We start from the raw sequence: 144179 nt of genomic DNA on the forward strand, positions 1-144179 counted from the left end.
GGAAGGGCCTCGTAGCTCTCGGGCTCTTGGTGTTGACTGCCAAGGAGAAGTGCAGGCAAGGAGAAACGGTCCAGAGGAGTATATGTGATGATCACTTCCTGTAAAATATTTTAACTTCCAATCCTTCTCAATAGCCTCTCTCTGGAATTTGGAGGAAGGGACCAAACCTTAGATGTGGAATCCGAAAGCCCAGGCTCCCATGTGGCTGTGAGGTGGGCGGTACATTTTTCTTACTGAAATAGCCATGATATCTGGCTCTTGGGGCCTGATGGAGGTTCAACCATGTTAAGCCTTGAGCTCCCTTGGGGGCAGCCATCAGGATCTTGTTGGAAGACATCACCTCAGTGGTGCTGGGAAGCAGTCGCAGGAGGGCAGGCTTGGTACCACCATCCAGACTCCGTGCATGGGCATATCAGGAGTCGAGATGGGGTTCCACAGGTGTTGCTGAGCTCCTACAATATGCCGGGCATGCACAGGGGTTGGGATACGGCCAACGTCCTGGCTGCATGGACCTTAAAGTCTAGAGGGAGAGAGAGATGTGCATAAACAAACGAATGTGCACCCTTCTGTCAGCTACTGACCAAATGGCACAAGGAAATATGCAGTAGAGTTTGGGGTTAGAGGATGGCAATGAGGGGACCTGGGGAGGTCTCCCTGCTCTCTGATCCAGAGCGCAGAACCCTGAATGAAGGGAGGGACAGACCACACCAAGATCGACGAGAAGTGTGCTATTGGCACAGAGGGAAAAGCAAGGGTAAGAGCCTTGAGGTGGGAAGGAGCTGCGTGGCTTGTAGTCGGGGCAGGAGGGAGGTACCGCTAGTGAGTCTTGGGAGGCTGGATGCTGAAGAGGGAAGCAGGGGCTGCACCAGGATAAGGCACGTGGGCGTCTTTTCTGTGGTGGGGGATCTGTTGGACAGTTTGGGGAAGGGAAGTGGTGTTGTGATAGGATTCCCATTTTTAGGACATGGTTTGGGCTTTGCTATGGAAACAAGGGATACCAGTTAGGAGGAGAGAGAGGATGGTAGCTTGAAGAAGGTGACGATGGTGAGAATGGCCAGCCATGGTCACATGTGGGTGTGTTGTGAAAGTAGAACCCATAGCATTTGCTGAGGGACTGGATATGAGGCTCAGGAAGGAGAGGAAGCAAAGGATGATTCTTAGATTTGGGGGTGAGTTGGGGTACAACCCTGGAATAGGAGTGGAGCAGGGTGTGTGTGTGTGTGTGTGTGTTGAGCCCAGTTTAAGTCTGAGATCCTTTCAGACAGCCTGGTGGAGAAGAAGAGGGTTTGGTCACAGGACTCTGGATTCAGGGAAGTGATCCCACCTGGAGAAAATGCATTGGCTTCCTCAGTAATAAGGGTAGTTGTGTTTGTGGAATTCTGGGGCCTTCTTGAGTGACCTCTCCCAGTGTTGTGATGATCACGGTATTGATGGAAGGAGTGAGAGCTAAACTTCACCGTGTGTTTCGAAGTGCCGGGTACTAGGCTGAATGCTTGTGTTCATCCTCTCATTTAAGCCTCACGCTTCCTTAATATCCCACTTTTACAGATGGAGGAGACTGAGGCACAGGGAGGTGGCGAGTCACGATTCATTTTCAGAGAAGGACATCACTGCGGGGTGTTGCACGTTCCCTGTTCTCCAGCACCAGCTTAGGTTGCCTCTACACCCCCGTCTGTGACTGAGGGACCCCGCCTTCCTCAGCCTTTGCATTGTACACATTCAACAGCCGAGTGCTGTGAAAAGATAACGGTGCACGTGAACTCTGGGGACATGTGTTCAAGTCCTGCCTCTGTGATTTACTGGAAGCTTTGTTTGGGGAGAACTAACGTATAGAGTTCAGAGAATGTCTTCCAGGCAAAGTTTCTTCAGGCCTGCTCTCTTTGCTTTGCTCTCCGTTCTTTCTCCAGTCACCAGCCAGCTTCTGCCATCCTAACCCCCTCCAGACAACTTTCATTTCCTGGTCATGCCAGCTGATTACTTCTAATTGTCTTTGACTGCTTCCAGCTGGGTCTCCTAGCTGGCATTCTGTGGGAGCACATAGACAGTCTCCCAGCCATATGGAAGGAGGAGATGGTGAAAGAGATGGGAAGGAGACAGCTGGTACAAGTCAACTGAGAAAGCTTTTCACGGCTTTCCAGCCCACTGTAATTGGTAATGTTTTTTAAAGGGTTAATGCATCCGAATTAGAGAATGGCCCAAGACAAACAATTATATTTGTTGACTACCCATAGGCAACGAACAATATAACTGCAAACGCTTTTAGAAAGTTATTAGAAGTGTCTTCCACCAGGACAGAGGGGATCTTGCTGTCTGGAGCAATGAAGCTCCACTCATTTGAGAATCCGTGAACGATGGCTTTCTTTTTTTTTCTAAATTTATTTTTTGGCTGCATTGGGTCTTCATTGCCGTGCGTGGGCTGTCTCTGGTTGTGGCGAGCGGGGGCTACCTTTCATTGTGGTGCATGGACTTCTTATTGCAGCGGCTTCTCTTGTTGAGGAGCATGGGCTCTAGGTGCATGGGCTTCAGTAGTTGCGGCGCGTGGGCTTCAGTAGTTGCAGTGCGTGGGCTCGGTAATTGCAGCGTGTGGACTTTAGGGCGAGCAGGCTTCAGTAGTTGTGGCTCACGGGCTCTAGAGCACAGGCTCAGTAGTTGTGGCACATGGGCTTAGTTGCTCCGTGGCATGTGGGATCTTCCTGGACCAGGGAACGAACCTGTGACCTCTGCATTGGCAGGCAGATTCTTAACCACTGCACCACCAGGGAAGTCCCATGATTGCTTTCATTTATGCAAATATGTATTGAATGATGACCATGTCTCAGGGCACTGTGCTAGGTTCTCTAGGGCAAATAGAATCTCTTGTTCTCAAAAAGTCTAAAAGAGAAGAAAGATATTCACAGGAAGTAATACAGAACTTAAGAAGAATGAGTGATATAGAGTAAGAGAGAAGGACGAGTGATCAGCCTATTGCAGCTCACTGTTGTTAAACTATAGTGCCCACATGCTCTGGAACCCACACGCCACAACTACAGAGCCCACACGCCCTGGAGCCTGTGCACCACAACTAGAGAATGGAAAACACGCACACCACAACTAGAGAGAAGCCCACGCATCACAACGAAGAGCCAGCGCTGCAATGAAAGATCCTGCACGCCTCGACAAAGATCCCGCGTGCCGCAACTAAAAGACCCTACGCAGCCAAAAGAAAAAAGGTGCAGAGGTGAGGAAGCCCCATCCCGGATAAAGACAGCTGAAATGTAGTGCTCAGGGACATCCCACAGGAAGAGAAGACATATAGTTTGGAATAATTAGTAGAGAATCTTCAATGCTGGACTAGGACTTTCAACAAGTTGTTTCCTACGTATCTAACATGAGGGCAGTCCATTGTTTCGTGTACTGATTTGTCCTACATAAAGGAATTTCTGGGCTTATTCCTTATTAAACAAGGCCATTTCAGAGGACAGGACCTATGGTTCAAAAACCAGTTACTAAGCCCAGGAAGGGTAAGATCTGGACTTCTCTTTGGCATCCATCCCAGCTGATGGAATTAGCAGTGAACTTGAATCAAACCCAGGCATTGAAAAAGAATTAATGGGCCTGGATTTTCTCTCTTCTTCACCCCTTTCCTGACCTCCACCCATAGAGGGTAATTAAAAGGAAAGAAAAGGAAAGAAAATCTCTATTTCATTGTAAATATCTTCCACCATTTTTGTGCCTGAATTGGCTAGCTTTTTTTTTTTTAGGCCATAAAGGTAATTTGATGAACTGTCTCTGACATTTGCCTTACTCTATAATAAAGTAATTTCTAAATTTTCATACAGAGCGAATTATCCTAAAATTTAAAGTAATTCATACTCTATTAACACATAGGCTACTAACTGGGGAAACTCTAAAACCTTTTCAGAAAGAAGATGCAGAATGGTTTTGATCCCAAAGTGAGCTCCATATTCCTCGTCCATCAGATCTTTGTTGAACATTCACTCAGCGCTGGTCATATAGCCCCCTTCTCCCACCAGGTTACGGTCCTAAAATTTGATCATTGAATCGGAGACATTATAGCGATTGGATTGGCCTTGTGGAAATTATGGGGGTGGGTGGGAGTAATGAAGTCCCTTAAGCACAGCAAGAAAAACATTTGAAAGTGTATTTTTAATATTGAGAAGAGGGAACAATGAGGAGACTGATGGAAAACAACCCTAGTCATAACACGTGAGTAGTCGATCATAGCATATTTAAAATTAGATCTACTTAAAACAGGCGTTCCTCTGGGTCACTTTTCACATGGGTCAGAAAGCCCCCAAGACACTGGATTAACGACTGCTGTGCACCACCTCCTCTTCCCGCCCCGCCCGTATCTCAGAGCACTGACGTGGATCATGCCATAATTGTTTACAGCGGAGTCAGTAGTGAAAGGAACTTGAGGACCGAATCCTGCCTTTGAACTCTGATGCTGTAATGTCAGGGGTTAAGTATGCTTGAAACGCTGGTGTCTTTTATCTGGCTGCTCAACAGGTAGCACTTTGTAAATGCCTCCCCCTTCCTCCCCCCCCCCTTCCTCCCCCCCTCCCTGCCACGAGATTCCTCATTTTTGGTTTGAGAAGACGCTGGGGATCCTGGAGAAGATCAGAGTGGTCAGGGCAGCTGCACTTGTTTACGAGGGATGAGCAGAGTCAGGGCGCGCACAGAACAAAAGCCTCCAGGAGCAGGGAGCGCTGGTCCATCGCATCCTGCAATCACCGGCATCATTTCAATGGAAAGCAGAGAAGGTGTAAACGTACGAGCAGAGGCAGCAAATGCCCTGGTTCCTACGTTGCTGCTGCTACTAGTATTGTTGCGGCTGCTCCTCCTCCAACACAGCGTTCCCCTCTGGTGTGAGCCCGGGCAGACGCCCCGCCACCTCTCCATCCTTCCTTCCACCCATCCATCTATCCACCCATCCAGGGTCCAGAGGGTCCTACTATGTTCCACGCCCGGGGCTGCACACCGGGCACCTAACCCACAGTCCACCGGGTTCGAGAGAGCCTCCCTCCCTTCCTCCTGCCCAGGGTGGGTGCGGCTGGACCTTTCGCCGAAAGGTCCAGAAAGCCCGAGCCCCGAATCTAGGCGAGAGGAGCAGCCGGAGGCGGCCCGACTTGGGCGGCCCGGGAGCGCGCGTCTTCGAGGCAGCGCGAGGTCCCCCTGCCCGGCGCTCAGGTGGCTCCGCCGCCCACTCCGCTGCTCCCCTCCCAGGGCCCTCCCCTCTCCGGCGAGGGTCGAGTTTGGCTGTTGCGCGCGGGGAAGGAGGGGCTACGAGGGATTTGAAAGTGTACAGGCTGCAGAGTGGAGCTCGCATCTGTTCCCGCCGCCCGCGACCGGATTAAATTTCTGCAAATTCAAACTGAATGGGGCTTTCTTCTGCTACCTTCCAGAGGGCGCCTGCAGCCCGCCGCGCGCTGCTCTCGGGCGGGAGCGGCCGCCCGGCGCGCAGCTAGGAGCCAGCGAGCCGGACACGAGCCCGTGCGGGCCAGCCCGCGGCGGCTAGGGCGGAGGCTGCCGAGACGCCCGGGCTCCGGGACCAGGCACCCCGGCTCCGGGACCGGGCACCGGACCGCGCCCCCCCCCTCGCCCGCCCCTCCGCAGCCGGCTCGTTCCCCGCGCACCCGAGCTGGGCGACTGTCACTAGCCGCCCGGACGGGACCCCGGGCAGGGTCTCGGGGTCCCGAAAGGGGCCCGGGCGACCCTCCGAAGAAGAACTTCTTGTGGGCGGGTCCCCGGTACCCTGTGGCCTGGGCGACCGCTATTGTCTGCGCGCGGCGCTCGGCGGCGGCCCGGGGCGCGGGAGCCGCGGGCCGGGCGGGGCCGGGCCCGGGGTGGCGGCGGGAGGAGCCGGGGGAGTCGCGTGGGCCGGACTAGGAGGAGGAGCCGCGCCCGTGGGAGCAGAGCCGGAGCGGCGCGGGCAGCGGGCAAGCGTGATGCCGGCGGCGGCGGGGGACGGGCTCCTGGGCGAGCCGGCGGCGCCCGGGGGCGGCGGCGGCGCCGAGGACGCGGCCAGGCCGGCGGCGGCCTGCGAGGGAAGTTTCCTGCCGGCCTGGGTGAGCGGCGTGCCCCGCGAGCGGCTCCGCGACTTCCAGCACCACAAGCGCGTGGGCAACTACCTCATAGGCAGCAGGAAGCTGGGCGAGGGCTCCTTCGCCAAGGTGCGCGAGGGGCTGCACGTGCTGACCGGAGAGAAGGTGAGCCGCCCGGGGCGCCGGCCCCTGGCCTTCGGGTTGGGGGATCGGGGAGGCAGGGGCGGCGGGGACCCTGCGGAGAGCCCTGCGCTGCGAGTCTGGCTGCGGAGCCCCGGACGGGCGCCTCCCGCTCCGTCGGCTTTTCCTCTCGGGTTGAAAGTGGGGTCGAGCCAGACGCGCGCGCAGACCCTCGCAGCCAGGATACCGGCCTTTCCCGAGGGGCGATATGGGGTCACTTTCCCCGGGGGGCGACTGGTTTCCCCGCGAAGCCGCCCGCAGCCTTTTTTGCTCCTCGAAGGGCGCCGCCTGGCGGACACCAGCGCGGGGGTGGGGTGGGCTGGGGTCTGGGGGACTCTGATCTCCGGGCCGGTAGGGGCGGCAGATCAGTGGAGAGGCTGGAGCCAGGAATGGAGTGCGTGGGCCCTTACGCTGAGGGTGGGAGAGCCGATTAGCCAGCCCTTGGGGGAACTTAGAGTCTGATCCGCACCCTGGGCTCTGGGTAGGAGGTGGGGGAAGGACGAGAGCCCAGGGACGTACCCGCTTGTGGGCTGCGGCAGCTAGGGGAAGTTTTGAGTGCTCACAGGAGGATTTTCACGCGCCGCCCCTCCCTCCACCCACCCTTCCCACCCCTGCATCCCCGTATCACCCCCTCCTTCACTCCTCACTACAGCCGCTGGGGTGGGAGCTGCAGTAAGGATCCTGCTCTGGCAGATACCGAACTACACACCGCTCTCCCCATGTTTCAGAGGTTGGGAGACGCCTTCTTATCTTCCTAGAAGAGGGGAAAGCAAAGGAGGGACCCCAGACACCTGCAAGGGTACCCCCTCCAGCCTTGTGAGACGTTAGCAGTGTGTGAACCCTTGCCAGGCAAGCCTCAGCTAGACCTAAGTTGTAACTTAGATCTGTGAGAAGAAACCCATAATGTGATGACTTACTTCTGAGGTGAGGCTCCAGCCGGGAGGCTGCCCCAGCCTGGGAGTTACCCTAAGCTTGGAGCTACTTCAGGCTGGGGTTGCCCCAAGTTCATGATCATCTGAGACTCAAGGCTCCCCCCAGGCTGGGGCTTGCTTAGCACAGGTGGGGTAGTAGCCCCTTTTTGTGGCCCATTCACCAGGGAGGCGTCAGCAGTGTGGGTGGGAGTGGGAAGCTCCAGGCTTCCTACCTGCCCTTCCACCCTCTGCCCTGGGATCCTCTGTCTGGCCTGGAAGTTCCTTGGGAATGCACTGCTGTGTGACCTCTGATTACTGGGCGAGCCGCCCTGCCCTCCAGTCCCAAGCCTCACTTGTCTGTAATCTCCCTCCTCGGTTCCCCAGTGTGTCCTGGAGCCCCTTGCATTTGAGTGCAGGTCTCCATCACCCTTGTCACGTGTCCTTTTCCTACAGCCGCTCTGGGTGGAGTGCCCTTTGTTTTGGGTAAGTGGGGTTAGAGTGAGCAGTTCTAAAAGTGCCTCTTGCTTGAATTTCCGTACAAAACGGGAGGGTTCAGGATGAACTCACTGAATTGAGTAACTCTTCAAAGAAGAAGAAAAACAAAAACAAACCCAAAAAACTCCAAACCTCATTCTAGTCCAAAGGGAGCGCGGCACCGTTTACTCCTGGGTTCGCAGTGGGCTGGGAACTTACACATCCCGTCATGGCACGGGGATGCCCGAGGCCCCAGCTTGCTAACCACAGTGCGCTCAATTCTCCGTGCCCGGCACACGGGGGTAGAACTTTATTTTGATTCGAAATGTATAGGATTCAGTCTAGTTGTGTGTGTTTCCTCTTGAAACTTAGCAAAAAGAGACGGGGCGTTACGCTGACAGCAGAATGGGCAACGTTAGAGGCACGCTCGCTTCCCCTGCCCTGCGGCTCAGCTGCTTCGGGCTGCCTTCCCCTTTCCGGTCCGTGCTGTGGGTCCGGCTCCTCTCCGCTGCATTTTTGCTTCTTAATATCAGGCTGTTCGTTTTGGCTGCACTGCCCGAGGATGCACTCAGAGCTCAGTCCCTAGCCGGATGCTTGGGTTCTGGAGCTCTGTGCTGGGCCCGAAGGCTCACTGAAATGTGGGGAATTCCTGCCCGGATGGGGTCCAGTGAGGATTTCCCCTCACCCTTTGGTGCTAACGCCCGTTTATCTCATCTTGTCTTTCTTGAATGATGCATCTCACTTCCTCTCCACAAGGGGAGGAACAATTAATTGGATGTAAAATTATTGAGCTGGACTAATCGATTGGATCTAGTTAAGGAGTGTGGTTCTTAGAGTGGAGAAGGAGGTTGAGAGATTTTGCCGATGTGCCCTACTTCAGCCCTGAGAATCAGTGCTCAGGGAATGCAGGCGTCGTGAGAAATCTGGGTTTTAGTTCACTTAATGGCCAGCTTGAAAGAAACAATGGGTGTCGTTCATAGCTTTTTATCTCCCAGATCCAACACCTTAATGCTTAACTAAAAGATTTGGTTTTTGGCAGATCGTAGAGATTAAAATGTTTGTGTGTGTGTGTGTGTGGTGTGTGTGTATACATGATTCTGCCTGGGAAGTATTGCTGAGTTCATGAGTCCCCAGCCCCACTCATGTGCTGGATAATGTCTTACTAAGGCCAAAACAAAGGTGAAGTCAACCTCACACTATTTGCAGCCTCCAGGTCTCTTTACAAGGTGACCTATTAAGAGGGTTTTCGCCCAGAGAGGGGTTACTCCTGTGAGCCAAGCAAGGGGAGACCTCGAGGTGACAGGACCCAGAGGAAGGGAGGAGACGAAGTGTCCCCAGAGTGGGTGATGTGAGTGTTCCAGAAGGGCCTCTCCCTTCAATAATTCCCCCTTTCTGGAGAAAGCACTTCACTTTTCTCTATTCCTTTTTTTTGGAAAGGACACAGACCACCGCGGGAGGGGAATTAAGTCATGAAGGCTGTCCTAAGAAATAGATGTATCCCCCCCCCACGCCATCCCCTGAGTGGAAGGATCCAGGGCAGCCTGTCCTGAGGAATCAGTTCATGAAAAATCTGCAAAGGGGGATGGAGAAAGGGTAGAAGGGGAGGTGCCCCCACGCCTGCAGTTGCAGTCTCAAACTGTGCACATTGTGTTGGGTGATTTATGCCAGCAGCCAGGGTATTGCTGGCTTAGGGTGTGTAGTGTGTGTGTGTGTGTGTGTGTGTTGTGTTTTGACTTGGCGCACGTTTCCAAAAAGCTTTGGGTGCCATCCTACATGGCTCGCTGAGAATTACCGTCTGAGTCCATCTGACAAACGGAGCCGCTTTTTCCTGACTTTCATTCAGGCTTCAATCCTATCTTATCAAGAGGCTCCTTTTCCCACCACTGCCTGCAGGACAGTATTTTTTTTTTTTTTTTTTTGGCCAGCCTCTCTCCGAAGTTGTTTGAAAGTCATTTGAATCTAGTGCCCTTTTACCACTGGAAAAGAAAGGATGGCTTTGGGCAAGACCTAATTTTGTCCTCCTGTAGCTTTGAGTTGCTGCCATCCTCCGTTCACGCGGCTTTGAAAATAAATCATTCACTCGATCATGTGAAACTCTTAACCCGCATGTTCTCAGTCTGTCTTTGACTAGGTTGATGATTAGACAAGGAAAAATGATCACAAAATCAGACTTTGAAAAAAAGGATTCTCAGTGGCTTTGAGACGAAGAGCAAAGTTGCTGTGCAGGAGTGTTAAGTGGTAACTTTGAAACGTGCAGGAAGAGGTGTGCTTGCGGGCTCTGTATTGGTCCCCGATACCTATGAAAGGCACAGTCTCTGGTACTTGATAGGTTATTCATTTTAAAGATGAAAGAATATCGTTGCAGAGGCTTAGAGCGAAGAGCATAGGGGTATCTCAAGTATAGAGCAGGTTCCACAGGTAGGCAAAGCTGCAAAAAGGGAAAAATAGTTGAGGCCACAATTACATTTTTGTGTGATTAAGTCTCTCTGAGAGACAAAGTTAGGTACAGAAAATGATTGGTTGAGATGTTTACCTTGTTCTAACCCTTGGTTAAAAAAAAAAAGCCTGTTTATCACTTTCATTGGAGCTATTTGGGGGCTAAAAATAAGGGTTGCCTGCTTAATAAGTTGCCAATAATTATGCTTCAAGCATGACAGCACCAGATACCTGGAGTGAAGGAGTTACTAAAAATACAATTTACTATGTTTTTTGGATCAGGAAATATGACTAATTTTAGAGGTGGCCTTTTGGCAGATCTGTTTTTAGCAAGTATTTCGGAAACAGACAGGTGCTAAATCCCGTATTTTTTTTTTTTTAAAGTGCTAGAAATTTAGGGGTAATAGCTCTGAGGCTCAAGAAATGCCTAGGGAACTGGAAATTCCTATTAGTCCCCAGCAGGGATTTCTTGGCAAGCGAAAGGCATTGGGGAAAAGCACCTGCTCAGTGTGTTGCTTGTAATAAGGCAGCGCCTATAATTTCCGAGATTGCATGCTGCAGTTCACAGGCACAATCTTTTTGAACTTCCTGCCCTGCCTCATCTTTTTGAAGTCCTTGTGAATGATGGAAATTGGCACTTTGGGCTCACTTCTCAGTGTTCATTGATACGCAGGTCCCATGGACTTCAAAGGGCGCTTTCAGTCAGCACAACAGTGCTGAATAGTGCCCACGAAGAGGACACAGCCTGACCTTTTCTCTGCGGGTGTGGAGTCACCGGCACAGGCTGGGCTCAACGACAGCGGTCCGCACGCTGGTGGCTGTTCCAGTGCCGCGTGGCAATCATCCATCCCAGGGGTTAACTTTTCCAGGAGGTGTGGGGAGTGGCAGCCGTGTCTGTCCAGAGAGAGGAGCAGACTGGGTGTCCTGTGGGAAGGTGGTTTGGACACCAAGTATCGTTTACCTCGGGATGTACGCCCCATCTTGATTATTCATGGTAACCCAGCGACCTGCTCTCTTGGTTAATTGAAACCCGTAGATAATCCCCAAGCCTTACTTTTAGCAAAGTGGTGAAACCTCTTCCTCTGCTCAGTCTGGGCCCTGGCCACTTTCAAGTGCTGACCTGAATTGAATTTCATGCTCTCTGATGAAATGGTGCTGGCTGGTAGGACGACCAGCAGGAAAGGGGTGAACCACGGGACCTGAATGGTACCCGAGGAGGTAGATACTTCTACAAAGGTAGACGGAGCTGTTGCCTCTCCTGTCTCCTGAACGCCAGCTCAGCGGTATAGCGCCTTGTGGCATGTTCAGGGTCTTCCATGCATTTTCTCATTAGTTGCTAGAAGCAGCCCTGGGCAGGTGAGAACCAACTCGCTGGTGTCCTTACCTTTGTTGACTACGTGGAGGTATGCCCTGAGTAGATTTTTCCTCTGACCTTCTCTTCTCTATTGCTAGGGCTGCCCTAACAAACGACCACGAACTGGGTGGCTTAAAACAACAGAAATGTATTCTCTTAGACTTCTGGAAGCCACAGGTCCAAAATCAAGGTGTTGGCAGAACCTCTGAAAGCTCTAGGGGAGGATCTTTCCACGCCTTTTGCAGCTTCTGGTGTTTGCTGACCATCCCCGGCATCCCTTTGGCTTGTGGATGCGACACCCCAATCTCTGCCTCTGCCTTCATATGCCCTTCTTTCCCCTGTGTGTCTTCTCTGTCTGCAAATCTCCGTCTCCTTATAAGGAAGGAGGGGAATGTGGTCTTACGGTGTATACTCGGGACCAGCACCTGTGAGGGGAGGAGAGGCGAGGAGAGGGGCAAGGCAGCATTGGGCAGAGGCAGAAGTTGGGCCCCGATGCAGTCCCAGCTGAAGCCCCTCGCCCATGCCATGCTGCACTCTGGAGCTGAGAGGTCCAAGCTGGGGCTCTGCATCTTTGTACCTACTGAGGTGTCCAGGTTGGGGCGAGGGGACTGAGCCTTTGTAACTTTGGACCCTGGACCCGTCATTGGGTGAGGGCTGCCCTGGGAAGGGGCGTGGCTTTGGACACTTGCCGAGGGTAGTTCCCGGGGTGAGCTCGCAGCAGAGGTCAGCAGCTGGGGAGGAAGTTCTCAGTCCAGAAAGGGAAGTGGTGCAGTGCGGCCAGGTGTCCACTGCTTACTGGGAGAGACAGGCCAGAGTCCAGGGTCTTGATCTGAGTCCAGGCCGGATCCGTAAACAAAGTGGGCAGCTTCCCGCCCTACCTTGCCCACCTAGTTTTGATGCTTCTGCACCTGAAATGAGGGAACAGCCACAGTCTACTTCCTAACAGGGAGCATCCTGGGAATACTCTGGCCTCACGTTTCTTTTCACGTAGGATGCTCAGGGCTCACTGTTGGGTTTGTGGGTACCTTTGGGGTACTTTCATGTGTTCTGTGTGTTTTCTCTCGAGGACTTTATGTCCACAGAGTCGGGCTAACTTGTCGACCAGCGTGTCTAATCAGAGACAGTGGGAGAGATCATCCCTCCCGCATCACTCCTGAGCTGTGGGAAATTGCATTGTTGCCAAGCAGAGTCATGATTCAGGACATTCGGGTGACAGGAAGGATTGCTCGGGTGGGAGCCATCTCTTAACACCCTCTTACCACGTCTACCTCCAGCGAACCGGCTCTTCCCTACAGCTATGCGGTTTCTAATTACTGGACTCTTTCTGGCTTTTAATCACGTGTGTGTGTGTTTTAAGATTCATTTGGCTAAAGTCTGCAATAGGAAATACAGACACGTGGTCTTAAATGGAAAGGTTTCAAGAGGGGATGCGGTGAAAGGTAATTCTGCCTTTACCTGTGTGCCTCAGTGATGGGTTCCTCTCCCCAGAGGCAACCCCACTTCTAGCTTCCTGTGTATCCTTCCAAACATACTCTATCTGCATACAAGTGTACATACATTTGAAACTCCATATGCATGCATTTGTAAAGGTGTAGACATAGGGAAATATATTTTTACACTATACATGCTGTTCAGTATCTTGCTTTTTTCACTTAACAATATATCTTGAACATCCTTCCCCCAGATCACTACAGAATTGCCTTATTCTTTTTAATTACTGCATAGTATTCATTGTATGGTGGTACCATGTTTACTTAGTCATTCCTTGATAAGTATGCCAATGGACATCACTTAAGGAATTAAGCACAATTAAAGAATGGACATTTAGGTTGTATACAATTTTTTCTTATTCCCCAATAGTGCAGCAGTAAATATCTGTGCCTTTGTGTCATCTTGTAAATGTTTCAGGTATATCTGAGGGATAAATTCCTAGCCTTAGGCGAAAGGGTATGACTCTTTTTTTTTTGTTTTGTTTTTTTGGTCACACTGTGTAGCTTGTGGGATCTTAGTTCCCCAACCAGGGATCGAACCTGGGCTCCTGCAGTGAAAGCTCTGAGCCCTAACCACTGGACTACGGGGGGATTCCCAAGGGTATGACTTTTAACTGTTGACGAATATTGCCAAATTGCCTGCCAAAGAGGTTGTCCTAGTTTATACTTCCATAAACCTGGTATGTGAGTTTCTTTCCACATCTTTATCAATATAAGGTACTCTCAAACTTTCTGATCTTTGCCTATCTAGTAGATTAAACATGGTATCTTTTTTATGTGTAGTTTATCATATTTGTAAGTGAATTGAACATATTTCATATGTCCAAAAACAATTTGGATTTCATTTCTGTTAATTGTTCATGTCCATTCTCCATCTTCCCTTGGGTTTTTGGTCTTCTTCTTATTGATTTATAGGCACTTTTTATATTTTAAGGCAATCAGTCCTCTTCCAGTGATATATTTTGAAGCCTCCTCCACCTTGCTTGCTCCCTGCTTATTCTTTGTCTTTGTTTCTTGGTCATCCTCACCATTGCAGAGGTTATTTCCCTGGATTCTACTAACTAGTGAGGGGCCATAAGGAGCTTTGCGGTTCCATGGACCCCTACAAATTGTATGTGTATAATTATATTTCTGGGGCAAGGATCCATGACTTCATCAGATTCTACAAGGAATTATTTACCCCCAAAATGTTAAGAGCCACTGCTTCGTTGCCCATCTGTGACAGCAATGCCGTCTGAATGGAGGTTTGTATGTTGGGATCAGGATTTGGATCACCTTGGCGTGTTAGCACCTGTGCTAACTGGGCTGAAGTTGCAGGTTACGCTCGGGCTAGGCAGGTGATTCTATGACTGTGACCTTGGCTTGGCATGCCTAATTTCTGCCTTCCTGTCCCCCACCATGCCTGGGTCACAGGGAAAGGGCATGATAGAGTGTGGACAGATTTTTGGAAGACGTTGACTCTTGCTAGGACGTGTTTGAATCATGTCCCATTATTTCTTCATGGGAAAGGTGATAGATACAGTTGATGGTGGGTGGTTGAGAAGAAAGAGAAAGAGGGAGCATCAAGGGAAATGAAAACCTTTTAAGGAGCAATGGCTGCCTCTTAACTTGGACACAAAATGCACCGAGTCCAGTGTAAGCACGTGTGTAAAAATATTCCTGGGACCCTTTGGGGCTATTTTGTCCACGCTCGAAGCATTCCGACGGGTGGTACTGGTGGAGTGAACTGGGCCTGTTTGGAGTCCTGGAGGGCAGCATGGCTTCGCTCTGATGACCCTCTCTATTGCTCCTGTCCCCTGTCACTCTCTGCCCCCTCACCCTGCTTTGTCTTTCCTCAAAGTGCTTCTCACCACCTGTATTAGTTTGCTAGAGCTGCTGTAACAAAGTACCGTACACTGGGTGGCTTAAACAGCAGAGACTTATTGCCACACAGTTTTGGAGGCCAGAGCTCAAAATCAAGGTGTTGGCAGGTTTGGTTCCTCCTGAGGGCTGCGAGGGCAGGATCTGCTCTAGGCCCCTCTCCTTGGTTTGGGGATAGCTTTCTTCTCTCTGTGTATTTTCACATTGTTTTCCTCTGTGTGTGTCTGTCTCTGTGTCCACATTTCCCCTTTTTATGAGCACATCAGTCGTACTAGGGTCCATCCTAATGACCTCACTTGATGACCTCTGTCAAGATCATTATTGCCGAATAAGGTGAAATTCTGAGGTACTGGGGGTTAGTCTGAATGTTTGTGTCCCCTCAAAGTTCATAGATTAAAACCTAATCCCCAATGTGACGGTATTAGGAGGTAGGGCCTTTTGGAGGTGATTAGGCCATGTGGACAGAGCCCTTATGAATGGGATTCCTGGTCTTAAAAAAGAGACCCTGGAAAGCTCTTTGGCCTGTTCTTCCATGTGAGGCTATAGCAAGAAGATGCTGTCTAGGAACCGGGAAGAGAGATCTCACCAGATGCCACGTCTGCCTTGGTCTTGGACTTCCCAGCCTCGAGAACTGTGAGAAATAAATGTCTGTTATTTGTAAGCTATTTGGCCTATGGTATTTGTTATAGCAACCTGAACAGACTAAGAAAGGACTTAAACAGATGAATTGGGGTGGGGGGCTCCATTCAATTCATACCATCACCTGACCCCATTAGACCATAAGCCCCATGAGGAAAGGATCACTGTTTTATGCTTCGTGGCTAGAATAGTATCTGGTACAGAGACGGTGCTCAGTCAATATTTTTTGAATGGATCAAAGAATGCTTTGATCTCCCCAGGCCATGAGGACGGTTGGCCGGAATGGTTTTGTTTTGTTTTTTTGGTTGCGCCACGGAGCTTACGGGATCTTAGTTCCCCGACCAGGAATCGAATCCGGGCTCCATCAGTGAAAGCATGGAGTCCTAACCACTGGACCACCAGGGAATTCCTTGGCCGGGAACGGTTTGACAGCCCTGTGTCTCTCACTTCCTTGCAGCTCCTGGGTGCGCCTGTGTGAACAGTGAGGGGATTGGACAGCTTGTTCAGCTGGTGCTCTTTGGGAAAAATCCCAGACCCAGGACAGCTGTGCCTTCTGCAGGGACTTGTTAAGGAAGTCACCTAGGTATCAGAGGGACCAGCCAGAGACAGAAAGATATTCTGCAGTGTCATGGGACTGTTAATGGACCCTCAGCTCTTTCCTGAGAAAACGTACCAACACAGCAGCAGATGGGCGACGTTGCTATTTGCAAACATACATTTCTTTGGATGTTTCCCATGGAGATATATGGAGCTTTGGATTCTGTCTCTTTAACTAAAAATTTCTTTATAAGTTTATCATTGTCTTAGCCAAATTGCTGCCAAAACATGTAGCAACCCTGCTTGCTTCTCTTGCCTGTTCTCTGAGCCATCTGATTCATTCACACCCCTCTCCTTGCGTTATCTCTGTCATGGTTTTTTTTTTTGAAGTATAGTTGACTTACAATGTTGTGTTAGTTTCTGCTGTATAGCAAAGTGATTCAGTTTTATACATGTGTGTGTGTGTGTCTGTATATATATCTGTATATATATATATTCTTTTCCGTTATGGTTTATCCTAGGATACTGAATATAGTTCTCTGTGCTGTACAGTAGAACCTTGCTGTTTATCCATCCTATATATAAAAGCTTACATCTGCTCACCCCAAACTCCCCCAACCTCCTCTCCCTTGGCAACCATCAGTCTGTTCTCTATGTCTGTGATTCTGTTTCTGTTTCATAGATAGGTTCATTTGTGTCATACTTTAGATTCTACATATAAGCGATATCATATGGTGTTTGTCTTTCTCTTTCTGACTTACTTCACTTAGTATGATCATCTCTAGTTGTATCCATGTTGCTGCAAAGGGCATTATTTCATTCTTTTTTATGGCTGAGTAGTATTCCATTATATGTATGTACCACATCTTCTTTTTTTTTTTTGGCTGTGCTTCACGGCCTGCAGGATCTTAGTTCCCTGACCAGGGATTGAACCCGGGGCCACAGCAGTGAAAAAGCCAAGTCCTAACCACTGGACTGCCAGGGAGTTCCGTGTACCACATCTTCTTTATCCATTCATCTGTCAATGGACATTTAGATTGTTTCCCTGTCTTGGCTATTGTGAATAGTGCTGCTATGAACATAGGGGTGCATGTCTCTTTTTGAATTATAGTTTTGTCTGGATATATGCCCGGGAGTGGGATTGCTGGATCATATGGTAGCTCTATTTTCAGTTTTCTGAGAAACCTCCATACTGTTCTCCATAGTGGCTGTATCAATTTACATTCCCACCAGCAGTGTGGGAGGGTTCCCTTTTCTCCACACCCTCTCCAGCCAAGTGTTATTTGTGGACTTTTTCATTATGGCCATTCTGACCGGTGTGAGGTGGTGCCTCTGTAGTGTTGATTTGCATTTCTCTAATAACTAGAGATGTTGTATCTCTGTCATTTTAATCTCCTATTGAGTTTCTGTTGTCTTGCATCCTGCCCCATGGCTTTTTGGTAAGGGGTCTGGCCATCCTTCTGACTCTGTTCAGATACTATTTTTTTCGGTATGCGGGCCTCTCACTGCTGTGGCCTCTCCCATTGCGGAGCACAGGCTTCGAACGCGCAGGCCCAGCGGCCATGGCTCATGGGCCCGACCGCTCCACGACATGCGGGATCCTCCCGGACCGGGGCACGAACCCGCGTCCCCTGCTTCGGCAGGTGGACCCCCAACCACTGCGCCACCAGGGAAGCCCTGTTCAGATACTCTTGTTCCACGAATCTCCTCTCTTGGTCACGACTTGCTCTTCACTAGAGCTCTGTGCACAGGGCACAGGAAGGGTGAACAGCAATGAGGGATGCTCTTTGGGCGTGGTGCTGACGGACAAAGCAAGCGGAAAATTCAGCAGCCACCCACGAGGAGGCTTGCTCTCTCTGTTTCGGATGATAGGATGAAGTTCCGAAACCCAATGATTCTCTTGTCTACCTGGAGCAGAGCAGGGTTTTCGTGACCTTCTGAATCACCAAAAACCTACAGGAGAGGATTGCGTGCTTTCTCTTTGCTTTGACCACGAGGATGTAATACTGATAACAGTAGTAATAATTAACGTTTATGGATCGCATACCATCTGCTACGCCATGTCCTAGATGCTTTGCTGCAGAATAGAATTTATTCCTTACAGTGGCTTTTGTAGTAGGCAGTGTTGTCCCAGTTTTGTAGCTTAGGTTGACCAGCCATCCGGGGTGCCCAAGAGTCTCTAAAGTCCTGCGTTTGGGGAGACTCCTAAGATAAGGGCAAAACCAGATGAACCCAAGAAGACATCTCATCAGTATTTGGAATCCTACTGAGGGTTTTCAAATGAAAGTATTAAAGAGCAGTTAATCAGGTCATGAATAAGTGATGAACATACCAAACCCCAAAGCCCAAAGCCCTGGGCATAACTGAGATGCTTGTTGTGGACGATGACCTCCACTCGTGGTCCTGGGTGGTGAGGGGGGCTTTTCCCACCCCTGGGCTCCAATATGCTAGGTTCACCGTGCACTCCAAGTCTCCAGTGTGGGCAGAGGTCCTGGTCTTCCATCTTTTACAAGTTCACAATGAGATGAAGAGATTGAGCCTGCTCTGTGTGTGTGTGTGTGTGTGTGTGTGTATTATTAAATAAAAATCATAATACCGAGCTAAATATAAACACACATAACTTTTTTTTCAAAGTTTTTTTGATGTGAACCATTTTGAAAGTCTTTATTGAATTTGTTACAATATTGCGTCTGTTTTATATTTTGTTTTTTTGGCCATGAGGCATGTGGGATCTTAGCTCCCCAACCAAGGATCGAGCCCACACCCCCTGCATTGGAAGGTGAAGTCTTAACCACTGGACCACCAAGGAAGTCCCCACACATAATTTTTTGGTAGCAGATTTTCTTTTTTTTTAATGACAAGGTACTTCACTCTTTAATTAATTAATTAATTAATTTTTGCTGTGTTGGGTCTTCGTTGCTGTGCGAGGGCTTTCTCTAGTTGCGGCGACCGGGGGCCACTCTTCATCGCGGTGCGCGGGCCTCTCACTGTCGCGGCCTCTCGTTGCGGAGCACAGGCTCCAGACGCGCAGGCTCAGTAGTTGTGGCTCATGTGCCTAGTTGCTCCGCGGCACATGGGATCTTCCCAGACCAGGGCTCGAACCTGTGTCCCCTGCATTTGTAGGCAGATTCCCAACCGCTGTGCCACCAGGGAAGACCCGCTAGCAGATTTTCTTAATGAAGGAAGCAATGGGTACTAGGAGTTACCTTGAGCAGCTCTGATTAGCGTTCAGTCTTAGTTTTAATACCTTTCTTTTGCGCTGGAGGGAGAAAAATCTGTATGAGGGGAGAGAGGATTTTGAATAAAGGTAAGCTGCAAATGCACATCTTATGTAGCTCAATGAACAGTCCCTGAGAGTCTCCTTGTTAGACCACCCTCCTTCAAGAATGAAAATAATTATTTATTAAAAACAGTGCAGAACACCCAGTACCTTTGCCTAGTTTATTTATGCAGACGGTTGGAGCTAGACTAGCTTTTCTAAGCCTTTGCTCTGTCCCCATTTGGGCTAAGAAGGGACGCTGGAGCCAAACAGAAGGAAGTGCCCAAGTGAAAATGAAGCTGCAAGGCAAGTGACTGTAAAGTCTGGGATCAGAATATTCTAGCATGTTACCTGAGCCCTACTTTAGTGAAACCAAATGGATAGAGATAAGTGTTATCACTTACGTAATCTGGCCTTTCGGTGGAATTACTGCTTTGATGTAGAAGTCGAGGTTTTTAAGTGTATTCTTTATTCCAGGGTAAAATTTTAATTAGAGAAACTAGTTGATGACTCAGTTCTCAGTTGAACATTTACATTTCTAATACTAATTAAAAAAACTTGTTTTGAAAACACTTCTTCAGGTTTGTAAAGTGTCAGTTCCACGGGATGACTTTTTTTTTTTTTTTGCGGTACGCGGGCCTCTCTCACTGTTGTGGCCTCTCCCGTTGCGGAGCACAGGCTCCGGACGCACAGGCTCAGCGGCCATGGCTCACGGGCCCAGCCGCTCCGCGGCATGTGGGATCTTCCCGGACCGGGGCACGAACCCGTGTCCCCTGCATCGGCAGGTGGACTCTCAACCACTGCGCCACCAGGGAAGCCCCGGGATGACATTTTATTCTATTAAAAACACATTTGTGAGCAGTGGCTGTAATTTCAAGCCCAATTTGACATTATGAAAGTTGAATTTCCCTCTGGAGGGAAACTTTATGGCTATGGTACTCCCACCCAATTCAGTACCCTGAGATGTTTCTTCCTAGATCAAAAATGAGCTTTTTGTCGTAGAAGCCATTAAATTAAAGCATCTGAGAGCACATAGAGTAACACATGGTTTCTTTCCAGTAATCAGACTTGGAATAATGTGCTACAGATTTCAGCAGGGCATATTTTTAAAAAATATGTATGTAAATCATCTAGTATAAATCCGTGCTTTTCCTATGATCAGCTATAAATACTTTTAAAATAAATTTTTAAAGTATTTTGGACCAAGTACTTCGTGTTTTAGAATTTTTTCAGCTAGTCTAGTCACTGGCACATTCTAGAATATTTGTGGTTTTTAATTTATCAAAATAAATCCTGGGCTAATATTTGTTAATTGCCATGTATTTTGTTCTTGCAGTCACTTACATATACTTTTTTCATCATTTTCTTTAACATCTTTATTGGAGTATAATTGCTTTACAATGGTGTGTTAGTTTCTGCTGTATAACAAAGTGAATCAGTAATACATATACATATGTTCCCATATCTCTTCCCTCTTGCGCCTCCCTCCCTCCCACCCTCCCTATAACACCCCTCTAGGTGGTCACAAAGCACCGAGCTGATCTCCCTGTGCTATGTGGCTGCATCCCACTAGCTATCTATTTTACGTTTGGTAGTGTATATATGTCCTTGCCTCTCTCTCACTTCGTCCCAACTTACCCTTCCCCCTCCCGGTGTCCTCAAGTCCATTCTCTACGTCTGCATCTTTATTCCTAGCCTGACCCTAGGTTCTTCATAACCTTTTTCTTTTCTTTTTAGATCCCATATATATGTGTTAGCATACGGTATTTATTTTTCTCTTTCTGACTTACTTCACTCTGTATGACAGACTCTAGGTCCATCCACCTCACTACAAATAACTCAATTTCATTTCTTTTTATGGCTGAGAAATATTCCATTGTATATATGTGCCACGTCTTCTTTATCCATTCATCGTCGATGGACATTTAGGTTGCTTCCATGTCCTGGCTATTGTAAATAGAGCTGCAGTGAACATTGTGGTACATGACTCTTTTTCAATTATGGTTTTCTCAGGCTATATGCCCTCTTTTTCAATTATGGTTTTCTCAGGCTATATGCCCAGTAGTGGGATTGCTAGGTCGTATGATAGTTCTATTTGTAGTATTTTAAGGAACCTCCATACTGTTCTCCATAGTGGCTGTACCAATTCACATTCCCACCAGCAGTGCAAGAGTGTTCCCTTTTCTCCACACCTTCTCCAGCGTTTATTGTTTCTAGATTTTTTGGTGATGGCCATTATGACCGGTGTGGGATGATATCTCATTGTAGGTTTGATTTACATTTCTCTAATGATTAATGATGTTGAGCATTCTTTCATGTGTTTGTTGCCAATCTGTATATCTTCTTTGGAGAAATGTCTATTTAGGTCTTCTGCCCATTTTTGGATGGGGTTGTTTGTTTTTTGGGTATTGAGCTGCATGAGCTGCTTGTAAATTTTGGAGATTAATCCTTTGTCAGTTGCTTCATTTGCAAATATTTTCTCCCATTCTGAGGGTTGTCTTTTGGTCTTATTTATGGTTTCCTTTGCTGTGCAAAAGGTTTGAAGTTTCATTAGGTCCCATTTGTTTATTTTTGTTTTTATTTCCATTTCTCTAGGAGGTGGGTCAAAAAGGATCTTGCTGTGATTTATGTCATAGAGTGTTCTGCCTATGTTTTCCTCTAAGAGTTTGATAGTGTCTGGCCTTACATTTAGGTCTTTAAAACATTTTGAGTTTATTTTTGTGTATGGTGTTAGGGAGTGTTCTAATTTCATACTTTTACATGTACCTGTCCAGTTTTCCCAGCACCACTTATTGAAGAGGCTGACCTTTCTCCACTATACATTCCTGCCTTCTTTATCAAAGATAAGGTGGCCATATGTGCGTGGGTTTATTTCTGGGCTTTCTATCCTGTTCCATTGATCTATATTTCTGTTTTTGTGCCAGTACCATAGTGTCTTGATTACTGTAGCTTTGTAGCATAGTCTGAAGTCAGGGAGCCTGATTCCTCCAGCTCCATTTTTCGTTCGCAAGATTGCTTTGGCTATTTGGTGTCTTGTGTTTCCATACAAACTGTGAAATTTTTTATTCTAGTTCTGTGAAAAATGCCAGTGGTAGTTTGATAGTGATTGCATTGAATCTGTAGATTGCTTTGGGTAGTAGAGTCATTTTCACAATGTTGATTCTTCCAATCCAAAGGCATGGTATATCTCTCCATCTATTTGTATCATCTTTAATTTCTTTCATCAGTGTCTTATAATTTTCTGCATACAGGTCTTTTGTCTCCTTAGGTTGGTTTATTCCTAGATATTTTATTCTTTTTGTTGCAATGGTAAATAGGAGTGTTTTCTTAATTTCACTTTCAGATTTTTCATCACTAGTGTATAAGAATGCCAGAGATTTCTGTGCATTAATTTTGTATCCTGCTACTTTACCAAACTCATTGATTAGCTCTAGTTGTTTTCTGGTAGTATCTTTAGGATTCTCTATGTATAGTATCATGTCATCTGCAAACAGGGACAGCTTTACTTCTTCTTTTCGGATTTGGATTCCTTTTATTACTTTTCCTTCTCTGATTGCTGTGGCTAAAACTTCCAAAACTATGTTGAATAATAGTGGTGAGAGTGGGCAACCTTGTCTTGTTCCTGATCTTAGTGGGAATGGTTTCAGTTTTTCACCATTGAGGACGATGTTGGCTGTGGGTTTGTCATATATGGCCTTTATTATGTTGAGGAAACTTCCCTCTATGCCTACTTTCTGCAGGGTTTTTATCATAAATGGGTGTTGAATTTTGTCGAAAGCTTTCTCTGCATCTATTGAGATTATCATATGGTTTTTATCCTTCAGTTTGTTAATATGGTGTATCACGTTGATTGATTTGCGTATATTGAAGAATCCTTGCATTCCTGGAATAAACCCCACTTGATCATGGTGTATGATCCTTTTAATGTGCTGTTGGATTCTGTTCTCTAGTATTTTGTTGAGGATTTTTGCATCTATGTTCGTCAGTGGTATTGGCCTGTAGTTATCTTTCTTTGTGACATCTTTGTCTGGTTTTGGTATCAGGGTGATGGTGGCCTCGTAGAATGAGTTTGGGAGTGTTCCTCCCTCTGCTATATTTTGGAAGAGTTTGAGAAGGATAGGTGTTAGCTCTTCTCTGAATGTCTGATAGAATTTGCCTGTGAAGCCATCTGGTCCTGGGCTTTTGTTTGTTGGAAGATTTTTTTTGTAAATTAATTAATTAATTAATTTATGGCTGTGTTGGATCTTCGTTTCTGTGTGAGGGCTTTCTCTAGTTGTGGCACGCAAGGGTCACTGTTCATTGTGGTGCGTGGGCCTCTCACTATCGCTGCCTCTCTCGTGGCGGAGCACAGGCTCCGACGCGCAGGCTCAATAATTGTGGCTGACGGGCCCAGTTGCTCCGCGGCATGTGGGATCTTCCCGCACCGGGGCACGAACCCGTGTCCCCTGCATTGGCAGGCGGACTCTCAACCACTGCGCCACCAGGGAAGCCCTATTTTCATTATTAACGCTACCACACTTGACATGTTTCATTATATACTCCCCATCTGTTTTAGATACCTTAAAAAAAATTATCCTTTTTTAATCTGATTAATGAAACATAATTTTCCCCACTCGTTCCTTGTGGAAAATAAACATAAACACGAAGAAGAAATTAAAAATCACCTGTAATTATACAACTCAGCAATAATCAGTGGGTTTAGGTGTTTGGGCTAGTTACATGTGATCCAGATATATATATATATATATATATATATATATATATATATATATATATATATATATATACACACATACATATGTGAGTATGTATATACTTTTAAAAAGCATATTTTGATAATTAATAGAGTTTATCGTAATTTGTGTACTTGATTGAAAATGTGTTTCCTCTTTTTGACAACTGGTAATGATTTTCCCCATTTTTCTTCTGTTTGTCTTGTTGATTTCCACAAACTCTTTACATATTAAGGATATTAGCTTTTTCATATGTTATGTTGCAGATATTTTCTCCCAGTTGATGTTTGGATTTGATTCATTTTATGGCTCCTTTTTTGGGGAGGGGGTACATAAGATTTTATATTTTGTATAGTTAAACCAATTAGTCTTTTTCCTTTAGTTTTCTCTTATTTTTTATGCTTACGTAAACTAGAGAATTTGTTGTTGATTTTGCTTTATAAATTATCAGTGAGTCTTGCCAGTGTTTCATTGTCATCTGCAGAAAAATCTTTGTGTTGAGTAGGGATTTTTGACTGAATTTTCTAGCCTGTTGCATGATTTAACTTAATGGGGTCACGTACTAAAGCACAGGCTTAGGAGCTGAAAGCCTTGGGTTCCTATGTCCTTTCTGCTGCTACCTAGTATCTGTGTGATCTTGTGCAAGGTATTTAAATCCTCTAAACTTCAGTTTTTGTATTTGTAAAATAATGATAATATCTCACGGGAATTCAATAGAAAATTGTATATGTGTGTGTATAAAATACACATGTATGTAATATATATATATATATATATATATGTACTGTGTATTTGATGTGTATGTATGTGTATATATGTGTAAAGCACATAGTTAGCCTGAAAATGTGTTCAATATTGTGTTAGTGAACAAATGGCAGTTGGTTATCTTCTTCTGTTTTATTTTCACATTTATATTTAACCCTTAAAGTTTTGTAATTAGGCTCTTTCAGATAGTGAGCTAACAGACACCCACTCAGTTCATCATGGAAGATGAAGTTTATTTTAATGATAAAGGGAAGGTGAGGAAGAAAGACTAAGGCTACATCTCTCACCTCTGCAGTCAGCACCTCCCTGAGGCCTGCAAGGTCTGCAGGACTCCCCAGGGCCCTGGATGTCTGCATTCCAAACATTCCGCTTCCCTTCCCTGCCTCTGCCTGGAGCTTCCCAGGCTCCTAGGGAATATTCCTCCGTCGGGCTCATCCTCTCTGCCTTTTGTCTTCTCTGTCTCCTGGTTTTCCCTTTCTTCTCTTTCTAAGTATTATTTGGTTCCCTGACATTTTTTGAATTGGTGGCATAGTGCTTGGAAGGTCTGATCCTTGAATCCACACTGCCCTGACCTTCTTGTCACCTTTTTGGCACTGAGCATCCTTTAACAGTAAAAAATCATTTTAACAGTAGAAGAAAGAGTCAATTTATAGGTGATTCCCCACGAGTTACCAGATTGGTATGGTTTAGAAAAATGTATTAGACAACTTAGTTCTCCAGGTTTTTGATTTGGTAGCCAGCTCTTTCCTCAACACTCAGTAAAACATTTTACTGTCTTTAGGGGTTCTGATTTCTTCTACATTTGTGTTTTTGGGGATATGGCACTACATTTGTTAACTGGCCCTTTGCTAGAAGTTCCCATTATTTCCAGTGTGATCTAAGATCTCCTTAGAGTCCAGGATTGGATTGAGAATTTTTTATTGGATTATTATTGCCAAAATATCTGTGTTTCCATTTCCTATAGTGCCTCCCAAACTTAGCCCCCCTTCAAAGGCAACTTTATTCTTGTACTTTTTCAGCTACACTTGACTGCCAGCCGTCCTGTGATGTGAGAATAGAATATTGATTGTTTCCTGTTGCCTGTGGGACAGGAATGTTTCTTGAATTAGAGCTAATTTTGGAGTTTAAAGTACTCAATGTCAACTTTTGAAGATAGCCTGTTTAAGATCGCTTTGTTACACAAGGGAAGGTCATCCAAGGCTGAGGGGAAGGGAAAGGAAGAAAGAGAAGGGAAAAGAGAAAACAGCTGATGACTTCTTCTCCCTCTTCTGAATCATTCCCTCTACACTTACGGAGAACTCTTTCCATTTTCATATTGTCCTTTTTAAAGATTTATTTCTTAATCTAAAGCCATTTGCTAGGTGTACTGTGAGGTCAGAACGTTCATGGCTGGAGAAGTTTCCCGGTTGTGGATGGTTTTTAAAGAAAGCATTACCTTTACTTGGCCGTTGGAGATGATCATGTGTTTTTTCATTCAAACATATATTGATTTCTTTCATTATGCACAGTTGCTGGCAACGTGTATGGGCTTTTGTACAAATTAGAAAAGGCATGTATGTCTAGACAGACTGGTTAGAAAAAGGTGTTGCCCCAGGCAGACTGTTTAGAAAAAGGAGTCTCCTTTGCTAGACCAGTTGGAAAAAGATGCCCCCCACGAGTGGCTGCAGCACCATGGTACCTGGCACCTCCAGGGCACATGGGTTGGCAAGTCAAGTGGAGTCCGGGTTTCTGTCCCAAACGGCCCCTGCAATGGGTGTTTGTGTGTGTGTGTGTGTGTGTGTGTGTGTAAGGCACCAAATGCACTGTGAATAGGCAGAAGAATCAGATCTGCCCTCAGGAAACCTGGGTTCTAGAATCAGAACCAAGCCATGAACCACAAACACAGAGCTCACGGTATTACAGTGGAAATGTTTCCTCAAACTCTACTGTATAGCACAGGGAACTATATTCAATATCTTGTGATAAACCATAATGGAAAACAATATGAAAAAGAATATATGTATAACTGAATCACTTTTCTGTACAGCAGAAATTAACACAACCTTGTAAATCAACTATACTTCAATAAGATAAAAAAAAAATTTTTTTCCTCAGAGAGTGACAGATGAAGAGTCCTAGGGTTTTAGGAAAGCTCCAGTAAAATTCTGCAGAATCAGTCCTGGTTCCTCTCTGGAAACATCCACTGTGTTGCTTTGCTCTATAAGAGAAAGCCAAGCAAGGTGAAGCATCGGGGTGAGAAATAAATTCAGTTGTGTTTGTGTTACTCACTGTCCGGAAGACATAAGACCTACTCCGGCATATGTAATGTTAAGATCTTGGGGAAATGCCCTTCACTGGAGCCTCAAGGCCTGTGACCCACCCCATCTCCTGAGTCATCATTCAAGCCGATGGAGAGGCCCAGGTCTCAGACTTCCTGTGTGTTAAGAGCTGCAGCAGCTGTTCAGCTGGGGTCCCATAGACCCTGCTCTATGAGTCTGAACAGAAAAATTCCCCCAAAGCACTGATTGCACCTCAGGCCCCTCGGCACAATACCTCCCTTGGATGGGTAAATAGTGTGACCGCTTAATAAAGGGTCAGCGACAATTACATGCAAGTGGAGAGAATGAGAAGCAAGAGTCTTTGAACAGAGTTGGTTTTTGTTGTTGTTTTTTCTGGGAAAGGAATGTGATAGTTTTGGGTTTCTCCGTGTATAATCTGAGAGGCTCATCCATCTCAGTGTGACAGAGGAAAATTTCAACATTAGGAAAGTAACTTTTGATTGATCACAAACAGCTGGGTGGGCCATGCCTCACTGGTGCCCGGGCATCAGCGACCTTTTCAATATAGTTGCTCAGCATGGCTTCTGCCCCTGAAAGGGTGTGTAAGCTGGTGCTTGGTGTTTGCAATGGTTGTGAGCCACTGTCATCCTGAGCATCCCCATGTAGAGACCCAAGTCTTGCACATCTTGGGGTTTTTGTTATGGGCTGAACTGTGTCCCCCAACTCCCACCCCCTGCCCCAAATCCCATGTTGGAGTCCTAACCGCTAGGACCTCAGAATGTGGTTGTCTTTGGAGATAGGGACTTTCAAGAGGTAATTACAGTAAAATGAGGTTGTACGGGTGGGCTCTGATCCAGTAGGACTGCTGTCTTCCTAAGAAGAGGGGATCTGAGAAACTCTGCCCTGTGTTGCTCAGCTCTCTGCCTTCCGTGGAAGCCTGCCCATCTGTGGGGCTCCCAGCTCATGTCTGGGTCCAGTATTTCTTAGCCTTGACGTTCACCCACGTGCCCCTTGGTGAATCCCCACCTGGCAGAACCATCTTATGGTTCGTGATTACTATCAAGACCAGCTTTATATTTTGGGGTTTTATTAGGGCAAAAGTCAGTGTATTGAATATGCGTTTTGCCAGCTCTCTTTCCTTCCAGACTCTGGAGGCCTCTCCTCTGTCTCTGGGTCGCCCCTTGGAGAAGCCCAGCGATGAACTTTGCTGTGGATTGGGGTGGGACAGGGCAGGGGTGGGACGGAGGCTGATTAACGTTGGCCCAGCCCTGAGGGAAGTAAGGAGTTCGGCAAGTTTAGGGGAAAGGCTGCTGGTAAAGAGATGGATTTGAAAGTAAAGACTTTGATATCCGCAAAGCATCCAATCAGTATGCTTAAACAGTTCGCTGGGAGCCTCTTGAGGACCACCGTTTGTGAACTTACTCTCCTTTATGGGTTAATGTCACTAACATTATGATGGATGTTACAGGGGAAACAGTTTCAGTGTTTATAAGTTATCACCGTCTTCCACTGCTCTGATAGGTATATGAGTATGATGGGGGGAAAGCTGAATCCCGTACTTAGTGCTACAGACGACATGGCTTTAGGGCTGGCTGTGATTTGCCGATGAGCTAACCCTGCTCAGATCTTCTGTTTCCACATTCTGTATCCGTTTCCCGGGCCCGCCGAAACAAAGTACCACGAACAAGGTGGCCTAAAACAACAGAAATTCATTGTCTGAGAGTTCTGGAGACGAGAAGGTCCGAAATCAAGGTGTCAGCAGGGCGAGGCTCCCTGTGAAACCCGTAGGGGAGTTTTTCCTTGCCCCTCTTCCAACTTCTGGTTTGCCAGCAAGCTTTGTGTTTCTTTTTCTTTTTCTTTTTTTTCTTTTTGCGGTACGCGGGCCTCTCACTGTTGTGGCCTCTCCCGTTGCGGAGCACAGGCTCCAGACGCGCAGGCTCAGCGGCCATGGCTCACGGGCCCAGCCGCTCCACGGCACGTGGGATCTTCCCGGACCGGGGCACGAACCCGCGTCCCCCGCATCGGCAGGTGGACTCCCAACCACTCCCCCACCAGGGAAGCCCGCTTTGTGCTTCTTGGCTTGTAGCCGCGTTACTCCATCTATCCCTCTGTTTTTGCAAGGCATTCTCCCTGTGTCCCTTCTCTTCCCATGGGGACACGAGCCACCTTGGATAAGTGACCCTTCCTACCCCTGTAGGACCTCCTCTTGCCTTAACTAATTACATCTGCAATGACCCTGTTTCCGAAGAAGGCCCCACTCTGAGGTCCTCAGAGTCAGGATTTCAGTGTATCATTTTGAGGGGACACAGTTACACCCCAAACACATCTGTCTCCATCTGTGCCCCCCAATCGCCTATTTGCCTTCCCTGCTTCTTCTGCTCAGAGGCTTGGTGTCCTCTCCTCCAGCTGCCTCAGCCCCTCCCGGGTTATTTGCAGCTCCTGTGAGTTCCACTTCCGAGTTGCATTTTGATTTTATTACCCACTGACCAGTCTCTTGGCTGCATTCAGGTTTAGTCCTTGTTCATCCGCCCCACCCTCAGATCCTCAGGGCCAGAATCCATCCTAACCATCTAGAAACCAACCCTATGCCAGGACCCTGCTTAAAACAAAAACAAAAACACCCTCAATTGGTTGGTTTTCTTATTCTCTACAGAGCAGATTCCAAATTCCCTCCCCTGCGTCCAGGCTTCTCAGTGTTCAGTCCCCGAGCTGTGTTCTGGTTTCTCTCCCATCAGCGTTTGTGTTCACCCAGGGCAGATGGGTTCTCTGTCCTTGGAGTATCCTTCTCGGGGGCCTGTGGCATGCCTCTGCTCCCTGCTGGTGCCACCCGAAGGCCCACCCTTCCAGCCCCGTTGAGATGCCCCTTCTTCCACGGAGCCTGCCCTGATCTGCCCGACCCGCAGCAGTTTCTCCTGCTTCTGTGTCTTCCTGCCCCCATCACCTCTCACACTCCATGTGACATCTTGGTCATGAGGGAGCATGTGTTAGCTTCCTCATCAATTCGTAGGACTGTTTAGGTAGAACCAGGTTTTAGTCACTCAAAATAAATCCTCTTCTGTGCTTCTCCTGATGTTTCGCACATGGTGGGACTTGGCATCTCGGGAGAACCAAGGTCTTCCTGTGGAGGCTCTGGCTGTACTTCTGAGGCTTTGTCACCGTCCAAGGATTTCCTTCGGACAATATGACTGCCGAGCCCTGTGTGAGACCTCAGTTAATCAGTACTGTGGAAGAAAGATTTTATCCAAAGTTGGCCGCTGGTTTATTGTGGTTTATTTTTAACTTCCTGATGGACCGGATGTGGAGTGGTTGGAAAGGATTTTTCCAGAGGTTTCAGGATGAACTGGGTGCCAGTAACCCTAGCGTCCTGGATTCATTTCCTGGGACTGTCTAACAAAGAACCACAACCTGGGTGGCTTAGAACAACAGAAACGATTTTTTTACAGTCCTGGAGGCCAGAAGTCCAAAATGAAGCTGTCAACAGGGCCAGGCTCCTTCTGAAGGCTCTAGAAAGCATCTGTCCAGGCCTCCCCTCTAGCTCTGGTAGTTCCTTGGCTTGTGGCAGCATAACTCTGACCTTCACGTGGCCTTCTCCCCATGTGCGACTGTGTCCAAACTTCCCCCTATTTTTTTTTTTTTGGTACGCGAGCCTCTCACTGTTGTGGCCTCTCCCGTTGTGGAGCACAGGCTCTGGACGTGCAGGCTCAGCGGCCATGACTCATGGGCCCAGCCGCTTGGCGGCATGTGGGATCTTCCTGGACTGGGGCACGAACCCGTGCCCCCTGCATCGGCAGGCGGACTCTCAACCACTGCGCCACCAGGGAAGCCCCAAACTTCCCCTTTTTATAAGGATGCCAGTCATTGGATTAGGGCCTACCCTAGTGACCTCATCTTAACTAATTACATCTGCAGTGACCTTATGTCAAAGAAGGTCACATTCTGAGGTACTGGGGGCTAAGACTTCAACTTGAATGTTTTGGGGCACAGTTCAGCCCATGACACCCCGTAGAGCCTGGGGTGTGTCTGCTAGGTTGACTTGGGTGAGGCAGTGAAGTCTGCCAGGGCAGAGGGATGCTCCCTCAGGGGTGAAGGAGGTGAAGAGAAGGATCTGACCATTCCCATCCACCCTGTTCCCCTCTAGTCCCTGGGAAATAACTCTGGTCCACACACCTGGCTGTGGATACACTGTGAGCACTTCTCCCACGGGAAGGAATTGGTAGCCCTCTTGGAGAGAGCTTTCGAGGTGTCCGAGTTAAGGTCCCAGCCTCAGTCACATCTGTGTTTAGCTAATGTTGAAACTTGTCACTTGCCCTTTTCGGTTCACACTGTCCCACCTGGACGATTTCTTTCTCTGTTCACCAAGTGCTGTGATCCTGTGGGTGATTGAGCTACTGCCCGTTTGCTAAGACAGTTAGCGTAGGATGTCTTATGAAGCAGTGGGAAGATGTAGAGATTTGGGAATTAGGCTTTTTAAGTGACTAATGTGGATAGGAAAATAAGTTGTTTTTGTTTTTCTTGGTTACATAGAATTACCTGATTTAGCTGTTTACAATAATCAAATAATCCACTGGGTAGTCCAGCTCGGGCTCCAACTCAGATCCAGTGGCCCCTCTACATGGCAAGAAGAGCTTAGCTGTGGGTTGAGAGTCAACTTCAGGCTGTACCAGATCCCAGCTGGGTGACCTGTGAGCAAGTTTCTTAATCTGTGTAAAACGAGAGTTTCCCCTCTTGTAAAAAGGGGAAAAAGGGACTTCCCTGGTGGTCCATTGGTTAAGAGTCTGCACTTCCATTGCACGGGGCATGGGTTCCATCCCCGGTTTGGGGAACTAAGATCCCGCATGCCATGTGGTGTGGCCAAAAAAAAAAAAAGGAAAATAATAGGATCTATGGGAGTTACATGAGACAATGCATGTAAAATGTCTTGCAGAGTCTTGCTTGGCAAGTACTTAATAAATACGACTAGTCCCGGTCTGAGCTTTCTATGGCTTGGTGACTGTGGTCTACGCGTGTACTTTTTAATTTGTTTTCACACTATGCGGTTGACAAAGAAGTGGCAATTGCCCAAATACCTCGTTGGTTTTATGCTTACAGATAGCTCAGCTAGACAAGTTAGATCGCTACACGGACCCCTAGCCGCTCTGAATATCTGCATAGCTTCAGTTATCCAGACAGTTGCCTACGTTGATTGATTGATCGAGTTATCTGGACCACAGAGACCCAATCCTAATTACAACATGAAGTTTTTGTGTTTTCTTTTGCGGTACGCAGGCCTCTCACTGTTGTGGCCTCTCCCGTAGCGGAGCACAGGCTCCGGACGCGCAGGCTCAGCGGCCATGGCTCACGGGCCCAGCCGCTCCGCGGCATGTGGCATCCTCCCGGACCGGGGCAACAACCCGTGTCCCCTGCATCGGCAGGTGGACTCTCGACCACTGCGCCACCAGGGAAGCCCTACAAAATGAATTTTTAATACTATTCGCACTATGAATCTTTTCTTTATGTAACGATAAAAATGTGTTGAATATGAGATTATCACTACTGATCCACTTTAAAAACTATGATAATGATCAAAGTATTTATTTTTTCTTTTTGAAGGGGGAGAGGTGGGGTTTGCAACCAGTAAATTTTGTCTCCTATGAAAGACACTATTAAAATCTTTCCATCCTGATTTTGACATAACAAAGCTCCATTCATTTTGATGGAAGAAATAGATAACTGGTACTTGGCCCAAATTCACAGTATGGGACCCAGTAGTGTAGGAAATCATAAACTGGGTAATAACTCCCATCACAGGTATACCTCCACCAAAACTTAAAAAAAAAAAAATCTCAGAATTTAAAATGTATTTTCATAGTTAGTGATACCTTTCTTGTAAGTGGGAAACATCCTTTTGAAGTCTGTGATAGTCTGTTCTCTTGAAATGAGTCTTTTATTGGACTTGACTATATAAATATTTATGTTGCTGTGTGTGTATATTTCATGTTGTTTCATCAGTTACTTTTTTGCAATCAGAAAAACAAAAAGTGTTTCCCAGGTACTGACGATACAGTTGAGTTGACAAATAATTTTAATTCTTGGCCAAACAGATTAGTTTATTTAATTTTTTTTTGTGTGTGTGTGGTACACGGGCCTCTCACTGTTGTGGCCTCTCCCGTTGCGGAGCACAGGCTCCGGATGCGCAGGCTCAGCGGCCATGGCTCACGGACCCAGCCGCTTCGCGGCATGTGGGATCCTCCCGGACCGGGGCACAAACCCGTGTCCCCTGCATCGGCAGGCGGACCCCCAAACACTGCACCACCAGGGAAGCCCTGACTGGTGTCTTTAAAAGAAGAGGAGGTTAGGACACAGGCATGTACAGAGGGAGGACCACGTGAAGACTCAGGTAGAAGACAGCCATCCACAAGCCAAGGAGAGAGGCCTCACAAGAAACCAACCCTGTTGACACCTTAATCTCAGATTTCTAGCCTCTAGGACTGTGAGAAAATAAATTTCTGTTGTTGAAGCCACCCGATCTGATGGCATTTGTTACGGCAGCCCTTGCAAACGAATACACTGGGAGACGTTAATTAAAATGATTGAAAGGACAACCTGTATTAAAACGAAAAAAGAATCAAGTACTGGAGCATTCTGGTTTCGCCCAGGCCCTCTCCACGCAGCCTGCTGCACCCTGTACACAGGTGCCTGCGAACACTCGTACACTGCCTGCCGAGCCCCTTTGTTATCAGCTTGTGAATTCCTGGCCCTTCCTAAAAGCCATTATCTGCTGTCAGTGGAAGCGGAGCTTTCAGGATTCCCAGCAAATGGAAGAGAGACCGGGAGGATTTATGGTGTCATTGCAGGAACACAAATTCTCCTTTCACACATGCTGACACCATAAATGGATGCGTATAAATCAGAGCAAGAGTGGAAAAAGGACCTAGTTTTCGCGTTCTGAAGAGCACAGGCACTGGGGCGAGGCCTGATGTTTAACGCGTGATTTACGCGGAGAGGAAGGAAGCTTTGTGTGCATGTGGTGCGAGGAAGCCATTGCAGACACTGATTGAGGACCTCGTGTGAAAGGGCAGCAGCCGTCCCGGGCGCTGGAGACGGGAGGGCTGATAAGGATTCCTGTGCTCGGTGGGTGCGCAACTATTATTTTGACTTTCTTTTTCTGGAACCACCGCATTTCTCCCTCCCCCGGGCCTTTGCCCTCCCTTATTTTCTGGGGGCTGGTGAACTCTTTTCCACCTAGAGCAGTACGTCCCTCTTCTTAAAGGCTTCCGTGAGACACCCCCCTCTGCCCCTGCAGTCTACCCTTCTTTCCTTCCTTCCTCCTTTCCTCCCTCCCTCTTTTCTTTCCTTCCTTCCATCCTTCCTTCCTCCCTCCCATCCTTCCTTCCTCCCTCCCTCCCTTCCTCCCATCCTTCCTTCCTTCCATCCTTCTTCCTTCCATCTTTCCTTCCTTCCTTCCTTCCTTCCTCCCTTCCTCCCTTCCTCCCTTCCTTCCCCTCCCCATTAGCACGGTGTGATTAGAGCAGTAATATCCTTATCCCACTGTGTTGTCACCATTGTTTGCTCAGTTTTAACTCAACTAATGAACAGTCACTACGTGTCGAGCACTTTACGTGGCGTATCCCGGCCACCACCATCACCCCCAGTTTACCGATCAACAATCCGAGGTTTACTGAGGTTAAGTTTCTTGCCTGCGACTTCTCAGTTCTGGAGGTTGACCTTGGTTTGGCTCCAAAAGGTGTGATTTTATTCTCGCTACAAATCTGTGTGATTGGTGTTCTCCTACATGATGTGCAGATGAAGACCAAGGAGGATCTCTTCATTCCTTTCTTCATTCACCAGGCTTTGTTGTTGAGTTCTCTGTCTCAGGCAGACAGCGTGCTGGGTCCTGTGCTCAGAGGGTGAGTGACTTGGTCCAAGTCATGGAACCAGGACTGCCTGTCTAACCCTGGCCACTCTCCACGTCTGCCTGTGGAACACTGGAAGTGTGCCTGGTCTGAACTGAGATGTGTCGTGAGTGTAAAATCCACACCAGACGTCAGAGACTTAGTATGAAAAAGAAAGCGTAAAACAGATTGTTAAGCATTATTCACAATATGGAAACAAATTAAATATCTGTTGGATGGGCAGACAAAGAAAGTGTGGCCTATATATAATAGAATATTATGTAGTCATGAGAAAGAAGAAACTCCTGCCATTTGTGACAATATGGATAAACCTGGAGCACGTTATGCTAGGTAAAATAAACCAAACACAGAAAAACAAATATCGCGTGATCTCACTTATAGGGAATCTTGAAAAATCAAACCCATGGAAGCAAAGAGTAGAAAGGTGATTACCGAAGGAGGGGGTCACAGATAGCTGTTGCTTAAAGAATAAGGAGCTTCGCTTTTGCAAGATGAAAAGAGTTCTGGAGATGAGTGGTGGTGCACAACAATAGGAACGTACTTGATGCCACTGAATGGTGTACTTAATACCGCTTGATTTAAACCACAATGAGGAATCAGCTCACACCGTCAGAACGGCCATCATCAAAACATCTACAAACAACAAATGCTGGAGAGCGTGTGGAGAAAAGGGAAGCCTCCTGCACTGTTGGTGGGAATGTAGATTGATACAGCCACTATGGAGAACAGTATGGAGGTTCCTTAAAAAACTAAAAAGAGAATTACCATACGACCCAGCAATCCCACTACTGGGCATATACCCTGAGAAAACCATAATTGAAAAAGAGTCATGTACCACAATGTTCACTGCAGCTCTATTTACAGTAGCCAGGACATGGAAGCAACCTAAGTGTCCATCGACAGATGAATGGATAAAGAAGATGTGGCACATATATACAATGGAATATTACTCAGCCATAAAAAGAAACGAAATTGAGTTATTTGTAGTGAGGTGGATGGACCTAGAGTCTGTCATACAGAGTGAAGTAAGTCAGAAAGAGAAAAACAAATACTGTATGCTCACACATATATATATGGGATCTAAAAAAAAAAGAAAAAAAAGAAAAGAGGTTCTGAAGAACCTAAGGGCAGGAGAGGAATAAAGACGCAGATGTAGAGAATGGACTTGAGGACATGGGGAGGGGGAAGGGTAAACTGGGACAAAGTGAGAGAGTGGCATGGATATATATACACTACCAAATGTAAAATAGCTAGCTAGTGGGAAGCAGCCGCATAGCACAGGGAGATCAGCTCGGTGCTTTGTGACCACCTGGAGGGGTGGGATAGGGAGGGTGGGAGGGAGACTTAAGAGGGAGGAGATATGGGGATATATGTATACATATAGCTGATTCACTTCGTTGTACAGAAGAAACTAACACAACATTGTAAAGCAACTATACTCCAATAAAGATGTTAAAAAAATAATGCTTGATTTTATATTAGGTGTCTTTTATCAAAATAAAAATAAATAATAAAGAACAAACAAAAACTTCATGACTATATGTCTCACTATGACTATTATGTGAAACCCTTTAAAGAATGAAAATGTCATTTGGCTGACAGCAGTCGGGCTAAATGAAAGTTGATAGAATGTAAGCTAGTCAAAATTTTGCTCAAAAAAAAATATGCAGAGGGGGAGGTAAGGGGGCGTGGTGGCTTGTGCCAGTTCATGAAGGAGTTTTAATTTCTCCTCAAGGGATCGAGTTTCTTTTAAAAGTTTCTGAGCACAGAAGATGATCATAGCCATCCTTAGAAAGAAACCTCTGATGCCTCAGTGTGTAGAGAAGGAAGAAGGTGGAGACCTGAGGGAGCGCCAGGAAGCCCTTAGGAGGCTGGGTCAGCTGCAGTGGGGGTGGCGAGGAAGGAAACTTCCAGAAGAGACTTGGTGACTGTTTGCCACGGGAATTGGGGGCTGGGGGGGAGAAGGAGAGGGAGTCAAGTGCTCAGCCAATCGGTGGGGATGGTGATGGCCTCAGTGAGGGGAGCACAGAGAGCGGTTCACTCAGAGGAGGAGCATGGCGGGTATGATCTTGGAGAGGCTGTGATGGGAGGGTTGGATGCCGGCTCTCCGTGTGGGTGTCCCGCGGGCAGCCGGGAGTTGCTGTTTCCAGCCAGTTGACATTGATGGCTGGCGAGGGGTAGTCAAGCCTAACCATCCCATTATCTTTTGGATTCCACGGATCGATTTGCTTCTAGATGATGTAATTTGTGGCTTCCTCCATATTGGCCCCGAGTTACATTCTGGGTCATTAAAAAGTGGGGCGGAGTTAGGATTGGAGCAGGAAGAGGCTCCTGGGGGGATCGGAGTTGAAGAGTATTTGAGACAAATGGACATTCAGTTTTTTAACCAATATATTTATCGATTTAATATATTTGGTGCTTTCGGAGCCAGGCACTGTGGGGAATACCAAGATGAATTACCCATGGTCTTAAAAAGCTTGTAATCTGTTACTGAGCTGGGGCTTTTTGACCCTTTTCCAAAACCAGGGAGAAATGATTCTAGCACTACCTGTTTTAATTCATCATTTAATTCTCATCTCCCCATAGGATTCATGAGCTTTGGTGAATTCCAACTGGGCAGGGAATTGGGGGTTACTTTTATCCTTGTGGATAATAAATACATTCTGACGACAGATGAGGCATGCATATTCTAACTAAGTAGGCGGGCTTTTGATAGGAATTCCAACAACTGCACAACTACTGCCCTTTGTGGGCAGCCTGGCTGGTCTACATAGCTCTCTCAAAATTCTGTGCTTTGCATTTTTCCTCCTTGCAGGAACCAGTTTCTGGTTTCCCACCCACGGGATGTTTCTAGGGTGTCAGGACGTGATTTGCTTTCTCAGTCGGAGCTGGAGTCAGGGCGCAGGGAACCCCGGTGATGGTGGCTTCAGAACTTCCCAGGGTGGGTGTGGGAGGGTCTCCCAGCCCCGTACTGCGAGCTGGATTCTGCTCACATCTGCCCAGCACTGACTTCTGCTCTCATCACCGAGATCAGCCCTAATGAGCTCTGTTGTTTAAACTGGGGAAAGAAACTTTCCCCCCTCATTTCCACAAAGACAGCCGGCGGGGAGCCAGGGGTCAGAGCTGTTGTGCTCTGTGACATAAATAGCAGTAATTAATGGGCCCTCATAAAAGAGCGATTTGTGTGTGCTGTCCAACATCATTTTTCTGTGAATTGGAGCTACCCTGAAATTAATTATAAAGCCAGCGGGGGATATTTTCTGCTTTCTGTTAAGTAAGTATCCTCCACACAGGCACACTCTCTACTCCAATGCATTTACACATACACTGTTTCTACGGGAAAAAGGCGTGAAACCAATTTATTTTCAAATCTTCCCACTGGGTCACGCTAATCACCACAGTTTTCAGCCCTTTTACACCGAATTCAGGCTTGGGCTAGAGCCTCAGAGTCCTCAGTCCCTTGCTGTTTTCTTCGTGGCTTTTGGGATGTCCCCTCCAGCTCACCCCTGCTTAACTCACTTCAGCCAGCATGGTCACCTAGATATTATTGTTGTAATGAGATCTATAGAGCAAGCCATCCTATCATCACTGATAACTTTCATGAAGATTCTGTATTAGTCTGCTCAGGCTGCCCTAACAAAATACCACAGCTAGGTAGCTTAAACAACAAATTTATCGTCTCACAGTTCTGGAGGCTGGAAGTCCAGGATCAAGGTGTCAGCAGGTTAGATTTCTCTTGAGGCCTCTCTCCTCGGCTTCCAGATGGCCATCTTCTTGCTGTGTCCTTGCATGGCTTTTTCTCTCTGTGAGTGGATCCCTGGTGTCTCTTCCTCTTCTTACAAGGACACCAGTTTTATTGGATCAGGGCCCCACCCTTATGTCCTCATTTAACCTTAATTACCTCTGTAAAGAGCCATCTCCAAGTAGTCACATTGCGGGTTAGGTCTTTTAACATATGAATTTGAGGGGAGACACAATTTGGTCCATAACAGGTTCTGATATAGTTAATAGAATCTTTTTCTTCCAACTGCACTTGCATTCATTCATTCATTCAAGAAATATTTATTGAATGTTGTCTATGAGCCAGAGACGATTCTGGATGCTGAAAACATGACAGCAAAGGAGACAAAGAACTGTTTCTTCCCTTCTAGAGCTGTCATGGGTCAGGCAGATTCCACACTCAGTCAGTGAGTTCTGTAGGATTTAAGAGGTGATGAACACTATGGGGACAAATAGACTGGATCGAGGGGAGGGTGAGTGCCAGGTGGGTGTGGCTGTAAATAGGTGGGTCACGGGAGCCTCTCTGAGTGGTGACGTCTTGGCAAGTCTTGGAGGTGAGGGAGAGAGTGTGTGGCCAGGGCGGGAATACACCTGTCACATTCGTGGAACTACAGGAAGGCCCGCAAGTGAGCAGAGGGAATGAGAGGAGATGGGAGGGAGATGGGTGTCCAGGCGCTGTCAGGACTTTGGCTCTTTCTCAGGGAGAAATGGGGATTCTGGGTGCTTTTGGGTGGTCCTTGCCTTGGGGGAACTTTCCTGCCCCTCTAGATTAGCTGTTCTAGAGAAGGTGACAGATGGTTCAGACAAGTTTAGGAGGGAGAAGGTACATGGCAGGGGCACAAGCCAGAATAAGTTGTTGGGGCAGGAGGGACTTAGTGGGCACGAGGGGGAAGGATGAGGCTGCTTCTGTGGTGGACACCAGGTCCCCAGACGGCACACTTCACCGCTGGTCATGGGTGTCCTCCAGCACACCTTCTCCTTGGTGACTTCTCCCAGCTCTCAGCCAGACTCGCAGGAAGTAAGAAACTGCTTTCTGCAGCAGGATGGCTGGGCAGCTCCAGTCCACACGTGGTGAGCAGGGGACCACAATCCACCGCCTTTAGCTTAGCAGGGTTTCTGAATTTCTCTGTCTGCTCTGGTTCACCCAGAGAGGGTCACCAAGGATACTGTTTGTTCCATGTCATCTAATCTGTTTTCTAGCGTGGGCATTTAGGGTACATCGTCTGGCTTCTATCCGGGAATCCACAGAGCTCACGTGTAAGTGTGAAGGACCGGAGCCATCCATCCATCTTCCCTCTCCCCCACCCTCCCTTTCTCCCTTCCTCTCTCCTTAACCTGCACAATTGTTGGCTGTGTCATTGGTCCAGTACACGTTACTTGAGCTTCTTCTCTGTTCCTGACACTGCTCGGCACAGGTCGTGGAAGGGTGAGCACTGTTTGAAGTGACAACGGGGATTGAGGTTCTGGAAGAGTATTCTACGAAAAGGATGAGGCTTGAAGAAGGGTGATCGGCAGGGCTGATCCCCAAATCTGGGAGAATTTGATGCTGTGAAGGAGGAATGTCCTATTGGAGCCCAGTGGAAAAGCAGAACAGAGTAAGGGGATTATGAGTGTTGCCATGGGGGCGGGGCTGGAGGGCGTGGGTGCAGTGCTAATTAGGCTGGTTAGGGAAGCCTCTGACGAGGTGACATCTCTCAAAAGGGGAAGGGAGTGTTTCCGCATCACAATCACGCACGAGCTGAAACCACGTCCACAGGTGGCATCACGTTTTATAACCTTAATGGTTGAAGGGAAGGCTTCTGGTCTGCCTGTGTTGTAGCTTAGGAAGGCGAGGGCTCTAGCTGCCAGCTTACCCAAGGCAGGCATAGAGATGACCCCCAGCTCACCATCCTGACCCACTGTAGCAGACTGCTGGGACCTTTTGTTCTTTTTTTTTTTTTCTTTCTCTCACGTACTTGTCCTAAATGAGCCAAGCACAGTGTGGAAGCCAGGAACACAAAAGTGGGGAGGCTGGGCAAGTCCTGCCTTCCTGGAAATGACAATGGAGGTTGTCCCACACCGTTAAGGGTGTGTGTGATGGGTGTGACAGCTGGGGAACTGCAGGGTGGCCCGAGCCAGTCTGGGATGGAGAAGCAAACTGTAATCTGAGGTTGGAGAGAGGAGTGGGAGTTGGGAGTTGGCCTGACCCAGACAGCCCTGTGTGGGAGGGAATTTCAGGCAGTGGTGGGCGGGGTTGGGAGACATCTGGGCGGGAGAGGTTGGTGGTGCAGCAAGCAGCAGATGGAATGGGGGAAGAGAGGGGGTGGGGAGGTCTTAGGAGGTGGAGGTGACAGGCCCTGGTGATTAACTAGATGGGGGACTAGGGGTGCGCTAGATGGAGGAGGATGCACAGTTGGGGTGCAAGGACACCTATGGAGGGAGGTGCTTCAGGCTGAGCTGGGGAGCCCCAGGGAGGGCCAGGGGGAAGTGATGGGTTTGGAGAGCCAGTGGACCACCCAAATGGGAGGTGTCCACGGGGCCGTCAGAGCTCGGGGAAGAGGCGTAAGCAGGATGGAGGTGTTGGGACTGGTCAGCATATGGACGGTTGTAGGAGTCCTGGAAGTGGAGGAGATGGACTGTACATCACTAATGTGAGGAAGGATGGGGCCTGGGGCAGAACCTTGGGAAGACTGGGCTGGGAGGAAAAGCAGGAGACAAGGAGGGAGAGTGACCTTGTGGACTGGGTGGTCGAGAGGCACCGGGGACCCTGACGGGGGTAGTGATGGGGATGGAAGCTGGGTGGCAGGGGCTTCCTGGCTTCTCTTCCTGCACAAGACATGCAAATCCTAACAGTGGACACTTACCGAGGGCTTCCAGAAATGTTCCCGGTGCGCACCATCCTTCCTGGGTTTCCTCATTTATATCCCCAGCATCTCCACGAGATAGGTACTATTATCCCCCATCCGTTTTTTTTTTGTATTTTTTTTTTGCGGTACGCGGGCCTCTCACTGTTGTGGCCTCTCCCGTTGCGGAGCACAGGCTCCAGACGCGCAGGCTCAACGGCCATGGCTCATGGGCCCAGCCGCTCCGCGGCATGTGGGATCTTCCCGGACCGGGGCACGAACCCGTGTCCCCTGCACCGGCAGGCGGACTCTTAACCACTGCGCCACCAGGGAAGGGAGGCCCCGCCCCGCTCCGTTTTTTATAACAGCGAGGAAACTAAGGCCCAAGCTACCGGGTGGCAGAGGCAGGCTTTGAAGTCAAGGCACCCAACCTTGGAATCTGTATGTCTGGCTGCTGTGCCGTTCCACCCTCTGAACTGCCGGGGTGTGGAAAACTGGGGGAGGGCAGGAAAGGAACTATCAGATCTGACCCCAGTCCTTGGAGAATGGACGCTAGCCCTTGGTTCTTACAGTTAACTCTTCTGCATAGTAGAATTGTACGACGCTCGGGTGGTCCATTAGTCTGCTCGGGTGGCCATAACAAAAGACCACAGACTGGATGGCTTAAGTGACAGCCGTTTATTTTCTCACAGTTGTGGAGGCAGGGAGTCCAAGATCAAGGTGCCAGTAGGGTTACTTCCTAGTGAGGCTTCTCTCCTTGGTTTGTAGATGGACTTCCTCTTGCTGTGTCCTCACATGGCCTTTCCTCTGTGCATGTGTGGAGAGAGAGATCTCTGGTATCTCTTCCTTTTCTCATATGGACACCAATCCTATTAGATTAGGTCCCCACCCTTATGACCTCATTTAACCTTTTTACCTCCTAAAAGCCCTATCTCCAAATATAGTTACATTAGAGATTAAGGCTTCAACAGGTGAATTTGGGGGTGGGGTGTGTGGGCAGAGACAGTTCAGCCCATGACAGATGGTCATTTTAAACCACTCTAAAAAATCTGAATTATGGCCACAAATGGGCCTGAAGATCCATATCTCTCTCATGGTGTACTCTTGGCATGTAGAACAGTGTCACGTATATTTTAGGTGGTTAATAAATGTTTGCTGAAGACGAAAAGATTCACTTGAGTTTAACATACAGTATTTATTAAGAAACCAAGATGTTCTGGAAAGGAAGCTCTTTTTGGCTAATTTCCATGTAAAAAGAAAATCCTGCTGATGACAGCCTCCTATTCCCTGTGCATTCTGATTATTTAAAACATCGTGGTATAAAATTGCTTTAATTAAAGAAAGGCTGAACTTACACAGCATACATTGTACAATGGGTAAAACATATATGTATATTTCTGTGATATTAAAGAGTAGTTTCTTTGATCGGTGTTTCCCTCCCTCTCCGTTGTATGGAAGATCCATCCATTTTGCATCTGCCTTTTCATTTTGGAGATCGGTTATGTGAACAACCCTCGATGTGTTTCAGAGGAGTGAATTTTAAAGGCAGTGAATGGTGATCCAGGATGAAGGGATGAATTTTAAATCCTGTTAACTCTGATCCTACGTAGACAGTCTCAACTAAGTCAATATTTAAAGAAGATGAGAGACTAGACTGATATTAAACCTCCTCCTTGGGATTTAAAAGCAACTCTATTCCAGAGAGTTCAAAACGCTGAAATGAGGTTCAAGCTTCTTTTTCTTTTTTTAAATATGCCAAAGCGACAGGTCAAGGAAGTGCACATTTTCTTCTTGGCTGAACTAAGCTTAAATGCTTTTCACCCTCTACAGGTTGCCTCAGTGAAAGTAAAATGATAATGATAATAAGAATGTCAATTTCAGGCGCTCTTACTATGTGCCAGACATTGTACTGAGTGCTTTATGTACGTTATCTTAGGTACCAATTGGTTTGTGGGAGTGTGTGCCGTGATTGCAGCCATGTGATTTTGTGCATCCCGCATTCTAAGTACAATTCTATATTGGAATTTTTCTCCTAATACGTCACAGGGGCCATTAAGCATGAATACCTTTCCGCAGCTGGCGCCTCTCCTGGAGAATTGGGATTCACGCTTTTCGGTCCCTCCTCCTTCCCGTGTGGGAGGGAGCCGTGCTTCCCATCCCTGCAGAGCGCTCTGCCACCTCTTCCTTTCCTTCCTCAGGATCCTTCCTTGCAGTCACTCCTTCTTTCCTGTATCTTCTATTTCACTACCCCATAGCTGCCCTCTCATCTTAGATCTACTCACTCTTTTTTTTTTTTTCTTGGCCTTGGAGGGTCTCCTGTTCTTTCGTATGAGCTTAGTTATTTAAAAGTTTGCTGATTTTATCCATCATTGATAGGTATTTTTTTGGCGGGAGCCTGGGGAGTGAGGTGGGGTGGGAGTTGCCATACTGTGAGAAGTGCAACTTCTTTTCTTTGGTGACCTTTGGTCTTCGTTGCTGCGCGCGGGCTTTCTCCAGTTGCGGCGAGCCGGGGCTACTCTTCATTGCGGTGCGCGGGCTTCTCACTGCGGTGGCTTCTCTTGCTGCGGAGCACGGGCTCTAGGTGCGCAGGCTTCAGTAGTTGTGGCACGCGGGCTCAGTAGCTGTGGCTCACGGGCTCTAGAGCACAGGTTCAGTAGTTGCGGTACACGGGCTTAGTTGCTCCGCGGCATGTGGGAACTTCCCGGACCAGGGCTCGAACCCGTGTCCCCTGCATTGGCAGGTGGATTCTTAACCACTACACCACCAGGGAAGTCACAGAAGGGCAACTTCTTAATAAGAAGTTGATGAGTGATCAGTTTCAGCTGTGGTATACTGGCGCTGTGTTAATCTCGCTCTACTAAGATCCTAGCACCTTAAGACTTTGCTACTTACTCGGAAATATGGGGGCAATCTTTGAAAACGGCTTCCTCTGTAAAATTTCAGGAGGCTTTGCAACTTGGATCCATCGAAGGGTTGGAGTCTTCGTTTTATTGACCTTTCACAGCAAAAGTTCCTGTCCCAACGTGCTCAGGATGCAACTCAGAAACTCCCCTGACACCCTCCCCTCCCCTCCCTCCCACACTCGACGACCAGCTTGGGAGTTCCAGTGTGGTCCTGGGACTTGGGGCCTCAGTCAGTCTGTGCAGATTTAATTTTACTCTTTTAAACTCCCCTGACTAAAGCAGTTTATCTTTTCAGCTAGAGACCCATCATCACCCTGGGCTCCCCCCGGGGAGAATTAGGGCCTGTAAATCTCTGATTACCGTCAAATTAAATTAGATGCCTCCCTTTGCTGATCATCGATCACTGCCTTTTCCTTAACTTCCAATTCAGTTTTTCCCTTTTCAGTTGTTACAGATGAAGTTGATTAAATGGTTTTGTGTAATCAAGAACGGATTACATTTTCAGTATTATCAATGCAGAGCTTATAAGTTTAAGGTCGCTTACAAGTAAGGGTGTTTAAAAATAGAGAGGGAGCTTTATGGAAAACCTTCTCCAGGTGAGGCTGCCTAAGGGTTCAGGGTTTTCACGGAGGGACTCTCAGAAACAGTAGAACTTGGGAACCAAGATGGCAAATGATGGTGGAACAGATACCTGGTGTGTTAGTTTCCTGCTGTAATGCATTATCACAAACTTGGTGGCTTAAAACAACAGAAATGCATTCTCTCACAGTTCTGGAGGCCAGAAGTCCAACATCGATTTCATTGGGCCAAAATCAAGGTGTCGACAGGGCTATGCTCCCTCTGATGGCTCTAGGGGGATCCGTCCTTTGCCTCTCCCGGCTTCTGGTGGGGCTGCATTATTCCTTGGCTTGTGGCTCATCCCTGCCATCTCTGCCCCGTTCGCCACTTCTCTGTGTATTCGTGTGAAATCTCCCACTGCCTCTATTTTATAAGGACACTTGTGATGACATTTAGGGCCCACCCAGATAATCTAGGTGAATCTCATCTCAACATCCTTCACTTTTTCCAAATAAGGTCACTTTCACATGGTCCACGGATGGGGCCTTAACGTCTTTGGGTGGCTGTTATATAACCTACTCCGGGCAATTAAAGAGCTAAATAAATTATCCTAATAATAATTGTGTGCTCTGTTAAGAAAGGCAGATCGTTTTACTGCTGGGTTTTCAGACTACTCATTCAGAGTACATTTGAGGATTTCACTGCCAAAGAGTGTAATTTTTAAAACATTGCAACGTAGACTCGAGCAAAGACAGAATCTAATTGTACTTTCCAGCATTCCTCTTTCTCTCCACCTCCACAAGATATGGGTATATATTTGTATGTATATATATGTACACGTATGTGTTATACATATATACACACAAATGAGTACAGTTTTTAAAGCTTTTAGTTTCATATATACTGGACTCGTAGGCCAAACTACAGCCCACTTCTGTGGGCTGACAGCACCAGCCTCTCATGGCCCAGGGACAGTACAGGCCCCCAGCTTGTCTGGTCCAATGGCTGATTGTCCCCTCTTAGTCATATCTTTGGTTTAAGGGCCTGAAAACCTCCATTAATGTGGGTGAAGGTGGTCCAAAGATACACACTTCTGGTTATAAGTGCTGAGGATGTAATGTACAGCCTGGTGACTGCAGTTAACAATATTGTATATTTGAAAGTTGCTAATACTGAAGATCTCGATAGTTGTCATCACACACACACACAAATTTGTAACTGTGGTGATGGATGTTAGCTAAACTTACTGTGGTGACCATTTCCCAATATATACATATACCAAATCCTTATGTTGTACAAACTGATACAGTGTTATAGGTCAATTATATCACAATTAAAAAAAAGCTTAAAAAAAGACTGTTCCCCAGAAGAGATAATAGATTAAGCTGTTACAGCTATTTTTGCTTCAATGGTTAAAAAAAAAGGTTCACTGATGTGCTCAGTTAGTGACCTGTTGTTCACTCATTGTTTATAAAGTGCTGTGTGTGGTGAGGGGGGAGCAGTCCCTGTTTTAAGGGAGGGGTAGGAGCTTTAAATGGTATCGCAGACAGTGGGTGTGGTGAGAGCGTAAGGAAGGAGGGTTGAAGAGACTTCCTGGAAGGGAGGTGGGCCTGGAGTTAGCGTCTGCAGGACCAGGCGGATTTGAAGGGGTGAAGTGGGCTTGTGAGTGCAAGCTTGGAGAGTAGCAGAACGTGTGGTCTGGGCAGTGAGGAGACCCGCCCCGGGGAACTGGGAGTCGGGGCTGGACAGTGGCGGGGTTGACGGGGAGGGAGCTTCAGGGCTGGGCTGAGGCTTGTGGACCTTGCTCTGTGGGCAGCAGGGAGCCGCCGAAGAGCTTTAAGCAAGAAATCAGAGTTCCAGACCCACTGATTTCGAGTATGAATTCAAGGGGCCAGGATGAGCATCGAGAAAAAGAGGTAGCACGCTGATGTCATAGTCTAGGCTAGTGGTGGATAGACTTTTATTTTATTTTATTACAAACTTCTGTCAAGAAAATAACGTTTGAGCCCCTTGCTGCAAATGTGTATCTATCTATCTATCTATCTATCATCTATCAATCATTTACTGATTGATCTATATCACACCTCTGCACATTGAGTGCATTATGAAGCCGTTAAAAAATATAATTACAGAAAAGGAAATAAATAGAAATGGAAGGTCCACTGTTTTTGTCCTGCAGCCCAGTGGCTTGGTAGCCTTGTATGAGAACATCCCTTGGGTTGCTGGAGTCTCACGTAGAGACAATGCGTCTGGGGCATTGCGAAACAAGGTCCTAAATGAACCCGACCTGGCATGGGAACAGAAAGGAAGGGAAAGTGAGGAAGGCAGTTAGCAGAAGTCATCGACATGATGTCCCTGGCTGGTCACATTAGAGAGGAGCGAAGACATAGTAAGAAAAGAAGAGGGCCAAACGGTGGTGTGTTTTAAGGCCGGGTGAGTGGATTGGTGACAGCCGTTGAAGGAAGGGAGAGTGGGGAAGGGTGCAGGCTTGGGCAGAAGGGACAAACTTCCCTTCCCCTCCCTCATGCCATCGTTACTTCCATTCTCCTTTCCCTCCCTGCCCCCTTCTCTCCCTTTATACAAAGCTGGAGGGTCCACACATGTGACATGTTGATTGTGGGGGAAGTGACCCAGGAGGGGCATCCAGTGGGCAGTTGAGATACCTCTCTGGACTTGGGACCAAGAGATAACCTGTACAGTGATTCACAGGGAAAGAGGTAACCATTGGACAGAGGTAGCCTGGCCTGAGGTCCTGGTCCAGGGCAGAGAGAGGGTTGGGAGGAAGGGCAGGGGTGCCACATCACCGGGCGTTGCATCCCCCAGCTCCCTAAACACGCCCTAGAACTGAAGATGGGGCAGATTTGGTCGTTTCAGAAATGGAGTCATGGGGGGACCCAACTTGGAGGGATGGTGGCGAGGCCGGAGAGGGAGCGGGGAGGGGCCCTTTGCTGGAGGAGAACTTGGTGTTTCACCCTGCGGAGAACCAAGTTCAACGCTGACTCTTCACGGAGGCTTCCGGACCACCGTTTGAGTTTGCTTGAGTAAATTTCATTCTCCTCCTTCATAATTGAATCTTTTGATCTTCGCTGATGTTACATCTTTCTTTTCTCCCTCGATGCTATTTCAGATAAAGTTTTTCTCCTGGTGCAGGTGAGCAGCTATGTATTTTCCTAGGGTTTTGTGAAGAGTCAGGGAATAAACTTTGCCTGCAGTGTCTGACAACAGCCATATTCTTGGTGTCTCCTTAGGTGGCCATAAAAGTCATCGACAAGAAGAGAGCCAAAAAAGACACCTATGTCACCAAAAACCTTCGGCGAGAGGGGCAGATCCAGCAGATGATCCGCCACCCTAACATTACCCAGCTCCTTGACATCTTAGAGACAGAAAACAGCTACTACCTGGTCATGGAGCTGTGTCCTGGGGGCAACCTGATGCACAAGATATATGAGAAGAAGCGGCTGGAGGAATCCGAAGCCCGCAGGTACATCAGGCAGCTCATCTCTGCGGTGGAGCACCTGCACCGGGCCGGGGTGGTCCACAGGTAAGGGCCACGCCACGATGCCGATCACCAGTTCTGTGCTGAGTGGACGGCACTGTGCTTCAGCGTGCTCCAAGCAAGGCTGAGTCCTTGCGGCCTGTTTTACAATTCTTCTGAAGTTTTGTTTCGTGGACTTGTTTTGTGAGTCGGGTTAATGCTGACATGAGGTTAAAAGAATAATGTTTGAAGTCCGAGTTGCCTGGGTTTGCATCCTGGCTCTCTCCTTTAATTGTTGTGTGCCCCTGGGCTAGTTAGTTAACCTCTCTGAACCTCAGTTTCTTCTTCTGTAAAATGGGAATATTCACGATACTTATCTCGTGGTTGGTATAAGGGGAAATGAGTTAATATACAGAAAGAGGGACTTCCCTGGTGGTCCAGTGGTTAAAACTCCACTCTCCCAATGGAGGGGGCCTGGGTTCGATCCCTGGTCGGGGAACTAGATCCTGCCTGCCACACGGCGTGGCCAAAAAAAAAAAAAAAAAATTAAAGAAAAACTATATATATACGGAAAGAGCTTGGGACAGCGTTAGGTACATAGTAAGGGGCATGTTTAGTGTTGGCGGCTCTCATTATTATTATTTGCAAAGTAATGAGAACAGTTGCTCAGGTACCTGAAAGAAGCATCAGTGTTAAGATGGCGTGAGATTGTTTTTTTCAACGAGTGATGGTGCTTTCATCGTATTTGCTTTACATATGGTAGTTGCTTAATCGCTGTTTCATTCAATGGAATTGAATCACCACGTGAAGTGTGAACTTGCCCTTGAAAGTTAGGCATGTTCTCCATAAGCCAAACCGACGTTGCAAATAATTATGAAAATCAAACTTTTGTTTTTAAACAGACTGCTCCTTCCCGAGGAGGAGCTTTGCAAGCAGACTGAGTGGAAACAGGGTTCTTAGCAGTGCTGCCGTTGGCGGTGGGTGCTGACTTTTAGTGCTAGACTAAATAAGGCCAATACGATACAATAAAATCAAAAAATGAAAGCGCCCTCTTTCCCTCCCAAGAAAGTGTTGACTTCACCAATTAATGCATAGTTCTTCCTTCATGGAGTTATAATTCATAATTACTCCGGGTTGTTGAGAAAAATTAGGGCTCATGTTTGATTCTCATTTACAAAAGCAAGATCAAGGAATTATATATACGTGCACACACATACGTTTAAAATTTTTTGTATTGAGATACAACTCACATACCATAAAAGGCACCATTTTAAAGTGTACAATTCAGTCATTTTCAGTATATTCACAGAGTTGTGTCTTTTACAATATTTCCATCACCCCAGACAAGAAACCCTGTACCCATTGGCAGTCACCCCGTATTCCCAGCCCTCCCAGCAGCCCCCCGGTAATAACCACCAATCTGCTTTCTGTCTCTATGAACTTGCCTATTCTGGACGTTTCATATAAATGGAAACAATATATGGTCTTTTATAAGTGGCTTCTTTCACTTAACTTAACCAATGGGATTGACACCGGGGGATGCTCTACCTTGTGTGCCTGAATCTGGGACACTGTGGGGAGGTCCCGGGCTCGGGAGGACACTGTGGGGAGGTCCCGGGCTCAGGGGCAGAGGGGTGGCACTTGGGGGAGGGAGCCAGCCTTGGCCAGGCCCCATTCAGGCACATCCTTTTCTCACTAAGGTAAGAAAACCTCTCCTTGTACATATTTTTAGTCACACACATTGTCACGAAATCACGATTCATTAGAACTCTTTGAGTTTCGATCAGCAAGGAAGGGAACATTCAGAAATTTTAAGTGAATAACGCTATTTTTGGCTCTTTCCAACAATACCCTTGTGTAACCTGCCGTGTCAGAGCTCTGCCGTTATTAGGAAAATGATGGTCGTAAGTGCTTCTGCTTCTGTCTTTGGTGACTAAGATGACAAAGGCAGAAACCTCAGGAATGAATCAGCTTGGGTTACCCACTCAGCTGGTCACGGCAGAAGACAGAACCCGGGGAAGAGCTTTCCAAGAGACTCAAGGTGTTATTACAAGGGTTTCGTGCTGTCAGAGATCAGATGTGCACCGAGCTTGGAGCTTGGAGGACAACAAAGGGAAAGCCAGCAAAGGCTGTGTGCATCGCTCGCTGGTCCCTCCCACAGGAAATTCTCAACAACCCTTTTAAAGTAATTTTAACAAAATCCAATCCCTCTCAGTGCAATTACTGTCAGAATGTCAAAGGAATGAATTTAATAATGTTTTGATAGCAAAGACGGTGTGCTTTTTCTCTCTCTGATCTCCAGCGGTCTACTTCCCCCCTCCCTGGAAATATATTCATCAGCCAATAGTGGCAAAGGCTCAGATCTTTTAAAGTTAGGGAAGATTGGAAATACAGGTGTTGTTTTCTTCTCTAGAAATCATGTTAATGAGTGTCACCTGTGCACACATGGGCATAGGTGATTAGGTGGTTGAGACAGCACAGGAAAATGTTTGCTTAGAATATATTCATGGGTGGCTGTACCTGGACTGTCTTGATTTTGAAAGGGTCTATACGTCTCATTTTTAGCAGCCGTAATCTGGCTGGTATTCTATATGCTGTAGCCTTTTTCAGTGGTGGAGAATCTTCTCCTTTATGCTATGGAGGTGGAGTGAATTTCATAAATTATTTTGAGGTTAGATTTTTTCAAATGAGTAAGAGAGTTTAGATAGCATTTCAGAGATGTCCTGGAGTCCCTGTCGGGAAGAGTTCTGAGCAAACAGTTTGGATCTTCCAAAAGGATTTAGGATGAATTTTGGTGGCTACATTATATGATTTAAAGGGATTTTGGTTATGTGTTAGAGGATGCTTTAAAAAGCACAGCTCCTGATGAGGCTGGTACTATATCGTCATGTCATCATCAACTTAATGCCTAGCAGAGCCCTCATTTCCTGTGAAATTAAATCTAAATATTTAATTATCTCTCCAGAACCATTTAAATATCATTTAAAGGAAGCAAATCTTTAAAAATCTTGTAACTATTACAAGTAGAAGGGAAAAAAGGAAACTAAACGTCTATAAAGCAGATTTCCTTAGCTGGCAGAGAACTTCATTTAAAACTGGACGTGCCGTGGCTTCTGTGTCTTCTACAACAGGGTTGTCGTTCACTTTTGCAAAGTTAGAATATGGTCTTAACTTCTTCATTACACCATTTGAGGATTGCCTGAGACGCTTTCGGTTTAAAATCTAATGAGGGTTTCTTTTCTTTTTTTCATTTTCTCTTCCGGGCTCACCCAGCAGGGTGCCCAAATCTGATGATTTTCCTATTGTACGAAGAACGTTGACTCTTCACATCCATCATCAAGAATACTGATTCTGCCAAGAGGCTACTTTGAGATTCCTCTGTTCATTCAAAATAACGAAGTCCAATCAAACTGTACAGACAAAACATACCTGGGTAACACAGTACCGCCATCCCCTAAGCAGGAAGAGACAAGCCATAGGGGCCCGAGGACAGGGAGAGAGACACAGACGATCAAAGTGAACGGGAGCCTGTGTGTCAGCACGGCTGCTCCCAGAGCCGTGTCTTTATTCACTCATCAGTATTGGGGAAGGACCTTCTGCACTTGGGAGGACTATGGGGCAAGAGAGGGGACTCTTCTTTGTTCTTAGGGGACTGACAAGAAGCAAGCCCCTCCTGTACTGGTGGGGGGTTTTAAGAAGCTGTTTTAACTTTTAAGTTTCCTTGGAGAGGGGAGAGAGGGCAAGGCAGACGAGAAGGGAGCGACTTCTGCTCATATCGGGGGCTGCTGGAGATACCAGGGCCTGAGCACATATCTGGAGGTGCTGGTTATATAGATCAGAGGTTTTTTGTTTAACTGAGTTTGAAAAAACGTGACAACTTTGTGGACTGGGTTGCACGGTGGTCGGCCATGTGGATTTTAAAGCCAGACCGCCTGCGTCCACGTGCGGGGTCTACCACTTAAAAGCTGCACCGTTGCTGGACTTCCCTCGTGGCGCAGTCATTGAGAATCCACCTGCCAATGCAGGGGACATGGGTTTGAGCCCTGGTCCAGGAAGATCCCACATGCCACGGAGCAACTAAGCCCATGCGCCACAACTACTGAGCCTGTGCTCTAGAGCCTGTGAGCCACAGCTACTGAGCCTGCGTGCCACAACTACTGAAGCCCACGAGCCACAACTACTGAAGCCCACGTGCCTAGAGCCCATGCTCCGCAACAAGAGAAGCCACCGCAATGAGAAACCTGCACATCACAACGAAGAGTAGCCCCTGCTCGCCGCAACTAGAGAAAGCCCGCACACAGCCACAAAGACCCAATGCAGCCAAAAATAATAAATAAATAAAATAAATAAATTTATGAGGAAAGAAAAAAGCTGCACTGGGCAAATCACTTAGGCTTTTTTGCCTCACTTTCCAGAGCTACGCAGCAGGTATTAGGGATTATCCACTCCACGTTTTTGTTGTGAGGATTAAATGAGTCAGTTCATGTATAACAAGTGCTTAACACGGAGACCCTTAGGAAGTACTGAGTACGTGTTTGCCGTAACTACTACTGAGTCCACCTCATTCACTTTATCCACAGAGGCTGAGTTCTGTGTGCGCAAGCCCTCACAGCTGTTCTCTGCTTGTACTGCCCTTGCAATCTTTGGATGAATCGTATTCATCCTTCGGGTCCCAGCTAGGAAGCTCACGTCCTGCAGGATGCCCTCCAGGCTAGGACCCCTGGTCATAGATTCCCCGGCACCTTCTACTTTGATTTCCAAACACTTTTCACAAGATAACTGGCTTGTTTGCTATCTGTCTTCTGCATAGGCCACCATATAGCCCAGCGCCCAGCCCAGTACTCACACAGAGAGACTCTGTTGGATAAATGAAGGGAAACTGAACGGATACAGTTAGTGTCAGAGTTAGCACTGGGATGGAAGCTTTTGGTCACCCATTCATGTTCTTTCTGGAATATTCCATATTCTCCCTGGAATTTTAAGGGAGTTTCTTCATTGACTTCATACCAATTTGTTTATTTTTCAGATCACAATTTGTAGAATGGCATCTTTTTAGTGAATGACCAGCTCTTTCATTTTATCAACAGAATTTGTTTCCGGAGCATTGTAGGAACTCAATAAAGGTTTCATTTTGAATAAATAACTCAGGTACATGCTTAACAAATTGTTCTTATGTTTTACCAAATTGCCCATCTTGTAAATAAATCAAAGATTAAAAACTCATTTGGTTTTAATACAGCGCTTCTGAAGATAAAACCTAATCAAAAACGAAAACAAAAACAGAAACACCTCTTGTGCACGGCAAAATGCTTATTGCCTTGGGGAGTTATGTGCTTTTCTGGAATGCTTTATTCTTAGCTTATGACTGAAATCCATCTTGTGGCCATCTCCACAGGTACAGTGTTCTCCCCCAGACCTAATCCTCTGTGGGTTTGGTCCAGGCTCCCCACCTCCTGCCCGGGGCCCTTCTCTCTGACCTTTCCTTCGAGGGCTCATGCCCCCCAGTACTGTTTGCTTATCACCAAGTGAACCACTTAAGTCTTTCCTGGAGTCTCCCCCTTCACTTTGTCTTAGAACCTTTAACTTCATATCCTCCCCTGGCCACACCAGCCTCTCACCTCTTACCTATTAGTGGTTGCTCAGTTGAGAGTGGCCCGTTTTCTCATTTCCACCGTGATTGGCCCTACCAGGTGGCCCTTCTCATGACGCCATTTTCCAAAGAAGAATCAGAAGCTCAGAGAGTTTAAGTAACTTGCCCAGGGCGGCTCAGCGGGTCAGTGAGAGAGACCCAGCCTCCAGAGCCTGTCTCCTTCCCTCCCCGGGCTGCCGTGTTGGACCAGGCCTTGCTCAGCCCCTCCACCCTGGGCCTTCACCAGCTCTTTCCCAGCTCCCCCATGTCTCCCTCTGTCCTCTTCTCCCTTCCCTGGAAGCCTGGCAGCCTCCATTTTATGCCCCTCAGTTCCTCACTTTCATCTTGGGTCTCAGCCCTGAGTGGCCCCTGGAGGCTCTCGAGTTTCCTGCCCCTCAGTTTAGGCCTGGAGTCTGTTAGAGGCCCGACCTTCCACCTTCACTGCATGGCCAGGCGAGGCCCAGGGGAGAAACTCTTCCTTCATTCCCATCCCAGTATTCTGGAAGCGTGTGTGTGCACACGTACACACGAACGTGGGTGTGCGTGCAGCACATATTCACACACATGCAATCTCATACGAGTACCCATACAGGGATGTGTGCTTTTCCCGTAAGCACGCACACACACATTCCCACTCGGGCCTCTGCTCTGCAGCGTCCTGGCGGTCCTGGCCCTCCCCTCCCCCATGGCGCCCCAGGACCCTGTGTTTGTTATGGCAACAAGGCCCTCCCCTCCACTCCTCAGTCTGGGAGGGCAGAGTTCCTTGTGGCCAGTCTCCAAATCTTAGAGATTATCATCTTTAAAGAAATGCAAGGAACCTCTGGGTGGGTGGGTGGGCAGGGGGAGGGGTGCTTGGTAGCCTGTGGGTGAACCTTTAATTATTAGCTGCGGCCTGTTCGAGCTTGTTCTTTTGAAATAACCTAGAACAAAGGGCTGGTGATTAGGGCTGTCCCCTTGGGCCTTCTCTCAAGCTCTGGAAAGATGCCTACCCACCCCCACTCCCCACCCCCAAACACTGTAGGGAACAGGACCCAATGCTTGGTCTGCTGAGGGCCGCCATGATGAGTCCCACTGGGCATTTTTCCTGGAACTGCCCAGTTACTAGAGACGGGTCCAGGATCATCTGAGCCTGCACTCTGGGCTTGGCTGCCTCATGCTTTGCCAAAGGCCACTTCACTGGCTACTCTCCTTTGTTCCTAAGACACACCATTTCCACTCCTGTCCCCCAGCACTGTCCTAGTCAGTGGATCCTCCACATGTGCCCCATCCTCTTTCTTGCTTGTCCTGACTCCTCTTGGAAGCCCCTTTGGCCAAGGAAAAGCTATTTCCTGTCCATCCAGGGACCATTTTCTTTCCTTCCCTTTGGCTTTCAGTTGCAAGTTCACACCACCTCAAGTTTGCCAGCCACAGAGAGGAACTTCTCACACTGCGGGATGGGAGGAAGAGCCCTCCACTTCTCTCTCGTCTCCACAAAGTGCTAAATCCGATCAAGGACCATAAATATGAAATTGAGCATTGCCCCATCATCAAGTGCAAACCAGTCAGCTGTCAGAACCTTCCTTCCCATCTGACAGATCTGACACTTAACACAGACAAATATTTTGCTTTCGGGATAGAGCTAAAAACCGTGCTTTTCACATGGACCATGGGGGAGGTCTTCTGGATTATAGAGGCCTGCCAGTATATGTGTGTGTGTGTGTGTGTGTGTGTGTGTGTGTGTTTCTGTGTATTATATATTTAAGGTACATTGTGATACACTAACCCTAAAACCTTGTGAATAAGTTCATCCTTCTTTTATTACTCATGTAGTTATCTTTCAGTTTTTGGCCTTTGGGGTCATATGTTGAGTAGCTGGGCAGAGGGTCTGAGTGGCCCACTGTGCTGAATGGATTCATAATTAACTTCAGGTGGTAAGGATGCTCCACAGTGAACATCCTGAATGAGGTACTTGGTGGTAGCCATAGCATTCCTAGTACTGATCTCCTAGGAAGGGAGAAAATATCCAAGAGCTACTTAAAAAATTAATAGATTTTTTTTTTTTTTGCGGTACACGGGCCTCTCACTGTTGTGGCCTCTCCCGTTGCGGAGCACAGGCTCTGGACGCGAAGGCTCAGCGGCCATGACTCACGGGCCCAGCCGCTCCGCGGCATGTAGGATCTTCCTGGACTGGGGCACGAACCCGTGTCCCCTGCATCGGCAGTTGGACTCTCAACCACTGCGCCACCAGGGAAGCCCTAGATTTTATTTTTAAAAGCAGTTTTAGGTTTACAGAAAAATTGTGCAGAACTGCAGAGTTCCCACCTCCCTTCTACATTGTTTTCCCTATTATTAGTATCTTATGATAGTGTAGGACATTGGTTACAATTGGTGAACCAATATTGATACATTATTATTAACTAACAACCACAGTTTACATTAGGATTCATTAGGGTACATAGTACATTAGGATACTCTTTGTGTTATACATTCTATGGGTTTTGACAAATGCATGATGTCATGTAGCCACCATTATAGTATACAGAATAATTTTACCACCCTGAAAAAGTGTGTTCCACCTATTCATTCTAGCCCTCCTCCTGCAACCTCTGGCAACCAGTGATTTTTTTCACTGTCTATAGTTTTGTCTTTTCCAGAATTTGGAATCATACAGTGTGTAGTATGTTCATACTACTTTCTTTCATTTAAAAACATGCATTTAGGGTTCCTCCATGACTTGATAACTCATTTCTTCTTACGGCTGAATAATATTCCATTGTCTGAGATGTCCCCCAATTTGTTTATCCATTCACCTACTGAAGGATATCTTGGTTGCTTCCAAGTTTTGACAGTTACGAATGAAGCTGCTGTAAACATTCGTGTCCATAAGTTTTCAACGCATTTGGGTAAATACCTAGGCTAAAACGACTTTTTAAAATATGATTTTAGACCCCTTTTTCCTAAAGAGTCAGAAGGAAAGTCTTCTTCTCCTCTTTCTATTTAAATCTCCAAAGACAAAGCAGGAGGTGGAAATAAAGCCAAAAGAGGTTGAATGTTCCCTTCATTTGGGTAGATTAAGTACATCGATCTGGGCAGATACTGAGGTAGCTACCTCTCCATTAACTAGTCATGGAGGCAGTTAGATTGGTTATCACTGAAATCCTTTAGAAACCTTGACCAAAGGGTATGGGTAAACAAGCCATTAACCAGGTTTGTTCTGAGCATTTTTCCTAGGGGTTGGGGTGGGTGGCTATGGGATGCAATGGGTGAAAAGAAAAACTGATTTCATTTTTCTCATTTTGCCTAATAATTACATTTTAGTGCTTTCTCCCCGGGTTTTATGACATTTTCCCGATTTTAAAAGTGGGCTTTTTTTTTTCTTCTACATTTTTCTCGTTTTAGCCTTCTATTTATATCATTCTTCTAATCACTGTGGTTGTTCTCTGGGCTTTTGTGGCCCCAGAATTATCCAGCTTAGTCTTATTACTCTTGACAATTGCATTCTTTTACCTCACCTCTTTAAGCTGTTTTTCTTTATAGTGTTTGTTCTGAACCAAATTTCTCCTTTAATGCCTTAGTGTGGCTTCCATGCTTCCCGGGGAAAGAGGTTTAATTTTGCTGGAAACAAACTGTGGCTCTCCTTTAGATTAAAATAATGCTGCTGCTTTATAATCAGTTTTCACAGAATCACAGTTTGGGCTATTGCTGGCACACTGTTTTTCTGAGTCTGTGCAAGTGGCTGGGAATTACCGTATATGCCTGAATATAAGGGTGTTGTCTTCTGTCCCCATCCTCTTCAGGAAAGAGGAAGTGCCTTACAGAGTGCTGGCAAAGTCTCCGATAGTATGGGGGCACAATCTCAATTTCTTTATTTTCAACAACAAAGGACCAGTTAACCTTGACCTGACTCACTGAGGACTTTGGGAACTCTAGAAGTCACCTGAGGAAACCAACAGAAAGGGAGGCATTTTGCGTGGCTTTAATAATAACTTCTAAAGAGATGTGACTCACAATTGTGATAGTTTGTGAGACCACTCTAAAATCGATTCACTCAGCAGATAATTTATAGAGATTTTAAATGGGCTCTTGTTATTTAAATGACTTGGGATAATATTTCCGGCAAGCGCGTCACAGACAGATTCGAAAAGTGCTTTATCTCAAATATCCAATCAACTTAAAGATCATCTTACACTGGAAACAGCGGCGATGATTCTGCTGATTCATCCTGCCCCTGCCTGCCACAAGTTTGAATGAAATTGTGTCATAAAATGTGAGGGTGTGGGAACAATATTTCTGCAATTAATTATGTTAAGGTGATAGTATATGCTCTTAAATAGGAAGATGCAGCTTCATAGCTCAATAGTATAAATAGTCATTTGATAATTTCATTGCATTTCTAAAATTTGTATATTTGTGTTTTCCAAAAACCCTTCTGAGGGGCAGGGTCCTCCCACTGGGAAAGTGTGGAGGAACATACTGTACTGGGGGTCACCCTGCATTTGGACATATGTGACATCTTTTAAAGCCTGGCACAGTTTTTCAAGTGTATCGTTTCATTTGAATTGAAGTGCAGGTATACAATTCTTCCCGTTGGTGGTGCATGTGGATTAGAGAGTATCGATTTACCTTCCCCAGCTGCCAGGTTCAACGCAATCTCCCTTATTCAAGTGTCCAGCCTTAAGGCTACCGGCCACCTTCCAATTTTGAAATCCACTGGTCACTGTTTAAAGCCCACCTTTTTCTGCACTTGACTCCTTAACTCTTCTCGTCTTGAAATGCTGCCCTTTTGTCGTCCTGTGCCCATACTTCCCCGACTCTTCCTTCCCAGCCAACTCTGAATGTCGGTGTTCCCACCAGCATGTCGTCCTTGGTCTTTTCACCCTCCTTCTCTACCCTCTCCCTGGGCATCTCATGTCCTTTCCAGGCTCAGCTTCTACCCATACTGAGGTTGAAAATTGGTAGTCTGTAGGCTGGATCTTGCCTGCAAGGTTGGCCCACGCACTCTGATTGTTACTGTTGTTTTAAATGTGAATTTGTTGCCAACATTTAAAAAACTGGGATCGAATCTAGATTTCTGGCTTCTCTGGGGAAGCAGGATGAGGTGGCAGTGCTGAGACCAAGCTGTGAGACGCTGTCCCCGTTAAATGGGACACTTTTGCTCTCCTGGCTACCACGGTCCTAGCAACTGCTGCTCCCCTTGCCTCTGTACTTTGAAGAAGTGCTATCAGTTGCCATTTTTGTTTATCATGACCACACTATTCTAGTCCTAACAATAGAGATAAGAGGACAAAAATAATCCTATTGACCATGTCTCTATTCAGAAGTGGGAAAATAAAAGCTGGACCAAGAATGCTGTGTTTCAAAACAATAGAGGAAATCATTTTGTGTGTGTATAGAAGGGAAGACTACTCCTACATATTTAATGTTCATGGTGTGTCTGAATTGACAGGCTACAACTTAAGAGGCTCATAGTCGTTGACATAGATGGTTTATACTTTTGCCCGTGTTTTTTCCTTCTGAAATCCCAAACGATCTCTTTGGTAATGTAGATTCATTGGTATTTGCTGAGTATGGAATGTGCAAAGGTACTGGGGCATAGTGGTAAGCAAGGCAGACATGTCTCCTGCCTTCAAGGGGCTTACAGTCAACTTGTACAGATACCACAGGCCCCTCACACTCAGCATGACCCTGGGCACATTTCTCCCTCCCACCTTCTGAATCATCTCAGTGTCCATGATCAAAGTCACCCATCTGATTAGCAATCTTCATTCCATCTGCAAACTTAATTTCCTCTGGTCATGTAATGTTAACATATCCTTGGGCATAATACCAAGGATTAGGACCCTGACATCTTTGGGGTCTACTTTTCTACCCACCATAATAGCTGATTGCTAAATAGATTAATTTATTATCACTTGCCAATTTGTGGATTTGGCTCCAAGCACGGAGGTTGTAGGACCGATAATTACGTTAGCTTTCCATTTTTTTTTAAAAAAAAAACTGTTTCCCTGAATCTTCCTTACCCTGGTGGGTTTTGCTCACCGTCTCACAAACATGTGGCCACATCAGTATTTCCCTGACTGTTCTAGCAGTCCCTGCCCTGAGTGATGCTTCCACTGTCTCCCGGTCTTAATAACTTCCAAGTTTCAGCTTTGGTCCCATTTCTTCTGGAAGCTTATTAGTTCTGCCCTTCTTGCTCCCCATCTTATCTGAAATCCTTTAGCTTTTTCAGTCTGCAGCAATTACTTATATCATGTTTTATAAATATTTACTTATTGATTGTGTGAGTTTTGGCAGAAAGCCTTATGGGTTGGTTCAAAGTGGCTCTAAAACAGTTTGTTTCCCTTCAGAAGCAAAATGTCATTCCACCATTTCAAGTGCTTATCTGAAATGTTGTATGGTTTTGTTTATTTCAGAGACTTGAAGATAGAAAACTTGCTGCTAGATGAAGACAATAATATCAAGCTGATTGGTATGACTTTTTTTTTAAAGCAAGATTATCCTTTAAGTGCTGTGTTACCAATTCTCAGTTATTTGTTTCTGACTTTGAAAATGATCATGATCTATCTCTAATCCCCAGACAATACTTCTAGTTCACCTCCTCTTACCTGCAACATTTAACAATGGTTTCGAAAAAGAAAATTAATTTTAATAATTTAGACATAAAACATGTTCTTAGGATTCTTCAAACTTCTGCTTCTCTGTTAAGTCAGATGGAGCTGAACTTTTATAGGGGTTCTTCTTATCTGAACTCACGAGAATGCTTCTTAAAAATAGTGGAAAATAGTTTGGTTCAGAAATGCTGCCCTTAGCTTGGCCATGCCTTATTTTACTTTTCAGTGAATGTAGAGGCACTGAAATAAGGGGGAATGTGACCTACGTTCTCATTTTAATATCTTTAGCCAAGCCCTGTAATACACTGATGGTCGTGCAAAGAGAAATCCCCACAGAGGGATCCTTTAGAGGTCTGTCCCAATCAGAAGGAGGTTCCAGGATGGAGTGAATCATAATTGGTTCACAAGTCAGGGTCCAGAAGAGAATTCACTCCATGGCTTATTCTCTAGAATTTCTGCTTTTGTTTGCCTGTCTTGTTGCTCTTGGCAAAATCTCAGGGCATCATTTTTCCACCCAGATTTTAGCATCATCTTTTATTCCTTTCTTTCTTTTCCCACCTCAAGTGCAAGTAATTTCTTCCACCTCAATGGCTTGAAAAAACTTTATATTAGAAGAAAAGAGAAGGATCAATAGAACTTTGTGAATTTTTTTTTTTTTTTTGCGGTACGCGGGCCTCTCACTGTTGTGGCCTCTCCCGTTGCGGAGCACAGGCTCCGGACGCGCTCCGCGGCATGTGGGATCTTCCCGGACCGGGGCACGAACCCCTGTCCCCTGCATCTGCAGGCGGACTCTCAACCACTGCGCCACCAGGGAAGCCCAAACTTTGTGAATTTTAACTTTTGTACCCAAGAAGGAAATTTTGTTTGTCAAATACTGAAAACCATCTCAAGACTTTCTAAAACATATCATTCAAGTGACCAATTATATTCTTTGGAAGTCCAGTTGGCTTCCAACCCAGTAACAGTCAAGAGGCTGCAAGGGACTCCAGACCCCGTGGCTGGGTGATTAGGCACCACTGACAGGTGTTGATAAATACACCCATTTTTAGGAGATTAACAATTAAGAGGAAACCAGTTTTTTTTCCCCAAAGATTTTATAGGAGGTATTGTTAAAAGATTCCTGGATGATTCAAAGAATTTTTTTTAAAAATCAGATTGTTTTACTACTGCATTTGAGTTGTCCTGAGGGCCAAATGCAGCAGCGCTAAACAAGGCAGACATTGAAATGCCTGCAGGATGTCTTTCTGGTCCCGGTTTCCAGGATCTGCGGCATTAAACAAAGGCATGTCCTGGTGAGGGACGGAGGAAAGGAGATTGTCTTTTAGGTTCCCTGGCAGGGTGACCTGGAACTTGTCTTTGGCAAGTGTGTAGGTGACAGTCACAGAGTTGCCCTAAAGCTGCAGAGATTGTAAGAGAACAGGTTGTGTGAAGGCTGGATGTCCATGACCGTACGAGTAAGAATAATTCACTTCCCCTGCGCACAGTCTATACCGAGGCTGGTAATTCCAGCAAAGAGCAGGCCACCGGCAGGGGGTCTCCCTACCCACCCAGCATCCCCTACACTGTTTCTTCCCTTCACTTTGCCTCCTTGTCTGCCCCTGTGCTTGCTTTCCCTTCTCTCTCTTCAAATGATAGCCCTAGACGACCATTTGTGAGAGTATACAGTGTTGAAAAGCACAGATCTTTTCGTTGCTGAGAAGATCCTCGAAGAACCAATCTCTGTCAACAGCAGATGCATTTAATAAGTAGCTCACAGATTGGCTGCATAATAAACCCTCTTAGAGGAGACCTGTACAAATAAGATGAAGACAGGATGGACCTAAATCAGAGCCCACAGTTGCCTTGGGATGAGTGGCGGACCCTTTGGATACCGGGGACCATTTTACTCAGTCATCATCTCCCAGCTTGGCAACTGCTGGATTGGTACCCACGCGGGGATTTCAGCTCATCCAGACAAAATGGGCCACGTCAGAAACTGGAATTCCCAAAATTGCTGGAAAAGAGGCTCTGATAATTAGATGTCCCTTTGTTAGAACTTTTCACTTGGCGTCTACTTCTCTCATGATCAGCTAAAACCAAACTCCTAATGGAAGGAGACATTATGCCATCCCAGATGGCAGCTGGGAATTGCGTTTTGTTTAGCAGAATCTGTGTTTCCTCATTTTTTTCATAAAGAGGAGGCCGAAGGAGGGGAGGGAAGATGCTGGAGGCAAGGAAGGCCCAGTGTCTCGTGGGTTTTCTTGCCCCTGGGTTGGGCAATTTGGATCAAATGTCTCTACAACTGTCCTTTTGCAACTTGAAAGTCCTTTGAACCTTTTCTTCAAAGGAATTACCTAGTTGTTTATGCAAAGGTTGATTATAGCTATTACCATTTTCTCTTAATAGTTTCTCTTTGAAATAATCTGATTTAAATAAATTTACTTAAGCCATGTAAGCCACGTTTCAAGTTAACTAGAATTAGCTGGAATGAGATTTGATGCGGGGGATCCTTCCCCCGCACCCCCTTTAAAAAAAAAAAAAGCAGTTTGATGTTTTTAGTTTAGTATAATCTTAAAATGTATCAGCCACAACTCAAAACAGTTTTGCACTTCAGTTTTCCAAAACAGCGTTCATTTGGACGACGTCTTTTCAAATTCATTGTGTAGCTCCCAGAAAATTGAGTGATAATTGGCTTATGCGTTTACCAAATCTAATTGAGGCAGACTCATGTGACATTACTGGGAGGCGAACTTCTCCCTAGTTTCACAATTCTAATTATAGGCATATGTGTAAAATTTTAATAATTATAGTTATGAATGTGAAACATATTAGTTATTTCTCTACAATATATTTTAAATTAAACCCTTTCGGCTAGGTCAACATAAGTCACTTAAAATGTAGATTTTATCTTCTCCATTCCCCAGACCCTCTTCTTATTTATCTTCTTGAAACTTAAGACAAGGTAAGACGCTGTGGGCACAAGCTTGCCTGGGAGCAAAGGGGGTGATCTGGTCTCTTATCTCCCCTCCCCTGCCCTCTTTTAAGATCAAGCACTTTGTTGTAGACCCCAAGTCAGGAGGTGACGGAGTAATTGAAGGAGTTGTGGTTTTTTTTTTTGCGGTACGCGGGCCTCTCACTGTTGTGGCCTCTCCTGTCGTGGAGCACAGGCTCCGGACGCGCAGGCTCAGCGGCCATGGCTCACGGGCCCAGCCGCTCCGCGGCATGTGGGATCTTCCCGGACCGGGGCACGAACCCGCGTCCCCCGCATCGGCAGGCGGACTCTCAACCACTGCACAGTTAATGGAACCCCACGGAGATTCGAAAGGGAGGCTTTTAGTTTAGGGGCTCTTAGGAAATTGGGCCTCTAACATGACTGTTAAAGAAATTTTCCTTGAAATGTTGGCCCAGTTAATATGATGTGTATTCCATGGTGCTACCTCTCCATCTTACCATAGTGGGTGATCTTTACACATTGGTTGTTTCCTGAAATTTCCTTTGGGAATTTTAAACGGCCATTCAGTTTAAAGCTCAATATGATTTTTCTACTTATGATGCCCCCCCTTCTCCTACTTCAGTGATACTACAGGGTGGGACCTGAGAGCAGGGGCCCTCAGATCCTTTTGAACAGAGATCTCCTCCTAATCCAAGAGAGCCGTGGAGCCCCTGAAGGGCCTTTTTGGGCAGGTTATGTGCGGCCTGCTAGTGCAGGCTGGGCCAATGGGAAAAGAAATCGGGGCCTTTTGTCCCCCTATTTGTCAGGGTGGGAGTGGAAGAGTAGAGAGCAGAGGAAGAGAGGAGGAGGGAGATTAAGAGAAAGGAATAAAATCATATTTTCAAGAACTCCCCCAAACAAAAGAAGAGTCAAGTATGTGAACAGGCAGCGTCCTGGTTGGTTTCCTCACCCCAGTTTTGGTTCTGATTCTTCATTTGAATCTTGAGCTGAAGAGTTTGGGTGACCTTCAGAGCCTTGCTGTGTTTTCAGAGCTCTGCTTGGATGGGGTTCTACTTATTTATTTTTAAAACTTTATTTATTTATTTTTGGCTGCTTTGGGTCTTCGTTGCTGCACGCGGGCTTTTTCAAGTTGCGGCGAGCAGGGGCTACTCTTCGTTGCCGTGTGGGCCTCTCATCGTGGTGGCTTCTCTTGTTGCGGAGCACGGGCTCTAGGCACGCAGGCTTCAGTAGTTGTGGCTCGCGGGCTCTAGACTGCAGGCTCAGTGGTTGTGACGCATGGGCTTAGCTGCTCCGCGGCGTGTGGGATCTTCCTGGACCAGGGCTCGAACCCATGTGCCCGGCATTGGCAGGCGGATTCCTAACCACTGAGCCACCAGGGAAGTCCTGGGGTTCTGTTCAGAAGCGCTCTTTCCTTATACGGCTTACACCAGCGACTGTGGGGAGAATTTTTGGTGGTGCATCTTGATCTGTGGTGTGTGAGTAGCTTCGCGGACTCATAGCACTGACCCACCCTGTGTCTCTCCTTTCCTGAGCTTTTCTGCAGCTTTCACAAGAGCCATGGCTTTGCAGGTGGAGAAGTGTTAGCCTCAAGGAGAAAACAGTCAACGAAATTAGATGTATATCTTGCCAGCTGAGAAAGTGCAAGGGTTTTGTTCCCGATGTGGAGCCTGTCTCTGACCACAGCCCCTTTCTGACTGAGCCCTGGGGGCTGAGCCTTCTGCTTGGGGACCAGAACCATAATATTTACACTGAAGTTCAAAGGAGGAGCCATGCTCTTAATTCTTCAATCAAGGAAGATTGAGGAAAGATATCAGATGAGCACCTAACACTAACAGCCCTCTAATGACCTGTCAGTTACAGGATCTGTAAGATCAAAAGTAAACACAGCACAAAAGGCACAATGGACCCAGTATGGCTTTAGATGCACTGGGCACTTCTTTCTTCTTTCCCCCTGCCTTAATCATCCAGGAACAAAGCAATGCTAGGAGGTCATTTAGTCTGGTTCTCATTGCTATCTTTCTGGCGTTATTTTTCTGGCCAACACTCAGCGTTGTCTAAATTGTTGGGTGTATTTTTCCCCCCTCTTCAAATCACCATATGTTGCCTCATGCATTGGGAGCATTTTTAAGAGACTTGCATGAAATGAAAGCATTCAGCCAAAAAAGTCAACTCTAACTGGTGGGATCGCATGTCACCTGGGGTGACACCAACACCAGCCAGAGAAAATCAATCTTCCTTCGGCTTTTTCCCACTTGGCCACTTGGAAGCCAGCAGGCTGACTCCAAGGACTTCTGCTCGTTTTCTCCTTCTGCCTTTAGTCCTAGAAAGCAAGCCTGTCTTTTTTTCTGGATGACTCATTTCCAAGATTTGATGAAAATATGTTTTGGTTCAACATACTTTTAAGCTCTCGCTGGATTTGACTGTGAGGCCTGATAGAAAATGTTTCCAGTTCAGCAAGGGAACTTTTGTCTTGAGACCCATATCCAGAGGTTACGGTTCACAGCTGCTGGGTTTCCTTTTGGATGTGAAATGATGTGTTAGCCCGAGAGACTGTTTCCTTTCCTGCTGCTTCCCCCAACCCTCCCCCCTTTTTCATTTCCATGGTTTTCTAATTCAGGGCTGGTTTTGTCCTCCCCTCTTTGCAGACTTTGGTTTGAGCAACTGTGCCGGGATCCTGGGCCACTCCGACCCGTTCAGCACACAGTGTGGTAGCCCTGCATACGCCGCGCCCGAACTCCTTGCCAGGAAGACATACGGCCCCAAAATCGATGTCTGGTCCATGTGAGTTATTGAGCTTCTAAGACTGAATGCGCCCTCCTGCTGTCTCCGCTGTTCCCTTCTTATGAAATAACCTTTGAGTATTTGATAAGCATGAATTATAATTATAGGCTCTGGGATATATATGCAGTGATTCTTTGGGGTCCTGATTTCCACCTCTGTTCTTTCTGTCTTTTCTCCACCAACTGCCCGAAAGGCCTTTATTAAAATTCATTAACGTGCCGGAAGGGAAGAAAACGGAGCCGTGCCCTTGCCGAGATCACGTTCTGGTTTCACGAGTCACTCGCATCCTTCCCCTGCTTGGAGTCTCCCAAAGCTTTTCACCAGCATCAGCGTAAATCCCAGCCTTGCTGCCTGGCCCCAGACCTCACGGGTCTGCCCACGTCTCCTGCCTCTGCACCTATCACCCCACCCTCTGCTCACGGTTCTTCACACATGTCGGCTTCCGTTTTGTCTTCCCCACCTCTGGGCTTTGCACTCGCTATTTCTTTTCTTTTATTGAAGTAGAGTTGGCGTATAATATCGTATTAGTTTCGGGTGTACAACACAGTGGTTCGACATTTATGTACATTACAAACTGGTCACCACAATAGGTCTAGCAACCATCTGTCACTGTACAAAGTTATTGCCGTATTATTGATTATATTCCCTATGCTGTAGGTTACATCCCAGTAGCTTATTTATTTTATAACCGGAAGTTTGTGCCTCTTAATCCCCTTCACCTATTTTGCTCAAGCCCCCCCCCCCGCCCCCCACCCCCACCCCGGCCAGCACTCGCTGTTGCTTTTGCCTGGAATGCCATTTCCCAGCTCTTTGAATGGCCCGTCCACTCCCACATTCCAGTGTTAGTCCAGTGTCACCACTGCAGAGCCCATCTCTTGTTCTGGGGATGCCTCAGCACCTGGCACAGAGCCTGGGCTGGGGAGGGTTGGAGGGAGGGAAGAAGGAAGGTAGGAAAGAAGGAAGGAAGGAAGTTAACTGTCCCCTTTGCTCCTCAGGACAACCTGTGAGGCCGGCTCTTACCCTCTTTTACACAGACAGGAGGGCGTCTCTGTGGTTAGTGTGGCCCAGAGCCACCCAGCCTGTAGGTGTGCAAGCTGCGCTTTGCACTCAGGGCTCTTCACGCCTCAGCCTGAGCTCCCGGTTCCTTCCCTCTCTCCAGAGGACGTGTGAAGGCTGCAGGTGGAGAGGGTGCCGTGTGCTGCTGACTTGCTGGGGGCCACTGGGGTAGGGGGGAGAGGCAGAAGGAAGCAGAGGCAGAGGATACCTTCTCTTTGAGGTGCGCTGGGTGGTGTGACTGGCAATGCTAATCGCAGACTCTTTTTATACTGTGCCCAGACGGGCCTCAGAATCCTTCTCAACACAGCCCTCCAGGCAGCCAACACCAATGGATCAGAGTCAATACACAGGTGAAATCCATTCTTGGTGTCATAAGTGTCTGGTATGTAATCTGCCCTTAATAAGTATTTACTTATTAATGGGTGAATATGAAAGTTTGAGTCTATAATCATTCTCTCTCCTTAACAGTTAGGGTACATATTTAGGCTAAATGGAAAGCTTTCAGAGGGATGATTTGTGTACCAAAAAAAAAAAAAATGTGGAGAATAGGGAGTCTGAAAGACCAGGGGTTCAGTGGTGTCATGTAACTGTGGTGACAGGCAGTGGGGTGGGCGACATGGTGATCAAAGGGAAAGAGAGGTTGGAGAAGAGGTGACAGTTTGCTCTTGAGGTCCTGCTCTAGAGGGGACTGGATAATACAGTGTCGTCCCTGGTTGTCATGGTGATGAAGCTCAGCCTGTGTGAGAGGGACCCTTTCTGGCCCATGACTAACAAAGCAGGCATCTCCGCAAAGTCTAGAACTGCTGGTAGAAGGAAGGAAGGAAGGAAGGAAGAAGCCAGTGGATTGTCAGAGCTGTAGGAGAGCGCCTGGCCTTATAACCAGCCTGGGGTCACTCGTCCCCTTGTGCTAACACTAAGATGGGGACAAATCATTTATCCTGTGTGGGGAAATACAAAGGAAAATGAAAAGCACAGGCTGCATCTGAGGGTCAGTATTAAGCTCGGACTTTGTTCCTACCTCTTCTTCTGAGTCCCTTGACGTGGGAAAGGAATCAACATTTAGTGACCACAGATGCTCCATTTCTTAGTTTTGGGGCCCCATGATTAAAATAAAGGGACTTGGGACTTCTCTGGGGGCAAAGTGGTTGAGAATCTGCCTGCCGATGCAGGGGACACGGGTTCGAGCCCTGGTCCGGGAAGATCCCACATTCCGCGGAGCAACTAAGCCCGTGCACCACAACTGCTGAACCTGAGCTCTAGAGCCGGCGAGCCACAACTGCTGAGCCCGCGCGCCACAACTACTGAAGCCCGCATGCCTAGAGCCCATGTTCCGCAACAAGAGAAGCCACCACAATAAGAAATCTGTGCACCGCAGTGAAGAGTAGCCCATGCTCACCGCAACTAGAGAAAGCCCGCGCGCAGCAACGAAGACCCAACGCAACCAAAGATAAATAAATTAAAAAATAAATAAATAAAATAAAATAAAGGGACTTGGTCCATTGCCACCTGCTGTGTCGCCATCCATCCAGTGATTCTACCCAGAAGTAATGGTGGCCTCGGAGGAGGGCAGGTAAAGGGGAAGCTGCAGGAGGAATGGAGATGACCCGAGACCAGGATGCCCAGACTCTCGCCTCCCGCCTCCACCCTGGCTGCTGGCCTGGTGGGGCTGTGTCTGGGGCAGCTGGACACTTCTTTGCTAACCTCCACTTAATCGCATTTTTTTCCAGAAGGTGATGTGCGGCTGAAAGTCTCCTGAAAGCTCTAATAGGGCCGTATTCTTAGTCATGATACCATCAAGTAATGTATGTGAAAGCCTTTGATAAACGGTTATAACTTTACAGACACTGGGCTTCAGCTGATCACGGCAAAGCTCTGGAGGCCCGTGTGGGATGTGGGCCTTGAGTCCTGCAGCCCCTTGAGTCCCTGTTCTGGTGCCCTGAGGTGGGGAGTTGAGGTGGAGTAAATTCTTACCCTTGCTCAGCTACAAAGGGTCATGTTTTATTCCTTCTTAGAAACAAGGTTTCCCCAGAGCAGCTCTGTGTTAGCTGACTCTCTGGAACATTCCCTAGGGGATGAGCCCACATGACCCACACCTAATTCACAGGGGTGGTATAAACTCGGCCCTTTTTAGAAGCTGTTGATAAAGCTTGAAAAACAAAAGGAAGCTACGTGAGCCCTATATTGGCTTACTAGAGATTTGTCCATTCGGCAGATATTTGTGGAGTCAGGCCCTGTGCCGAGTTCTGAGTGCACAATGGTCCGTCCTGCTCCTGTAATGATCACCGTTAACCCTCACATACCTCCCGCCGAGTGACGAGCAGCGTTCCAAGGGCTCTGCGAGTTTTAGCTCATCTCATCTGCCTCACAGCGCTTCAAGGGAATGCTTTGTTGTCCCACTTTACAGATGAGGACACTGAGGCATGAAAAGCTGGAGGCACTTGCCCAGATAACACACACAGCTGGTGTGCGATCCAGCCAAGATGGACTGAGGGGGTTTGACTCTGGAGTCTGCCTTTCATCGTCACCCTCTACTGTTTCTACTATGTTGTACTTCCTCTTGTAGGGTTTACAGACTAGTGGGGCAGACGGACAATTTTTTAAAAAGCTGTAAACTCAGTGCGGTAATGGCTGTGGAAGAAGTGGGCGGGATGCAGGGAACAAGGATGGGGGTGGCCTCTTGAGAAGACCTCAAAGCCAAATCCTAAGTATGAGAAGAATCAGCTATGGGAAGAAGAAGGTGTGGGAGAAGGCTGTAGGCAGACAGAACAGGATGTGTGAAGGCTGTAGAGTGGGAAGGGGTGGGAAGGGGTTTGAATTTTGCCCTAAAGGTAGTGAGAGACTATTGGACAATTATAAGCAGGTGGGTAACAAAAAGTTACGGATTGAATTGTGTCCCTCCAGAAAAAGGTATGTTGGAGTCCTAAGCCCCAGGACCTCAGAATATGACCTTACTTAGAGATTGGGTCTTTAATGAGCTAAATGAGGTCATTAGGATGGGCTGTAGTCCAATATGATTGTGTCCTCACATAAAGGGGAAATTTGGACACAGAGAGAAGACTATGTGACAATGAAAGCAGGGATCAGGGTGATGCATCTAGAAGCCAAGGAACCCCAGATGGCCAGCAGACCACCAGAGGCTCAGGGAGCAGCAAGGAACAGATGCCCATTCACTGCCCTCAGGAGACACCAACACTGCCAACACCTTCATCACAGACTCTGCGCCTCCAGAATTGTGAGATTTCCTTTGTTTAAGCTCTGCAATCTCAGGAAAGGTGAAAGGTGAGTAAAAACTCACCACTCCAGATCCCAAGAGCCATTCTCCTTCCCAGTGAATCAAGTGCGCTAATTGACAAGTGAAATGGACCAGCTGAAGTCTTGGTCACCCCTCACAGCCCCCCAGCAGAGGTCACCAAAAGGCCAGACCATATACCGAAGTCTCAGTCCTTACTGTTCCCCATACATTACTGGCTGCATGAAAACCAGAAACAAAAGAAAACCACCAACATGGAGAACTTCATTCACATAATGATGGGAGAGTCCCTGGAGCAAGAGAGGACAAGCCTTGGTGCAGAAGCACTTTGCAAGAGGCCTCTGTGTCACCTTTTCTCATGTCTCTTTGGGCAAAGTAAAGTGCATGGCCAAGCCCAGAGTCGAGAGGAGAGATAGATTCCACCCCCTGATGGGGGAGTAGCAAGGAATTTGTGGCCTTTGTCTTTTTTTGTTTGTTTGTTTTGCAATTGAACGTACTTATCTACTCCTATGGACAAGTGTGTTCCCCCCCAGATTCATATTTTGTAGCCGTAACCCCCAGTGTGATGGTATTTGGAAGTGGAACCTTTGGCAGGTCATGAGGGTGGAGCCTTCACGATGGCATTGGTGTTCTTTTGAGAAGAACTTGCTCACTCCCTGACATGTGAGGACACGGGGAGACGGTGGCTGTCTACAAGCCAGGAAAAGAGACCTCCCCAGAACCTGGCCACGCTGGCACCCTCATGCAGACTTCCAGCCTCCAGAACTGTGAGAAAATAAATTCCTGGTGGATGAACTACCCTGTCGGTGGTATTTTGTTACGGCAGCCCAAGCTGACCAAGATACCTGCTTATAGGTGACCTAGAAGTCTCACCTGAAAACAAATAGAGCATGTCAGGAGGCACGGTGCCGAGAACAAATGAGGATGCCCAGCTGGGTTAAATTCAAGAAGGCATCAGAGGAGCCTTTAATCTGCTCCTGAGGGATGACGTGTAGTTTGCCAGATAGAGAAAAGGAGGGGAAACTTTCCAGGCGGAGGGAACAGCCTATGCAAAGGCGGGAAGTTGTGAAAAGTCTGATTCCTCTTGCTCTTAATCTTGGAGAAAACAAAACTTCAGAACCTTCTTTGAGAGATTAATTTTCCACTGCTTTGGGATGTTGTGTCTGAGACACTGGTTAGGTTTCTGTTTGGTGCCCACGACTTTGCTGGCGGCATTGGAAATGGAAAACCCAAAGAGAATTTAATTTTAAAGGCTGTTTAAAAAGAGAGTGAAAGTGGGACCAATTTTCTCCCTGGGTCAGACACCAGTATTATAAAACATCCCTTTTATTGTTCTGAAACAATAAAATGAAGAGTTTGCTTCCAAAATCAAAGCAAACTCCCGTCTCCAGAGGTTTTTTTTGGACCTTGACAGATGGATGGGGCCTTTCTTCAAGACTTCTGACACTGACTCAGGAAGAAAACCAGCTTGTCATTCAAGGAAAGCTTGGGAAAGAAAGCTCTTTCCCACAAATGGAGCCCCCAGGATCCTCCTCTAGTGAATCAGGAATTAACAATGGAAATGGAAAAAGACGTGTGCCATCTTGGGGGACTCCCGTTATTTTCAATGGTCATTGTTTTTGTATTTGAACTGTATATGAATACCTTTTTTTTTTTTTTTTTTTTTTTGCGGTACGCGGGCCTCTCACTGTTGTGGCCTCTCCCGTTGCGGAGCACAGGCTCCGGACGCGCAGGCTCAGCGGCCATGGCTCACGGGCCCAGCCGCTCCGCGGCATGTGGGATCTTTCCAGACCAGAAAACGAACCCGCGTCCCCTGCATCGGCAGGCGGACTCTCAACCACTGCGCCACCAGGGAAGCCCTATGAATACCTGTAAAATCATTCGCTTATTTCCTTTAACCCCTGTGAATGAAATATCTATATCTCTATCTCCAGTGAATTTTGAAATTTCAGCACAAAATTTAAATATTCATTCTGTTGCAGTGAACTTTTTTTATGGCAACTGACTTTTCCTCAGAGTGGCATATATGCTAATTAAAAAAACCCTTTAATGCAGATGTACTTTTTAAATGAAAAGAATTCAAATTAACTTAATTTTCAAAATATTACAATGCTCTTGGGAGAACTTCCGTGAATCTCTAAGGGTAGGGAAAACAGAAGGTGAGAGTTCTATCCCCAAAACATTGAGAATGCAACATATTTTCACCAAAGCTGCTGTTTGCTTTTGTGGGGGCATCTGAGGTGAGGGAAGCATTTGTGTGAAGACCTGGTACTTAGTGGAGTGTCCTGCACAATACACCCAGACCACCTTCCCAGGCTCACTGAGTCTGTTTTCACTTTGTGGGAAATCTCTGTTCCAGTGCTGTCCCTTTGGGTAGACAAGTTGGCCGAGGGGTGTCATCTTGTTCCCAGCCCTGCTATCCCCATATAGACCTAAGCATTCAGGAGGGAGAGCGGGAGAATTTGTTCCAGTCTTCAGACTCTGTTTTGTGAAAGTACTGCCAGACACCCATCAGCTACTTCCAGGGCTCAAATCTGGAAGGATAGCGTTTTCTCTTCATTCAGGCCCCCTTAAAATGAAAGATGGCAGGAGAAGCAGGCAGAAGGAGGAGCCTGATGGCTTCTTTTGGGTAGTTTAGAGCTTTTGACTTTTAAAAGAGAAGGTTTCTTTAGCTTTTGAGCTTTTTCAGTTATAAAATACAAGACTTTTTTGTTTTTGTAGCCAGCATGTGCATTTAAAATAGAAGAGGAAAAGGAAAAGTGTGTGTGGGGGGGGGGGAGCCTTAAAATCCACAAGAAAATAATTTCTTGCTGAACACAGACCATTGAATGGAGCAGTTGTGAACTTTGAGATTTACCAAATGGATGGATCTGTTCCCGCTCCGTTTTTAAGACCTTAAATCAGAAGTTGTACTGAAAACTGATGCCGAAAGATGGAAGGCTATTGCTTTTAAGTGGAGAGTTTTAACTTTTCCAAGGCAGTTTCTTTCTTGAAGAAGCAAGGTGTGTCAGCTGAAGGTTCTCTCAGCTTCACTCTGGTATAAACTGGGCTGCCCACCGGCCCTGTGAGAACCCGTATCCACACCCTCCCCTGACACCATAGCTCTGCCAATTGCTTTGTCCCTTGTGTCTTGTTAAAGTCGCTGGCTGACTTCTCCAGGGAGCTGCGACTCTATGTCTTTCCTTTCAGAGATGCCAGGTGATACCCCAACTTTTCCTCCAGGGAATATTTTTGTGTTTCAGATTAATATCAGGACCACCATTTGGCTCCCGATTTAATCCCAAAGATTCCACATTTACATTTCCCGGGGCCCCTTCCTCTCTTCTTCCAGCTGCCCTTCAGTGGCACTTTTTCCTTCTTTCCTGACATCACAGTATTCCACCTGGCCAGTCTCTCTGGATTTGCTTCCATCCTTATTTCTTTCTGCTTGGAAAACCCTGAATTGTACGTGCTTGTTGCCCTCCTTCATCCCAGCATCTCATTACGTTCTTTCTTTGAAACTACCTGTGGTTCTTGGGGGCCCCACGTCTGCCATGGAGAAGCTAGAAAGCCCATGGGCCATGTTTCAAAAGACACATCAGGAAATTCTGAGCATGTTTTGAAACTCCTACTAATTCTACGGGATTACAGAGGTTTATAAACCGCATTCCACATTTTTCCCTTGGTATTCTCACATCCTTCTGAAATGTCAAACGGACTGGATTTCTCTTTATCCAGATATTAAACGTGTATGAAAACTCTAGGGGAGGGGAATTAAGATGCTCAGTCTGGTTTCCCTTTTCAAATCTGCTGCGGCTGTAGGACTATTCATGTACGTTTCTATAATCATTTGGCAATAAGGTACAAATATAATGGTAGCTTTTTATCTCTCGTTTTTAAAAGCTTTGTGATGAAACGACAGGTCACATTTATCAAGCAGTAAACTTATACCAGGCACGGCATTCAGCACTTTCTGTGGCTGAGTTCATTTGACCCTCATACGGCCTGAGAGGTAGGTACTATTATTATCCATGTTTTATAGATGAGAGACGCTGGATGAGAGAGCTGGGTCTTCTTTACAGATTTGTGACTGGTTTTTGTTGATGATGAACTCCTCCAAGAGAAATGGAGACCTGGACTGAGTTTGGTGACTTTGGGTCTGTGTTGCTGCACGCGGGCTTCTCTAGTTGTGATGAGCAGGGGCTACTCTTTGTTGCGGTGCGCGGGCTTCTCATTGCGGTGGCTTCTTTTGTTGCGGAGCACGGGCTCCAGGCGCGCGGGCTTCAGTAGTTGTGGCACGCGGCCTCAGTAGTTGTGGCTCGCGGGCTCTAGAATGCAGCCTCTATAGTTGTGGCACACAGGCTTAGTTGCTCCGCAGCATGTGGGATCTTCCCGGACCAGCGCTCGAACCCGTGTCCCCTGCATTGGCAGGCAGATTCTTAACCACTGCACCACCAGGGAAACCCTGGAGGAGATTTCTGTCATCTTTTGCAGCCAAGGAGACAAGCAGTTTGACGTCTTAAGGACTCCTTGAAGGAAGAAAGTTCATAAAGCTTTTCGAGTCAGTTCTCTGACCCCATATTACACTCACCAAACTTCTTCAGTTGGATCCCCGTCCCATTACCATAGCATGCTACCTTATGTAGCATTCTGCACTATTTCAGGCACCCCACCTGTCACAGGATGCTCTGTGTCCCTAAAGATAAAGGGAAATAGAAACGGTCACAGGGCGATATTCATCAAACTTCAGTATCGTTCACTCTTCTTATAACCGCGCGTGTTGACTTGTGATTTTTATTTAAGTTTTACTTATTGTGCTTGCATGTAAAATTAAACTCCTTTTGGGCTTCCCTGGTGGCGCAGTGGTTGAGAGTCCGCCTGCCGTTGCAGGGGACACGGGTTCGTGTCCCGGTCCGGGAAGATCCCACATGCCGCGGAACGGCTGGGCCCGTGAGCCATGGCCACTGAGCCTGCGCGTCCGGAGCCTGTGCTCCACAACGGGAGAGGCCACAACGGTGAGAGGCCCGCGTACCGCAAAAAAAAAAATTAAACTCCTTTTATTTAGGGTCCTGTAGAAATGAAAAACCAAAACTCATTTACAAGTTAAATCTAACCAAGACTAAAAGAACCCCCAAATAGTCAAATTAGCAACATTCACTAAATGCTAAGGCTACTGTGGGTGGGAGCTGAATTGCTGTATGCGGTCTGGGTGTGGTTCTCACCGCTGGGCACAGGCTTTCTGAGCTGCTCAGTCCCGGCTTGTGATCACTGCACTCGCTCACCACTTTTCACTCTTTGAGTGGCTTTTAACCTTGAGTGTGTACGGGAAGCACGTGGGGGGCGGGTGCCCACCCCCAGAGTTTCAAACTCAGTAGGTCTGGCGCGGGGCCCAAGAATTTGCATTTCTAACAAGTTCCCAGGTGATGCTTCGGCTGCTGGCCTGAGGACCGCACTTTGGGAACCACCACACTCTCCAGACCATCAGGAGGCTTTCTTTCCCACAGATATAAGCACAGAGACATCACTGACAAATTAAGTCCACCTCTGCTCCTTTCTCACTGGCCTATGATAATAAAGGGGATATATTTTAGCACACACCTTAATAAAGGTGTGTGTTGGTAAACACAAACGCAAAAGCAGGCACTGCAGTCAAGTGTGTACAGTTGGGGGGTGACTGGGTTATATGGCGGCCGGCCCAGGTCCCTGGTTGGGCTCTGTCAAATGTTTTAGTATTGTCACCACAAGAAAAGCAAAAGTAGGACTGCTGAGCCCCTGAAGTTGTGTCCCTGGGCCTCAGTTTGAGAATCACTGTATGGGTTGGGTACCATAAAACACCTGTGGGAAAAATGATATTGTTTAAGTACCAGGCTGTTCAGCTTTAGGTGTGAGTGTCAGAGCCAGGATTAAGGCACACAGAGGTGAGCGGGGACAGGATTGACTGGTCGTGTCCCACAGCCAACGGGTAGAAGTTGTAGACTTTGGCCTTAGTATTTGAAACCCCTCCCCATGCATTGCCCTGAATGGCCCGAGCTGCCTTACGGAGGTTGGAAGCTGTTTGACTCTGAGGTTCTTCAGGGGTCTCCAGCAACAACCTCGTGGAGTGTCCCATGAGGTTTCCATACATAAGAGCCGTGTGTCCAAGACCCCTTTGAATGCAAAAACGATAAAATTTGGAGGCCCTCTTCGTTTCCCCTCTCATCAGTCTCCAAGCATCCTCCAAGCAAGGATGGTTGGCTCTGCCTCAAACAGACCCACAGTGCAGCACTGCATCCCAGTTTCTCAGACAGGTTACATCCCCTAACACCCCTTCCCTCTGCCCCCAAACTGGCTCTCCTCCCAGCTTCCTGTCTTCTATTACGCTCATCACCACCATCCGGCTTTCCATGTTTGCATCTTGCATCCCCTTCAGACGTCTCTATTGCTGATTTGCCTTTCTCTTTCCACGGCACGCCATCCCTCCCGTTCAGACTTTAATAACAACATGACACAGTCTCCTGCTTATTCTGAGCCCTCATCCACTTAATGCCAGGTGACTACTCCCCAGATTATCTGGCCCTAGAAGGTTTATTCACCCAACATCTATGCTTGTCCTGGGAAACGTGTTCCACTCAGCCCACACAGGAAAACGCTGCTCTAAACGGCTCTGCATGTGCTTTGTTCATTCTTGTCTCCATTTCCTGGTCTACACAGTTTATCCTCATATCCAGCCGGCCAAGACAGATAAGCTCACACACATATACTTACCCCTGAGAGGCCTCCCATCTTCACGTACTTGTTACAGTCCTCTGTTGCCCTTAATTCCACTCCTTTGGGGTCGGGAGCAGCACAGTTCAGCATTTTCTTACCCCCTCTGCACTCGCTATTGGAAAGAACTGTGCTTATTTATTTGTTGACTTGCTGGTTGTCAGTCTTCACCCAATTCTAAGTCCAAGATGGCGGCTCCTTGTCTGGTTCCCCACCCGCCCCAGAGCCAGCATCTATTCCACTGCCTGGGGCAGAGAGCAGACCTGCAAGCATTTGTGGAATGAATGTTGATGTATCAGTCTCCCTAACTCGACTGCGAGTTACAGAGCAGGAACTGGGTCTTGGCATATGCCTGCAATTCGAGAATGATCTCTAGCTGGAGCCTGTGGGCTCTGTACCTGTCCTTCTCCAGAGCGCTGTGATTCAGAGGCACCTTGGTGGAATTGGGCCCCAAGGGTCTTCATTTCAGTCAGTCTCATTGGATTTGTTTTGACTGGAGATCCTGTTGCCTCTTTTTAAAACATTCCCTTGGGCTCTTTTGAACACTTCAGACCTCTTGGCAGGCAAGGCATTTCATCCCCGTCAGGAAATCTCATCAAAATGATATTAGGATTTCACATCAGGAAAATAAAAATCCTCCAAGAGATGTTGCTGCTCTCTAGTTTGGCTTTGGATATAAGTATAGTTAAGCCCATTCGGAAGGTATTCTGACCACATCTGAGATATTGGTCCAGAGCTGGGTGGCAGAATCTCACAATAAACAATAATATAGAGAATAAGAGTGGGAAAGAGACTTCCTTTCCCCTCCCCACCCCCAAAGGAATTTCTCCAGTGACAGGCCAAAACAGAACTCAAGGGAAGAGCAGAACGCCAGTCTGGGCTATGAGACTTTTGTCTCAAAGGGCTGAGTGGTAACCAGGCACGCTGGCTATGCCGTGACTTGGCCTCCTGTGCAGGGTCTTGCTATGTATTTTTTGGTCTGGCCTCCTCCAGGCTCCACCTTGTAAACTGTACTTGGAAAACCACATCATGGCAGACCTACTTTTATTCGAGGCTCCTATTTATATGAGGTTCCCCAGGTATTTTTCACATCATTTGGTCTGGACTTCCTTCCAGAAGGAAGGGACATAGTTTCCCCTCCTTACTGAGATAGCTCTTGAAGCTCTTTATTTATTTATTTTTAATTAATTAATTAATTTTAAATTTAATTTTATATTGGAGTATAGTTGATTTACAATACTGTGTTAGTTTCAGGTATACGGCAAAGTGATTCAGTTATACATATACATATATCCATTCTTTTTCTGATTCTTTTCCCATAATAGGTTATTACAGAATATTGAGTAACGTTCCCTGTGCTATACAGTAGGTCCTTGTTGTTTATCAGTTTTATATATAGTAGTGTGTATCTGTAACCCCAAACTCCTAATTTACCCCCCCTTCCCCTGTTGGTAACCATAAGTTTCTATGTCTGTGAATCTGTTTCTGTTCTGTAAATAAGTTCATTTGTATCATCTTGAAGCTCTTTAAACTCTTCTGATTGCCTGTCCAAATCGTCAGAGTTGTGCTTTCACCCCCTCCTTTCACATTTGCTGTTTCAGAGCAGAGCTGAGTGTTCTAGAAAATGACCAAGGAGGAGCACCGAGGTGGACGTGAAAGTGGCAGGACTGCAGCTTCCCCAAGCCCACGTCCTCTTTGTCATCCTCTCCCCGGGGTCTTCTTCTGGTCTCATGCTCTGGTGTCTCTCTTTTCAGAGGTGTGAACATGTATGCCATGCTGACCGGGACCCTGCCTTTCACGGTGGAGCCTTTTAGCCTGAGGGCTTTGTACCAGAAGATGGTGGACAAGGAAATGAACCCCCTTCCCACCCAGCTCTCTACAGGTAATGCACCTGCCACTCCGATTCAGGGTCCAGGGCTGCACTCTGACCACCGGAAGCAGTGTTTGTTTTGCAGCACTGGAGTTAGGACGACCCTCTGATGGTACTCGGTCTCTTCCTAGTATTAAAGCAAAGTCGCAAAAAATGGTTGGGTTTCCCATCTCTAAGGAGGCACTCTCCTCAATCCTTTCTTTTTCCGTTGTAATTCTGAACCCCTAACTTCCTCCTTCTGCACAAAATACACATATCAAAAGGATCGTGTAGTCTCCCTTGGAAAAGTACTTTCAGGCTGGTTTGTTTTAAAACTCACCATATTATAACGTTGACTTTGAAAAGAATGTTGATCATCACATTTCTGTTGTGTCTTCCTTAGTCAAGTCACTGCAAAGAAATGTTAGTTTTATTCAACTTTGGTCTGGGATTTGTTTAGCAGTGTGAGTCTTTGAGCCTGTTCAGGAGCTTTTAAATATATATAGGTTTGGTTACTTGATTAAACTGAACCATCAGGTGTGTTTGGAAAGTACACTCAACTTTACCTGGTTCACGTTTCGGTAAACAGTTCGTATTAAGGTTTGGTTTCAGATCCAGCAGATTAGCAGAGTTTGTTCTTTGGTTTGTTTCACAATTCACTTCAAGTTCCTGGCCTTGGCTTGCCCTCGACAGTCATTTAATTGGCTCCTTAGAATAAACTCAGCTTCACTAAGGTAAGGCATGTGGCCAAAAAAAGAAAAAAGGAGTAATTATTTAATTTCAATGTATGAAACATGGTTAAAATATAGCATTTTGGTTTGACTGCTATCAGGTATTTTTTTTCTTGAGTTTATAAAGCATCCATGAGGCTGACCCGGAATTTAATGCTTGCCAAATGGCACCCAAGCTGAAATGCATTCTTATAGGTAATTATCTAATTCGGTTCATACTTTCACCTCTGCTGGGGAGGTTCGAACCTCTGGAGGCTGAAAGCAAAGCAGGCATGATGTACTTAGAAAGATGAGTTACACAGTTCTGTCGTTGTAAAAGAAATAGTTCTGTACCAAGAGCCATAACTCCTGGAGTTAGAAAATGTGAAAAATGTTGATTGAATTGTTATCTTTATGTTTTAGAGCTTTCGGAAATGTTGAAAGTGCTGCAATGAAAGCACATTCATTCATTCCTTCCATATTTCACATTCATTCACTTATTCCATGAATATGTCCTGGGCATCGACTCTGTGCTAGGAATGCTCTAGGCACCAGGAGAATAAAACAGTCTCTACCCATATAGAGCATACATATCAGCAGGGGAGGCAAAAAAATAACATATAAACAAACACGTGTGATGTTTAATAGTTTAAGTGCTCTAAAGAAAATAAGATAAACCAGGATAAGGGGATAGAGAATAAAGATAGGTTTTTGTTGTTGCTGTTTTTTAACCAATTACAATTTTTACACACCTTTTTGTTGTGGTGTAATTGTGGATTCACATGCAGCTGTGAGAAATCATACAGCGAGATATGTTTACCCTTCACCCAGTTTCCCCCATTGGTAGGACCTTAAGTAGCTGTAGTTTAATATCACCACCAGGACCTTGTTAGAATCCATTGAGCTTATTGAGATATGCCTGCACCTGTGTGTGTTGGTGTGTATTTAGTTCCATGCAGTTTCATCACACGTGCAGAGTCATGGGACAGTTACACAGTCAAGGTAGGGAACAGTCCCATGACCAGGATTCCTCGTCCTACCCTTCTGTAGCGACAGCCACCTCCCTGCCTCCTAATTAACCCCTGGCAACCACTAACATGTTCTCCAACTCTATCATGTGTCCTTTCAAAAATGCTGTATATTTATATATATATCCCTTTTTATCACTCAGCATAATTCCTTTGGGACCTGTCCAACTTGTTGCATGTATCAGTCCTTTGTACCTTTTTCTTGCTGAGTAGCAGTCCATGGTATAGATATACCATAGTGTAAATAACCCATTGAAGGACAACTGGTTGTTTCCTGTTTCCAGCTACTATGAATAAATCTACTGTCAACATTCATATACAGGTCTTTGTGTGAACATGTTTTCATTTCTCTGAGATGAATGCCTAGGAGTGAAATCGCTGGGTTGTATAGTAAGCACATATTTGGTTTGTAAGGAACTGTTAACACCCCTGTTCTGAGTGGCTGTACCACTTGGCATTCTCTCTAGCAATGTGTGAGTGATCCAGTTTCTCTGCATCCTTGCCAGCATCTGATACTCTCACTACTTTTTATTTTAGCCATTCTGATAGGGGTCTAATGATACCTCATTGTGGTAACAAAAAAGATTTAATGTTTATAAATAAATTCAATCTTTCAAGGTAGTCTCTTTAGGGGTTATATAGTCATAAGTACTGCCATCTTTCAGAGTGATTCTGAAGTTCCTCTTATGATTCAGAGCCTGTTTTGTCTTAAGTGGCCCAATACAAAGAACAATAGGAGGTTGTTTGTATCCTCATGCCTGGAAAAGGCAGACAGTGTTCACTTTGAATCCCAGTGAGACCCTAAAGAGCTGGAGCTGCTTCTCACTGTATTAGTCAGGATAGCCCAGGTTATGCTGCAGTAACAAACAGCCCCCAGATCTCGGTGGCATAAGACAGCAAAGATTCTCTCTCTTTTTTTTTTTTTTTGGTCACACCATGTGGCATGCGGGATCTTAGCTCCCCGACCAGGGATTGAGCCCGTGCCCCCTGCATTGGAAGCACAGAGTCCTAACCACTGGACCACCAGGGAATTCAGCAAAGATTCATTTCTCATTCCTGCTTTATGTCTGTGGAGAGTTGGATCAAAGGTCAAAGGGTTCTGCTCATTTTAGTCAGTCAGGGTCCCAGACCAACGGGGCAGCCACCATTTCAAATGTATCTGATCCATGCAGAGGGAAAGAGAAATCTAGAAGGTCTCTTGTCAGCAGTGAAATCTTCCACCAACATTCCACTCATAACTCCTAACTTTCTAAAACATGTCACATGGCTTCACCCAGCTAAAGGAACTGAGGAAGTGCAACCCTACCATATATCTGGAAGGCAGAAAGCCAGAAATATCCGTTGACCAAACAGCATTATGAGTGTGAGCCACGGCTGTAGGAGGAGGAGTGGGGGTGGGGGGTGGGCAGTGGCCCCTGCCATCGTCACTGAGGAGGGTTGGGCAGCAGGGCAAGGAAAGGTAGAGTAAGAGCACGAGGAAATCAGTCTCATTACTTCTGAACCAAACTTGTTTTTACCCCGGTACTATTATCTGGCCTTAGCAGTCTAGGCTCTAAGTGTTTTCTGATTGTGACAATTAAATTTACCCTTAAAGAAGTAAAAGTTGCACCCCTGAAAATGTTAAAAAATAAAAAATCCAAAGGAAATTCCACAGAAGAAAAATTAGAACTGTTCCAAGCAATGTTAGCATCCCTGGAGTTGGTGTCCAACCTCACGTAGCTCCTGCACTGAGCAGACAGTTTTGACTTCGGCCTTAAGCTCTGTGTGTACTTGTTAAAGATCTTCACATTCCTACAGGATGCTGTGGTCTTGACCGGTCAGACGTGAACAAGCACGAAGTGCATTTCTATATCTGATTTTACAATTAAGGAATGTGGACATTGCCCTCCCCCTTTTATTCTTTTACCATTGGGATATGTGTATATCTACTCAACTTGGGCTTTAACCCTTTGTGCCAGGTACAAAACATAGCGTTGGCACATAGTAGGTGCTCAGGGAATCTAAGTCTCTGGTACTTGTGTTAAAGTGTGTGGTCTGGGAAGGCAGCCCATAGATTCATTTGACTACTCAGGTATGGGATCTGGCTCGATGCGGTAGGGCCCAGAGCTGTGTCCCAGCTGCTGAGGAAGCTCAGGTCATCTTGTTTACAGAGGGAATGACTTCAGTTTGGGGGATCAGCCACTGCCCTTCCATCAGCCCCCTGCTCCTCCAACCCTTTGTTCTTTGCACCCCGAGTTTACCACTTCTCCCTTCCACCGTGCCTGGCCCACCTTCATTTGTGATACTGTATGATACTGCCTCGTTTACATCCCAGAATACTAGCTTACAGTAACAAGAGTAGCTGCCATTTACTGAATGGCCATTGGTAAGTGCTTTTCATAGTACCTCCTGTTCTCAAAACAACTCTGTAAGGTGAGTTCTATTATTCCCAATTTATTAAGGAGGAAACTGAGTCTCGGTGAGGTCATATAGCTTCTGTGGTTTTTAATTTGCATCTGCTTGACCCCCAAACCTGAACTTCCCTACTATACTGGGTTGCTTCCCTATCTTTCTTTATGTTATTCAGTATAAGATGCCTCCACTCCCCTCCCCATCCCAGATTTGGTGGTTTTATCTGTTGTCCTCATGTTTTGAGTAATATCAAAATTGAAACATCCAAATTGAGGATATGCCATTTTATTGTGTCTCACTAACACATCTTTATTAATTTGATGATTCTATCATTCATCGTTTTTTTGAGAATATTTACTTGGTTGCGCCTGGTCTCAGTTGTGGCAGGCGGGCTGCTTAGTTTCGGCTCACCAGCTCCTTCGTTGCGGCACGTGGGCTCCTTAGTTGCGGCATGCGAACTCTTAGGTGTGGCATGCATGTGGGATCTAGTTCCCTGACCAGGGATCAAACCCGGGCCCCCTGCATTGGGAGCATGGAGTCTGAACCACTGTGCCACCAGGGAAGTCCCCTATCATTCATGTCTGTGATGATCTTTCCACGTCTGTTGTATAATAGCACTCTTTTTTTTGGATTAAGTTGGAATAATTTTTTCCAGATTTGAGCTGAAAAAGCGCACAGTGTTATTGCCCTAGTGAGTCTGTTCTGCACGCTTTTGAAGAATTGCCTCTCTTCTCCACCATGTAGTTTGAAAGCTTAAGCTGTTGGGATCTTGCCAATTCTGGCTTCTAGACAGTTTCTCTTTCTGCTTGCTGGTGCTTGTACATCACAGAGTTGTGAATGCCTTTCATGGTTTTCACATTTACCTTTCCATCACTACAGCTCAATGATGGCACTTAGAACACATTCCAGACACTCAGTTAAGATCTAGAGGGTTTTGCACCATGAAGTCACTGAAGTGATGCTGAAGGTGGGGTGTTAGCATTTGTGAGGGTTGAGCCAATGCCAGTTAAGATTTCTGAGATGGCCAACAGGCACATGAAAAGATGCTCAACATCGCTAATTTTTAGAGAAATGCAAATCAAAACTACAATGACATATCACCTCATACTGGTCAGAATGGCCACCATCAAAAAACCTACAAATAATTAATGCTGGAGAGGGTGTGGAGAAAAAGGAACCCTCCTACATTGTTGGTGGGAATGTAAATTGGTGCAGCCACTATGGAAAACAGTATGGAGGTTTCTTAAAAAACTAAAATAGAATTGCCATATGATCCAGCAATCCCACTCCTGGGCATATATCTGGGGAAAACTCTAGTTGGAAAAGATGTGTGCACCCCAGTGTTTACAACAGCACTATTTACAATAGCCAAGACATGGAAGCATCCTAAATGTCCAGCAACAGATGAATGGATAAAGAAGATGTAGTATATATGTACAATGGAATATTACTCAGCCATAAAAAAGAGAATGAAATAATGCCATTTGCAGCAACTTGGTTGGACCTAGAGATTGTCATACTAAGTGAAGTTAGTCAGAGAAAAACAAATATATGATATCACTTACATATGGAATCTAAAAAAAAATGATTTAAATGAACTTATTTACAAAAAAGAAATAGACTCACAGACAGAGGAAACAAACTTATGGTTACCAAAGGGGAAGGGCAGTGGTGGGGGGAGATAAATTTGGAATTTGGGATTAACAGTTACATAGTACTATATATAAAATAGATAAACAACAAGGCCCTACTGTATAGCACAGGGAATTATATTCAGTACCTTGTATATAACCTATAATGAAAAAGAGTCTGAAAAAGAATACATATATTTTTATATATATGTGTGTGTGTATATATATATATATATACACACACACACACACACACACACACACACACACACACATACATATATGTGAAAAAAAAGAGTTCTGAGAAGCCTCGACTGTCCAATAATTGTTGTTGCTGCTTACTCCTGGGAGGTGATGAGGAAGGAGCTTCAGGTGTGGGAGACCCCAGCTGTCTCCCATGGGCAGCACTGGAGCAAAATGTTTGATGGCTTCGTCTGTCTCCTGTGGCTATTTCCCTAGGCACAGGGTCAGGAGCTCACACAAGCCAGTCCAGACTTTGGAAAAGCTGAAGCTCATGGAGGTAACAGGTTTTGCACTGGAGAAGTGCGTACCTTCTGTGACATGGAGCACAGACAGGGAGTGCGCCCCGTGTGGGCCATCCCTACGCTTAAGCCCGAGTGGAGACCCCAAGCGCTAGCTTAGAAGACGGGCTGGGACTCATGGCTGTGCCCCTCATGGCTTTCCAGGACAGTGGAGAGTATTTTAATCCCTTTTGCTCGTGAGTCATAGGGATATTCAAGACCCTAACACAAACTTCAAAGAGCTCTAAGCATGTTTTCTAAGTCCTTTTTGGATAGTAAGGCAATATTTGTGATGTCCACAGAAAGAAAATTCACCAGTAGAGATCTGAACTAAAATTACTTGTGCTCATCCTCAATTTGTGAAGGCGCAGAGCGCTTGTTCTGAAAATAGAACAAAAACACACATCCAGTCTGTTCTTAGCTCTGTTCTTAGCTTAGTCAATCATACTCTGAGAAAGCCTGGGTTGCTGTTCAGGTCCTTTGAGGGTAAGCAACAGAGATGTCTGTAAAAGAAACATCATTTACTGAATAGCCTCCCCGTTTCAACTCATTAAGCTCACGTCATTTTTTCTTTGACCAATAGAAGCCCCTGATAAAGCAAATATAAATGACCTTACAATATAGGGCAGGTGAGAGAAGGGAGATAGAGGTTCCAAGAGGAACCTCTCTTTTGGAGCCCCACTTGCTTTTCAGAGCATTGAAGAACATTTTAGAAAAGTTTTATTTGGAGACCCAGCTATAAAACTTACAATAGTAAATGTGCCTCATTGACTGTTCTCGCATCTACGCATATATTTTTACCCACAACGTTCTCAAAGGGAAATGACCTTCTGGTGACCTCATCAACTGTGTGGGAACCCACCTGGAGAGGTTACCTGGGGTCCTGAACTAGCAAAGGCTATTTCTTTGGGGTTGATTCTGGCATCAGAGTTAGCTCCTCTTTTGATGGCTTCATTTTTACCCCGCAAAAAATGGTTGACAGTAACACCCATCATTCTGTAAAGGACAGTTTTTGAAATGACAGCTAAAGCCTGTGAGAAAGTGAGAATTTTTATGACTTATCACCGAAAACTTAGATTATCTTAGAAAACTGAAAATTAGCTTTGGAGAGAAGACAGAAAAGTTTGGTGACCAAGCAAATTAAGATTATTTTCCGGAATCTATTACTTGGTATATTGGAAATTGGATATCATGTACAAAGCTACATAAAAGAGTATTTTTTTTCTCTTGCAAGGATAATATCACAATGCTTCATAAAATGAGTATAAATAAGAAAATATCCTGGTCCCAAAACTCAAGCAAGACAGACCATCTTCATTTTGAAGGAATCCCTGGCATTCCTTGTCCATATGAGGACCTGCATATTCTCCTGCCGAACAATTTTGGAGCCTGTGACTTTCATATGCAATATAAACGTATTTTTCCGTGTTGTGTAGTTGTCTCCACTGTTATAATCTTAAAGGATGCATGTATAGCACAGGGAACTATACTCAGTATTTTGTAACAACCTATAAAGAGAAAAGAATCTGAAAAGAATTTGTATATATATATAATATATAAATATATAATTATATTATATATATATAATAATATATATATATTCCTCAAAACCTACCTTGAGATCAAGCACTGTCTTTTTACTTTCTTTCATCCCTCTTTGGCTCACCTTTAGCAGTGAACCAGAGAAAAAAACCACAGCGGTGGACCATAAGACCACAGGTGGTTTGGGGAAGTACAGGATGTGGGGAGACCCGCACTGGTTCGTGCTCTGCCGTGTTCCGGGTGCACCTCTTGGACAGATATCTTAAACTCTTGACTTATGACACCCAGAGATCCAGAAAATAGATCAGCAGTGGCTCGGGAGGTGTGGTGGGTCCCCTGCCCTGGGTCTTCCTTCAGCCTGTAACACATGCGTGTTCTCTGCTGAATGTCTTTGCAGGAGCCGTGAACTTCCTGCGTTCTCTCCTGGAACCAGATCCTGTGAAGAGGCCCAATATCCAGCAAGCACTGGCGAATCGCTGGCTTAATGAGAATTACATGGGCAAAGTGCCATGCAATGTCACCTATCCCAACAGGTAATCAAGTGCACACAGAGGGACTCCTCCTCCTCGGGCAAGATGAGGCCTGTCTTACGAGCCCCTGAATAGTTCTGGACAGGAAGCTTCACGTGATTCGAGCAAAGGCCACGTCTTCTCTCGGCTGCCCTTCCCCACTGCGCACACAAGAGGAAGTGTAGGCGGGGCCGGCCGGTGTGGCTGTGCAGAGTGCGCCCTGCAGGGGGCGCCCGGCGGAGGGCGTGCGGGCGCTGAAATCGGGCCGCACTCCCCTTATCAAACCTGCTCCAGAGGGCCTGCGTTTTTCCAGAGCAGCACCTCTTTCTAATTCACACCAGGGACCGTGTAGACTAGCTATGACCTGAGTGAGTGTGTGTGTGTGTGTGTGTGTGTATGTTTGAGTGTGTGTGTGTGTGTGTGTGTGTGTGTGTTCCACTCAAGAGCTCTCCTGTCGGCATTGGGCGGAATCCAGTGGAATCGCCTCTCTCCCTTTGCAAACTATCCCCCGGGCTCCTCTTCTGCCACTTCTTTGCTCCGATGTTTGTTTCAGCCCTAAGTCCCCTGCCCTGAAATGTTGGGGGCAGAAAGAAAAGTCAAGAGCAGGAGTCCTTTGCTTCAGGCCGTGTCTCCCTGTGCCATTTCTGTGAGGAGGAGTCTTTAGGGAAGGCTTACAGGCAGGAGTCCATAGGAGTCCTCAGGTATCACTGAGGGACACGTCATGATGGCCCACGTGTCCCCATGCGTGGGTATCGAGTACAGATTTAAAAACAGGTACAGGAAAACGTTTCCTTGTACTTTTCCCTACTCATCTGACATATTGTTAACTAGCCCGAGTGGAGGAATGAGGACCCTCCCCTTGGTGCTTTAGAGCCAACGTGAGGACCTGTGGGTCCAATAGCCCCCAGGACTGGAACCTACCTTGAGTCCCTTCTTCCTTCAGACCTGGAGTGGCCTGCGCATTCTAGATCTGAAGCTCAGATGAAGACAAGAGAACCACTGATGAAGTGGGACAGGTAGAGCACTGACAGGGCAGGGAAGAGGTGTCCTCTGTGATCATATCTTCAAAATGCCCAGGAAGGTCTGGAAACATCCACCAAGACTTACGAAAGTTGCAGCACTGACTTCTCCAAATGAGATGGGCAGGCAGAGCTCCGTCTTGGGGAGGAAGTTCTAGAAGAACTTCATGGGGTGTGGGTGGACGGTGCTGGGACCCGCCTCCTGGCTACTGGGCCACATTTGCACTTGCCATGGCCATAGATAGCTGTCATCTACAATTCTAGCATTTGACTTGTGGGAGGTAATGTAAACAAAGTCTAGGTTACTTAGGTTACCAAGGGAACCTGGAAATAGACTGCTGGTTTCCAGTGCTGGCTGGGTTTGGGCTAGCACCTGAAATAGACACCGGGAATATTATTAGCCCAGCGTGAGAGGGAAAGCAGAGCCGAGGCGCCATGCCCCGTCACCAGGGCTCATGCTGCCTGGCACGCCCAGGTGTGCTCTCTGTAAAGGAGGAGGCACCGGTGGCAGCCAAATGGGTCATTAGCCTAACGTAATCACGGTCTAAATGAGCAGAATCAATCCATTCGATGCAGCAGCTGTTAAAGGAAGTGAAGCCGCTGTTAAAAATACAGCCCCCCCCCCCTTGCTGACCACATCTTCATTCACAAAGATTCAGGCCCAGCCATCTCATTTTGTAGCTTATAAACAGGCTTTTGTAGATTAAAACTTAAATTCTAGTAACCTGTACTGGCTTTGCCAGATTGGTCATTTTTGCATTTGGACTTGGTCAAAAGCGATAAGGGCTGCACATGATCTAGTTGGGTAGATTGTAAAAATGGTTAAGAGCTTGTATATTAAGGAAAACAGCAGCTGAATATCTTCTGTTTAGGTAAGGTTCGTTACGCATTTAATACCAGAGGCAAATCAATGTCCAGTTTTTAAGTAATGAAACCAGAAATCTCAACTATTGGAAAAGACACGAGTTATTTACAGTCTTTATTGTGAAAAATATATAATGCAAAAAAAATTGTACCTTTGATGATTAGTTTTCTGGTTTTACCAGCACACAGATAAAGGGAATAAGAACATGTGACGAGGGAAAGGAATATTTTCCTTATAAAGTCTATTTTATAGCTTCCCAACATTCATAGCCCCAGATTTAATTATTTTAGATGCTGTCAATGTTCTACTTCTGGGAAAGAGAGAAAACAAAGGTCCTGTGTTTTATATCACTCTTCTTTAAAGCCTTCTGTTAATTTGTTTGGGCCTCCAAGTTGATATCCCCAAGAGGCAAGAGGAAAATGTCTTTAAATGTAAACTCTTTATAATAAATGTTCATGCCAGTTAGTCACAGATGTTTGCTGTGTGCCAGGCTCCCCTCCCTGTTCTGGGAGCAGACATTTTTTTTACAGCCGACCCTGGCTACCTCCTTCCTGTCCTGCCTGGGCCTGGACACTCTCCCACACCTCCAGTTAGCTCTGGAGATGAGTGGGAGGGAAAGCAGGTCATTGGTTCACAGGACGGAATTAGACCAAAGTGGAATAAAATTGGATTTAATGCAAATTTACTCAAAATTATACCTAGTGTTCTGGAACATTTTTTACCATTGTCTGTATCATCAAAACTTGGAGAGATACGTTTGTTCTCTACATCTGTGTCTCAATTTCTGCCCTGCAAACCAGTTCATCTGTACCATTTTTCTAGGTTACACATATATGCATTAATATACGATATTTGTTTCTCTCTTTCTGAATTACTTCACTCTGTATGACAGTCTCTAGATTCATCCACATCTCTACAAATGACCCAATTTCATTTCCTTTTATGGCTGAGTAATATTCCATTGTATATATGTGCCACATCTTCTTTATCCACCAATGGGGGAAAGCGGTGGGGGGGGGGGTTGGTGGTGGGATGAACTGGGAGATTGGGATTGACATATATACACTAATATGTATAAAATGGATAACTAATAAGAACCTGCTGTATAAAAAAATAAATAAAATTTTAAAAAGAAAGAAACTTGGAGAGATAACACAGGTTCAACAACTGGTACAAGAGAGCATTAAATACATGCATTGCTTATTGAAAATGTTTAAAATATTAGTCAGTCAAGAGCCAGTCCACAGTCTACGTTTGGCAGAGTTCACCCGATTTGGAAGACATGGGTACAAAGGGCAGAGACGGGGTGTCTCCCCCTGCTCATTTTCTTCCTCTCTCCTCCACCCCCAGCCCCACCCCAGTGGCACCCCACACCCAGAGCACCCTCCCTTCCAGGGCCTGCTCCTGGTAGGGGGTGGGGCCATCCGTGTGTAGCTGTGGGTGATTGGCCAGGGGTGGGGTGGGGGGGGGTGGGGGTCACAAAACTCATGATCTGATTGGCTGGGAGGTGAGGCCATGAGGCTGTGGTCTGATTGGCCAATGTCACTGGTCTCATTGGCCAGGAGTGAGGTCAAGCAGCAGTGGTGTCATTGACCTAGGGCAGGGCTGCTGGCACGTGGTAGTTACCAGAGAGTTTCAAACAGTTGTGCTTTCTGTGTTAAGTGCTTGTGTCAGTCTTCACGTAATTGTATCCTTTTTAAACAAACGTTATTATTTTTAGCCATTAATCATACCAACCATACTCCAGCCTGCTTTCTAGAATTTGTGATTTTGTAGCCAACAGGAGTGAGGAAAGCAGATTTTGTGGTTTCTTGGGCACCTTTTCTTTGGACGGCACTTAGCCAAATAGAGGGAGAGCTGACCTAGGTTGCAATGGTCAAGAGACCTAGGTCTGCCCTTGCTTCCCCTACTAACGGGCCTGTGAACCTGGCAAGTCGGTTTCCTCTTCTGCACCATTATGGGGTTATACTGTGTGGTTTTTCCTAGCGTTATGGTTCTGAGGTTCCACCAGAAATGTCTTCAGACTCTTTGGCGGTGGTTACAGAGCTCTCTAGCCAGATGTGCTCGCCTTCTGCTCACAGAGTACTGTATTTGCATCTCTCTTAAGGACTGTAGCACGTTCTCTCTGATGACACACCTCCACTACCAACACACATACTCTCTATGCCCCTCAGCCTGTTTTTGTGTTCTCCATAGCTGCCACTTCTTGCCTATGTGTCCCTGGGCAAATTACTTCCCTGTTGTGAGCCTCAGTTTCTCCATCTGTAAAATGGGGATAATAATGGTACCTACTCATAAGACTGTCATGAAGAATAAATGAATTTATTTTCTCTCTTCCCCACTGGAATGTAAACTCCATGAGGCAGGGACTTGTTGAATAAACGAATGAATGAATGAGTGGTTAAATGAATGCCTGGCATTCATTTCTTTGGCATTTTATCCCAAGGAGTTTATCTTCATAATACTCCTGTGTAGAAGCTTTAACCTGTCCTCTGAGAGCACTTTACTTGGCAGCTGAGCCCCAGATCCCCTATTTGTGAACCTGTGAACTCACGTTGTTCCTTCAAACGCTCTCCGGGCTGGTCCTGAACACCCTCCTTTCCCAATTCAGCTTCCACCCACCCTAAGTGTGGGCTCCACCCCATCTCCAATAAATACATTTTAAGGAAAACATGTCAAATTGTAAAGAAATTTGGGACAATTGGGGAAATTTGAATATATTCTAGATATCAGAGAATATTAAGAGATTACTAAAAGTTTGTTGGGTGTGTTGATGGTATTGTGGTTCTACAGGAGATGTCCTTGGTTTTTAAAGATGCATGTCGAGGTGTTTATGAAAAAAGATGTCATGATGTTTGTGATTTAAAATACTTTAGGAAAGAAAGGAAGGGAGGGAGAGATGGAGGAAGGAAGGAAGGAAGAAAGCCAAAGTGTTAACAACTGGTTCAACCAGCAATTGGGTACACACATAGGCTATTAGACTATTCCCTTTACTTTTCTGTATATGTAACTTTTCATAATAAAAAGTCAAGTGAGGGCTTCCCTGGTGGCGCAGTGGTTGAGAGTCCGCCTGCCGATGCAGGGGACACGGGTTCGTGCCCCGGTCCGGGAAGATCCCATATGCCGCGGAGCGGCTGGGCCCGTGAGCCATGGCCGCTGAGCCTGCGCGTCCAGAGCCTGTGCTCCGCAGCGGGAGAGGCCACAACAGTGAGAGGCCCGTGTACCGCAAAAAAAAAAAAAAAGTCAAGTGAATGAATGAGTGAATGAATGGACTGAGTGTTCATGAGGGGGCCCGTGTGTGTGTTGTGGGCGGGGGCGGTTTCTGTGCTGTCATGTTTGTGAGCATCGCTAAGGAGGCCCTGGAGCCTCTCAGCGACGGTGGAGAGGTGACTGGTTCTCTGTCCCTCCGCCCCGCAGGATTTCCCTGGAAGACCTGAGCCCGAGTGTGGTGCTGCACATGACGGAGAAGCTGGGCTACAAGAACAGCGACGTGATCAACACCGTGCTCTCCAACCGCGCCTGCCACATCCTTGCCATCTACTTCCTCTTAAACAAGAAGCTCGAGCGCTATTTGTCAGGGGTGAGTGGAGCCCCGCCGTGGTTTTCTCTGCTCTCTGTGGAAAAACGAGCTCTGACACTTGAAGTGTTTCCCAGTTACTGACACTTGATCTGAGCTGTTAATTGAAACTAATGTGAGGCTGAGTTTCCTGAAGGTGGGATACAATAGTAGCAAAACCTGCTTCTCAGGGAGCGCTTTTTATCTGAGGTGTTTTAAAAATATTCTCCCACAGAGTTAAGCTCTGGGCAGACTCGTGAGAGATTCAAGCCTCTGTTCCTTTCAGCTTCTTGTTGCCTTTTTGGCTCTGTTTCTCTTTTCTCCTTGGGGTCCCCACTTAGATGCACTGGGGCTTGTGTAATCATAAAAGTTGGGGAGCAGAGCCCCTCAAGCATTCACCTCTAAAGCATGGTAGATGAGAAAGCCACTATTTACATTTACTTCTCTAGAAAACAAAAGTGAAACCTTGGCCCCTTCACTCAGTCTGGGCATCAGATAGTCCAGGTGTCCTGTGTGTTGAAGATGAAGGAGGTAGAGCTGGGAGCCTGTGTTGGACCATGGTACCCTCATGCTTTGGTCACCTTCATCCTTCTGCCTCATGAAGTTCATACATGCCTGGGTGAGGGAATTTACATGCTTCAATATCTAGTTTTGACTAAATCAACTCTTTCCAAGTGGACAATGGTTAAAAAAGAATTCTGCAAAGAAAACTGGATCACAGGCAGTATGGATTCTGCATATCACTCCTTCTGTTTCTTCTACTCAGAATGGTGAGGACTGACCAGATCTAACAGGAAGTCAGCCAGAGAAACCTGGAATTATCAGGAAGCCCATCTGAAATTTGATTTCATACCCATTCCTGAAGGATGACCTTCACCTTGCCTGTATGGCGCCTTGAGATCAGGTCGTATGGGGTCATCACTGTTAGGAAGACATTTAGAATCCAGAGCGTAAAGAGGAACTTCTAGAGTTTTCGGTACTATTTAAAGTCATGTGATAGCCCGATATCACACAACATTCCACTAAACAATAGGCTTATAAACCTTTTATGAGGTTTCCACATTAAAGCTAAAGGTGAAAATTCACCAATAGTTGGGGAAATGCTATTCTCCCTGATGAGGGAGAAAATGACCAAAATGATGCCCAGAAGACAGCATGATCAGAATGTGTCTCTCGTTAGCAAATGGATTTGGGAGACATCTAGAAAACATGGCCGAATAGATGAAGAAGCTTGATGGGAGATTTGTTAAACGATGGAACAAAAGTATAGATGTTTCTAAGCCAAGTCAGCTTAGGGTATTTCCTAGATTTGCCTTCAACAGGAAATTATCCACAGAACACCTTTTTTTTTTTTTGGTGAGCCACCAAAGGAATGATGTACGTGAGAAGAAACGTTATAGTAAAAGGCATTTAAAAATAAGAGCAATGTTTTATGGGGGAAAAAAACGTGCTCCAGAAGCCGTGATGGGACGAAACTTCGGGAGGGAACAGATATGCAGCTGGATTTCAGAGCCAGTGTCACGGTCACGGGAAAGCTACTGCAGGAGAGAAGTGGAGTTCAGAAAGACTGGACCTTTGATACATAGTATGTTATTTATATCATTTTATTATGTGATAGGAGGGATTAAGAAATTCTCTCACACCAGAGGACAGAGGTCCTCTGTTCACCTATGATGATGAGCTTAAAAGACCTGTTAGACTTGAAGCCATTTCTCATTTCTCTTTTATATGTCCTATATTTCTTTCTTATCTTATCCTTTTAAATTCCTATTTTATTGCCTATTTTATAATGTACGTGATATGTTAGTACAGTACATGCTTATAATTTATAAATAAATGCGCACATATTGTAGATGCCTGCTAACAACTTTTTTCTCTCATATGGGCTCAAGGTCACACCATTTAGGAACCACCATGCTAGGGACAAGTAGTTCTCAAGTAAAAGGAACAGAGGAGGGTCACACGCGGATCTTCTTTTTGAAATGATGAATGTTGTTCAAAAATTCGTTTTAAAAAATGTTTCCATGAAACTGACTCTAAAGTTTATGATTTCACATATTGAAAGGATGACATTGCTACTTTCCTGAGTGAGCTAGCAGATTCAAACATTCTTTTGGAAGAACCAGTTTTCTGGATACTGATCAATAAGATAGAGGGGCTTTTGTTTTTAAAACAGTTTCTTTCCTTATTTAAATTATATTTTTTATTTTTGTCTGTGTTGGGTCTTCGTTGCTACGCACGGGCTTTCTCTAGTTGCAGCGAGCGGGGGCTACTCTTCGTTGCGGTGTGAGGGCTTCTCTTATCGCAGAACACGGGCTCTAGGCATGCGGGCTTCAGAAGTTGCGGCACACAGGCTCACTAGTTGTGACTCGTAGGCTCTAGAGCTCAGGCTCAGTGGTTGTGGTGCATGGGCTTAGTTGCTCCGCGGCACGTGGGATCTTCCCAGACCAGGGCTCAAACCCGCGTCCCCTGCATTGGCAGGCGGATTCCTAACCACTGCACCACCAGGGAAGCCCTAGTTTCTTTCTTATGTCTACCTCCACATCTACAGATGCAAACTTTGGTTACTCACACTCTTAATCACATGGCTCATTCCAAGTAAGAGACATTTGTGTGAAGCTCTCAGGGTATGTCTTGCCTTCTCTGGACGTCTTGCCATCTGCTGTGTTTGCCCAGCATCAGGGTTACAAATGGTGCAGTGTTGAAAAGCTCTGTGGTTTTGTTTCCTGAGAAGTTCCCTGGAAACTCAACTAACTCAGTTCTAACTGGAGAAGGTTCTTTCTTATTTTATCGTCTGTTTCACACTTAAACCTTAAATCATAGGACATAGCTGGTATGAGAACCACTGTCTAGGTGGGTGGCTGCTTTTAAGAATGAATTATTCCCCACAGACAGCCATAGCTGGTCCACTCAGTAATTTCCACACGAGGCTATTTAACTGTACCTAGCACTGTGCCAGTTATGAATATCATTAACCAATTACTAACAACCGTGTATAATTTCGAAAGCAAAACTAGTGAACTAAAAAGTAAAATATCGTATTGGGTGACTGGGATTGACATGTATACACTGATGTGTATAAAATTGATGACTAATAACCTGTAAAAAAAAAAAGTAAAATATTGTAACTTAATTATTTGTCATTTCTCCCCTTATCCCTTGATCCTTGTTTCCTCTTTCTAAAACCTAGAAGCGTGGATTTTAATTTGGAGAGCCTGTAAAGGCATTTTGTGAATATTTGTTGGCTGAAAAATTAATCAGTCATTTAATTTCACCTGTCGCCAGAGAGGATTGCACCTAAACAGTGCCCCTGGATCATCTTAGGTGTGGTTATCTGTCTTCTTTTTTTTTTTTTTTTTTTTTTTTTTTTTTTTTTTGCTGTATGTGGGCCTCTCACTGTTGTGGCCTCTCGCGTTGTGGAGCACAGGCTCCGGACGCACAGGCCCAGCGGCCATGGCTCACGGGCCCAGCCGCTCCGCGGCATGTGGGATCTTCCCGGACCGGGGCACGAACCCGTGTCCCCTGCATCGGCAGACGGACTCTCAACCACTGCGCCACCAGGGAAGCCCATATCTGTCTTCTTTAAGCTATATTATGAATTGCTGTGACATTTATTGGGGCAGGGGGCAGGAGCTAGGGCTTTTTTTTTTTTAATTGAAGTATAGTTGATGTACAGTGTTGTGTTAGTTTCAGGTATACAGCAAAGTGATTCAGTTATACATATATATATTCTTTTTCAGATTATTTTCCATTATAGGTTATTACAAGATATTAAATCTAGCTCCCTGTGCTGTACAGTAGGTCCTTGTTATTTATCCATTTTTCATGTCTTAGAATGGTCTTCATCGCACAGATGAAAGGACTGAGGCCCAGCAAGGAGCAGTGATGTGCCCAGGGTCACCTGGCCCTTTCCTGGCAGAGCCAGGAACAGAGATAGGTCACCTGATTCTGGGTGCCGAGCTCTCCCCACACTTCGTCCTTGGATGAGGCTTTGCACTGCAATTAAGTGCCTTGCCAACCCCTTTCTGCCTTTTCTCAGCCAAGCGCTGGTTTAAAAATTAATGAATGCTTAATGGACATTTCTATTTCCTGTGAGTTAAGCCAGGCTTTTTTTCTCTTCTCCTCTGGTAGAAATCCGACATCCAGGACAGCGTCTGTTACAAGACCCAGCTCTACCAGATAGAAAAGTGCAGGCCCACCAAGGAGCCCTATGAGGTGAGTGGCCCCCAGAGCAAACCCCAGGATCTCTTAGGAAGAGTGGATTTCCATTCTGGGGGGAAGAGGGGAAAGGAAACCAATTATTGTAGGACACAGAAGTAGCCAAAGACAAATACTTACTTAACTGAGCCTTTGAGACATGGTTTACAGCGGGGCCACCATCGTTCAGTCTCTAGACTATGGTTCTCAGCTGTGGCCACATAGTGGAATCCCTGAGGAGCATTTTAACATCTGGATGCCCAGGCCGTACCTCAGACTGATTCCATCGATCCATTCTCGATCTCCAACGAGATCGGGGGTCAGTATTTTTTAAAGCTCCCTGGATGGTTCCCAGTGGAATCAAGGTTGGAATCCGCTGTCAGATCTCCAAGAGGTTAAAAACGAGGTGCTGAAAAATATAAGTGTGTGTAACACTTGGCATCAGGGGAACAAAGTACAGCGAGGAACAGGAAAATGTAGCTGGAACAATCCTTTCCAGTCAGCTGTCCCTGCTGACTTGATGCTACCTAGAGCGTACCTGAGAGAAAATACCAAGATTCTTTGATTTCAGAGTAAAAACTGGTATCATATCGTCCCAAATTTGGACCCCAAATACATGCTTGTTATGAGACTGTGCCTGGGAACTCGAGAACCAAGGCCTGGAGCACAGGGTAAGGGTCCCCCCACCAGGACTCCACATTTGCTGTTTTGTGCAGTGGGGCCCGCCTGTCTTCTCAGTGCTTTCCCGTGGAATATGGAACGAGCCGGGCTGCGCTCCACGGCGGCAGCAGAAAGCAAGTGGGACACGGCCCAGGCCAGCCCAGTGACGCTGGTGACGGGGCTGCTGAACTGCCGGCACCACGTGTAAATGTGGCCACCCCTGAGCATCGAGGCGGGCGTAGGCTGGGGTAGCTGCAGGAGGAGGGCGAGGCTGGTCAATCTACACAGCCTGGGGGATGGCACCATTTAAGGAGGCAGAGAAAAGGAGACGCTGATGACAGAGAAGCTAGCGGAGATAACGGGGCAGCCGGAGACCCAGGAGGGAGGGATGCCAGGGAGGACATGGGAAAGGTCAAGTATAAAGCAGCCAGTGGTGACAGCTGAGCGGTTTCTCGTCCTGGAGGAGGTAGAGAAGGCAGAAAGGAGATTGCGTGGATTGGGGGGAGTGAGGACCGTGAACAGAGATCTCTCCGTCGATGCCGCTGGCAGTGAAGAGGGGCTGGGGAGCAGGCGGGCTGGGAGGCAGAGGAAGGAACTCCACTGATGGGGCGGGGAAGGGCATGCATTCAGAGCAGCCAGGGTGGGCCCTGGCCTTGACCCCAGGCTGTAGGCCTCCTTCCTCTGAGACTGGCTGTGAGGCACCAGCATGATGAGGACGGAGATAAGCTTTTGGAGGGACAGCAGGGGGGTGCGGACTGGGGCTGGGCGGGGAGCATGGCTTCTAGGGCTGGGAGAGGGAGAGCAGAGATGGTGTAGGGCCAGACTCCCCTGAGCTCCACACCCCTCCGGCCAGTTGCTTACTGAAACTTCTATGGCGTGAATGAAGGCGTCTCAAATCCAGCACGCCTGGAACCAACCCCCCCTCTCCTCCCCCATCTCCCCCCACCCCGGCCCCTATTTTCTGTCCGCAAATGGCAGCCCCACCCTCAGTACAGGGCAGAAACCTGGAAGACCTTTGTATTCCTTTCCCTCACCCCGAGAGCCAGTCTGTCGCCAAGTTCTGCCGGTCTGACTCCTGAAACTCTCCAACCCCTCCACTCTCCATCCGCCCCATCCTCGCCACCATCACCTCTTGCGTGGACCTCAGCTGCAGCCTCCTTCCTAACTGGTCCTGCTCCTTCCCTGTGACTACCTGGCGCTCCGTCCACACACCGGCCAGAGCGAGCGATTCACACTCAAATCAGACCATGTCACTTCCCCGCTGGAAACCTTCAAAGGCTTCCTTAACCTGGAAGGCAAACTCTGTGACGTGGCCACCATGCCCCGGATTGAACTGGCTTTGCCAGCGACTCCAGCCTTGCCTCCCAGGCCCTGCACACAGCCCTGCTTCTTGCTTCGTGCTCAGTCCCATGGGCCTTGAGACTCTGTGCTGTCTTGGCTGCCAGGGCTGGGCACACACTGTTCTCTCTTCCAGAATGTTCTCCCCACCCCTCTCTGCTGAGTTAATGTGTATCTTCAGCTCCCACGGCAGGGTCATCTTCGTGGACCCCTGCCGTTCTCTGACCTCTGCCATTGGGTTGCATCCCTCCAGCACACACGGTCACACACATTCTGCTTCCTGGGGCTTGTCACATTGCAGGGTTCCGTTTGTTCAGGGATTATTTGATTATCATGTCTTCCCCACTCTGGACTGTGAGTTCCTTAAGAGCAGGGACGGTGTCACTTTTGCTCCTCACGGTGTCCCTAGAGCCTACACAATGCCTGGCACCCAGTAGAGGCTCAATAAATATTTGCTAGATGGACAGATGAAATAATCAAGTGGACCTTGGCTCTAGTCCCAGAAAATAGAATTGGGCCGGCATCTGGGGAAGGTCGAACATTCCAGGTGGGACACCTAGCTTGATTAAAGCAGGGGGCCACCTGCACCATAGCGCGCAAGTCGAATTATCATCACCTGATGGCCATGCCCTGTGGCAGGGAGGGACCTCTTACAGTCATTTGCAGGGAGGGTGGGCACCTCGGCTGGGGTCCAGGGGATACTGAATTCACTGTTAAGCTCCCCTGCCTCTTGGTTTGACTGTTTAGGGCCTCAGGTAATAACACAAACTTAGACGTACCGCATGCCCCTATGTGTGTGCCCTAGGCAGCCTCTAAGCCACGTGGCTGACGCCCATGTCCTTGGTTGCCCTAGTACCCTGCCCTGCTTGTGTGTTAAGTGTCAGAACCGCGATGGGAAAGGGGCCTCTTTTTTTCATCCAGATTATTATTCTCAGCTGATTATTTCATTTGGCCCGGAAAACACATAGTAAGCGTTTTAAAACATTTGTCGAAGTATTTAATGGTTAGGGTTTCAATAGGAACGCTAATGGAAGACAGCATTTCAATTTTCTGTGATCCACTTGTTTTCTCCAAACTGCAGCGATCCTTGTGCTAATTAAATTACAGGCTCTGACTAGATGATGCAACTCCTCTCTCTGTTGGAACCTAGAAAGTGGAATGGGGCCAGTTAGAAAAAGTGGTGAGAAAGTCTGAAAGAAGCCAGATTTTCCAGGTAAAGCCCACTCAGAGCCTCTGTGGGGTTCTTCCCAGTTACCGTCAGCTGGTCCAGGAGGAGAAGCGGCCAAGTGGCAGAGGCGGGAGGTGTTGTGAGCAGGAACCGTGGAATGAAGTTCAAGGTTGTACACAAGCCGGCTGGAGAGCGGCTCCGGGGCCATGTCCGGGCACTGAGGGCACGTGATGGTCTCTTTCTTCTTCTCGATCCTGGTTCTTTCTCTCCAAGGAGACGGAGGAGCTGAATTAAGTGGAAAGAGCTTCCCTCTGGGGACTACAGTGCCGTCATTTTATGACTTTACCACTTTCTCCCCCTCTTCTTCCTGTAACAGGCAGAGATTATGTCTGGAAAAGTGGGACACTTCTCTCACCTTAGGCATGTGCCCCAGAGATTCCTTTTCCTAAGACAGAGGCCCTGGGGGGCCATGGGGGTCGTGGCAGAGCAGTCATCATTTCTAAACTGGCTTATTAAAGCTGTAGAGAGCCAGGAGCCAAGTTTGTTTAGTCTTGAAGAATAATGCTAATTTGTAGCGAAATGTAAGTTAGAACTGGAGGGCTTCTCTGTAGTGTCAAAGTAACATTGCAGTTTTGGAAGAAAAGTTGTGCAGGGCTGCGGAGGGACTGTATTAGTTTGCTAGGGCTGCCATAACCAAGTCCCACAAACTGAGTGGCTTAAACAACAGAAGTGTATTGTCTCCCAGTTCTGGAGGCCAGAAATCCAAGGTCGAGGTGTCTGCAGGATTGGTTCCCTCTGAGGGCTGTGAGGGAGAATCTTTCATGCCTCCTAGCTTCTGGTGGCTGCTGGCAATCTTTGGCATTCTTTGGCTTGTAAAAGCATCACCCCGATCTCTGCCTTCATATTCACATGGCGTTGTGTGTGTGTGTGTGGTGTGTGTGACCAATTTCCCCCTTCCTATTAGAATACCAGTCACATTGCTCTAGAACGCACCCTGATGACCTCATCTTAACTTGCTTACCTCTGTCAAGGTAACACCAACACTCCTTCTTCTCAAAGGCAAAGGAGAGCAAAATTTCATACTCCCCCCTCCCCAAAGCTTCAAAGAGGATATGATGGGCCTGGCCTGACCCTGTCTTCAAGTAAGGCCACATTCTGAGGTCTGGGGGTTAGGACTCCAACATATGAATTTGGGGGGAATAAAATTAAACCCATAACGGGGACTGTAAGTTTAAAAGTAAAATACTACAATGATTTTTCTTTGTGTCATTTTAAAATCTGTACAAATTTTTTTTTTTTTCTTTTTGCGGTACGCGGGCCTCTCACTGCTGTGGCCTCTCCCGTTGCGGAGCACAGGCTCCGGACGCGCAGGCTCAGCGGCCATGGCTCACGGGCCCAGCCGCTCCGCGGCATGTGGGATCCTCCCGGACCGGGGCACGAACCCGTGTACCCTGCATCGGCAGGCGGACTCTCAACCACTGCGCCACCAGGGAAGCCTGTGTACAAATTTTTAAAATCAAGTATGGAATCAGGTCAAGCTGAATTGTTAGAAATCAGAACAGTGGTTACCTTTGGGGACAGGGAGAGGATGCTGGGAACGAGGGACTTCCAGGTGCCAGCCGCGTTCTCTGTCTTGATCAGGGTGCCATTGCGATGTGTTTTTGCCGTCTGAGGAAACATATTGAACTCCTAACTCATCATCAGAGCACCCTTGTGTTATGTGTCCTAGACTTTAATAAAAATGTTGCCTAGAAAATCTATCCAGGGCAGGCGTTAGGACATCTATCTGCTGCCTGCTTCCACGACAGTTTGGCTTCTTGTCTATAAACTTTGAAATGGAGAATCCCCAACCGGAGCTGCAAGTGGGCGGGGGTGGAGATTAGGAAATAAACAGCAAGTGAAGCTCCTTGAATTGTTGAAAAATGCTGCTTTTTACAGGCCTCCCTGGGCACCTGGACAAGAGACCTCGAGTTTCACGCTGTGCAGGTAAGAACTTGGGGGGTTATGTTGGATTCCTCAGAGTTCTCCAGAGAAACAGAGCCAATAGTGTGTGTGTGTGTGTGTGTGTGTGTGTGTGTGTGTGTGTGTGATGCTTGGACACCCAGGGAAGGGTTGATGTTTCAGCTTCATCCCCATGTCTCCTGGAGGCAGAATCCCGTCTTCCTCAGGACACCTCACTCTTTTTCTCTTAAGGCCTTTAACTGATTACACGAGGCCCACCCAGACTGTAGAGGCTAATCTGCTTTACTCAAAGCCTACCAATTTAAATGTCAGTCACGTCTACCATATACCTTCACCGCAGCATCTAGACTGGCGTTTGACTAGACACGGGGTACCCTGGCCTAGCCAACTTGACACCTGACAGTAACCATCACATATGACCCTGAAGGTTGGCAGATCTCTGCTCAGGGCTCTGGGCCTTGCACGCCTCCATCCTGTCCTGAATTCCACCATGCAGAATCCTGTTGTAAGTGGATTTGTCAGAATCCCTCAGATCAGATCAGTGCTGTCTATGCGTAGTTGACCATGTTTTTTATTGTCTTGCTAAAACTACACGCTTGGCTATGCGTTCGTGTTTCTACCTGTAAAGAAGTGGGGTTTGGCGCAGTGGTTGAGAATCTGACTGCCAATGCAGGGGACACGGGTTCGAGCCCTGGTCTGGGAGGATCCCACATGCCGCGGAGCAACTAGGCCCGTGAGCCACAATTACTGAGCCTGCGCGTCTGGAGCCTGTGCTCCGCAACAAGAGAGGCCGTGATAGCGAGAGGCCCGCGCACCGCGATGAAGAGTGGCCCCCGCTTGCCGCAACTAGAGAAAGCCCTCGCACAGAAACGAAGACCCAACACAGCCAAAAATAAATAAATAAATAGATTAATTAATTAATGAGGACATACTTATTCAACATCATCCTCTATTAAAAAAAAAAAAAAGAAGTGGGGTTTACAACAGTCCAGGGCTTCCAGGCTCAGTGGCCTAATTTATGAACCACGCCCTCTTTTTTCTCAACTCAGTTGGTTGTTTCCTATGGCAAAATCAGGCCTCTGTGGCTTTCCCTTATGGGATGGGCAGCAAGGAACCAAAACCAACCAGCAGACAACACCTGGGCCCCTGGGCCATCCCAGGTGTCCACGATCCGCACCTGGTTCTGATGTTCCAAACAGCCAGGTGAGGTTATCTCATCATCAAGGGGACACCAGGCTCCAAGAAAGCCCATGCTGAGCGGACTTGAAGGCTCCTCAAAGAGGACAGCTGTAGCTCGCCTCCAGTCCCCTGGCCCCTCCGCTGTGCCATCACTGACACTCTGTGGTCAGTTCTGCACTGCATGAGGGGCAGGTGGCCCCGCTGGGCAGCACTTCCTCCTGCAGCCTCGGGGGTGCGGGGCTGAGGGGGTGGGCCCAGGAGGCGTGGCCGCATCTGTCCTTGTTGAATGAATGCCTTTGCCTTTCAGACAGTGAAGCAGGCGAGATGTGGGGTTCATTTTTATAACCGAAGAGCTTGGGAAGGACCCACCCTTTTGGTTATAGATGGGGAGGCCCGTCCCTCAAGGGGAAGTGACTTGCTGAAGGTCACCTGGCCATACCTTCAGGAGCAAAACGGGAAAGGCAGGGGGAGGGCTGCGGCTCTTTGGAGCCAGGAGCCTGGAGTCGCAGGGAAGAGTCTAAGGGGACCTGCTCCCTGGAGCTCAGATCTCAGAAGTTGAGGACTGGCTCCCCCCTACCCCCTGGCCCGGCTGCCGAGCCTGTAGACACCTCCCTCCCGTAGCCCAATGGATCCTCACTCACTGGTTTCTCCCTCTCCTCCATCAAACAATCCATGACATCCAAAGAGTCTTGGGTAGATAATCCTTTAAGGGGTCACATTTTCAAAGTGTCCAGCTTTGTAAATGTCCACGCACATGTGTGGTGGTTGGAACGTAGTTGAAAGAAAACAAGAAGCTGTTTTGTGTGGGGCTTGCTTGTGGCCTCCTCTTGGATCTGCCTTGGGGGTGCGGACCGAGCGTGAGGGGGCAGAGAAGACCCCTGAAGCTTCAGCTCCATGGCCTGACCTTAGGCGCACGCGGGGGAGGGGCGCACCGCCCTCCCGTGAGAAGCAGAGGGAAACCAAAGCGACCTGAAGGCAGCCAGCGTTGCTGGGTGGGGTGCGCGGGAATGGGTGCAGGCATGTCAAAGGGGGAGCGTAATTAGTCCTCCTGAAGATCTGTTTCTGTTACATAAGGCAATTTAGCGTCCTGCTCCCTGGGAAATCTCTTTTGGAGAAAATAGGCCATGCAAATGAAAAGGTAGAATTGGATGATCAGTTGCATTTGTAACCTGTGTTTGGAAGGCATGAGGATGGCTGCTTGTAAACAAACTCGTTTTCTGGGGGCTGGTGACCCTTCCACCGGGACTGACTGACCCAGCGGGTTGTCCCGCATAGGGAGCGGTCCGATGATGAGCTCTTGGTATCTCCCAAGAAACCAGTCACTGTGAAGTCACCCAGTCTTTTTGGCTGGAGAAAGGGGCTCTGGGGGTTATGGAGGAAGCACCATGGTTCAGGATCCTGGGATTAAGTTCCACAGGGGGGCCTGAGCAGGGTTTCCCACAATCTTTAGTCCTAAATCCATGTCCCCTTTCTTCTGCCCCCATCGCAGTCTTTCTGCTCATTGCCAAATACCCCTTAGTCGGTTGTTGGAGAGATTTCTAGAGCCAACCTTGGTCTCTTCCTACAGAAAACTCTCATACCTTGTATACCTCTTGGTTCATGAACTCTATCTGGGTGGTGATACTGGCGCCCCGAAAGTTTGCATCTGCAACCTTTAGCTTTGAGAACCACGGAGAGTTAGAAAAGGGCTGAGCCGGACCCAGGAAGCCGTCGGCAGGAAGCCGTCTGAGTGTAGGGATCGCAGGGCAGCCCAGAGGAAGGCGTGCCCATCATTCTTAAAAAAATCCTTAAAAAGGGGCCGGGGGTGGGGGGAGGGGGGAACTCCAGTTTTGTTTTTTCTTCCAAATACTCTTGTTTTACAATGTATCACGAAAGCGTGTTTGATTTCTTTTTTCCTGTTTAAGGTGTTATCAGGTAGAACTTATGAGTTTTCTCATAAAAACAGAGATAGAACAGAGCAGAAGGATGGAATTCTGCCAGACTTTTCGGGACAGGCCCTTTGATGCTTGGGGGAGGCTGGGGAGCGTGAAAGCTCACTCTCCTTTGCTGTAGAGACGGGGGCCTGTTGGTGTTTGATAGAAATGGGGAGAGGGGGGCAGTGGAGAATTGTGTTTGGCCTTGGCCTGGAGCAGATGCCCCCTTCCCCCTCCGTAGTGTCCTGCCCGCGGCCTCCTCTGTAGCATTCCGGATGCCGACCCGGAGCCCTGGGACTGCAGTGTGGTCCCTGATCCCGCAGTCGCTGTGCCCAGCCTTTCTCTATGCCGCTGGAAACGCCTGGCCCTGCCCCAGGCTTCCGGAGGGCAATGTGGAATCAAGGGTTGAGAACACCGACTTTCAGGGAGGACTGTGAAAAACTGAGTTGCCGTCCGGCTCCTGGATGAATTCTTTTTCTTTTTTTTTTATATTGAAGTATAGTTGATTTACAGTGCTGTGCCAGTCTCTACTGTACAGCAAAGTGACTCAGTTATACACATGTAGACATTCTTTTTTTATATTCTTTTCCATTATGGTTTATCACAGGATATTGAATATAGTTCCCTGTGCTATACAGTAGGACCTTGTTTTTTACCCGTTCTAAATGTAATAGTTTGCACCTGCCAACCCCAAATCCCAGGCCATCCCCCTCCCTCCCCCCCCCACCCCCGCCTTGGCAACCACCAGTCTGATCTCTACGTCCGTGAGTCTGTTTCTGTTTCGTAGGGAGGTTCATTTGTGCCATATTTTAGATTCTACATGTAAGTGATATCACATGGTATGTGTCTTTCTCTTTCTGACTCACTTCACTTAGTATGATAATCTCTAGGTGCATCCACGTTGCTGCAAATGGCATGATTCGTTCTTTCTTATGGCTGAGTAATATTCCGTTGCATATATGTACCCCATCTTCTTTATCCATTCCTCTGTCGGACATTTAGGTTGTTTCCATGTCTTGGCTATTGTGAATAGTGCTGCTATGAACATAGGGGTGCATGTCTCTTTTTGAATTATAGTTTTGTCTGGGTGTATTCTGGGTGAATTCTTAACCACCGCAGGCTCCTCTGCAAGAGGGGATAACAGTATTTGCCTCATCATGGGTCGTGCTCTTAGAATAGTGTCTTGCATTCCAGGCATCCTGAATAAAGGTGGCAGTGGCTGTCCAGAAGCTGGGGAGGGTGTTTGCAGAAATTTCACCTCTGCTTTCATCTCACTTCACTCCTCCCCAGGTGACAAGCCACCTCAGCCAAGGCGTAAGCCCCGGGGAGCTATTGTCCTTATGGTGACACTCAAGGCGGTGCTGGGCATCCCCACTTTCCATCTCTTCCCAGTCGTTCTTTCCCACTCAAAACCTGGACATAATGAACCCCAGTTCGTAAAGGCTCTGAAAATCCTCATTAGAAAGGGTTACCTGAGTGGAAGGGGATGTTTCCTTGAGAAGCTTTTCAACAACATCAATGAAAAATAGATGAGCTCTCTTGAATTGCAAATGCTCTTAAGGTTTTAAGGCAAGAAATGTGAAAATCGGTCTCTTTTTCCCCCTCCCTTGTGGCGAGGTCCGGTTTCAGTTGCTTCTGTTTAACAGTAAACATCAAACATAATCTTTAGGGCCAGAAAAAAGCTTCCTCTTAGCAGCATCACCCTTCCCAGAAGCTTGAACCCAATTAATTTTAATTCAGTTTCGTTTCCACTGGCTTTTTTGTTTTTGCTTTTTAATATTTCAATAACTATTTATTAAGCTTTCTCTCTATGCCTGGCTTCATGCCCGAGGCTGTGGGGTGGGAGATATATAAAACAGTCAAATTCACTCCTAGCAGAGGGATTATAATTGAGTTAAATAAAGGCAAGACTGACAGCACAAGTGACTGAATCATGCCAATTTAAGTACACAAGTAAGAGCCCGCATGCCCAGAGGGGGTAAAGCGGTCAGAAGCTCACCTAGACTGGCTCAGGGCTCCGTGGGCTGGTCGTCCACCTCCTCGGCTTGACTGAACACACAAGCACTGAGGAAGCAGTTATGTTGCCTTTGCAGAATTGCCTTTGCGAAACCACTACAGTGGGCAGAATCGTAGGGCTCTGCTATAAATAAGGCAGCAGGTTTCCGGGAGTCCTCATCCGCTTTGCCAGTTTGTTCAGCTTGTTCTAGAATAATGGACTGCCCAGGGATGACCTTGCCCTTGTTGGAACACATCAAAACTGCATAAGGCAGGGAGCTGGGGACCACCGAAGGCTGCTGTGGCCCAGGCGGAGGGAGGGAGGTTCCCTGGAGCATCCGCTGGCCCTCAGCGCTTCCATTGTTCAACACGTAGCTGAGAGCCTAGCGTTTTGGAAAACTGGCGTTTCTTAACTCTACTTTGATAACTCTTCAGAGAGGGACTCCATCGTGTATTCTTGTGTGCGTCTGAGTACCTATGTTTGCTTCTGATTGGAAGGATAAAAAGCCCAAAGAACAAGAGAAAAGAGGGGATTTTCTTCATCGGCCATTTTCCAAGAAGTTGGATAAGAGCCTGCCATCGCACAAACAGCCCTCAGCCTCGCTCATCACGCAGATTCAGAGTACCAGGGCCCTGCTGAAGGACCGGAAGGCCGCCAAGCCTGGCTTCCCCGACAAAGGTGGGTCGGCTCGGGGGGCTCTCCAGGCCATTTGTGTTCAGCTGCGTGGCCGCTGTGTACCCCGTGCTGGTGGCTGTGTAGGCCCCTGGGACAGACACACCTCTCGTGCCCATGGGAAAGCAGGATTAATGCATGCAAGGCAACCTGAGACTAAGCAAGTCCAGACTGCCTGGTGTTGTCCACCGGTGTGGGCAGGATTTGAGAACGCAGAGATGGGGGGCACGGGATTGTGGGAGCAGAGATCAGGGTGTAAGGTATTACAGGAGTAGAGATCAGGATGAAGGAGCAGAGATCGGAGGAATGGTTTTGCAGGAGCAGATAGGGTGCGTGGCACTGCGGGAGCAGAGCTTGGGGTACATGGTATCATGGAACCAGGAATGGGTGTTCAGTACTGGAGGGGCAGAGATCTCGGTGCGGGAGCCATGATGGGGGCGTGCTCTTGTGGGAGCCTTCACCAGAAAAGTGCACCCTGAGAGGCAGTGATGTGGGCTTTGGGGTGGAGGTAGGGTGCTCAAACCCAGCTCTATAGCTGGTTGCGGCCCAAGTTCCTTCCCCTCTGCGGATCTTATTTGGTTCCCTCACTTGAGAGGAAATCTACCCGTCAGAGCTATCGGGTGGCTCGAATGAGATACGTGTGTGGGCTCCTCCGCCTCATTCATCATCCAGCACGTGAGATAACTGATCGATACGGGTCTCCTTCCTCTGGGGCAAGCATCCAGCGATGCAGAAGGGAGGCTTAACACACTCTGAGAGCTGGGAGGCGGGCACAGGGAGCCGGGGTGCACCCTGAGGCCAACTGTGGGGTAGGGGAGAGGTTCTCCTTACAGAGGGCGGACGGGAGAGACTGTGGAGTCCAGTCTTCGATCTCTTTGTTTTAAATGTGAAGAGACTGAGATTCCAGGAGGGCCCTGGCTGTCTGAGATCAACCAGTGGTTCCCTGGGCAAGCAGGAAATTATCAGAGAGATTCAAACAGCACCAAGCAGCGCGGTCCATTTGGCTCTGAGACCGGTTCTCACCCAGAGAAGAACAATTCCATTTAGTTCAGTTTCATTCTGCAGGTTTCAGGAAGGCAGGGACCCCACTGGAGGGACTGTGCTTGTCCCTCCTTGGGGGATCCTCCTTGCTGGCTTGGGAACAGGCAGCAAATCCTGTTAGGACCCTTGGCAGTGGCGTCCTATGGATTCCCCAAGGAAAGTCTAGGTCAGGGCTGCATATTTGGGGGTAACTTTGCAGCCCCAGAGGTGGAGTGCGTTCCTTGATACTTTTCTGGGCTAACTGTCCTCTGTTTCTTCGCATTTTCCTGGGATTTGGGAGCCTGTTGCTGAGAAGCAACCCGGAACCTATATAATTGCTAGCACTGACCACTCACTGTGTGGTAGGCACTGTTTCAACTCTTACCTCAACCCAGTGAAATCATTCTCGCCCCCATTTCTAGAGATGAGGAAATAGCCCAGAGAGTTGTCCAAAGTCAGAGAGCTGGTGAGTGACGGCACCCAGATTTCCAACCATGCAGCCTGGCTCTAGAACTTTCTCTCCTGACCAGTGTAGCCTACTGCCTCCCGGGCAGGATGGGATGAAGACGAACCGGCAGTCATGCTCGAGGGTTGGGGCTGGTGACTGTGCCCTTCTTGCGGGGACAGTACAATGTCTGGCTCTATGCCCCGGTGCTGACTCTGAGCTGGGGATCAGTAGGGCCAGTGTGAGGGGTGTTCTCCCAGGATTTGCACCTCTGGGGAAGTGAAGGAAGCAGGACGGCACGGAGGGAGAAGCCGGGCTACAAGTTGGGAGCACGCAGCCATCTCGGAGGGACAGGGACCTCACATGCCAGCTGGAACACTGGAGACGTTAGCCATCGATGAAATTTTCCTTCTCTCTGCTGGTGAATCTCGGGCATCTGTGCTGGCCCGAGGAGGAGGTTTATTTCAGGAACTGTGCATTTATTTGTGTAGGGTGAAGAGGATTCCCAGTGCCCTGGGCTGTCCCCAAAATCACTGCCGGGGGCGGCAGCTGGCTCCTGCCTCTGAGCCCCGACGGGGCCTATAAAATATGATGGTAGGAAAAGGCAGCTAAGACAGGGCCTGTTCCACAGGAACTTGGCTTTACTTCCCTCACCTCCAAACCCGTGGAGGTTTTCCCTTTCTTTTCTGGCAGAGTCTGCAAACCTGGATTCTAGTCTGTGCCAACTTGAAATGGAAACCGTGGGGGTCAGCTGGTTGCCTTAAATATACAGAGGAAGAGTGTTTCACCCCTGTTCAGAATTAGATGAGGCTCTGGTGAGACCAAAAAACACGAGGGAGCCTTAAAAAGGAAGGAGATTCTGACCCGTGCTATGCTGACACGGCGGAACCTTGAGGACATCGTGCTCAGTGAAACAAGCCGCTCACAAAAGGACAAATACTGTGGACTCCACTTATACAAGGGACGTAGAGTAGTCAGATTCATAGACCGGTTGCCCCTGGCAACCACTGTTAGATTTGCAAGGTGAAGAGTTCTGTTTCAGAGCAGTGTGGATGTACTGAACACTACTGAACTGTGCACTTAAGACTGGTTAAGTAACAAATAAACACTTTAAAATTCATGTTATGTAATTTTTACCATAATTTTTTTAAAAAAAGTCACGAGGGAAACCCTCCTTCCAGCTTCGATTATCTGAGGACCAAATCTGCAAGTCCTCAGAGAGCTGGTATCCGTGTGCTTCCCCAGTTTCGTGGTCGTTCTGTTGAGCCGTGGACCTTTTTATTCAAAGGCTCTTCGGCAGGGTCCGGAATTTTAAGCAACCGAAAGGAGAACAGATGTTAAGCTGGCGCCAGGAGGCAAATCAGAATCCAGGAGGCCTCCCATCACCAGCCTTCTGTCTCCTCCATTCTAGGAAGACCGTCTGATTCCCCATGGGGAGGATGGGATGCTGCGGCCATTCACTGCGTGCTTCCATCTGACCTCCCTGGATAACACGCTGTCTTAGTGAAGCTGGGGGTCGGAGCAGGCGGGAGCGGGCCGTCAGCACTGTTTGTGTGGCGTCTTCATGTTTCCTTTGCTTTCTTGGTGTGTAGATTCCTTCGGCTGCCGCAATATTTTTCGCAAAACCTCGGACTCCAATTGTGTGGCTTCCTCCTCCATGGAGTTCATCCCTGTGCCGCCCCCCAGGACACCCAGGATTGTCAAGAAACCAGAGGCCCCTCAGCAGGGGCCTGGGAGCGCTGGCCTCCCTGCCAAGGAAGACCCCCCGATGCTGGATATGGTGCGCTCCTTTGAGTCTGTGGATCGTGACGACCAGACGGAACTGCTGTCCCCGTCCCATCACTATAGGATTCTGAACTCCCCTGGAGGCCTGGCTCGAGGGAATCCCGGTGAGCGGACGCTCTCTCCCGTCCTGCTGCCTGGAAGCCCGTCACCTCTCCAAACTCCTTTGCACCCCACCCTGGTCTCCTTTGCCCACGAAGATAAGAACAGCCCCCCCAAAGAGGAGGGCATGTGTCCCCCAGCCCCGGGGTCCGGCAATGGCACCACACAGCCCCTGGGGAGCCCGAACTGTGTGAAAAGCCGAGGCAGGTTCCCCATGATGGGCATCGGACAGATGTTGAGGAAGCGACATCAGAGCCTGCAGCCCTCCGCAGACAGGCCCCTGGAGGCCAGCATGCCCCCGCTGCAGCCCCTGGCCCCCGTGAGCCTCTCCTTCGACGTGGCTGACGGTGTCAAAGGCCATTGTTAACCTGGGCCAGCAGTGGGGTTCTTGGCATTTCTAAGGAAAGCAATGGAGCAGCTCCATACATCTGTCAGGGCATGAAGACTCAAAGGCCTCTCACAGAGCATCCTTCACGGTCTCACCTCCTCCTGACATGCGATGTCCCCACAGCTGAAACCCACAGACCCAAGAGCCCGTACAGCCCAGTCCCGAGTAGGGCCCCCTGGAGATGCTGGGATCCCCCAGGAGGGTTGCCTGCCCGTGCATCCAGCTCCAATTATGCACGGCCTCCTTCCTCCCACCCACTCACGAACCCTCCACCCACCTCCCTCAACTGCACTGGGGGTGAGAAGCCAGCATCGGGCTCTGGGCCACTCAGATGACAGACCCTTCCGAGCTGTTTCTCCACTTCGTGCTCTGTGTGCGCCTGTCAACGGACTGTTCTCTTTTCAGCAATCAGATGGCGGCGTCACAAACTGGTTCACCCAGGCACGGTTTCCCCTCTTTTCACAGAGGTGGATCCCTGCAGGGGTGGCAAGAGTTGGCGACCTGGAGCACCCAGTCCCATGAACCCCTGGGGAGGACAGGCAGGAACCTCCGAAACCAGCACCGTCCCCTGTGAGCAAAAAGGGGCATCTGGTCAAAGACCAATCCGAACAGTGGGGACGCCAATGAAAGGAAAGGGCCGATGGGGACACTCATTTGCCAGGCGGGGTCATGACAGATTTCTTTTCTCTTTTGGTTGAAACTTGCTAATGGTTGAATTGTCTTCTCCAAAGCTGATTTTTCTTTATGTGATGTCATTAGACCGAAACAACATAATTTTTAAAAACCTGGACGGAGAGATGAGAATTGATTTCACCAAACTCCTGTTCTCACAGGAGGATAAGCGTGGAGGGCATCAAAGCTCACCCAGGTGATGTTTTGAGTGGCTGGTGGCCTACGCTGGCCTGCAGGAGGGGCGAGATCGCAGCCGGCCATGTGTTCTTCCCATCAGATCGACAGAGCCCTGATCCTGCTGGAAAGCGTAACACATAGTTACGGGTGGTTATTTGGAAAGAGAGAAGAGAATTATGGTTGGATATGGATGTGCTCAGAAGGCACCATTAGCTCTGTGCGATGCGGTTTTCAAGCTGCCAAGGAAACAGGCGTGATTTAGAATTCAGCCAGTTTGCCGTGGGCTGTGAGAGGCTCGTCTGGAGGGCAGCATGTTCAAAATACAGTATCGTATCTTCTTTGAGGACAGCAGCATTCCTCACGCAGGCTTTGAGTCCATGTTCTGTTTTCACACCTTTTGCCAAGGATGGAACCAAAGATGCATCTCTGGGTCTGTGTCTGTGCCGTCCCTCTGTACGTGTTTTGTGGACCCCAGCGTCGTCTGACCGTGTGTAGCTTGGAGCCCACCGGGGGCTGTCTCCACTGGGGTCTGGGCCCTGGCACTTGGCGGGGACCACTTGGTGGTGAGCAGAACTGGCAAAAGAGGAAGAATCAGCACAGGTTGGATAGAGGTCAGTTCGGAGACAGGTTACACTGCAGCCTGGAGTCTTCAACTGTTGGCTGGTGCAGGTGCCGCCAGAAACCACTAATGTGGCCACCCCAGGGCTAGTCCTCCCAGCCCACTGATCCCGAACAAAGGCCACAGCCTTTGAGCATTTGCAAAGCCTGCCTTCCCTTCCACCGGCAGCCAGCCTGTGCCAGAGAGTAGTGGGGATGGTCCTTCATTTCTTCTCATTCAGCACTGGTGACCTTCTTCTGCCCCAAACGTCTCTGACTTAGCAAGGAGAGAGCAGATACCTGGCTGTCCCCAGAAGCCACTGCCGTGGCCAGTCTTGGCTGACCTTGACAAGACCTGGGGCTGCTGCTTCCCCCTTGATGGGATCACCCCAGCCCTAGGGCTAAGGAGTAAGTCAGGCTCCCCGCTATTGGTGGCACTCCTTTGGATGGCTGCAGACCGGGTTGCGGAACTTTCCGTTGAAAATAGAGCTTTTTAAGTCGAGAGAAGAAAAGCATCTGAAAAAGTCCCTCTCTCCATTTGACATGAAGTGTTTGGTCTTTGATTGCCGAAGAAGCCTTTTTGAAGATGGTTTCCAGCTGCAAGTGCCGGCTCTGCAGGCTTGCAGGCTACGTGCCTGTGAACTTGGTCTAGCTCTTTATGTCTCTCTCTTGTGTTTTACTTGCCTCGAGAACACGAGCATTTCTGTGTCGCTGTTAGCTTGCTGGGACATGTTCCCCGACCCTCGTATGCTTCCAGAACAGCTGCGGGCTCTCCTACAACTGACCAAATGCATCGCCACTGGCAACTTGAACTGTGAACTCAGGTTTATTCCAAACCCAGTGAGAGGTGAGGGGGGGAGTGAGGAAGGGGGGAAACTGTATTTTGTGTGTGTGAGCACCTGACAAATCTATGGAATCGAGTGAGAGAAGAAATGTTAATTCTTTATTATTTTATTATATTTATATGGAGACCTTGAGTATCCCTTTGGTAAGTACAAAGCGTGTTGTCTCTTTGACCCATGACTGTCTCTCAGTAGTGGTCTGCACCTGTGAGCTGAATCAGCCTATAGTTACTGCCGGAAGTGACAGCTATCTTCGTGTGACATCCGGGAGGAAAAGTCGGCTTTCGTTGTACCATCTGGTCATAAGTAAGGACTGTATTTATGTCACCATTATTAAATATATGTACTTTTATAACGACTGTGAAATACACTTTTCCCTCACTATGGCTGCTTCATTTATTGGCTAATATATCTTAAAACTAAGAGCACGTTGCAAAATAGTGGTATCATCTTCTACGTGAAGTTCTTGGCCCAGGAACTGACAGGATACAAGAGGGGATCAAGGTGTGGGTATCTGAGGGCATTTTTGGCTTCGTTTCACTTGCCACAGGGTGTCTGCCAACATCTATCTGCCTGACGTCCGGCAAATGGCAGTTCGAGACGAATCAGCATTTTTCTGTTTTGGGGGCGGGGGTATCGGGATCTTCCTTGTAGACTCTGAAAACGGCACATGAAGAATGCCATCTGTGAACATTACCTCTAGCTTTTGTCCTTGTTTGAGGGTTGGGGGAAGAGGAGTGGTGAGTAGAACGGAAGGGGGGTCCAGACGGGGTGTTCGGATTGGCCCAGTTCTGACTTCTTTCATAACTGTTCACAAAACATTTTTCATATCTACAGACTTGCTTAAGCCCTGCGTCCCCCTTGCAGTGTGGCTCCCCTGTACGGTGTAGCGTGGTAGAAAGTGAGAGGCCCACAGTTTCCACTATGCAAAGCTCGCTCTGAAGTTTGATGGGGTGGGGATGGGGGAGGCAAGAAGGTGTGTCTAGTTTCGATGATGATGTTTTCTTTTAGGAATCAGAACAATTTAGAACAGAAGGGACCTGAGATCATGGGGTTCAACCCAAGCTTTTTTGAAGAAGAGAAAACTGGGGCCCCAAATGGTTTAAGGACTCTCCAGGGTCCCTGAGTGGGTCTGGGGGGCAGGGCACCTTCCTCAAAGAACACAGAGAAATCAGAGAGCATGGCCACCGTGGGCAGAGGGGAAAGTCAACAGCAGATCGGGCTGTCCTTACAGCGCGTATCTTTGGGGTTTCCACGTGGGCCAGTCTTTGCTGTTTTAAGTCGTTCTAAAAATTGTGCAGCTTCTTGAGATCCTGAGCATCACACGCTTTCCGTCTACCATCAACTCTTTTTTTTTTTTTAACTTTATTTTATACAGGAGTACATTTGATTAACCATGTCGTGTTTCAGGTGTACAGCAAAGTGATTCAGTGATACATATACATGTATCTATTGTTTTTCAAATTCTTTTCCCATTTAGGTTGTTACATAATATTGAGCAGAGTTCCCTGTGCTATGCAGGAGGTCCTCGTTGGTTATCTATTTTAAGTACAGCAGTGTGTACATGTCAATCCCAAACTCCCTAACTACCCCTCTCCCCTCCCTTTCCCCCCAGTAGCCATAAGTTCGTTCTCTAAATCTGAGTCTGTTTCAGTTTTGTAAATAAGTTCATTTGTGTCATTTTATTTTAGATTCCACATATAAGTGATATCATACCATATTTCTCTTTCCCTTCACTCAGTATGGCAACTCTTGAAGCCGGACAAAAACTCTTCCATTCTCAACAGATCTCCCAAGTAAGCAGCCACCCTGATAGCCTTGTTATCTATGTTAGCTGTTAAAAGGCTACTGGGTTTTACTAGATTAAGTCAATAAAAGACTTTCTATATAGCCATGTCATAACGTGAGACCAATACAGAAAGAATGTGAGACTGATATTTTTAGGGGGTCTGGAAGCCTCTCGATTATTGTATTTGTTTTCTTTGTAAGACCCTCTAAGTGTTACAGGCACAGTTAGAATAATGCAGAGCAGTACTGGGAGCGGGTTCAATTTAATGTCATCACTTTTCAATGAAAGGAGCATATTTCCTGAGTAGTAAATGAGTGTACTATTTGTGGCAGGTTTTTTCTTAGGGTGCTTTTCAGACACCTGGTTCCAAAGACAAATGGAGTCTGTATTTGCACTTCGTTCTGTGGACCAGTTTTCAGGACACACAATTATCTCTGAGAGCTGATGTCTGCGGCTCCAAGGGGCCTGGGGGTGGGAAAGAGTGGGGAGCATCTCAGCCTTTGCAATTTCCTTCTACATGTATATCCATGTTTGAGCTGGTATGCGATTAAGGAGGTCTTTGGGGGCATGAGCTCTGGGAGTGTAGAGTAACTGCTGGGCAGCAAACTCAAGGACTAACCAGTGACACATCACAGAGTGGACAATGCCAGGACGCTGCATTATTTAATAAATGGCTCCAATTTAAGGGCCTGAGTTAGTTATACAACATATTCCTTGTTCAGAAGATGGCCCATAGCTGTTTTTTTAATTATTTATTTACTTTATTTATTTATTTTTGGCTGCATTGGGTCTCCGTTGCTGCGCGCGGGCTTTCTCTAGTTGTGGCGAGCGGGGGCTACTCTTAGTTGCGGTGCGCGGGCTTCTCATTGCGGTGGCTTCTCCTGCTGCGGAGCATAGGATCTAGGTGCGTGGGCTTCAGTAGTTGTGGCTCGCGGGCTCTAGAACGCAGGCTCAGTGGTTGGGGCACACGGGCTTAGTTGCTCCGTGGCATGTGGGATCTTCCCGGACCAGGGATTGAACCCATGTCCCCTGCATTGGCTGCCGGATTCTTAACCACTGTGCCACCAGGGAAGTCCCGCCATAGCTATTTTGAAAGGAAAGTCTTTGGCTGATATTATATATAAACCCTCAGGAATAACAAAATTTATTTTTTCTAGGCCTTGTTACCACAGCCAGCTAACAAAAGGCAGAGTGCAAGCCTGCGTCAGGAATAAGGCTTCTTGTCCAAGGTTAGGTAGTGAATTCACGGCAGGTCTGAAATGAGCGTGCTTTCTGTGATCCTTCACCAGTGTACTCTTCTCTGACAACCAGTGTGTTAGATAGATCAGGCTTTGCTATGATAAATTCAACCCCAAATCTCTGTGATTTGTTCAATAAAGCTTTATTTCTTACTTACACAAACATTTATGCACTTTGGCTGACTCCAGAGTAGCTGTCCTCTATGTGGTGACTCGGATCCAGGCTGCTTCCAGCTTCCAGTTCTGTCCACTCAAGATGAAGCTTCTCTAGCTGCTACAGCCAAGAAGGGCGAGCTGGAGGGCTTCCACTGGCCCTTGAGAGCTTCATGAGAGCTGGAACTAGTCCTATGGCCCTGCCTGTGAGCAAGAGGCTGAGAAATGTGTGGGACCATATGGATATTTTGGGTGCAGTGAATCTTTCTGCCACAGGGGAAGTACAGATGCCTCTCCCTTAAAGGCTCCCTAAAATTGGATTGGCCTTTCCCATTGTTACACAATTATGGCACCTCTTCATGTGTAAGGACTATTTGTTCTAAATAAAGGGATAAGCATTGTTAATTATAGATACTTCCTTTAATTTAAGAAGAGTGTTATAAGCTGAATTGTATGCCCTCAAAAATTCATATATTGAAGGCCTAACCCCCCGTACCTCAGAATGTGGCTGTGTTTGGATATAGGGCCTTTAAAGAGGTGAGTTTTAAAAAGGCCACCATTAGTGTGGGCCCTAATTCAATCTGACTGGTGTCCTTATAAGAAGAGGAAATTTGGATACACAGAGGGGACACCAGACAGAGGAAAGACCATGTGAAAACACAATGAGAAGGCAGCGTCTGCCAGCCAAGGAGAGAGGCCTCGGGAGAAAGCCAACACGCCAACACCTGGATCTTGGACTACTGGCCTCCAGAACTGGGAGGAAATAGATGTCGGTTGTTTAAGCCGCACGGTCTGTGGTATTTTGTTATGGCAGCCCCAGCAGACTAACACGGTGGGGAGGCCAAATAGAAATATTTATATATTCTACAAATCCTACAGATTTTGTCCCATATGTTGAATCTCGTTTACCCTTTTCTTGCAACTAAATTACTCCCAGAAAGTTGTCCTTTTTTTTGGAGTGAAATTCCACCTTTTCCAAGTGTCCCCGATATGCTAGACCCATGAGCCAGTTGTTTTCAAGTATGTTTCTTCCTTCAATCCAGAGACCCACCGACTTTTCTGTAAAGGGCCAGATAGAAAATACTTTATGCTTAGCGGATTATCGTGCAGTCTGTGGTATATTCTTCTTTGTGTTTTGTTTTTGTTTTTCTACAACCCTTTAAAAATGTCTGGTGGGCAGACAAAAACAGGCCACAGAGACTTTGGCCCTCAGGCCTCCCGCTTTAATCCTCACAAGAAGCCTGTGGAGTGGTCAGATTGTCTCTATTTTACAAGTAAGTTGAGGTAGCTTTGCCCAGTTCACACAACCAGCACTAATGCAGTCACAGACCACAGATGTTCAAAATGTCCCACCACCTGAAAAGAAGAAAAAGAGAGCTCCTTCGTTATTGCTTCTGGTAGACTTCCAGCGGTGGTTCCAGCCACAGGCGCGGCGACACTCCAGGAGAACGTCCTGGTCACCGGTCTGCCGCTGCCACTATTGGTCCCCATTCTCGGATTCATCCTGCTTCATCCACACAGAAGAGCACAGCCCTGGTGCTCAAATCACATTCCATTCAAGCCGTTTCCCGTTCTCTTTGTGAATGGCCTCTCCAAAATGGGCTCTTGCTTGCTCATAAAAAGAGAGAGCTTAGTCAACATTTGCGGGGAAAAGTCTAAATCTAGAGCAGATGTGTAGCTGCATGATGTCTTGTAGATGAATCATGACCATTACTCAAACCTGAATGACATGGTGTGGCCACTGCCTGGACCAGCGTCCCCTCCACTGAAAGATGAATCGTGCCATCTGAGTCAGAGAGCCCCAGAGAGCCCATTCAGAGCCCTTCCCACCATGGCCACTTCAATTACATGAGCCATTCTCACTTTCAGAGCCTTTGGGTCCAAGTCACAGAATCACAAGGACCTTGGGGTCACCTAGTTCCTGGGCTTAGTCCCCCCCAGGAGTTTGGGGCATTCCACAAAGAGCGACAGGAAACATGGGTTCTCAAGATAAGCACGAAGCAGCTTCTTGGAGCAGAGCTTTTATAACTCACTGCTAATTAAAACAATTTTTTTGTTTTTTTACTTAAAACTAACATATGTCATGTATTCAGATGCAAAATTAGTGTGACTATTGTGAATGCACCCCTGATTGTCCTCTCTGCTTTGGATATTTCAGGGGATAATTTTAAGAGGCAGAGTCAGGGTCAACCTCCCTCACTTACAGATGATGCATTTGAGGCCAGAATGGAGAAATAAGGCATGAGGAACTCAAACTTGTCATTGGCGACATCTGCCTCCATGGTCAATGTTCTCTTCCCACCACCCTGCGTGAAGAGCCCAGAATTAAAGGAGGGGCTGGGGATGCTTAGGAGTGTCACGATGTCTGGGGTCTACTCATTCCGTCTTGCAAATTTTGGGCCACAGAGAGGGTGGATAATAGAAAGAAGGAAATTGATTTGTGAGGAGTATTTGAAGGAAGAGGGTATGTGTAACTGCTCTCTCCACCTTCCCAAGCATGGTTTGTCTTGCCCTTCTCTGGGTACTTATGGTCCTCCACGAGTACATCCAACACAGGGATGGATGGGTGGGTGCATAGTAGGTGGATGGGTGGGTGGAAGGGTGAGTGGCTGATGGATGGATGGGTGGGTGGTGGATGGATGGGTCGGTGGATGGGTGAGTGGCTGATGGATGGATGGGTGGGTGGGTGGGTTAGTGGCTTATGGATGGATGGGTGGGTGGTGGATGGATGGGTGGGTGGATGGGTGAGTGGCTGATGGATGGATGGGTGGTTGGTGGGTGGATGGGTGGGTGGGTGGATGGGTGAGTGGCTGATGGAGGGATGGGTGGGTGGTGGATGGATGGGTGGGTAGATGGGTGAGTGGCTGATGGATGGATAGGTAGGTGGTGGATGGATTGGTGGGTGGATGGGTGAGTAGATGATGAATGGATGGGTAGGTGGTGGATGGATGGGTGGGTGGATGGGTGAGTGGGTGGTGGATGGATGGGTGGGTGGCTGATGGATGGATGGGCGGATGGATGGGTGGGTGGATGGGTGAGTAGATAATGAATGGATGGGTAGGTGGTGGATGGATGGGTGGGTGGATGGGTGAGTGGCTGATGGATGGATGGGTGGATGGTGGATGGATGGGTGGGTGGATGGGTGAGTGGCTGATGGATGGATGGGTAGATGGTGGATGGATGGGTGGGTGGATGGGTGAGTGGGTGGTGGATGGATGGGTGAGTGGCTGATGGATGGATGGGTGGGTGGTGGATGGATGGGTGGGTGGATGGGTGAGTGGCTGATGGATGGATGGGTGGGTGGTGGATGGATGGGTGGGTGGATGGGTGGGTGGTGGATGGATGGGTGGGTGGATGGGTGAGTAGATGATGGATGGTTGGGTGGGTGGATGGGTGAGTGGCTTATGGATGGATGGGTGGGTGGATGGGTGAGTGGCTGATGGATGGATGGGTGGGTGGTGGATGGATGCATCACCATCTTCTGCTGTTACCAGGGCCAGAGGCCTGGCAAGTCTGGACCTGACACAGGGCCTTGGGAACCACGGGGGAGTCAACTCTGTGAAGTCTCGAGATGTTCAGAATTGAGTATGTTAGGAAGTGATGCTTTGGGTGGAAACTTTGGGATGCTCAGAGGCAGGGAGGAGAGGAAACCACATCTGACCATGTGGAGTGATTGGCAGGTCCACCCCAAGGAAGGCAGACACTGGGACCAAGTTGATAATCTGGTCACCTCCTGACATAGACTTTCACAGAGAGACAACCCTGGAGGGGAGGGGGGATGCTGAATTGTGGGAATGCTGTGTCCAGGGGTTTATGAAGTCTCAATTCTCCACAAAATCCATGGATCAGCATACTGTTTGTCCTAAAACTCTATCTTCACATCAGAATATTCTCTGGAGTTTCAGGCATGTTTATCAAGCCCCAGAGAAGGACCACATTCAACTCAGTGTATCCAAAACAAATTATCTCATTCTTCAGAACAAATTCTCCTGGTCTCCCTCTTGTAGGGAAGGGCACCACAGATGCCTCCTTGCCCAAGCCCCAACCTGAGCATCATCCTGGACGACATTCTCCCCTCACCTCCCACCTCTAGTCCATTCACAAATCCTGTTAGTTCCACCCTCCAAAGACGAAGGGCTACCAAGGGCTAGTATGATCTCCACATGGAGGTATGAAATCCACTCTCCTCTCATGCCACTTAGCATGGGGCAGTGGAAGACACATCAAATCCAGAACCATCTGCAAAATAAGAATTTGGGGTAATAAGTTAAATGAGGATTAAATAGTTAATATATGCAAGACAATTAGAAGTGTCTGATACAAAGCAAGTGCTATAGGTGTGTAAGCTCTCTTGTGGCAGTTTGCTGTGCTGTTGTACAGAGTACCAGAGTCGAGGGGCCTGCGTCCTCAGCCTTGATCTGCATTAAGGAGCTATGGACAAGTTGTCCCACTCTCTAGGGAGAGATTCCTCACAGACATAAAACAAAAACAGTTGAATTCAACCCCTTGAGAAAGTGAACACGTGTTCTAGCATTGCTGCCAGTTTTCAGAATGCTTTTGAGGAATTCTGTTTTAGTATTTCTCTTGGAATTCAAAATATTCTTTTTTTAATTGACTTTTTATTTTGGAAAAATGTTAGATTTACAGAAAAATTACAAAGATAGTACAGAGAGTTCCCCTTACCTGGATATTCCTTACCCAGTTTCCCCCATTGTTAACATCTTACTTTATTAGAGTATATTTGTCACAACTAAGAAACTGACATTGGTGCATTACTATTAACTAATCTCCAGACTTTATTTGGGTCTCATCAGTTTTCCCATTAATAGGACAATTTCTGTCCCAGGATCCAATCCAGGACACCACATTGCATTTAACTGTCATGACTCCCCAGTCTCCTCTGGCCTGTGGCAGTTTCTCAATCTTTTGTTGTTTTTCATGACCTTGCGGGTCTCAAGGAATACTGGCCAGGTGTCCTGTAGAATGTCTCCTAATCTGGGTTTTTCTATTTGTTTCCTCACGGTTAGACTAGAGTATGGGTCTTTGTAAGGAATTCCATGGAGAAGAAGTACCCTTCTCAACCCATTGTATCAGGGCGTACCTGGGAGCCACATGGCAACATGATATGAACCTCAATCATTTGGTAAAGGTAGAGTTGTCAGGTTTCTCCGTTGTCAAGTTCCTGTTTTTCCCTTTTTCTAGTTTTTGGAAGCCAGTGACTAAGTGAGAAGAGGGGAAATCAAGCTCTACCTCTGGGAAGAGGGAGTATTACATACATTATTTGAAATTCTTCTTTAAGAAAGATATGTCTCTTTTTGCCCATTTGTTTATTCAGTCACTTATTAATATCAGTATGGACTCGTGGTTTATAAGTTTATACTTTAGGTTATAATCCAATAGACATTATTTATTTTGTTGCCCAAATTGTTCCAGTTTGGGGCATTGAGAACCCTTTCAGGTTGGTTTCTGCATCCCTTTGACATGCTTCCTCCCTTCTGTTTTTTTAACACTCCCTTACTTTCTGGCATTCTAAGATGCTCCAGGCTTATCTTGTATTCCCTGCCTCTGTCCTAGAAGCAGCCATTTTCCCAAGGAGCCCTGGTTCATTATGTTCTTTTGAGTGCCATCAACAGTGCCAAGTCCAATTCCTTTGTGAGTGGATTTTAAAAATATTTTAATAACTAAACATCATTTGGAATCTTATCTGGTGACATAGATTGGTAATCAAGTGAGTTAAATAATCTCATTCATCAAAAACTATGTGACAGAAAGTAAGTGGTGAACCAAAGCAATGGCATGGGTGAGAAGCAAATCACAGCCAGTCTTTTTTTTTTTTAAGTATTTAACATTTCTCAATGACTTCTGTGTTTATGCATTAGAAAAATCTGATCAAGTTTTGGCTTTTGTGGGATGAATTAAGCATGAACAATGTCACTGATGCAAAAGAAACAAATGAACACTTCCTTCCCTTTTGCTTTTGAAAGGGGTGTTTTTCTTAAGTCTTAGGGATGTTGAAGTTTTCCACCATAAATGTTGAAACTTAGCTTCTGGATCATAATAGAAACACCACGTTCCATGATTAGTTACTATTTTTCTCAAAAACCTGTGCTTGTTCATTTCTTCAAACCCCCCTTGAAAAATCAGAGCAAATGCCAAGGCTTTTTAGCTTTAAGTTCATGAATTAAAATTCTTGGCAAGTTTTCACAGAAATCTCTCTAGTGTTCAAGTCCTCTTCCATCTGACTGTAACACTTCAGCCATCATGCTCACAATTAATTGTCCAGTGTGCCGTTCTTTCAGCATTTCCACTGCTCTTTTGAGTGAGAAGGCAACTCCCCATTCTCCATCGCTGAACCAGCTCCTTCCTTTCTTAAGCCTTCCATGACAATCAAGAACTCTCTTCTTTGCCATATGTTCTTGGCTTTTTCTCCCAATGCTTTCTTTTGAAAAAAAAGTCAGATGTCTAGCTTACCCATTGTTTTATTTTATACAAAATTGGAGACTCTTTGCTTTTAAAACTGCCATCATTTTTACTCAGACATGAAGCAACATGCACATCCTCTTCAACCCCCTGGCGCAGAGCTGTCTGCTTGGTGTGGGAAATCCTGCAGCCGTCAGGCAAAGGCGGGTTATAGCAAGTCCCTTTTAAGATCAGTCTTTGACTTCCACAAGTCTCACGGGCCACCCCTTTGGATACACAGAAATCCACTGCAGTGGATGGACTGATATTCCTGGTACAAAGAGTCAAAAATGTTTGTCTTGTCTACGATGATGAATTTTACATGTCAACTTGTCTGGCCATGGAGTGCCCAGATTCAACATAATTTTGAGTGTGTCTGTGAGGCTGTTTCCAGAAGAGAGTCGCATGTGAATGGGTGGACTCAGTAAAGCAGATGATCCTCCGCAAGGTGGGTGGGCATCATCCAATCCATTGAGGGCCTGAATAGAACAGGAAACAGAGGAAAGAGAGATTCTCCCCTTTTATTCCTGCCTCACTGCTGGAGCTGGGACATCTCATCTCATCTCTGGCCTTTGAACTGGGGTTTATACTAGATGCTCCCCTGGTTCTCATGTCTTTGGACTTGGACTAAATTATATCACCAGCTTTCCTGGGTCTCCAGCTTGCAGAGGGCAGACTGTGGGATTTCTCAGTCCCTAATTTCTCATGATAAATCTCTCTCTCTCTCTTTCTCTCCCCGTGTGTGTGTGTGTGTGTATGTGTGTCTCTCCATGTGTGTGTGTGTCTCTCTCTCCCCATATATATGTGTGTGTGTGTGTGTACACCTCTATAGGTATATATGTTCTATTGGTTCTCTTTCTCTGGAGAACCCCGACTAATACACTCTCCTTAGAAGGACCACATGTCATCTGGCTAGGAACCACCGCCAGAAGTTCCCCACCAAGCTGTCTTCTGTAGAGCCTGATACACCACTGTGAGCCCCTCCAGTACTGCCCTACCTTGACCCAACACAATTCCAACTTGGATCTGTTCCCTCTCTTCCCCTTCTCATCCCAACACATCCAAACGTTTTGAAGATATTCTCACATTTGCTGCTTCCGTTTCTTCACGCTGTTCCATCCACCAGGCACCACTGCCTTCTGGTCTTCTCCCACTGTGTCATTGAAATTGGTCTCCAGCATCATTAGGAACTTCCTCATTGCCAAATATAATGAGAATTTTTCATTTATTTCACTGGACTGTCTCTGTTATGGACTGAATTATATCCCCCTGCCAAATTCATTCATTGATGCCCTAACCCCAATGTGACTATATTTGGAGATAGGACCTTTAAGGTGGCAATTAAGGGTAAATGGGGTCATAAGGGTGGACCCTAATAGGATAGAACTGGGGGAACTTATAAGAAGAGGAAGATACATCAGGGATGCACAAACACAGAGGGAAGAGCATGTAAGGACACAGTGAGAAGACTGCCATCTATACAAGCCATGGAGAGAGGCCTCAGGAGAAACCAACCTTGATCTTAGACTTCCAGTGGTATTTTGTTATGGCAGCCCTAGCTGACTCATACACTTTTTTTCCTAGAAACTCTCTACCCTCCCAGTTCCGTGATTCTCCTCTCATCTCTTTGACTCTTCCTTCTTTGTCTCTCTCTGGATTTCCTCTCCCCTCACCGCTTTCTAAATGCTGGTGTCCCCACCTCCCATCCCCAACCACCTCACTCACTGTCATTGTTTCAGCTCCTCCCTCCAAGCCAAAGTTGTTAACATCTATATCTCCCTGAACTTCAGACATGAGCGTTCAGTCTCTGGTTGGAAATCTCAGCAATCTCATAGGCACCTCAAAGTCAACATGTGCAAAGCCAGACTTACAAGTGTCCCCTCTGAATCTGTTCTCTTTCCTCCATTCTGTTTTCTTCTGCCCTGAGGCCCCCAGGCCAGAATCCTAGCTCTCATGCTTGATTCCTCTCCTTCAGCTCCCACGTTCAACCAACCTCAGGATCTTGCTTCTTCCACCCCTTCATTGAAGCCACTTCCCTTCAATAGCCTTTACACCAGTCTTTATCATCTTGGGTCAAGCCTATTGCAACAACCATCTAACTGGTCTCCTGAAATCTACCCTTCATCCACTTGGTCACTGATCTTCCTAATATTAAACTCTGACCATGTCACTGCCCTACTTACAGACCTTCATTGGCTCCCTAATAGCCACAGGCTACAACCCCCACTGCTTAGCAAGAACACAGGGCTCTGTGCAACCTGGTCCCTGCTTATCTTCCAAGCTCAACTCTCACCATTCCTTGTCTGTAACTGTGCTTTAGCCATGCTCAGCTGCTCGTATTTCCACACACATATCTGCTGTCTTCTCTGCTGGGCCCCTCTCTCCCACTTTTCCTGCCCATTTTGTAAGACTACGTCCAATGTTCTCTTATCAAAGAGACATCATTGTCCCCACTCCTACCATCCTGGAGTGGGTCATCACATGCCTGTATTAGTTTCCTATTGCTGCTATAACAAACCAATCACCACAAACTTAATGGCTTAAATAATACAAATGCATTCTCTTACACCTCTAGAGGTCAGAAGTCTGAAATGGGTCTTACGGGGCTAAAATCAAGGTGTTGTCAGGACTGGTTTCCTCTGGAGTTGCTGTTTTCCTGCCTTTTCAGCTTCTAGCAGCTGCCTGGATTCCTTGGTTTGTGGCCACTTCAAAGTTATATCACTCTTATCTCTGCTTCCTTCATCATACCTCTTTTTTCTGATTCTGACCCTCTTCCATTTTGTAAGGACCTCTGTGATTAGATAGGGCCCTAGATAATCCAGGGCACTGCCCACCTCCCCCACATGGTAACATCTTTATATCCTTAAGTTAAGTACATCTACAAAGTTATTTTTGCCATAAAAAGTCATACTTATAGGTTTTGGGGATTAGGATGTGGATATTTGGTGGGGGGCATTATTCAGTCAACCACAATGCCCCTCTCTGATTCTCCCATAACTATTGATGCATATCCTGATCGCTTCCCTTATTACGTTAGTTTGTAGTTGTCTATTTCTGCATCCATCTTGCCCGTTTTACCCCCAACTGCTCTTCAGCCTTCGGAATCATATCTTTCTCATCTTGTATTCCCAGTAACAGCTGTGCCTGGAGCATAGTGGGTGCTTAGCAAACATTTGTTGAATAATGAAATGAATACAGATCTCATCCTGGTTTTAAGATCTGACCTTTGGCTGGACTTGATGTATTCTGAGATTGCCCAAGAATTTAGTAGTTCAGAGAGTAAAGAGCATGGCAAGTTGTTTGCCCCCCTTGTACCTAGAGTCCTTCTGCGCACCAAGCCAGGAGAAGCAACATGCACCAGTTTCAAGGAGCTGGAGGTCAGTAGTGCACAGGCAGAGCAGCCCTGCAGAATTTGGATGGGGAAGACTCCCTGAGGGTCCTTTCTCCACACACAGGGGAGGTTTGAGGTTTGGAGATATTAGTATTGCCAGTTTTTCATGCTGCCAAACCACACAGAGTTGAAGCTCGTGATCCCGTTTGGACCCACCAACCACCCTCCCCAATGTAGTGTGTGAGCTGTGAATTCCCTTGATTCTGGGCCAAGCCACAAGCTGTGGGTTTGGGGCCACCATCCAATCCTCCCATGGTGGGAACCTGGCGCCCTGATCTGTGGCTGTGGCCATGCACCAACTGACCTGGGAAATGCAAGGCTGTGTAACAGCTGTTTAGCAAGGTTACCACAGGGCCACATGTCATGCCTTTAGCCTCCCAGTGTGGCTGGCATCTTGGATCCCAAAGGTCATCAGGTCCTGTGGTCCTTGCTCTGGACTGTGGCAAGGTCGAATTGGGGGAGGGGTCTTCCAGTTGCGTATTAGTGTTATGAGTCAGTTTTTTGGTGAGCAATTCACCAGACTGGAAAATAACAAGGTAAAAGGGCTGGAGGGACACAGAAGACAAATTTGTGTCTTTGAGGTACACAGGGGAAAACAGCCATTTCAGATTTGGGCCTGGGAAGGAGAGTTTAACAACAGCTGATCCAAAGGCAGAGCCTACCCTTCGGTGGCCTGATATGGGCTTGTCAGGCAAGTACCTGGCTTGGAAGATGAAACGAAGGGTAGTGTGTTAGTTTCCAAGGGCTCCCGTGACAAAGTACTACAGGCTGGGAGGCTTAAACAACAGAACAATATTATATTACAATTCTGGAGGCTACAAGTCTGAGATAATGGTGTCGGCAGGTTTAGTTTCTTTTGAGGGCTCTGAGGGAGAATCTGCTCCAGGCCTCTCTCCTAGCTTCTGGTGGTCTCGGGCTCTCCTTGACTTGTAGGTGACTGTCTTCTCCCTGCATCTTCACATCATCTTCCCTCTGTTCATGTCTGTCTCTGTATCCAAATTTCCCCTTTTTCTAAGGACACCAGTCATTTTGGATTAGGGCCCATCCTAATGACCTCACCTTAACTTATTTGTCTCTATAGAGACCCTATCTCCAAATAAGGTCACATTTTGAGGTACTGGGGATTAGGACTCCAACTTATCTTTTTTGGGGGGGATACAATTTAACCTATAACAGCCAGTCAGCTAGGAAATGAGAATTTTTGCTCAAAATGACGTTTCTTCTTGAGAAGAACTTTCTCTGCAGTTTGTGGGGTGGGTTACTATGGGAGAAGGGGTTAGAAAAGGACGGGGAGTCTGATGAAAGACACCAGAGCCCCCAGGTTGTGATTGAACTTCGTGGAAAAGCTTCCTGATCATCAATGACAAGACCACTAGTCTGTTTGTGACAATAACATTCTTTCCTGTTCAGAATAGAGCATCCCATCTTTAGCCTGGGTGGGGACTGATGCCTTTGTTGTCTTTTCAGCAATTGCTCTTCTGGTTTTCATCTCACCATTCATTATAGGGATGGTTATTATATTTCCTTCAATAAAAATTTATTTGTGTTTATAAATATAGATTTATAAATCTATAAATATATGTCTATGAATAACTTTTTGTGAGTCTTTGGGGATCTAAAAATGAGACTTTGTTTTGGCCCTTGAATATCAAGAGAGCTCATGTTTCTATATTTGACTAGAAAATAGCAGGGGGTTTTTTAAAAGTGAGGGATTTTTTCCCCCTAATTGTAATAATACTGTTGCATTTTAGCAAATTTAGAAGGTTAGGAAAAAAGGAAAAACCGTTTACCCCAAATCCCATGCCTAAAAACATTTATAATTCTTTCCCATGCATTTATAAATACAGTTTTACCCTTTATAGGGTTTGCTCATCTTACTATTATTTTTTAACTTTTTATTTAGAAATAATTTTAGGCTCATACAAGTTGCAAAACTAGTATGGAGAGTTCCCATGTACCCTCCCCCAGTGATTATTTTATTTTATTTTAATTTTTGGCTGCACCACGCAGCTTGCAGGATCTTAGTTCCCCAAACAAGGATTGACCCGGGGCCATGGCAGTGAAGGTGCTGAGTCCTCGCCACTGGACCACCAGGGAATTCCCTTATTTTTTTAAATTGTGGTAAAATATACAAAGCATAAATTTTAAGTGTCCCATTCAGTGTCAATAAGTACATTCACATTGTTGCACAACCGTTACTACCATCCGTCTCTAGAATTTTTTCATCTTGCAAAACTAAAACACCTGACCCATTAAACAAGAATGCCCCATCATCCTTCCCCCAAGCCCCTGACCACCTCCATTCTACTTTCTGTCTCTGAATTTGACTATGCTAGGCACCTCATATAAGTGGAAGCATACAGTATTTGTCCTTTTAAGACTGGCTCATTTCACTTAGCATAAAGGCTTCAAGGTGCATCCATGTTGTAGCATGTCTCAGAATTTCCTTCCTTTCTGAGGCTGAATAATAGCCCATTGTACGACTATACAATGTATACTATGTATAATACATTTTCTTTATCTATTCATTCATTGATGGATACTTGAGTTGCTTTCACCTCTTGGCTATTGTGAATGATGCTGCCATTAACATCGGTGTACAAGTATCTCTTCAAGATCCGGCTGTCACTTTTTTGGGGTCTATACCCAGAAGTGGAATTGCTGGATCACGTGGTAATTCTATGTTTAGTTCTTTGAGGAACTGCCATGGTGTTTGCCATAGTGGCTGCACCATTTTTACATTCCCACCATTGAAGCACAAGTGTTCTAATTTCTCCACATCCTTGAAAACACTTGCTATATTCTTTCTTTTTGATAATAACCATCCTACTGGCTGTGCCTAGTGATAATATCTTCTATAACCATAGGGCGATTGTCAACATATATGAGTTTTTAAACCTTATTTTTCTTTTTAATTGCATATGCAATCTTTGTGGCCACCAGCTTTATTTACTTAACAAAATACAGATACATAACAAAAGCACTTGGCCCTGTCACTAAAACCTCTCCATAAATACCATTTTATTTGGCAGCCTCCTACTCCACTGCGGGGCTATGGCTTCCCTGCCATGAGTGGACTTGTAAAGAGAAGGGAGGGTAGTGCTTACTCTTCCCAGGCTTCGAGGCCAGCAGGTCACTGGGTCTCCTGTGTCCTGGGTGACTCCCTGAACCTGATGACCTGGAGTGGGGACACTGAGTGGGAGAAAGAGACTTGGTGAGCGATGCTCCTTTTCAGCTTATTGGTGCACTAAGCCACCAGACTTAGAAATATCGCGATAGCATGTCCATAGGGAGCCCTGATTTCTAACACTTGTTCTTGAGGCTCAGAAGGGAAAAGAAAAGTTTGGGGTTTGCTTCGGTCCGGATGAACGTCAAGCTAGCAATGGCTGATTGCAGAGGCAGAACTTCTCCAGTAGCAACTGTTTTGCCTGGACATCGAATCCAGGGCCCTTGCACCTCAGGACCTTAGCAGCTTCCCTGGCTGTCCCCACTGGATAAAACACCCCTCAACTGTCCAGGGCCCTTACAACTGTTCCCCTGAGTCCATAATTACAGAGCCCTCCTGGCTTAGTTTCCTGTAGCTGCCATAACAAAGTACCACAAACAGAGTGCCTTAGAACAGCAAAAATTTATTCTCCTACAGTTCTGGAGGCCAGAAGTCTGAAATCAAGGTGCCTCAAACAAAAGCTCGCTGGTTTGGGGCAAATTACTTAATCTCCCTGTACCTCAATTTGTTCATCTGTAAAAGGGAGGATATTAGCACCAGGGGACACTCTTGATGTCCAGGTGTCCAGGAATCCCTTTTACCCATTCTGCACGTGCATCCCCCAGCTTCCATGTGCTTTGCTCCTATATGCTTGCACCTGTGTCCTTCAGATGCCTGCCACTGGATCTGCTTCACCTGCAAGGGCATGGAGTGGAAGTGCCAGGGAGTTGACATCCCTGGGGAAGGCTGGTAGCCCAGCACTGGCTTGTGCTCCTTGGAAATGAGGCAAAGAGCAATGACCCCCCCGTGGTGGGAGCGGGGCTTGCAGTATATACACTTGTGGCTTTCCAGGAAGGGTAATGAGGGCATGGGGACCTCTAGGTAGGGTAAGGGCCTTGTCTTGGTTTTCCCTGGACTTGCCCAGTTTTCATACAAAGTCTATTGTATTAGTCTACTCAGGCTGCCACAACAAAGCACCACAGAATGGGTGGCTTGAACAACAGACATGTATTTTCTCACAGTTCTGGAGGCTGGGAAGTCCAAGATCAAGGTGCTGTCAGGGTTGGTTTCTGGTGAGACCTCTCTTGCTGGTTTGTAGATGGTTGATTTCTAGCTGTGTCCTCACATGGCCTTTTCTCTGTTCAAGTGCAGTGAGAGAATCACTGGAGTCTCTTCTTCTTATAATGGCACCAGGCCTATAGGATTGGGGCCCCACCCTTATGACCTCATTTAACCTTAATTACCTCCTACAGGGCCTATCTCCAAATACAGCCACATGGGAGTTAGGGCTTCAACGTAAGAATTTTGGGGGGGGGGGGTTGGGGAACACAAGTCAGTCTATAGCATCCTCCACAAAGGCTGGTCACCACTATATTAGCAAGACACACAAGACTAAAAGACAGCCTACTGCCTCTGGCCTCCACCTGATGCTCCTGTGCTTACATGGATGATGTGGGACCCCTGCTTTGGCTGCCACAGATGCACCTGGCACTGCTGCCGAGGGGATGGGGTTTTCCAGGGCCCCCTATGTATTTCCCCCAGCCTGACCTTTCTTTTTGGCAGCTGACTGCAGCCTCAGCGAGTCTGAGCCAGGAGTATGAGTGGCAGGGACATCCCAGGCATTGCCCCCTTTCAGCATGATGGGTGGGGAGGTTCCCAGAGGAGTTCATGTTGGCAAAGGGCAGGGAAACTGTGGATGAAAGGCAGCCTCTCAGATATCCTCATCCGCTGCCTGGAATAGGCATGCAGATCTGGCACCCAGCCTGTCACCATCCGTGTGATGCCAAACAGCTCCTGGGTGGACACAGACAGGAATTTGAAGGCAAGGCCTGTGTTAGTGGTCCTCCCTGACAGCCAGAGACCCCAGCTTGATAGTTTCAAAGGCTTGGGGCAAAACATACAACCATAGTGAGTTAGACCAGTTTATAAGAGAAGCTCCAAATAGGAGGTTTTGCCAGCATTTCTGTTTCATGTCATCCTGCTGTTTGATTTAACTGCTTTGGTGAACTTTCCTGATAGTCATGATGGTGGTGGCCAGGGAAATGTTATCAAATCTTCTTGCATTAATTCTGGAAAATGGTTCTTAATGATCCCAGTGCAAGCGTTTCCATCTCTTCATCTCATTTGGAATGATTGCAGAACTCTCCAAGGGATCTGCCGGATTCCCTGCAGAAGGTGGCCCTCCACTCATCCTGTATCTCTGACATTTTGCAGAGCTGTAACTTTTGGAGGTAGGCTATGGACAGACCAATTCACAGGAGAAAGAAACGCCTTATGGCGTTTCTGCAATGCAGGAAGTTTCAAGTTCACCTCTGAACTTTCCTCTTTCCTGATGGAATAGGAGGAAACTGAGAAGGGAAGGAGATAGGAAATGGCATTTGGTGTACGGAATAAAAATCTGTCCTTCTACTGGAGAAGGGAGGAGGGGACATGCAGACATTCCATCTTGTAAATGTCTGTTCACAGGTGATGCTAGGTGGTTTCAGTTTCATTTCAGAGGGGAATCCAGCCAGAAAGCTCTTTACTGAACTTCCAAATCTCAATTTTCCGTGGGCAGGGAAGAAAGAAGATCTGCTAATGGAGAACTAACTATTAGTTCTATAGTTCTGTTGCTCAGAATCCAGTGCACACGTGAACAGGCAGGACTGGGTCAGGGCATAGGTGGGAGAGTCTTTTAGGAGGAAGAAACAGAAGGGTCTGGGTAACACAGAGGTGGGATAATTTCCTCTTGCAAAACTCAGTGCTGGTTATAGACTCTGATTTCTCCAAATGAAATCTCTACAAGACCAATGGCAAAGAAAAAAATGACTGTCATCTCTCAAGACTGCCATGAGTTAGGATTTCAATAAACCCTGGATACCACGCTTTTATTAAATCCCCAAATACCTGCCACTTTTGTCAGTATAATGGTAGTATTTCACTATCGTTAAAAAAAAAAACCCTCCAAAATCAGAATCACGTCCATCTTGAGGCAGACCTGGGGAGTTATAAGCTTAAAGGTCTCCTTACTTGGAAAGAGTGGAGACTACTTCTCTCAGTTGTTCAAAACCCTCCTAAAGAATTGTATTGTTGCTTTTAATTCCTATTTCTGGAGTTCCTAGTGAGGTTGAACATCTTATATTTATTGGTCATTTATATTTTTCCCAGAGCGTTTGGCCCACATCTCTTTCCTTAACTATCTCGGAGCCATTTCAGAATTACTGAGGATTATTAAGGAGAAGGGTGTATTATTAAGGAGTAGGGGATGATGTTGGGGGAGAGGAAGGAAGGATGAGAAGAGGAAGATTCTCAAACCCAATCCCCTGCCCCAGTAGCAAATCACCTCCCACTCCTCAGGGCTACATGCCCTCCACTTTATTCCCACTTTTTCCTCCAAGGCCAAGTCCAGTCTCTTAGGGAAGATCTCTCTTCTAAGATAATTTATTTTTCCAAGGCCCTTTGTCCTCAATCATTCCACTTGGAAAGAGAAAAAGTTTAGTCCTGGATCCTGACCTCCTCTCGGGTAGAATGCCTCTGAGGACAAAATCATAGATGGTCATGGTGATCCTCTTTCATTTAAAAAGTAAAATACTAGTATTTTAATTGGCATGAAGCAAAAGAAATACCCAAATCCTGGCTTCATGACTTTTCCTTCCCACAAGGGAATCAGTAAGGCAGAGGGTTGTCTGATTCAACATTTGCATGAAAATTCAGCCTCCTCCCCAGGGATGCCAGGGAGCAGATGCTGCCCCTGGAGCCTCAGAGAGCCCTGCCTATGCCTTCCTCATTCCTTCCTTAAAGTTCTGTGATATGCTGGGTCCACCCCTGAGTTGTATGTCCTTTTATAATAGTTTGTAATATTTAATCCTTGCTGTCGTGTAGGAAATCACCTTGATCTAGTGGTAGCCTCCAAAGAGACCACCCTGAAGACAATTCCAGTGGTCCCTGAACAGACAGCACACAGACCAAACTAAGATGCTTGAATCTCACGGTTTGTTAAGTCAACTTAAAACACACAGCAAGAAGCAAAGGGGCTGGGATGGGGTAGTTACCATAGTTAGCATAGTGGGCAGCCCATGTGAATCCTGGGTTACATGGCATACACACACCCTGTCTCTACAGCTGCATCAACCTTCTGCAGTGATGGTTTGGTGCCAAGGTTGAGCAGGGGTCAGCAGGCAGAAAGCACCTGGGGTCAACATACACTTGTCACGCTGGAGAGATGCAGGAACAGTTATGCCCAGTCATAGCTGGAGTTTGCCGACTAGCTTACTGAACAGCTGTGGGTTTTACCAGCACTCCTTGGGCAGAGCACATGGGGATTCAGAATGGGACATACTGAGTGCCACAGACGGGTGGCCAATCCAGGGATGACAAAACAATCAGCTTAGAGGTGGCATGACCCATACATTATGACTTGGTCTTTCCATCCCTTTCTCTCTGTAAGCAGCAGTCTTGCTAGTCCATCCAGTTTTTTAAAAATCATTCAACATCACTTACAGGTTACTAATTTATTCTCTATACTTGACATTTCTTACAAAGTCTGCTTATGTCTTACAAGCTACTTGCTTATTCATTCTTTGTACTTCACCTTATTTCATCCAACTCATCTCATTTCCTATACTCCATCACAGAATTAAATACCCTCAGATTCATGTTATACCTGCTCGTGACCTGAACTTTAGATGACAAAATCCCAAGGTTACCTTTAAAAAAAGTGAATCAGATTTGTCTTATACTTAAGGCATGTAGACGTCACCTACATGGAAGGTTTCAGGGAGCTGCATCAACCTTATTCTCACCAACCTCCACTCCCATCACTGGCGGACCCCAAGGACTCAGGGCTAATCTCGATTAGGGTTTGGAGATGACATCTGACCTAGAAAAGACAAACAGGCTGAGGCATTGAGTCTGTCCAGATTGATGAGGCCCAGTGAAGAAAAGCAAATGCGACGCATGGCAGGATTCCTTTGAGGGAGAAAGAAGTCTCGTCTTTTATGTGGAAAGAATTCAACCTTGCCCAGAGAGAGTCTGGCCTTTGTCCTCAGCTTCTAGGAGGGGACGTCCAAGCCCTTGGGATGTCATGCTTGATGGGAGTGTCTTTGTTTGCCTGGAAGTTTTGAGCCACATCAACAATGTGACGTAGGGTGGGTGCTTTGGTTATGCGGTATCAGCTGACGTCTGAAGGAGCTGGAGACTGAGGTCAACCACGTGGGGGCCTGACCAGGTTTAAACCGATGGAGCACCAATAAAGGCTGTGGACTCCAAGGCTTGCTGAGCTTTCCTGGTTGGCAGGACCCTGCGTGGATTGTCACACACCTGTGCTGGGAGAGTGATGCTGGCCTGACTCTACTGGGAGAGAACAACTGGAACACTGCACTTGGATCTTGCTTGGCCTCCACCCTATGCTTCTCTTCCCTTGGCTGATTTTAATCTGCATCCTTTTACTGTAATAAACTGTAACCGTGAGTAGAAAGCTTTCAGTAAGTTCTGTGAGTCCTTCTAATGAATCATCAAACCTCAGGGTGAGGAAATGTGCCCCCCTGAACTTAGCAGTTGGTGCCAGAGGCAAGGGCTATGTGTGCACAGCCCCCAGCCTCCACATCTTCCCAAGCAAAGACCAGCAGTAGAGGGAGGAAAAAGGATGGAAGCTTCATTTTTCCCTTGTGACTAATTGTGCGTCTTGCCTCCTCCATCATCCCCTTCCCTTCCTTCCACTGGTCCTGCACTGGTCCCCTCTGGGACCAGATCTCCAGTTATCAATGAAGAAGTGGAAATGATTGCAGAGCACTTACCTTCATGGATTTCTGAGCACTTCATACATGGATCCAGTTAAGCCTTTCCTACATTACAGGGTGAATTAGAAAAGCAGGCTCAGATGAGCATCTTTTATTTGCTCTTAGGTGCAGAATAAGTCCATTATTTGGCCCAAATGGAAGAGCAAGCCTCTCATAGCTTCCATGCAGTCATCATCCATGGAAGACAGGGTTTCTGCGCCCTCTCTGACCCAGGACCAGCCTGTCTTTAGATATATCTCATTCAGTGTTCCAAAGCAGGACTGCCTGGGCTTCATTTGAGCTGAGGTGCTTTTAACTCTGACAACCAAGCATAGACATGAATAAAAGAGAAGCAAAGCCAACTCTTCAAGTGAAATGTCAAGTTCAACCATATGAATTTTCCTTTCTTGTAGGCCAATTTTACATCACCTTAATACCTGCAAGTTCACTAACAGCTAAAGCACTGGTTCACAGTTTGACTGTACATTACACTGGGGAGCTTTAAAAACAAAACAAAACAAGAACAATGCCCAGGCCACACGCTAGACCAATTAAATTGGAATCTCCAGGGTTGGAACCCAAATGACAAGACTTTGTTTCAAAAATCCCCAGGAGATTTCAATAGGCAGCAGAGGCCAAGAATTTCTAAAACAAATTAAAATGTGTGGTTTCCATGAAATCATCAGTAGACCTTCCTCGTTGGAAACAGTCATTTAACACGTTTGCTGAGAGCTCACCATGAGTCAGGCACTGATTCGACCCTAGGACAGCAGGGAGCCCCTGCCTTGACTCATGGCAACTCTGCTTCCATCGCTCTGCACACCTGTACCTGGGGTTATGCCAGCAGTCCTTCTTCAGGTGCTCTCTAGGCTGGGTTGTTTCTTCCGGTGGGCTCACCTGTAGGCACCTCTTAGGGCTATTTTCAATGACTTGGAAGGTTATACTTTTCCTATGGCCTCCTCCAGGAATAACAATCTCCTCTGTCCTCTGGGGCCATGTTTCTCAAAATATGGTCCAGGGACCACCTGCCTCAGGACCACAAAGGGATGTTTGTTTAAATGAAGGTTTTGGAGTCAATATTTTAAACAAGCCCCCCTTCCCAACCAAGGTGATTTTAATGCACCTAGAGTTTGAGAACCAGCTGAAGGACTTGACCTGGTGGCCTGACCACAAGGTCTGTGTCTTACTTCTTCCAGCCATGCCGGCCACCCTCGCCACTGACCAGAGGCCACAAAGGGTGGGCTGGTCTCCCAGGCCACAGCTCTTGGAGTTTCATCTCTGGGGTTTGCCCTGACTCTCACATCTTAGTAAGATGCTGGGGCCCTGAAGTACCTCATACCTCCCCTCAGCTTAAGGGAGAGGTCTGTGTTCATGTATTATTTATCTATTATCTATCTATCTGTCTATCTATATATCTATCCATCAATCATTTATCACCTATCTATCTATCTATCTGTCTCCATGATCTATCCATCCCTTTCTTTCCTCCCCTTTTCCCTTCCTTCCTTTTTCCTGTCATTGGACCCAGTGCCAGGCACTGTTCTAAATCACGTGGGATGTATAAATGAACAACACAGTCTAAAATCACTACTGTTATGGAGCTTGCATGCTGCTGGGGGAAGAAAGACCGTGTTTTCTAGGGCAGCAATGACTTCAGGGCACAGACCTGTTTGGAGGATACCCTCCCTGGGAGTGAAATATAATTTCACTTTTTTTGGACTTTTTTTTCCCTCTGTAAAAATCTTTTCCCTTCCTCTACAAACTTTTCCTTCTACAAAGCAAAAAACTTTCTTGCTTTACATGTGAGAAGTTGGAGCTCTATTTCCACCCACTACAGAGAGAGTACACACCAGGGCTGTTTCTTAAATGAGTGTGGATTGTCAGTTTGGGGGGAGAAAACAGAATTGCGGGGTGGGGGGCTTTGCTGGCCAATTCAACATCAGATGATGAGTGGAAAAGAGCTAGAAGCCTGAAAATATCGCATCATTTTCATCACAGTGATGGTTCACACCAGACTCCATGGAGCCAGTCTGAATCCCCGTGGCTCATTTCCTCTTTATCTGCTGGGTCTGGATCCAGGTATTCTCAAGCTGGGTAATTGAGGGATGTTTCCTAAAAGGACTATTTACAAAGGTGTGGGCTGATTTAGAGAAAGAACAGGGACGGTGCATTACCCTGGGGGATAGCATCAGCGGAAGCCGTTACCTCCCCTTGCCTAGAGGGGAGGGACAGCGAGCGGTTACGTCCGGGTGAAGAGGACAGTGGAGCGGCGAGGACCGCCAGCAGAGCGGTGACATTTGCTAGATGGACACAGCCAACTGGGAGCCTCTCAGCAGAAAGAGACCCTGGAGAATAAACAGCCCAAGAGCACGCTCCGCCCCTCCATCTCCCTCCGCTGCTGCCTCCCACTGGCGACCCCAGGTGGAGGGAGGTTGGCAATGCAGTAAATGCAGGCCAGCCCCGCAGGGCGCAGAGCAGAGCTGGGAAGGACAGAGGCAAACGAAAAGCATCGGGCATGCGCACCTGTCACGGCATATTCCAGAGGACCATACTCCCAGGGGAAGCGTTTGCAAGCCCAGGCCTCCATGCCCTCCCTCGGCCCCTTCACCCCACAGGCAAACCCGCTGCACAACCAAACCTCTGGTAGCTACAGAGAACCTTCCCCTGCTCATCCCTTGTCTGGTCAGCCAGAGCTATGCCTGGGCTGAGAGAAGGCTACGAAACAGCGTGAGGTTCTTCTGAATCGTTCATTCAGATTACCCGTTTCTCCCCACCCTGCTGTGTTGCCTGTAGTTCCGACTTTGTGGGGTGCGTGTGTGCACACGTGCGTGCGTGCGTGTGTGTCCTTGGTCCACAGTCCCTGAGTGAGAGCCACAAACGTCTCACTAAGGGGTCCTTCCAGAGCTCAGTGCCAAGTGTAGCCAAAGCCTTGCTTTTCTTTCTCCTCCTGAGGTGTAAAAGTAAGACCGTCACCCATTGGACCCTGCAATCATTGGGGTTCTCAATCTGGTGTTTGGGGAACTCAGGTTGTCTGAAGAGGAGAGCTGCTAGTTGGTTGAACAGAGGACTCAGTGAGAGGAAAAGTTAAGGAATGTTTCCCAGGACCTAAAACACGAAGTCTCCACTCTGACCTCAGACTCTCGAATTTCCTTTTTAGAGGTTCCGTGCTGCTTTTTAAATCCCTGAGAAGACAGGGTGACATCATGAACGCCACGGTAAAAATGAGTTTATCAGGTTCCTGTCTTCCAGGGGGCAGGGTTTGCAGCAGGAGAGCTGGGGACCAGCCTGGGAGAGGAGGTAGGGAGGTTGAAAGGTACTCAGGGGGTTCTCCGATATTCTAGGCTTTCACCCAATCCCAGCAGCGGTCCCTGAAATTCTAAATTAAAGCACGAACTCCTCAGAGGGCCCAGGCACTCCTGGGAACCTTCTCGAGAAATAATGTGAATTCGCCTGCATTTCCTCCTCCACGTGGGGTAGAGTGGGAACTCCGGCACCCTCTCCCTCCCAGGCCTTCTCTTCTCCTGGGGGGATCCTGGAGCTTAGCTGGGAAAACGACAATCTCAGAAATCACCTTCGCCAGCCAAAGTGTTCCTGGAACTAAACGTGAGGGCTTCGCACGCGGAAGAGATAGCCCCTCTGTACCCCACCTGTGAGCCAAACCGCTGCTGGTTGAGCAGTGGGAAGGGACGGAGGCAACAGACAGAAACAGGGCTTTCCGGAGAAATTCTGTTTGTATTGTACAGGCCAGGTTTGCAATTTCTGGAAGGGCCAGTGTGGTAGCTTGACAATCAACTACACAGTGAAATCAGGGGAAAGAGACAGCAAGGGCAGTTTTCCTGGAAGTGAAACAAACAAACAAAACAAGCCACCATACAAGATGGTGGGGAGACCGACCAGACCGGGCATCCTCAGGCCCCCAGAGGATTCTGTCCACTGCCTGGCTTTGGGCCTTGGGTCTGGCTCAGCACGAGCCAGCCACACCACCTACTGATCTACTGCAACCAGCCCCCAAGTCACTGTCCTACCTGGCTGGAGGTCCCACAAACTTGGGGCAGTCACCCCACTTTGTTCTTCTAGACCGTCTTTGTCTCACAGGCCATGTGAGGGGAGTTTCTTACAAGCTGTGCTTTGTCAGTTGAGAGATCTTTTCTCTGAGAAATGAAGGAAAGGATCTGAGTTGCCACCATCCACTTCAGTAGCTATCCCACCCCATGGACCAGAAGCCTGGCTCCACTACTCACCTCACCTTGATGCTCCAGAACATGGCCTTGAGGTGAGAAGACCCCAGTCACACTGGCCTCTTTATCAAAGAATAACCTTGGAAATGGCATTTTTCATTCTTTTTTACAGCTGAGTAATATTCCATACATATAGAGATTGTCATACTTAGTGAAGTAAGTCAGACAGAGAAAGACAAATATCATATGATATCATTAATATGTGGAATCTAAAAAAAATGGTACAAATGAACTTATTTACAAAACAAAGATAGAATCACAGATGTAGAAAACAAACTTATGGTTACCAGGGAGAAAAGGTAGTGGGAGGGATAAATTGGGAGATTGGGATTGACATATACACACTACTGTATATGAAATAGATAACTAATAAGGACCTACTGTATAGCACAGGGAACTCTACTCAATACTCTGTAATGGTCTATATGGGAAAAGAATCTAAAAAAAAGAGTGCATATATGTATATGTATAGCTGATTCAGTTTGCTGTACACCTGAAACTAACACCACATTGTAAATCAACTATACTCCAATAAAAATTTTTTTAAAAAAAGCAATAACCTTGCCCTTCTCGCTGTGTGATGCTGCTGGCCTGTTGAGGAGCCGTGGACTAATTGTGAAGTATGAACAGGGTCTCCCTACTGACAGCAAACTGTTCATGCAGGTTTGTTCGTTAATCAGCGAAGATAACCTGGAGTCTAGTGTCTTAAGATTCCACCCTTTAAGAATATGACAGCCATGAAAAGGATGAAATATTGCCATTTGCAGCATCATGGATGGGCCTAGAGATTATCATACTAAGTGAAGTAAGTCAGACAGACGAAGACAAGTATCATATCAGTTGTATGTGGAATCTAAAAAATAGTGCAAATGAACTTATTTACAAAACAGAAACAGGCTCACAGACATAGAAACAAACTTATGGTTACCAAAGGGGAAGGTAGGAGAGAGGGATAAATTAGAGTATGGGATTGACAGACACACACTACTGTATATAAAATAGATAAACAACAAGAATTTACTGTTTAGCACAGGGAACTATACTCAACATCTTGTAATATAGTGGGAAAGAACTGGGAAAAAAGAATATCTATATCTATATATCTGAATTACTTTGCTGTATACTTGAAACTAACACAGTATGGTAAGTCAACTATACTTCAAAAAAACAAAAGATTCCGCTCTTTAAAAACATTTTTGTTTTCAAACATTTATTTCACCTTGACTGAAAAGAATCAAGAGGAAGTCTCCCTAGTTGGTTGTCTACAGAGCAGAGTTTCTCAGAGTCGGCTCTGTTGAGTCCTGACCAGATCATTCTTTGTTACGGGGGACCATCCTGTGCATTGTAGGGTGTTTGGCAGCATCCCCGGCCTCTCCTCACTAGATGCCAGTAGCAGCCCTCCCCTTGGCCAGTCGTGACAACCAAAAATGTCTCCAGACATTGCCAAGCATCTCCTGGTGCCACGAGTGGGGGTGGAGGAGCAAGGTCATCCCCAACTGAGGACCATGGCTGTAGAATGACTTTATTCAAAGAGCAGACATGGGTTGCACACGTCTGTGATAACTCATTAAACTTCTTACCTGAATCAGCAACTGGAAGGGTAAAGCTATGACTAAGACATCATCCCTGTTCTCTGGAATCTTGCCACGTGGAACTGGAGATGTCTCACAAAGGACTGGAGTTAAGAGAGAAGGTGAGCGCCTCAAGATAGAAGGGGGCCCCTCACCTGCCTCACTTTTGATCAGGGCGGAAATAACCTTCCCCAAAAGTCCCCAGCAGATCCCTCCTTACGTCTCATTGGCCAGTATTAGGTCACATGTTCACACCTAGGCCAATCACTGGCCAAGGGGAAGGTGATTGAAAGACAGGCTGGGCCAATCGTGACTCATCCTCTAGGATGGGCGTTCTTACATGCCCACCCCCACCACCACTCACCCCAGAACACTTTTTGTTTTTTAATCGAGGAAGTAAATGGACAGAATACTGATGATTCAGCCAGACGTGTCTGCCACACCATGTCCCAGGATTGGGTCCTCCTGACCTTCTTTTTTTCTTTTATTACCACCTACAGAATATACTCTGCTCTTTGAGGTCACAGACACTGCTTTTTATTTTATTGTTTTGGCTTTCCTTTTTATGAGAAAGCCAAGTTTGGGCTGCCTTTAGATAATGTCACGGTAGAGTTAAGTGTCTCTAGTCAAGAACAGACATTGAAAAAGAGTTGAGCTGGTTCTGCCTCAGAATGTGAGCAGTTCATCGTGGTTGCTAAGAGTTGATTCATCCTCCGGCTGAAAGGGTTTGGCAAAGCCAAGAGGCCACCATCTACTTCATTAATGAACTCACAACCAGGCCACATAAAGAAACCACTGGCCATGCTTGTAATGCACGGATGCTTGCATTGAAGAACTGTCGGATATCGCCCGGTGTCTGGTTGGTTGTGTGTCAGTCTTTCCTGCCCACATTTGGTGTATGTCTGGGCGTGTACCATGACAGCTACCACTTGCTGCACACTTGCTATCTGTCCCTTTATGTACGTCATTTCATTTAACCTTCACAGCACTCCTGGGAGGTAGCTGATTTACTCATGAGAGAAATAGTAGCTTCCTGAGGTCACCCAGCCAGGACCGGTGCCCACCCAGTCTGCCTAATGCTCGTCTGCACGTCAGACCATCTCTCCAGAGGCCGAGCAGGCTTGTGAAGAGAAACGATGGGCCCTCTGTTCCAGTAAGGGGTAGAGAAAAGAAAGTAGCCACGGAAGGAAGATTCTGGGGGCTGTTAGACCCACCTTGGAGGGTGTGACACAAGAATTGCTGTGCCCTTTTGGGCCACTGAGCCTGCCCTTCTTCAAACACCCCCCTGCATTGCCTGATGGTTTTCATCTTTTCAACCTCCCACACCCAACAGTGTAGGAGAGTTCCCTTTTCTCTACACCCTCCCCAGCATTTATTGTTTGTAGACTTTTTGATGATGGATATTCTGACCAGTGTGAGGTGATACCTCATTGAAATTTTGGTTTGCATTGCTCTAATAATTAACTATTTTGAGCATCTTTTCATGTGCTTTTTGGCCATCTGTATGTCTTCTTTGGAGAAATGTCTACAGTAAGTCCTTCATACGAATGAGTTCTGTTCCGAGAGCGTGTTTGTAAGTGCAATTTGTTCATAAGTCCAACAAAGTTAGCCTAGGTACCCAACTAACACAATCGGCTATATAGTACTGTACTGTAATAGGTCTGTAATACTTTTCACAGAAATAATACATAAAAAACAAACACAAAAAATAAAGAAAACATTTTTAATCTTACAGTACAGTACCTTGAAAAGTACAGCAGTACAGCACAACAGCTGGCATACAGGGGCTGGCATCGAGTGAACAGGCAAGAAGAGTTACTGACTGGCGGAGGGAGAGGAGGTGGGAGATGGTAGAGCTGAAGGATCGTCAGCAATAAGAGATGGAGGGCTGCAATTTCACTCATGCCTGACGTTGATGACACAGGTTCTGGTTCCTTGCTGGAACCAGATGCACATCTGCATCTTTGAAAGTTCAAAAGTTGAAGGCTCATATGTAGGGCACTTGCTGTATTTAGATCTTCTGCCCATTTTTTAATTAGGTTGTTTGTTCTTTTGATATTGAGCCACCTGAGCTGGTTGTGTATTTTGGAGATTAATCTCTTCTTGGTCACTTCATTGCAAAGAGAGTGATCCTTTTAAATGCATGAGGCCCCAGCTGTCCCTGGAGTTCCCATCCCAGCAGGGGTAAATCGCTAGGAACATCCCATCCCAACTCACACGTGTTCCCTCTGCACTCTATGTTTCTTTATAGCATTTACATTGTCATTTCTTTTATTTATATCTGGCCCCCTCCATCCCAACCCCACAACTGGGAAAC

At 46.9% G+C, this 144179-nt stretch overlaps 1 protein-coding gene across 1 annotated transcript; it reads left to right on the forward strand.

The window, feature by feature from the left end:
- Nucleotides 1–5948: 5948 nt before the first annotated feature.
- On the forward strand, nucleotides 5949–111753 carry HUNK (hormonally up-regulated Neu-associated kinase). The gene is made up of 11 exons (XM_065876874.1): nucleotides 5949–6209; nucleotides 48144–48436; nucleotides 60392–60447; nucleotides 66167–66302; nucleotides 79086–79213; nucleotides 87401–87536; nucleotides 92814–92976; nucleotides 97084–97167; nucleotides 102254–102301; nucleotides 107863–108043; nucleotides 111095–111753. The coding sequence occupies exons 1-11, from the start codon at nucleotides 5949–5951 to the stop codon at nucleotides 111751–111753; spliced, it is 2145 nt and encodes a 714-aa protein (XP_065732946.1).
- The last annotated feature ends 32426 nt before the right edge of the window (nucleotides 111754–144179 follow it).

This window comes from Phocoena phocoena, chromosome 4 (genome assembly GCF_963924675.1).
Source record: "Phocoena phocoena chromosome 4, mPhoPho1.1, whole genome shotgun sequence".
NCBI lineage: Eukaryota > Metazoa > Chordata > Mammalia > Artiodactyla > Phocoenidae > Phocoena > Phocoena phocoena.

What these genes read in the sequence shown, in the direction of transcription:
- HUNK (XM_065876874.1), top strand. Translation starts at nt 5,949, where the DNA reads ATGCCGGCGGCGGCGGGGGACGGGCTCCTGGGCGAGCCGGCGGCGCCC. An exon ending in CAATAATATCAAGCTGATTG is followed by an intron (nt 60,448 to 66,166) that starts GTATGACTTTTT and finishes CCCTCTTTGCAG; the next exon opens with ACTTTGGTTTGAGCAACTGT. An exon ending in TCGAGCGCTATTTGTCAGGG is followed by an intron (nt 92,977 to 97,083) that starts GTGAGTGGAGCC and finishes CTCCTCTGGTAG; the next exon opens with AAATCCGACATCCAGGACAG.